Source organism: Symphalangus syndactylus, chromosome 24 (assembly GCF_028878055.3).
Source record: "Symphalangus syndactylus isolate Jambi chromosome 24, NHGRI_mSymSyn1-v2.1_pri, whole genome shotgun sequence".
Taxonomy (NCBI): Eukaryota; Metazoa; Chordata; class Mammalia; order Primates; family Hylobatidae; genus Symphalangus; species Symphalangus syndactylus.
In genome coordinates this window covers 40,700,596-40,818,747 of record NC_072446.2, presented here as the reverse complement: position 1 = coordinate 40,818,747, position 118,152 = coordinate 40,700,596, and the positions used below count along the sequence as shown (strand labels likewise).

General features: G+C 46.1%; 2 protein-coding genes across 9 annotated transcripts; both read left to right on the top strand.

Annotated features, from left to right (window-relative positions):
- Positions 1-14,905: 14,905 nt before the first annotated feature.
- On the top strand, positions 14,906-78,989 carry TPX2 (TPX2 microtubule nucleation factor). 8 transcript variants are annotated; one of them, XM_063633721.1, is made up of 19 exons: positions 15,336-15,437; positions 18,908-19,014; positions 20,914-21,044; positions 34,408-34,583; positions 37,104-37,226; positions 43,551-43,677; positions 47,586-47,714; positions 49,089-49,211; positions 53,382-53,503; positions 54,663-54,814; positions 55,996-56,167; positions 59,446-59,587; positions 60,940-61,156; positions 69,942-70,037; positions 71,053-71,229; positions 71,603-71,749; positions 74,622-74,733; positions 75,582-75,769; positions 78,154-78,989. In XM_063633721.1, the coding sequence occupies exons 4-19, from the start codon at positions 34,478-34,480 to the stop codon at positions 78,262-78,264; spliced, it is 2,244 nt and encodes a 747-aa protein (XP_063489791.1). In that variant the 5' UTR covers positions 15,336-15,437; positions 18,908-19,014; positions 20,914-21,044; positions 34,408-34,477; the 3' UTR covers positions 78,265-78,989. The 8 variants fall into 8 exon arrangements, with proteins under 8 accessions (XP_055122272.2, XP_063489795.1, XP_063489793.1 ...); XM_063633720.1 differs by lacking the exon at positions 20,914-21,044 and adding an exon at positions 58,136-58,243 and having other exon boundaries at positions 15,338-15,711; XM_063633722.1 differs by having other exon boundaries at positions 15,338-15,711.
- A 17,868-nt stretch (positions 78,990-96,857) lies between these two features.
- Positions 96,858-116,352, top strand: MYLK2 (myosin light chain kinase 2). Its single transcript, XM_055266299.2, has 12 exons — positions 96,858-96,957; positions 97,450-97,870; positions 98,741-99,039; positions 100,780-100,885; positions 101,561-101,654; positions 103,912-104,021; positions 104,104-104,245; positions 112,486-112,556; positions 112,680-112,808; positions 113,373-113,525; positions 113,674-113,806; positions 115,385-116,352. Exons 1-12 carry the CDS (start codon positions 96,906-96,908, stop codon positions 115,463-115,465), a joined length of 1,791 nt encoding a protein of 596 aa, XP_055122274.1. The 5' UTR covers positions 96,858-96,905; the 3' UTR covers positions 115,466-116,352.
- Positions 116,353-118,152: the final 1,800 nt, after the last annotated feature.

Genomic DNA, 118,152 nt, shown 5'->3' with positions numbered 1-118,152 from the left:
ATTCCTGACACTCAGAAATTGTATGAAATAATACATTATTGTAATTTTAAGCTGCTAAGTTTGGGGGTAATTTGCTCTCCAATAGTAGATAACATATATATATATATATCCAATAGTAGATAATATATATATATATATATATATATATATATCCAATAGTAGATAATATATATATATATATATATATACACACCTTATATACCTATGTGGTAAGAGAATAACAAACACAAAAGTCATAATAGGCTGGGCGCAGTGGCTCATGCCTGTAATCCCAGCACTTCTGGAGGCCAAGGTGGGCAGATCACTTGAGGCCAGGAGTTTGAGACCACTCTGGCCAACATGGCAAAACGCCATTTCTACTAAAAATTTGCTGGGTGTGGTGGTGTGCACCTGTAGTCCCAGATACTCTGGAGGCTGAAGCATGAGAATTGCTTGAATCCAGGAGACAGAGGTTGCAGGGAGCTGAAATCCTGCCACTGCCCTCCAGCTTGGGCAACAGAGAGAGACTCTGTCTCAAAAAAAAAAAAAAAAAAAAAGTCATGATAGCTATTGGGCATTAACAGGAGAGGGTATTGGATTAACCTAGGGAACAAGATGAAATTGGAAGCTTCAAAAATAATGATCTCTGTCTGAAACAGAATAGTAGTAAACAATTTAAATAAAAAGGAACAAGGCCGGGTGTGGTGGCTCACACCTGTAATCCCAGCACTTTGGGAGGCCAAGGTGGATGGATCATAAAGTCAGGAGTTCGGGACCAGCCTGGCCAACATAGTGAAACTCCCGTCTCTATTAAAAATACAAAAAATTAGCTGGGCATGGTGGCGGGTGCCTGTAATCTCAGCTACTCTGGAAGCTGAGGCAGGAGAATTGCTTGAACCTGGGAGGTGGAGGTTGCAGTGAGCCAAGATCACGCCATTGCACCCCAGCCTGAGCGACAGTGCGAGACTCCATCTCAAAAAAAAAAAAAAAAAAGAAACAAAGTAGAAAGAAAAGACAATGAAAATGGTTTTCTTGTTGAATTGTACATATGTACAGAGACTTTTTTTGCTTCATTATTCTTTATATCTTTCATACATCGCATATATGTGTTTGTATCTACTCTATTAATAAAATCAATGTTTAAAAGACAAGAGGAAATATACTAAAATGCTAATAGTAGAGATAGTGCCACTAAAGGCTACATTATAGTTATTTTTCTTTATTCTTTATTATTTTCAGTATTTTTTCATATATATAATTTTTAAAAATTTCAATAGCTTTAGGGGTACAAGTGGTTTTGGTTTACATAGTAGATGAATTATATAGTTGGTGAAGTCTGGACTTTTAATGTACCCATCACATAAAGAGTATACATTGTAATCAATAGGTGATTTTTTATCCCTACCCTGCTTGTATTTTCCAAATATTAAAATAAGAAAGCACTACTTTTGGCCTGGCATGGTGGCTCATGCCTGTAATCTTAGCACTTTGGAAGGTCGAGGTGGGCAGATCACTTGAGGTCAGGGGTTCAAAACCAGCCTGGCCAATATGGTGAAACCCTGTCTTTACTAAAAATACAAAAAATTAGCTGGGTGTGCTAGCGGGCGCTTGTAATCACAGCTACACAGGAGGCTGAGGCAGGAGAATCACTTGAACCTGGGAGGCAGAGGTTGCCATGAGCCAAGATTGCACTCTAGCCTGGGTGACAGACGAGACTCTGTCTCAAAAAAAAAAAACAAAAAAAAAAAAACTTTACTTTTTAAATGAGAAATTTGAAAAACATATGAACACACACAGACATTGTATGAATATATAAAAATGTGTGTGTGGATAGATATAGATATATGAGGTATCTGTATTTGCATTAAAAAGTCTTTGAATCATTCTTTTTTTTTTTTTTAAAATTGAGATAGGGACTCCCTCTGTTGCCCAGGCTGGAGTATGGTGGCACAATCATAGTTCACTGCAGCCTCAAACTCCCAGGCTCAAACGATCCTCCCACTTCAGCCTCCTGAGTTGCTGGGACTGCAGGTGTGCACCACCACACCGAGCAATTTTTTTTTTTTTTATTTTTATAGAGATGCGGCCGTACTACGTTGCATAGGCTGGTCTCAAACTGCTACCACCAATCTTACATGTGCTTACTGAAAATAACCCCCTGTGGCTGGGCGCGGTGGCTCATGCCTGTAATCTCAGCACTTTGGGAGGCCGAGGCAGGTGGATCACTTGAGGTCAGGAGTTCAAGACCAGCCTGGCCAACATGGTGAAACCCCGTCTCCACTAAAAATACAAAAAAAAAAATTAGCCGGGCATAGTGGCCTGTGCCTGTAATCCCAGCTACTTGGGAGGCTGAGGCAGGAGAATCACTTGAACCTGGGAGGCAGAGGTTGCAGTGAGCCAAGATTGTGCCATTGTGCTCCAGCCTGGGCGACAAGAGCGAACTGTTTTAAAAAATAAAATAAAGAATATAATCCCTTGCGTTAACAGTCACTCCCATCCTGCCTCACCCCTACTGCCCAGCCCCTGGCAACCACTAGTCTACTTTCTATTTCCACACATTTACCTATTCAGAAATTTCATGTGAATTAAATAATACGTTATTCCTTTTTACTCTGGCTTCTTTTTTTTTTTTTTTTTGTCTTCTTTTTTTTTTGACAGTTATAATGGTTTTATTTTAGGAATAATTTATTGTGTTTTATTCCAATTATAAAAGTAGTGCATGCTAATTACAATTTGAGAAATACAGAAAAGCATAAATAAAAACATAGAAATCACTGCCATCAAGAGATATCTCCATAACATTTGGAAAGCTTTTTCTTTTCTTTTTTTTTTTTTTCTTTTTTTTTTTATTAATTTTTTGTGCATACAAAAACAATAAACATTTTCTAAAAATACATACAAACAAAAAGATGCGTATCAAACATATTAGGAAGGTTGCACATGGGAAGTCGGGGAATAGAAATGGGGGTGGGAGTTAAAATAAATGAGAGAGGGACTTTATATGGATCAGTGATAATAATTCAATCCTCTATTTGACAAAGAAGAGGGAGAAGGAAGAGGAAGAAAAAGAAAGTGGGATAAAGGATCAGAAAGGGAGGAAAATAGAAAAAATTAGAGTATGACTCCAGAGTAGACCTGTTTTGTTGTCATTGAGTTGGTTGGTTGGTTTGTCTGTTGTATTCTTCATGGTTCGCCAAGTTGGCCAGACTGGTCTCGAACTCCTAGCCCGAAGTGATCAACCCGCCTCGCCCCCCAGAGTGCCAGGACCACAGGCGTCAGCCACCACGTCCAGCCCCCACATTGCTTCTGGCCTCCGTGGTAGACCTCCCAGACGGAGCGGCCAGGCAGAGGAGCTCCTCACTTCTACCCAGACACAGGGCGGCCGGGCAGAGGGGCTCCTCACTTCCCAGACGGGGCGGCCAGGTAGAGACGCTCCTCACTTCTTCCCAGACGATAGGTGGCCGGGCAGAGGCGCTCCTCACTTCCCAGACGATGGGCGGCCGGGCAGAGGCGCTCCTCACCTCCCAGACGATGGGTGGCCGGGCAGAGGCGCTCCTCACCTCCCAGACGGGGCAGCCGGGCAGAGGCGCTCCTCACTTCTTCCCGGACGGGGCGGCCGGGCAGAGGCGCTCCTCACTTCTTCCCGACGGGGCGGCCGGGCAGAGGCGCTCCTCACTTCTTCCCGGACAGGGCGGCCGGGCAGAGGCGCTCCACACTTCCCAGACGGTGGGTGGCCGGGCAGAGGCGCTCCTCACTTCCCAGACGGTGGGTGGCCGGGCAGAGGCGCTCCTCACTTCCCAGACGGTGGGTGGCCGGGCAGAGGCGCTCCTCACTTCCCAGACGGGGCGGCCGGGCAGAGGCGCTCCTCACTTCCCAGACGGTGGGTGGCCGGGCAGAGGCGCTCCTCACTTCTTCCCGGATGGGGCGGCCGGGCAGAGGCACTCCTCACTTCTTCCCGGATGGGGCGCCCGGGCAGAGGCGCTCCTCATTTCTTCCCGGATGGGGCGGCCGGGCAGAGGCGCTCCTCACTTCTTCCCGACGGGGCGGCCGGGCAGAGGCGCTCCTCACTTCTTCCCGGACAGGGCGGCCGGGCAGAGGCGCTCCACACTTCCCAGACGGTGGGTGGCCGGGCAGAGGCGCTCCTCACTTCCCAGACGGTGGGTGGCCGGGCAGAGGCGCTCCTCACTTCCCAGACGGTGGGTGGCCGGGCAGAGGCGCTCCTCACTTCCCAGACGGGGCGGCCGGGCAGAGGCGCTCCTCACTTCCCAGACGGTGGGTGGCCGGGCAGAGGCGCTCCTCACTTCTTCCCGGATGGGGCGGCCGGGCAGAGGCACTCCTCACTTCTTCCCGGATGGGGCGCCCGGGCAGAGGCGCTCCTCATTTCTTCCCGGACGGGGTGGCCGGGCAGAGGCGCTCCTCACCTCCCAGACGGGGCGGCCGGGCAGAGGCGCTCCTCACTTCTTCCCGGACGGGGCGGCCGGGCAGAGGCGCTCCTCACTTCTTCCCGGACGGGGCGGCCGGGCAGAGGCGCTCCTCACTTCTTCCCGGACGGGGCGCCCGGGCAGAGGCGCTCCTCATTTCTTCCCGGACGGGGCGGCCGGGCAGAGGCGCTCCTCACTTCCCAGACGGGGCGGCCGGGCAGAGGCGCTCCTCACTTCTTCCCGGATGGGGTGGCCGGGCAGAGGCGCTCCTCACTTCCCAGACGATGGGTGGCCGGGCAGAGGCGCTCCTCACTTCTTCCCGGATGGGGCGGCCGGGCAGAGGCGCTCCTCACTTCTTCCCGGATGGGGCGCCCGGGCAGAGGCGCTCCTCATTTCTTCCTGGACGGGGTGGCCGGGCAGAGGCGCTCCTCACTTCCCAGACGGGGCGGCCGGGCAGAGGCGCTCCTCACTTCTTCCCGGACGGGGCGGCCGGGCAGAGGCGCTCCTCACCTCTTCCCGGATGGGGCGCCCGGGCAGAGGCGCTCCTCACTTCTTCCCAGATGGGGCGGCCGGGCAGAGGCGCTCCTCACTTCCCAGACGGGGCGGCCGGGCAGAGGCGCTCCTCACTTCCCAGACAGGGTGGCCGGGCAGAGGCGCTCCTCACCTCCCAGACGATGGGTGGCCGGGCAGAGGCGCTCCTCACCTCCCAGACGATGGGTGGCCGGGCAGAGGCGCTCCTCACTTCCCAGACGGTGGGTGGCCGGGCAGAGGCGCTCCTCACTTCCCAGACGGTGGGTGGCCGGGCAGAGGTACTCTGGCTTCTTTAACGTAATGTTTCAGATTCATCTATGTTGTAGCATGTATCAGTACTTCATTCCTTCTATTAAAGAATACTCCTTCACTGTATGAATATACCATATTTTATTTATCCATTCATCAGTTGGTGGAAATTTGGGTTGTTTCTTATAGTCTATTTTTTTTTTTTTTTGAGACGGAGTTTCCCTCTTGTTGCCCAGGCTGGAGTACAATGGCATAATCTCGGTTCACCACAAGCTCCACCTCCCGGGTTCAAGCAATTCTCTTGCCTGCCGAGTAGCTGGGATTATAGGCATGCGCCACCATGCCCGTCTAATTTTCTATTTTTAATAGAGACAGGGTTTCTCCATGTTGGTCAGGCTGGTCTCGAACTCCTGACCTCAGGTGATCTGCCTGCTTTGGCCTCCCAAAATGCTGGTATTACAGGCGTGAGCCACTGCATCTTGCCTTATATAATCTATTGTTTTTAATTAGTGTGCTAAGGTCTTTGTAATCCTTTCCCTAACATGAATCCCACATCAGCCATGAAGGAAGAGACCAAGAAACACTCAGAACTCCCTTTACTTGTGTAAGGAAGTTTAGACTTCTCTGGAGGTTCTATATGAAGAGTCTGTTGGAATGAACTGGTAATAGACAGATTAATAGAAAAGGCATACTAATTTGTCAATGTGAACATGTGCAGGAGAGCCACACAAACTATGAGACTCAAGGGCTGGATGGTTGAAGTTTAAATACTGTCTTCACAGCAGAGAGGGAAGTGGGGGTGTAGGCAATTTTAGAGGAAGAGTAAATTATATTTGGTGGTAATTAATAAGCCTGAAGAACAGACAATAGCCTGGGAAAAAGTTCCTCTGGGCTCTGGGCAGGTGGCAACAAGTTATGGGAAAGTGAGGGGCAGAACTGCGTTGCAAACAAAGGTTGTCTTATTATGCAGATAAAGTCTCCCAGGTTGAAAAAAAACAAGTTTAGGCCGGGCGCGATGGCTCATGCCTGTAATCCCAGCACTTTGGGAGGCCAAGGCAGGCAGATCACCTGAGGTCAGGAGTTCAAGACCAGCCTGGCCAACATGGTGAAACCCTGTCTCTACTAAAAATACAAAAATTAGCCAGTGTGGTGGTGCATGCTTGTAATCCCAGCTACTCAGGAGGCTGAGGCAGGCGAATTGCTTGAACCCGGGAGGTGGAGGTTGCAGTGAGTCAAGATTGCACCACTATACTCCAGCTTGGTGGACAGAGCGAGACTCTGCCTTTAAGAAAAAAAAAGGCCGGGTGCAGTGGCTCATGCCTGTAATCCCAACACTTTGAGAGGCCGAGGCAGGTGGATCACGAGGTCAGGAGATTGAGACCATCCTGGCTAACACAGTGAAACCCCGTCCCTACTAAAAATACAAAAAATTAGCCGGGCGTGGTGGCGGGTGCGTGTAGTCCCAGCTACTCAGGAGGCTGAGACAGGAGAATGGCATGAACCCGGGAGGCAGAGCTTGCAGTGAGCCGAGATTGCGCCACTGCACTCCAGCCTGGGTGACAGAGCGAGACTCCGTCTCAAAAAAAAAAAAAAAAGTTGTTTGGGAACAGTCTCTGGAAGAATAGGCAATAGCCTGTCTGGATGTGGTGGTTACTTTTAATCTCCTCTCTGGTGACTAATCTTCCCTGGTTGTTTGATAAGATTCCTAGGAAGAGAGTTTAAGACAATTGCATTTAATACAATTGGAAGAACTTCCCTCAGTCATATAAGGGAAAGAACTTCAGCAACTGCTCCCTCCTGCTCTTTGGAAGGGAATGATGGGGACAGGGAGCAGAAGGTCAGAGGGAGACCTTGTTTCTGAGGCTTATTTCTGAGGCCTTTCAATCTCCTTTGTTCAAAGCACCCAGCATGCTAAAGCACCATATTTTGGAGCATCATTTTCTGAGCCCCAACACTTGGTTGGATGGAAGACTGAAAGAAGAAGAAGAAAAAAAACAGTGCCACAGTGCTGACTTTTCTGGGGAACCTTTTTTTTTTGTTTGTTTTCCGAGACAGGGTATGACTCTGTTGCCCAGGCTAGAGTGCAGCAGTGTAATCATAGCTCGCTGCAGCCTCGACCTCCCGGGTCCAAGCGATCCTGGGAATCCTTTTGACAGCTGTCATCAATGATTTATACCTGCAACCTTCTCCAGAGGAGTGTCTTTGGGTGATCGAAGTCACTTCGCTTGGAGGTGTCTGGAAGTTAAGTCATCACTCGGAGCCAATGAAGTAGGAAGCCTCCATTAAGCTGGAAGGCAGGTCCAGATTTCTGGCCTAGTGACCACTAGTTAGATGGTGGAGGGACTAAGAGACATAGAGTGGAGGACCAGATTTGTTAGGGGCAGCAGTAGAGGCTGGTTCTTTCTTTCTATCTCATTATTTATTATTTTTCGAGACAGGGTCTCATTCTCTCACCCAAGCTAGAGTGAGGTGGCATCATCACAGCACACTGCAGCCTCAACCTCCTGGGCTCAAGCAATCCTCTCGTCTCAGCATCCAGAGTAGGTAGGACTACAGGCATGTGCCACCACATCCAGTTAATCTCTCGCTTTTTCAAGACAGAGTTTGAAGAGCTTAAATAACTTTCTACCTCAGTGGCTCCTCCTTCTATCTCTTTTGCAGTTTTACTGTTACAAAAAAAAAAAAAAATAGTCTGGGTGCGGTGGCTTACGCCTGTAATCCCAGCATTTTGGGAGGCCGAGGCAGGCAGATCACCTGAGGTTGGGAGTTCGAGACCAGCCTGACCAACATGGAGAAACTCTGTCTCTACTAAAAATAGAAAATTAGCCAGGCGTGGTGGCACATGCCTGTAATCCCAGCTACTCGGGAGGCTGAGGCAGGAGAATCGCTTGAACCTGGGAGGCGGAGGTTGCAGTGAGCCGAGATGGCACCACTGCACACCAGCCTGGGTGACAGAGCGAGACTCCGTCTCAAAAATAAATAAAATAAAATAATAAAATAGAGTGGTGCTGTGTATTATTTGGGTGATTTGAATTTATTTATTTTTATTATTATTTTTTGAGATGGAGTTTTGCTCTTGTTGCCCAGGCTGGAGTGCAATGGCGCAATCTCAGCTTACTGCAACCTCTGACTCCCGGATTCAAGCAATTCTCCTGCCTCAGCCTCCTGAGTAGCTGGAATTACAGGCGCCCGCCACCACCTGGCTAATTTTTTTTATTTTTAGTAGAGACGGGGTTTCGTCATGTTGACCAGGCTGGTCTCGAACTCCTGACCTCAGGTGATCCACCCACCTCAGCCTCCTAAAGTGCTGGGATTACAAGCGTGAGCCACCGCAGCCGGCTAACATTCTTTTTTTTTTTTTTTTTTTTTTTAAATTAAAGACTCAAATTATCCTTTCTCTGTATAAATCCAGTTTAACTTCTCCCCTCTGAATTTCCCATTCTTGTTAGTTTGTTATGAATTTTTCCATAACTTTCTCTCTCTATATACATCCACGTAGGAGAGGCAGTCCAGGGCAATGGTTAGGGGATTGGTCTCTGGAGTAGGCCTTCCTGGGCTCAAATCCTGATTTTGTCACACAAAAGCTGTATGATCTCAGAGAAATTGTCTAATCTTTCTAAGCCTCAATTTCTACAATCTATAAAATGGGTGTGGTAACATTAACTATCTCATTGGGTTATTGTTAGGATATATGAGTTAATATGTGTAAAATACTTCTAATAGTGGTTGGCATGTGGAAAGTACTAATGGTTACTTATACACACCCATGGGAAAAGTGGAACATTATTTTGAGTATTTTAAAAACATAATGATGTCATAATGAATTTATGTCAATCAGCAATTCATTTTTTTGAGACGGAGTTTCACTCTTATTGCCCAGGCTGGAGTGCAGTGGCACGATCTCGGCTCACTGCAACCTCCACCTCCCGGGTTGAAGTGATTCTCCTGCCTCAGCCTCCTGAGTGGTGAGATTACAGGCACCCACCACCACGCCTGGCTAATTTTGTATTTTTAGTAGAGACGGAGTTTCACCATGTTGGCCAGGCTGGTTCCAAACTCTTGACCTCAGGTGATCCACCTGCCTTGGCCTCCCAAAGTGCTGGGATTACACGCGTGAGCCACCGTGCCCAGCCATGCAATCCATTTTGTTAACTCAAAAATGTATCTCAAAGATCCCCTCCTGTCAGTCCAGATCCATGGAACATTTTTAAACTGCTGCTTAGTGTTCCATTCTGTAGGCAGTTGATTGAAATATTCCCCTATTTGTGAAAATTTAGGTGGTTTCCAATTTCTCACAACTATATTGCAATGAACTACTAATTGATTTCCCTATTTCCACTCTTGTCCCCTTCCCTCGGTGATAACTGAAATTGTGAACAGAGTGGACCAGATGTGTCTGTCCTTCCTTCCAGCTCTGAAATTCTACTTTGGTGATTCAGACCACATAGTCTCCCATTCACAGAGAACGAGAACTTGAAGCTCAGCCTAACATGAGCAGATAAAATGACAGGAGAGGAAACTCTTGGACCAGGCTTACCTCCTGTTCATATGGAAGGAATTGGGAAGCTCTTGCACACATCTTGGCCTCCTGGCATTGCCTCATTCATTCATTTATTCATTCAGTCAGTTACCTTCTGCCTAGTAGTCCCCAGACAACGACAGCTCTGATGCCTCTTCCTTCCTAATATAAGGCAAACTACCTTCACCCCCACCTTGACCCGAGCCTGTCTACTCCATTGTTGACAGGCACATGCCTGGTTGTTGGGTGATGTGGGTGCTGAAAGTGGGACAGTCACAGCCCAGGCAGACCTCAGCCCTCCCTTTGCCCCACTATCTATCCAGCTCCTGCCTTTCTCCTTGTATTGCCATCCACACTTCAGGGCCTCGTGAGCAAATGGTTTTGTATTTGTCACCTGCTAATACACTAGATCACTTACTTATTTATCTCATCTGGCATCTGTCTTCTCCCCTAGAATAACAGTTCTGCGAGGACAGGAATTTTGTCTGTCTTTTTACTGCGGTATCCCCACACTTAGTATGGTGACTTGGCACATAGCAGGTGCTCAATAAATGCTGCAGCAACTGGGCCTTTGTGTGACTGGATGAGTGTTATCTCTTGGAATGAAACCTAGAAATGGAAGTCCTACATCACAGGGCATACTTGTTTGACATTTTAATAGTTGTCAATAGGCCGAGCGCAGTGGCTCACACCTGTAATCTCTGCATTTAGGGAGGGCAGATCTCTGCATTAGGTGGGCAGATCACCTGTGGTCAGGAGTTCCAAACCAGGCTGGCCAACATGGTGAAACCCCGTCTCTACTAAAAACTAAAAAATTAGCTGGGCGTCATCGTGGGTGCCTGTAATCCTAGCTACTTGGGAGGCTGATGCAGGAGAATCACTTCCTAGGAGGGGGAGGTTCAGTGAGCTGAGATCACGCCATTGCACTCCAGCCTGGGTGAAAGAGCGAAACTTTGTCTCAAAAAAAAAAAAAAAATTAAAAAATTAGCCGGGCATGGTGTCAGGTGTTTGTAATCCCAGCTACTCAGGGAGGCTGAGGCACAAGAATTGTTTCAACCCAGGAGGCAGAAGTTGCAGTGAGCTGAGATTGTGCCACTACACTCCAGCCTGAGCGACAGAGTGAGACTCTGTCTCAAAAAAAAAAAGTTGTCAATAGTTGTCCACACCCGTCTATACTCCTACCTGCTGAGTTACCTTACAAATTTCTGATACTATCAAACTTTTAATTTTGGTTTATCTGATGGGTGAAAAATGGAACTTTCTTGTTTAAATTTCCCTTATTATAGTGAGGCTGAGCACCTTCATGTGTTTGATGGCCAGTTTTGTTTCTTCTTCTTTTTAGTGGGGGGTTGGGGGACAGGATCTTGCTCTGTCTCCCAGGCTGTAGTGTAGTGGCCTGATATCAGCTCACTGCAACCTCCGCCTTCCAGGTTCAGACGATCTTCCCACCTCAGCCTCTGGAGTAGCTGGGACTACAGGTGAGTACCACCATGCCCAGCTAATTTTTGTTTTTGTTTGTTTTTTTTTGAGACAGAGTCTCACTCTGTCACCCAAGCTGGAGTGCAATGGCATGGTCTCAGCTCACTGCAACCTCTGCCTCCGAGGTTCAAGCGATTCTCCTGCCTCAGCCTCCTGAGTAGCTGGGACTACAGGTGCGTGCCACCATACCTGGCTAATTTTTGTATTTTTTGTAGAGACAGGGTTTCATGATGTTGGCCAGGCTGGTCTCGAACTCCTGACCTCGTGATCCACCCGCCTCAGCCTCCCAAAGTGCTGGGATTACAGGCGCGAGCTACCGTGCCAGGCCTATTAAGTTTTGTATTTTTTGTAGAGAAGGTTTTGCCATGTTGCCCAGGCTGGTCTCGAACTCCTGACCTCAAGTGATCTGCCCGCGCCCCCCACCCCCGGCCTCCTGAAGTGCTAGGATTACAGGCGTGAGCCACTGCGCCTGGCCTACTAAATTCTGATATACATGAATTCTGGATTTTGTTTTTGCTTTTAGAGACAGGATCCAGCTCTGTTGCCCAGGCTGGAGAATCATGGCTTGCTGCAGCCTTGACCTCCCAAGCTCAAGTGATCCTCATACCTCAGCTTCTTGAGTAGCTGGGACTACAGGTACGCACCACCTCACCTGGCTAATTTAAAAAGTTTTTTGTATCTTGCCATGTTGTCCAGGCTGATTTCAAACTCCTGGCTCAAGCAGTCTTCCCGCCTCTGCTTTCCAAAGTGCTAAGATTACAGGCATGAGCCACCATAACTGGCTGAGTGTGTTTCTGGACTCTTAAACTCTTCTACTGATTTCTCCCACTTTTAACTTCTAAGACAATACCATTCTTAAAAATACCTCTATTTATTTATTTATTTTTGAGATGGAATTTCACTCTTGTTGCCCAGGCTGGAGTGCAATGACGCGATCCTGGCTCACCACAACCTCCACCTCCTGGGTTCAAGCGATTCTCCTGCCTCAGACTCCTGAACAGGTGGGATTACAGGCGCCTGCCACCATGCCTGGTTAATTTTCTATTTTTAGTAGAGACGGGGTTTCTCCATGTTGGTCAGGCTGGTCTGGAACTCCCGACCTCAGGTGATCTGGCTGCCTTGGCCTCCCAAAGTGCTGGGATTATAGGCGTGAGTCACTGCGCCCAGCAAAAATTTTTTTTTTTTTTTTTTTGAGGCAAAATCTTGCTCAGTCAGGCCGGGCACGGTGGCTCACGCTTGTAATCCCAGCACTTTGGGAGGCCGAGGCGGGCGGATCACGAGGTCAGGAGATCGAGACCACGGTGAAACCCCGTCTCTACTAAAAAAATACAAAAAAATTAGCCGGGCGTGGTGGCGGGCGCCTGTAGTCCCAGCTGCTCGGAGAGGCTGAGGCGGGAGAATGGCGTGAACCCGGGAGGCGGGGCTTGCAGTGAGCCGAGATTGCGCCACTGCACTCCAGCCTGGGCGACAGAGCAAGACTCCGTCTCAAAAAAAAAAAAAAAAAAAAAAAAAAAAATTCTTGCTCAGTCTCCCAGGCTGGAGTGCAGTGGCGTGATCTTGGCTCACTGCAAGCTCCGCCTCCCGGATTCATGCCATTCTCCTGACTCAGCCTCCCAAGTAGCTGGGACTACAGGCACCTGCCACCACGCCCGGCTAAGTTTTTTTGTATTTTTAGTAGGGACGGGGTTTCACCGTGTTAGCCAGGATGGTCTCAATCTCCTGACCTCGTGATCCACCTGCTTCGGCCTCCAAAAGTGCTGGGGTTACAGGCATGAGCCACCGCGCCAGGCCCAAAATACCTTTTTGGACAAGGTGCCATGGCTCATGCCTGCAATCCCAGCACTGTGGGAGGCTGAGGTGGGAAGATCACTTGAGTCTGGGAGGTTGGGGTTGGAGTGAGCCGTGATCCTGCCACTGCACTCCAGCCTGGGTGACAGCAAGACCCTATCTCAAAACAACAAAACCACCACAACAACCACCACTCCCCCATCCCTTTTTTTTTTTGAGATAGGGTCTTGCTCTGTCGCCCAGGCTGGAGTTCAATGGCGCGATCTCGGCTCACTGCAACCTCTCCCTCCTGGCTGTAAGTGATTCTCCTGCCTCAGCCTTCCAAGTAGCACCAGGCAACCACCCCATTTTAATTGTGGAAAATTTCAAACTCATACAAGAGTATATGTATGTATTTATGTATCATGAACCATCACCAGGTTCAACAATTATCAATTTGTAGCTAATCTTGTTTCATCTAAATCCCCACCTACTTATCTTCACTGCCTACTCCCAATTATTTGGAAGCAGGTGGCAGAGTAATTTTATCCCTACCGTATCTATATGTATCTCTACAACACAAGGACTCTTAAAAAAGAAAACAAAAGGTGTGGTGGCTCACGCCTGTAGTCCCAGCACTTGGGAGGGTGAGGCAGGGGGATCACCCGAGGTCAGGAGTTCGAGACTAGTCTGGCCAACATGGTGAAACTCCGTCTCTATCAAAAAATATAAAAATTAGCTGGGTGTCGTGGCACATTTTTAATCCCAGCTACTTGGGAGGCTGAGGCAGGAGAAACCGGGAGGCAGAGGTTGTAGTGAGCTGAGATCACACCATTATACTCCAGCCTGGGCTACAAGAACGAAACTCCATCTCAAAAAACAAAACAAAACAAAACAACAACAACAAAAAGAAAACAAAACCAAACTCTGGCAGTTTATGTTTGGAAGAAACTAAATTGTTTGTCCTGTGGTTTTCCTGTCTGGATTTTGCTGATTGTACCCCCATGGGTGTGAATTAACTGAACCATACTTTAAAAATTACTATAATTTCATGTTAATATGTACAAAATCTGGTATGTCAATTCCCCCAATCTTTTTCAAAATTCAAGATGCCAATACTTGTGCTTTTGCTCTTCCACAGGAACTTTAGAATTAACTTGGCAAATTCCAGAACAGAACCCACTGGGACTTTCATTGGAATTGCCTTGACCTTTTTTTTTGTTTTGAGACAGAGTCTCACTCTGTCGCCCAGGCTGCAGTGCAGTGGTTCAATCTTGGCTCACTGCAACCTCTGCCTCCTGGGTTCAAGTGATTCTCCTGCCTCAGCCTCCCAAGTAGCTGTGATTACAGGCACGCGCCAGCACGCCTGGCTAATTTTTGTATTTTTAGTAGAGATGGGGGGGTTTCAACATTTTGGCCAGGCTGGTCTCGAACTCATCGCCTCAAGTGTTCTGCCTGTCTCGGCCTGCCGAAGTGCTGGGATTACATGCGTGAGCTACCGCACCCAGCCTAGGCTTAATTTTTTAATCTTTAGCTTTTGCTGGTATTATGAAGGGGTTGTTTTGCTGTTCTTGTTGCTGCTATTTTCTAATTGATTAAAAAAATTAAGATGGTGGGGGTGGTCTCGTTATGATGTCTACGCTGTTCTGGAACTCTTGGTCTCAAGGGATCCTTCTGCTTTAGCCTCGAGTAGCCGGGATTATAGGTGAGCGCCACGAAGGCCGGCCTCTAATTAATTATCGGTGGTGTATAAAAAGAACAGACCTTCTTCCTTCGAATCCCATCTTCTCCATCTATTATGTGATTTTGGACATGTTTGTTCAACTTCTCCGAGCCTTTGTTTTCTTTTTATATGGGGATCATAAAGCCGGATGCAGTTGGGAATAAAACCGGATAAAGCTCCCAACGAACCGCGGGTTTCATAAGATCAGGGCAGGGACTGGGTAAAGGGTTTCAAAGACTCATGCACTATTGGGAGGGACGCTACGGGCGAGTCTATGTTGCATGCAGGCGACTCCACGTTAAGACGAAGTGAACTCCTCTGAACCTTCAAGGGATAATGCACCATAACGAGAATAATTTTTAAAAATAGAGTTTTCTTCCCTGAAAACTTGGGGAGGTCCAGGATACGCACCATTCTGTGATCTAAGTTGACTCTCCACCTCTTCAGTTGGTACCACCTTTCCCAAATAGTTTGGAGCAGAGCACTCCAGTCTTTGTAATAATGCACTCCTAAGGGCTGTTCCAGTGGACTCACGCAGGCGCAGGAGACTACGCTTCCCAGGAACTCCGGGACGCGGTGTTCGCTGGTACCTCCTTCTGACTTCCGGTATTGCTGCGCTCTGTAGGGCCAATCGAGAGCCGGAATTGCTTTCCCGGCGCTCTGATTGGTGCATTTGACTAGTCTGCCTGGGTTCAAAATTTCAACGATACTGAATGAGTCCCGCGGCGGGTTGGCTCGCGCTTCGTTGTCAGATCTGCGGCGAGGCTAGGTGAGCCGTGGAAAGAAAAGAGGGAGCAGCTGGGGCGCGGGTCTCCCTCCTCCCGGAGTTTGGAACGGCTGAAGTTCACCTTACTGCTCCTAGCGCCGTTCGCGCCGCTAGGCCTGGCTTCTGAGGCGGTTGCGGTGCTCGGTCGCCGCTTAGGCGGGGCAGGGTGCGAGCAGGGGCTTCGGGCCACGCTTCTCTTGGCGACAGGATTTTGCTGTGAAGTCCGTCCGGGAAACGAGGGGGAAAAGGAGTTGCGGGAGGCTGTCGGCTAATAACGGTAACGATTATTATTGTTATTACCATGCTAACAGGTTATAAACATTGACTGAACTAAGCACCCTGCATGCCCGTTCTCATTTAATTTCCTCGCCAAGCCAATGTAGTTGGTGCTATTCTTGGTCCCTCTTGACAGAAACTGAGGAAGGAGGAAGGAGGAGGAAACTGAGGCCCAGAATCTAGATACATTTCGAGAAATGGGTGATACAGTAGCCATGCCCTCAGGAAGTGTGGCGTTTGATGGAGGAAAACAGAGGTAGTCACAAATAAGTACATTTCAAAACTGTTGTCTGAAACAGGAAGATAATAATTAGGTGGTGTGGGAACATAATTGAGGGAGAGTTTAAGTCCACTTGGAGTTGTCTTCTATTTGGGATTTAAAATTCATTATATGTTATCCATATTTGTCCAGCTCTCTTTTTGTATGGAATCACCAGATATTATTTCCTTTCTCAACATTTACAGATTGGAGGGGGAAGGAAAACCAAACCAGGTTATAATGTAGAATTGGTTTACCCCCTATTTTCTTGACATATAACGTCTGGTTTTCCACATATAATTTTCTAGTAGTTCAGTAGCATGGACTCCCCCCAAATCAGGCCTACTTAGGATAGAAGAGGATTTTTGACTCCTGGATTTTGCTTTAAGACCAGCTCTTGGTTTACTTCCTGCTTCACCCTTACCATCCTATGGCCTCTCTTTGAATTTCTCTCACTCATCAAATGTTGTCAAAAATAGGACTATTTGCTGCTGTAGTAAGGATATTCTTGTATTGTGGCCTTAGTGTATTACACCACCCCCACGTCAGACTTGAGTCCCCCTGGTTGGTTTGGGTGAGTCAGTTCGGTATTAAGCTGGCATTCTTGGATCAAAATTATGTGGCTCTCAGCTAACTCAGCCATTTAGTTGACCTTTCAGGGTACTGTGTGCTCAGATTGGCATGAGATATTATGGGTATACAGATATGTGATGTACTCAAAGGTTTTTTGGTATGTTTGGGGACAAAAACATGGTTTGAAATTGGCAAGTGAGAATCAGAACAAGACAGGACACCATCTGGCTGCTCTACTGTTTTGTATTCTAAGTGTCCAGACAATTTAGAGGTGAGGGAGATCAAGAGCCAGTTTGTGTTTCTGTGCTTCACAAAGCCACCCTTGTCTAATTCTTGATAAGCAGAGTTTGGTTAGACAGGGACTGAAACAATCCTGGTGCATAGGAATCACCCACTAAATACCTGTTGAATTGAGTAGGCAGGAAGGCACTATCTGAATTGACTACAAAATTGCGGGTATGAAAAACTGGATTGTATTCAACTAGGTTGGTAAATTTGTTTAGACTTTCAAATTATCAGAATAGGGTTTATTTGGCCAACCTTATGCTTAAATCTGTGTATTCCAACCTTGGTAAAATTAATTTATTGCAATTAAGTTTGTCCGGGATTATGTGAGAGTCCTTCATTTCTTTAGTTACCAGGAGATGTTCAGGGTTCTTCTTCATCTCCTGGTTAATTTTCCTTCAGCTTTTTCTGGGTCTCTTCCCTAATTCTCTTTCAGTTCCTGGGAGAAAGAGGAGGGAGATTTAAATGCCCTTTGACATACTTAATTTTCTTTGCTATGGGTAAAGTTAGGAAGCAAAATTGACATATAGAGTTTTTTTTTTTTTTTTGAGACGGAGTCTCACTCTGTCGCCCAGGCTGGAGTGCAGTGGCGCGATTTCAGCTCACTGCAACTTCTGCCTCCCCTGTTCAAGCAATTCTCCTACCTCAGCCTCTTGAGTGGCTGGGATTATAGGGATCTGCCACCACACTCGGCTAATTTTTGTACCTTTTTTTTTTTTTTTGAGATGGCGTCTCGCTCTGTTGCCTAGGCTGGAGTGCAATGGTGCGTTCTCGGCTCACTGCAACCTCCACCTCCCGGGTTCAAGCAATTCTCCTGCCTCAGCCTCCCAAGTAGCTGCTGGGACTACAGGCGCATGCCACCACACCCGGCTAATTTTTTTGTATTTTTAGTAGAGATGGAGTTTCACCGTGTTAGCCAGGATGGTCTCGATCTCCTGACCTTGTAATCTGCCTGCCTCGGCCTCCCAAAGTGCTGGGATTAGAGGTGTGAGCTACCACGCCTGGCCTAATTTTTGTATTTTTAGTAGATACAGGGTTTCACCACGTTGGCCAGGCTAGTCTCGAACTTATCTCAGGTGATCCACCTGCCTCGGCCTCCCAAAGTGCTGGGATTACAGGTGTGAGCCACCTCGCCTGGCCTTAGAGAGATTTCATAACCCAAGCGATTCTGTGAATAGATCTGTATTTGAGACAGAGATGTAGAGATCAGCAGCCCAAGGTACTCTGTGAAAAAAGGATAGATAACTGGGGAGGGCTTCTGTTTTGTTTTTTGTTTTTTTTTTTTTTTTTTGAGACGGAGTCTCGCTCTGTCGCCCAGGCTGGAGTGCAGTGGCGCGATCTCGGCTCACTGCAAGCTCCGCCTCCTGGGTTCACGCCATTCTCCTGCCTCAGCCTCTCTGAGTAGCTGGGACTACAGGCGCCCGCTACCACGCCTGGCTAATTTTTTGTATTTTTAGTAGAGATGGGGTTTCACTGTGGTCTCGATCTCCTGACCTCGTGATCCGCCTGCCTCGGCCTCCCAAAGTGCTGGGATTACAAGCGTGAGCCACCGCGCCCGGCCCGGGCTTCTGTTTTTGTTTGTGTAGGGAAACTTGGTAAACGGGGAATAAAGAACAGTGAGAAAAGTATAAAATTGTATCTAGAGGTTACTTTGGAAATTAAAAAATAATGTTATTTGTACCTACTAAAACAAAGTAGTGAAAGTTTTCTCTTTTTTTTTTTTTTTTTTTGAGGCAGAGTCTCACTCTGTTGCTCAGGCTGGAGTACACTGGCTGGTGCAATCTTGGCTCACTGAAGCTTCAGCTTCCCAGGTTCAAGCGATTCCTCTGCCTCAGTGTCCCAAGTAGCTGGGATTGCAGGCGTGCACCACCATGCCTGGCTAATTTTTGTATTTTTAGTAGAGATGGGGTTTCACCATGTTGGCCAGGCTGGTCTTGAACTCCTGACCTCAAGTGATCCACCTGCCTTGGCCTCCGAAAGTGCTGGGATTATAGGCGTGAGCCACTGCTCCCAGCCTGTTAGCCCCTTTTTTACTACAGAGAACTTGGAACCTGTTTCATCACTTTTCTGCTTCTTCCAGGTTCTTGATGCATATTTGCCAGATTTCAAGATTTCAGAAAAGGGGTGAAAGAGAAGATTGCAACTTGGAGTCAGGCCTGTAGGCCTGATAGACTGGTTAAATCACAGGTAAGGCAGTGACCATAGGAGTAAGGAACATTAATATATCAGCTTCGTAAGTGTTTAAATGACTTTAATGTAATTTTATAAAGTAACACATATTTTGGAAGGAAATTTATTTATTATGAAAAGCAAAAAGAAAATAAAATCACCCACTATCCCACCTCTCAGATAAACTGTGGTTAGCATTCTGATAGATTTCTTTATAATTTTTTTCTATGTCTATATAGTAATTCCTTGATATCCATGGGGAATTGGTTCTAAGACCTTCCCAGGATATCAAGATTCTCATATGCGGCGGGGTACAGTGGCTTATGTCTGTAATCCCAGCACTTTGGGAAGCTGAGGTGGGCGGATCACCTGAGGTCAAGAGTTTGAAACCAGTTGGCCAACATGGCAAAGCCCCATCTCTACTAAAAATACAAAAATTAGCTGGGTGTGGTGGTGTGCACCTATAATCTCAGCTACTTGGGAGACTGAGGCAGGAGAATCCCTTGAACCCGGGAGGCAGAGGCTGCAGTGAGCCAAGATCTCATCACTGCACCCCAGCCTGGGCAACAGAGCAAGACTCTGTCTCAAAACAAACAAAACAAAATTCTCAGATGCCCAAGCCCTGATAAAAAATGATGTGTAGTATTTGCATATAGCTTATGTACATACTCCCATATACTTTAAATTATCTCTAGATTACTTATAATACTTAATACAATGTAAATGCTATGTAAATAGTTGTTATACTGTATTGTTTAGGGAATAATGACAAGAAAAAAAGTCTTGGCTGGGCACAGTGGCTCAGGCCTGTAAACCCACCACTTTGGGAGGCTTAAATAGGAGGATTGCTTGAGGCCAGGAGTTTGAGACCAGCCTGGGCAACATAGTGGCACCCTGTCTCTACAAAAAAAAAAAACATAAAAAAATTTAGCCAGGCGTGGTGGCACCTACATGTAGTCCCAGCTACTTGGGGGGCCAAGGTGAAGGGTCACTTAAGCCAAAGAGTTTGAGGTTACAGTGAGCTGAGGGCGCCACTGCACTCCAGCCTGGGTGGCAGAAAGAGACCCTGTCTCAAAAAAAGTCTGTACATATGCAGTTTTTTTTTTTTTGAGGCTGAGTTTCACTCTTGTTGCCCAGGCTGGAGTGCAATGGTGCGATCTCAGCTCACCGCAACCTCCGCCTCCCGGGTCCAGGCGATTCTCCTGTCTCAGCCTCCTGAGTAGCTGGGACTATAGGCATGCACCACCACACCTGGCTAATTTTGTATTTTTAATAGAGATGGGGTTTCTCCATGTTGGTCAGGCTCCTCTCAAACTCCTGACTTCAGGTGATCTGCCTGCCTCTGCCTCCCAAAGTGCTGGGATTACAGGCGTGAGCCACCGTGCCCGGCCTTGCAGTTTTTTTTCCCCCCAAATATTTTTGATCTGCAGTTGATTGAATCCACAGATATGGAACCCATAGATACGGACAGCCAGTTGTATTTCATTTTAAAAAAAATCATACACTAAAAACTTTTGTTAATTTTTTTAACTTTTTTTTTTTTTTTTTGAGTCGGAGTCTCACTCTGTCGCCCGGGTTGGAGTGCAATGGCGCGATCTCTGGCTCAGTGCAACCTCCACCTCCCAGGTTCAAGCAGTTCTCCTGCCTCAGCCTCCCAAGTAGCTGGGATTACAGGCACCCGCAACCACTCCCGGCTATTTTTGTGTTTTTAGTAGAGATGGTTTCACCATATTGGGCAGGCTGGTCTCAAACTCCAGACCTCATGATCTGCCCACCTCGGTCTCCCAAAGTGCTGGGATTGCAGGCTTGAGCCACCACACCTGGCCTCTAATTTTTTTAACTTAATAATCAGGCTATGAATATTTTCCCGTGCATTAATAAATTTTCTTCTCTTTTTTTGTTTTTTTTTTGAGACAGAGTCTTGCTCTATCACTTGCTCTGTCACTGGAGTGTGCACTTCAGTGGCGTGATCACAGCTCACTGCAGCCTCCATCTCCTGGGCTCAAGTGATCTTCCTGCCTCAGCCTCTCGAGTTGCTGAAACTACAGGTGCATGCCACTGTATCCGGCCAAATTTTTCTACAACATAATTGTAATGGCTATATGGTATTCCACTATTTGGTTCTTTATATTATTTTTACCCAGTGAAATTGCTGGTCTAAAAGAATGCGTATTTTTGGTCGGGCGTGGTGGCTCACGTCTATAATCCCAGCACTCTGAGGGGGCTGAGGCGGGGAGATCACCTGAGGTCAGGAGTTCAAGATCAGCCTGGCTAACATGGTGAAACCCTGTCTCTACTAAAAATACACAAATTAGCCAGGTGTGATGACGGGTGCCTGTAATCGCACTTACTCAGGAGGCTGAGGCAGAAGGATCACGTGAACCTAGGTGGTGGAGGTTGCAGTGAGCCGAGATCACGACATTGCACTACTGCAGCCTAGGCAACAGAGCAAGACTCCATCTCAAAAAACAAACAAGCAAAAAAATATGTTTTTAAAAACTTTTGACATGTAACACCAAATTGCCTTATAGGAAGATTATGCTGATTTACCTAAAACAGTATATATTCACATAGGCATAAATGTATAATTTAAAATAGGTAATATATTTGCATGGTGCAAAAATCAAAAGAATATAAAAAGCTTCGTGGTTTAAAATCCTCCTCCAACCTTGTTACTTCTTCACTCTCACCATCCATAGGTAAACACTTTTTTTTTTTTTTTTTTGGAGACAGAGTCTTACTCTGTCAACCAGGCTGGAATACAGTGGCACAATCTCAGCTTACTGCAACCTCTGCCTCCCTGGTTCAAGTGATTCTCCTGCCTCAGCCTCCCGAGTAGCTAGGATTACAGGCGTGCCACCACACCTGGCTAATTTTTGTATTTTTATTAGAGATGAGGTATTGCCATATTGGCCAGGCTGGTCTTGAACTCCTGACCTCAGGTGATTCACCTGCCTTGGCCTCCCAAAGTGCTGGGATTACAGGCATGAGCCATCTAATAAACACTTTTATTAGGTTCTTGGGTTTGGGTGTGTGTATTCCCCAAACCAGATACCATTTGAAGGGAATAAATCTCTATAAAATGAAATGACTGCCATTTGACTAGGATTGTAATCTGCAGCCACACTGTCAACCATTACAAACTTTCAGCTTCATACTATTGGAATATCAGATCATTTTGGGATTCTACTAAGATTTCCTTTTAGTATTTTACAAAGCTCTGTGTCATTATTTGTCCTAGTAGTAAACAGCATCATTGATTTCCATCTAGGTCCTATTAGTCATAGGTAGATTATGGTTTGTTGAGTTCTATGGATAAATTATAGCAAAACTGAGTTTGTAATCTTTAAAAAAGGGCAATATGAAACATACAAGTTTGGGAGAGAAATGATAGGAAATATATTTGCTTGAAGTTTCTGGACAGTGATGAATTAGAACAAGTGTCCATGTGTCCTGTGCTGACTTCTGAGTGTTGGACAGTGAGGGATTGTCATTGGATTTTAAATTGACCCAATTTTGGAAGCTTCGTAGATCTGTTTCTGTAAACAGATCCAATTTCAACATAGAAGTTAGCAAACATAAATGTGGAAACACAAAGTCCATTAAACTTCCTTCAGACTTAGTTTGTGACTTTGATTAGCAGTTAAAATTGCATGCTGGATTATGTTGCCATTTACTGACTGCTGCTAATCCGTTATATACAAGAAAAAAATGTAGGTGTTTTCTCTTTGGGTAAGATGAAAATAACTCCACTCTATTTTACTTGTGGTAATGTAACAGGATCTCTTATTCCTTGTGAAAGTAGGAGAGGATGTCCCTGGAGAAATGGCACTGCCTGGGATGGGACCATCTTAACTAACTATACTTCTAATGTCTTACTCTGTTTATTCTATTACATTACCAGTTTAACTCATGACTAAACATTACCAGTTTAACTCATGACTTTCTCTTTAATAGAAATGGGCAAGTCATATCTCACTGGCTGGATAGCAAGGTGTTTGAGAGCATCTGTCACACCAAAGTCTTTGTTTTGTTTAGGAGCTGGTAGTCCACTATTTCACCCTGCTTAGAATGCACCCTCTTGCAGCTTTCCCCCACCCGATCTGAACCTGCACCTTTTGATTTATAGAGCTTGTCAAGACTAGTTATTTTTGGTTTGAGAGTGAAGAAAGATGGGAGGCAATGGGAGGTTAATTTCAGATGAATGTGGGAACAGGTTACATTGCTTTGTCTGCAGTCTTCCTAATTTGTATTTGTCTTCCCCTTCCATTTATCTCTTACCCTAGAAAAAGTCAATGTTCATTCTTAGCTTGTAGAACTCCACAGGTCTGTCTGTATCTTTTAAGTATTACTTACATCAGGAAACCTTCTCTGATCCTCTTTTACCCTGTTCTCCTTCTCTGCACTTCCAGAGCGCTCTCTGTTTATCCCCTCTTGCAGCAAGGATAGCCCTATATTGTAATTGTTTGCATTCCCCCATTCAATTGTGCATTCTTGGAGGGAAGAGATTTTTTTTATTGTTGTTGTTTGAGAAGGAGTCTTGCTCTATCCCAGGCTGGAGTGCAGCGGTGCAATCTCGGCTCACTGCAACCTCCACCTCCTGGGTTCAAGCTGTTTTCCTGCCTCAGCCTCCTGAGTAGCTGGGATTAAAGGCACTACCCACCACACCCGCTAATTTTTGTATTTTTAGTAGAGACGGGTTTCGCCATGTTGGCCTGGTAGATCTCGAACTCCTGACTTCGTGATCTGTCTGCCTTGGCCTCCCAAAGTACTGGGATTACAGGCATAAGCCACTGTGCCCAGCCGAGATTTTATATCTCTATCTCTATCTATCTATTTATCTATCTATCTATCTATCTATCTATCTATCTATCTATCCTTTTAGTCTTCGCTTTTTGGAAACAAAAATGGGCTATAAGACATGATGGATGGCATTGAATAGGCAGTTTTTAGAGGAACCTAATTGGTTCATAGCATACAGAATAGGCTTCTTCCTTGGATCTTTGTAGGAATATTGGTCATTAATAGCTATTTTTCCATACAGAATATTTCTAGTTTTGCAAGAATCTGAAGCTGTGGTAGATTCAGATAATTTTGAAATGTGAAGCTGATTCTCTTGCTTGGCAGCTTGATTTGTTTGGGGGAATGTGGTTGACGCATGTGCCTTTTTTTTTTTTTTTTTTTGGTGAGACCTGTTGACAGAAATTCAATCTTGATTAAGGGGCACAGCAAGGCATCCAGTTCCCACCATGCCTTGGGGCTCTCTCATTTAAACAGCTGCCTTTGACTCTGGCCTGTTCCATTTCCCACTAGGCCCTGTGGACTTTAATTTTGGAAGATTTCACATCCTTATATTTATTATTTCTGAGGGAGGTAGTGTGAAACCAAAATTACCCAATAGTTAACTTTTCATTTTCTTGATGTACTTGTGCTATCAGCCTTCATTGAAGAGAGTCAGACTTCTCAATGGATATGTATTTATTTATTCTCTTTTTCCAGGGAGAGGGGATGGTCTCCTGAGTTGGCCATTCTAGACCAAAATATAGCTTAAAAGAAGCTTTTTTAAAAAACAGATCATGTTAGGAAAATAATATTTTGTTTTTAAAATTTCACCTAAAGATTAAGTATACTTAGGTTTGCACCCCTCACCTTTTGTTCCCCACTAATCAAATGTAGTCTTAGACCTTAGAGGACAACCTTTCTTCTGCTGCTTGAACCCTCTTCATAGTCTTTACTCTAGAATATCACTGAGGTTTTCACTAACCACCATCTTATATAGAGGAAAAACTTTATATGGAAAAGTACACTTAAAAAAGAGGAATCAAGGGATTTTTTAAAAATTTTATGAGAAGATTCAGATCAGAGCTTTCCAAATATATTTAGAACAGGATTTATAATTTGCTAAAGTTTTCTTTTTTTTTTTTTTTTTTTTTTTTTTTGAGACGGAGTCTCGCTCTGTTGCCCAGGCTGGAGTGCAGTGGCGCAGTCTCGGCTCACTGCAAGCTCCACCTCCCGGGTTCACGCCATTCTCCTGCCTCAGCCTCTCCGAGTAGCTGGGACTACAGGCGCCCGCCACCACGCCCGGCTAATTTTTTGTATTTTTAGTAGAGACGGGGTTTCACTGTGGTCTCGATCTCCTGACCTCGTGATCCGCCCGCCTCGGCCTCCCAAAGTGCTGGGATTACAAGCGTGAGCCACCGCGCCCGGCTGCTAAAGTTTTCTTTATGAGCATATCAGGGCTGCTTAGTTTTCGTAAAGAGCAGAATTTGTCTTTGTTGAACAGGATCTTATGATTTGATTACCTACCTCCTTTTTGAAGCAATGTTTATAGGAAAACTTGTGCATTAGAGAGACCCCAGATTTTGGAATCCTGCAGACCTGGTCTTTTAAAACTCAACACTGCTATGTATTAGTTTGGTGATCTTGGAATAGTGTAACTTCTCTGAGCTTGTTTCTTTGTTTATAAAATGGTGATGGTAGCATCTATTTATAAAGACATCTATCTATTGTCTATATTGTTAATGCAGTTTAAATGAGACGATTTATGTGAAGTGTCTGGTAAGGTGCCTGGCCCATAGTAGACAGTATTTGGAAGTTATTGTCTCTTGCTCCATGACATTTGTTATTTATCTATTTAAATGTCAATTTTTTTTTTTTTTTTGAAACGAGTCTCCCTTTGTTGCCCAGGCTGGAGTGCAGTGGCGCGATCTCAGCTCACTGCAACCTCCACCTCCTGGGTTCACGCCATTCTCCTGCCTCAGCCTCCCAAGTAGCTGGGACTACAGGTACCCACCACCATGCCCGACTAATTTTTTTGTATTTTTAGTAGAGAAGGGGTTTCACTGTGTTAGCCAGGATGGTCTCAATCTCCTGACCTCGTGATCTGCCCGCCTCGGCCTCCCAAAGTGCTGGGATTACAGGCGTGAGCCACCACACCCAGCTTAAATGTCTATTTTTAAATAAATATGAGAGGCAGTGGATAAGAACACCACCTTCAGTGTCTATTCCATTTGGAATCCTGGCTTTACTGCTTCTTAGCTGCATGACTGTGAATAAGTAGTAAATCTCTCTGTTCCTCAAGTCCCTTACTATAGAATGAAGTTAATAACAGTACCTACTTTATAGGATTATTGTGAGGATTTAGTGAGTTAATACATGTAAGACACTGTCAACAGTGTCTGGCATGTCATAAGTGCTCATTAAGTAATAGCTGTTGGCCAGTCACGGTGGCTTACGCTAGTAATCCCAGCACTTTGGGAGGCTGAGGCGGGTGGATCACTTGAGGTCAGGAGTTCAAGACCAGCCTGGCTAACATGGTGAAACCCCATCTCTACTAAAAATACAAAAAATTAGTTGGGCATGGTGGCAGGTGCCTGTAATCCCAGCTACTCAGGAGGCTGAGGCAGGAGAATCACATGAACCCCGTGAGCCAGAGGTTGCAGTGAGCCAAGATTGTGCCACTGCATTCCAGCCTGGGCGACAAGAGTGAAACTGTCTCAAAAAAAAGAAAAAAGTTAATAGCTGTTTTTATTTTTAACTTTTTCAAATTTATATACCCTTTTATTAAGTCAATGCCCCAGGAATCATTTTTAGTTCTATATAGGAATATTGTTTATTTATTTTTAATTTTTTAAATTAATTATTATTATTGTTTTTTAGACGGAGTCTTACTCCGTTGCCAGGCTGGAGTGCAGTGGCATGATCTCGGCTCACTGGAACCTCCTCCTCCCGGGTTCAAGCGATTCTCCTGCGTCTGCCTCCCAAGTAGCTGGGACTACAGGTGCATGCCACGACACCCAGCTAATTTTGTATTTTTAGTAGAGACGGGGTTTCACCATGTTGGCCAGGATGGTCTCAATTTCTTTTTTTTTTTTTTGAGATGGAGTTTCACTCTTGTTGCCCAGGCTGGAGTGCGATGGTGCGATCTTGGCTCACTGCAACCTCTGCCTCCCAGGTTCACGCAATTCTCCTGCCTCAGTCTCCTGAGTAGCTGAGATTACAGGCACGCACCACCACGCCCGGCTAATTTTGTATTTTTAGTAGAGACAGGGTTTCTCCATGTTGAGGCTGGTCTCGAACTCCTGACCTCAGGTGATCCACCCACCTTGGCCTCCCAAAGTGCTGGGATTACAGGCGTGAGCCACCATGCCCGGCTATTTATTTATTTATTTGTTTATGAGACGGAGTCTCACTCTACCGCCCAGGCTGGAATGCAGTGGCATGATCTCAGCTCACTGCAACCTCTGCCTCCTGCATTCAAGCGATTCTCCTGCCTCAGCCTCCCGAGTAGCTGGGATTACAGGCATGTGCCACCAAACTCAGCTAATTTTTGTATTTTTAGTAGAAGGATGTGGTTTCACCATGTTGGCCAGGCTGGTAGTTCTATATAGAAATATTAGAGGCCGGGCGCGGTGGCTCACGCTTGTAATCCCAGCACTTTGGGAGGCCGAGGCGGGCGGATCACGAGGTCAGGAGATCGAGACCATGGTGAAACCCCGTCTCTACTAAAAATACAAAAAAAAAAAATTAGCCGGGCGTGGTGGCGGGCACCTGTAGTCCCAGCTACTCGGAGAGGCTGAGGCAGGAGAATGGCGTGAACCCGGGAGGCGGAGCTTGCAGTGAGCCGAGATTGCGCCACTGCACTCCAGCCTGGGCGACAGAGACAGACTCCGTCTCAAAAAAAAAAAAAAAAAAAAAGAAATATTAGAAAGAGAATATGTAACATTTAGATAAGTTAATAGTCAATTTATAGGCCACGTAAATGGGAAGGATTATTTCCTTAAATCAAGAGATTAGGCAATCATTGCTTGTCATGAACATTTAATAAAAATTCCAGAAAGCTCAGTTTCTTTTGGGCTGCAAACATAGATCTAGGGAAATAAATACTGCTTAACTATTTTGTTGTTGTTGTTGTTGTCTTTTAAGAGACAGAGTCTCACTCTGTTGCCCAGGCTAGAGTGCAGTGGTGCAATCGTGGGTCACTGTGGCCTCGAACTCCTGGACTCAAATGATCCTCCCACCTCAGCCTCCTGATTAGCTGGGACTACAGGCACACACCACCATGCCCAGCTACTTAGGAGGGGTTGAGGAGGGAGGATCCTTTAGGCCCAGGAGTTTGAGTCTAGCCTGAGCAACAGGCTAGATTCTTTAAAAAACAGAGATGAAAAAGAAGAAAAGGATGTGAAGGGTTAAATTTGAACACTTTCCAGGTAGTTTTCAGCATCATGCTTTGGTGGAATCATGGTTTTGAGGCTAAGTGGGGTTGCTGCATATTACATTCCTGCCTCTGCCTTCCCCCAGCTTTAGTCGTCTTCATTACATTCATGCCTGGGAAGTGTTCCCAGTGACCTGAGTTAGGCATTAAGATCATGGGAATCCAAGATTTTCCCATGTCTTCTAGCATATTTGTTCACAAGAAAAGGAAAATTTCCTCCTTGCAGCAAGGGGTTTTTAACCACCGTCAGTCACTGTGGAATCTTTCACTAAAAGTCCTTTGAATAGAAATGTGGTCGAGGAGAGGAAAGGTATCAGCAGTGATAATACCTTACGATAGTGTGTTTCATAGCACTTGAAGTACCTTCTTATTTGTTTATGGTAAGAAGTTAGGCAGAGAATTAGTGACTTGCCTATTGTCATATACATGTGGTAAATGCCAGAGAGGGCATTCTGGACTCTGTTAGTTGGAATTGCTTTTGACTACAGGTGACAGAAAATGTGGCTATAATGGTTTATACAAAAATTATTATTATTTTCTGAGATGAAGTCTCACTCTTGTCACCCAGGCTGGAGTGCAATGGCGTGATCTCAGCTCACTGCAACCTTCGCTTCCTGGGTTCAAGTGATTCTCCTGCCTCAGCCTCCCGAGTAGCTGGGATTACAGGCACCTGGCACCACACCTGGCTAATTTTTATATTTTTATTAGAGACAAGGTTTCACCATGTTGGCGAAGCTGGTCTCGAACTCCTGACCTCAGGTGATCCGCCGGCCTTGGCCTTCCAAAGTGTTGGGATTACAGGCGTGAGCCACCGTGCCTGGCCTATTTTTTTTAATATAAGAAGGCTTTTTAGCGGGTCATGGAAAATTGAAAAAAACACCAGAAGTCTAGAGGTATATAGTAGCTGATATTTGATTTTTAATAGTCATTAGCTCATTGATGTTAAGCCCTGTGTTTATTATTCTCTTGGCCATCTACTCATGTATACCAGATGACTGCCATAGCTCCAGCTTGCCTTCAAGGCAAGAAGAAGGATAAAGGGAAAGGGCAAGAATAAGGATTATAGCTGTTTTCAGGAAAGAAAATTTTTTCCTAGGAATCCCTCAGCAGATTCTTACTTAGTTCTCATTGGCCAGAACTGTCCCCTGGCTACCCCAAGCTTGGAAAGTGGCTATCAGGAGGTAGCTTCCATTTTAGTGTAATTACTACTGTTTTGGTCATGGTCAATGAAAAATATTTAATCGTACCTTGACTTCAGCCGTGTTAATTTCTAATTCTCTATACTTAGAGTTCATACTGTATAATTTAAACAAACTGTCTTATTTATTGTGTATGATAGGACCTTAGCATCTATGTAGATGTTAAGTTCTTTTGTGCCCAGGACTACATCTACTTTTTTTTCGAGACGGAGTCTTGCGCTGTTGCCCAGGCTGGATGCAGTGGCGTGATCTCGGCTCACTGCAAGCTCTGCCTCTCGGGTTCACACCATTCTCCTGCCTTAGCCTCCTGAGTAGCTAGGACTACAGGTGACCGCCACCACGCCTGGCTAATTCTTTTTGTATTTTTAGTAGAGATGGGGTTTCACTGTGTTAGCCAGGATGGTCTCAATCTCCTCACCCTGTGATCCACCCGTCTCGGCCTCCCAAAATACTGGGGTTACAGGCGTGAGCCACCGAGCCTGGCCGCTTAGATCTACTTTTTGTGTGAAGATATAGAGTGTCATCCTTGAATGTTACTGAGAAAGGAACCCAGGTATCTTTAAGCCCACAGCTTATGGCCCCTAGCAAGTACACATTATTGTGAACCACTGCCAAAAAGCTTATTGAGTTAAGCTGAATAATGAAAGCAGAAATGGAGGAGAGAGGAAAATTTAGACTGGGGATACTAAAGAACCCCTATTCCAGACAGAAGACTATGGATAATGGATTTACTTGGAAATAAATACAGTATTCTTTTCTATGCAAATAGAGAGCTTAACTTCATGAACACACTTCTTTAATTCACAAGGTAAGAGGGCAGAAGGATGTAGAAAGAACATTGTGCTGAAGTCAGGAGCCTCAGGTCTAGATCTGGCTCTGTTTTTACGTAACTGTGTGATACTGGGCAAGTCATTTAATCTTTCTGATCTTCAGCTTCTAGGATGGGAATAATTGCTGCTTTACAGGATTGTTTTGCATATCAGAAAGAATACATATTTAGTATATCATGGCACCTGGCATGTAATGAACACCTCTGGTAACTGTTTTTACCATGATCCTTAGGATTTTTGTTGTGTGATCTTGGAGAATCCCTTTTTGCTTTAAGTTAATATCTTATAGACTGCAAAGGTTAGGTGATAATCAAAGTTTCCTCCCAATTCTAAAATATCGTGTTTCTACACTAAGTACCTCAATTAGAGCATTGTTATAAAGATACTTGTGGAATTCTGGCTGCAGTGAGCATAGGAGAGACCATGGGAAGATGACGTTCTCTGGGGTCTAGATTGATGTCACAGTATAAATGAAATATTTGTTATAACAGATGTTTCTGGCCGGGTGCGGTTGCTCATGCCTGTAATCCCAGCACTTTGGGAGGCCGAGGCAGGCAGATCACCTGAGGTCAGGAGTTCAAGACCAGCCTGGCCAACATGGTGAAACCCCATCTCTACTAAAAATAGAAAAATTAGCTGGGCATGGTGGCACACACCTGTAACCCCAGCTATTGGGGAGGCTGAGGGAAGAGAATCACTTGAATCCAGGAGATGGAGGTTGCAGTGAGCCAAGATCATGCCACTGCACTCCAGCCTGGGCGACAGAGCAAGACACCATCTCAAACAAAACAAAACAAAAACAACAATAACAGATGTTTCTGAGACACTATAAGGACCAGAAATACCTTATTTTTATTTATTTTATTTTAGTTTAGTTTTTTGAGACAGTCTCGCTCTGTCCCCCAGGCTGGAGTGCAGTGGTGTGGTCTTGGCTCACTGCAGCCTCCCGGGTTGAAGTGATTCTCACCTAGTAGCTGGAACTACAGGTGCATCCACCACCCCAGGCTAATTTTTGTATTTTCAGTAGAGACGGAGTTTCACCATGTTGGCCAGGCTGTTCTTGAATTCCTGACCTCAACTGATCTGCCCGCCGCGTCTTCCCAAAGTGCTGGGACTACAGGCATGAGCCACCACTCCCGGCCCCCAGAAGTACTTTCTGAATTGCCCTAGTCCAGTGAGAGAAGCTATGAAATGCTGGCCAAATCACTGAGCGGCTGTGTAGGTTGGGAGTAACTAATCTCATGATTTATCTTAGTGGATAGCTTATGTGATATAGTTTAGAGAAAATGAGCGCTGCAGTGCCTAGAGTTGGGGAGGGTTTGGGGAACTGGCACATTCCTGGTAATGTAAGTGGGTGTTTTTCTTCTGAGGGACATTTTCACAGTATGTGTCAAGAGCCTTTGACCCAGCAGTTCCACCTCTTAAGATTTATCTTAAGGGAAGAATTAGGGATGTGTACAGAAATTTAGCTACGAGGATGATGCTTTGCAGTATCTTTAAAGTGAAAATATTGGAAAAAGGCTGAAAATCAAGGATAAGTAATTATGGAACAGATACAGCCATTAATTGATATGTCTATATTTATTGACATACAAGAATAGTCATAAAATGTGAAGCAGATTCAAACTGTCAATGATTCATTTAAAAAAATAGAATAATAGTTTGTATATATATGAGGGAGAAGACATCTGAAATAGTGTAGCATTATGGGTTTATTTATTTATTTATTTTTGAGCCAGAGTCTCGCTCTTGTCACCCAGGCTGGAGTAGAGTGGTGCGATCTTGGCTCACTGCAACCTCCGCTGCCTGCCTTCAAGGGATTCTTATGCCTCAGCCTCCCAAGTAGCTGGGATTACAGGTGCCCACCACTGTGCCCGGCTAATTTTTTGTATTTTTAGTAGAGACGGGGTTTCACCGTGTTAGCCAGGATGGTCTCGATCTCCTGACCTCGTGATCCACCCGCCTTGGCCTCCCAAAGTGCTGGGATTACAGGCGTGAGCCACAGTGCTTGGCCACAGTGCTTGGCCATTTTTTTGTATTTTTAGTAGAGATGGGGTTTCACCATGTTGTCTAGGCTAGTCTCAAACTCCTGACCTCAGGTGATCCATCCACCCTGGCCTCTCAAAGTGCTGGGATTATAGGCGTGAGCTACCGCGCCCCAGTGGAAAGGTATTAATTTAAATAAACATTTATTCAAGTGATTACTGGCATCTACCTCCCTTCTAAGATACAGATACTTTTAAGTACATGTCGTTCCCTGGATGAAAACAAATGGCTGGCCGGGCGCAGTGGCTCACACTTGGGAGGCCGAGGTGGGTGGATCACTTGAGGTCAGGAGTTTGAGACCAGCCTGGCCAACATGGTGAAATCCCATCTCTACTAAAAACAAAAAATTAGCCAAGTGTGGCTGTGGGCGCCTGTAATTCCAGCTACTAGAGACTGAGGCAGGAGAACTGCTTGAACCCAGAAGGCGGAGGTTGTGGTGAGCTGGGATCATGCCGCTGCACTCTAGCCTGGGGGACAGAGTGAGACTCCGTCTCAAAAAAAAAAAAGACAAATGGCTCATTGGGTTTCATCGGCAAATTATTGGCCAGTGAGTGTGGCCTTTAGGCTATTTATCAGATTACTTTCAGCTATTTTATTAACTAGATTGGGCTTGAGTAGGAGCTAACTTTAAACCTTCACAGGTTTCCACAGTATAGAGTGCAAAACTTTGTACGCAGGAGTAGGGAGGGGCCTATTTAACTTGTTCCCTTATCCTTGCTTCTGTTCCTGTGCTGCGTGTTGTGACTCTTATGTGTATTTCAAAGTTGTCGTCTTTATACTCAGAAATAGTATTTTTTGAGAATATTTCTAAGAAAAGACAACTTATATTTGACAAAACTGTGTTGAGCTCTTACTATGTATAATGCACTGTGTTAAGCACCTTGATGGATGGGTGGATGGATGAGGTATACACAAGTGAGTAAAATCTATCTTTGTTTTTAGGAACTTCGAGTCTACTGGGAGAGACATTTACATAGTTAATATAAAATTGGATGATAAGTGTTACAGTGGAGATATAAACAGCATGGTTGGCTTTGGAGAGGCAACAATTTTGTATGATAGGTGGAAATTGGGAAAGAGTTCATAGAGATTTGAACTGGACTTTGAATGATGGATAAGATTTGGGTTCATAGGCATAAAAATTAGTGGTGTATTTTAGAAATTGGGTTACTCAGGGCAGAGAGAATAAATTGGGCTAGAGGAGGCTAGAAATGAGAAAATGGTAAATTGAGGGAAAATAATGACATGGTGAATGTAAAACACCTAGCACGGTGTAGATAATTACCAAACTTTGCCTCTTTTAAAAAACATTTAGAAAATTTATTTATTTATTTTATTTTTATTTATTATTTTTTTTTTGAGACAGAGTTTTGCTCTTCTTGCCCAGGCTGGAATGCAATGGCGCAATCTTGGCTCACTGCAACTTTCACCTCCCAGGTTCAAGCGATTCTCCTGCCTCACCCTCCCGAGTAGCTGGAATTACAGGTGCCTGCTACCATGCCCAGCTAATTTTTTGTATTTTTTTAAGTAGAGATGAGGTTTTGCCATGTTGGTCGGGCTGGTCTTGAACTCCTGACCTCAGGTGATCCACCCGTCTCAGCCTCTCGAAGTGCTGGGATTACAGGCGTGAGCCACCACGCCTGGCCTAAAATTTATTTTTAATTTCAATTTTTTCTTTTTGGTTTTTCTTTATATTTGCTGATTACTTAAAGATGATTTTTATTTTTTTAGAGATAGAGTCAACTACTTACAGATAATTTTTATCTTTTTAGAGACAGGGTCAACTGTTATATTTACAGATACTTTTAATTTATTTAGAAACAGAGTCTATGTTTTGTAGGCTAGACTTGGACTCCTGGTCTCACGTGGTCCTCCCACCTCCCAAAATGCTGGGATTACAGACGTGAGCCACTGTGTCTGGCCCACTTCTTTCTAATTCCAAACATATTTACCTCAAGGAGTATCTTTAAGTTACCTGAAAAACTAATGTTTAGGTTGATTGGACAAAGTAAGGCTATTTTCAGTAAATTCTAGGTGGTTTGCAAAATTACAAATGTGGTAGTAAAACCAAAGTAATGATGGGAATTTACTTAGATTTACGTGCAACCATTTCTTTCCTCAGAAGGTGACCTGCTGAGAAAAGTGGTACAAATACTGGGAAAAACCTGCTCTTCTGTGCTAAGTGGGAGACAATGTCACAAGTTAAAAGCTCTTATTCCTATGATGCCCCCTCGGACTTCATCAATTTTTCGTCCTTGGATGATGAAGGAGATACTCAAAACATAGATTCATGGTTTGGTAAGTGCCTGCTTTCTCTGGCTATTTTAAGGATTATTGGCTTGCTTTGTGCTGAAGACCTTTCAATAATAGAAGGGGTTGCAAGAAAAGAACTAAAATATCAACTTCTTTCTGCACCAAGACATTCTGTCATCCATGATATTATGGGAATAATTGAAATGCCCAGTATTTGGGGAATGGATTGTAAGTACAAAGTATATGTTGTTTTGTAGTTCAGAATGGCAGATTTAAGCTTTAGGGACATATGGGAAAGTTCAGATGAACCAGTGTTCAACAAAACTCCATGCTCAAATATGTCTGTAGTGATGACAGCCACATAAAAACTTTCTCTACTATCATTAGGCATAGATTATAGCACAGCTAGGATATTGACATTCATACAATCTACCAGTTTTACTCAGATTTCTGCAGTTTTACTTGTATGTGTATTAAGTTCTCTGTGGTTTTATCACCTGTGTTGGTTTATGTATCTACCATCACAGTCAAGATATTGAACAGTTCTGGTATCACAAGGATCTCTTGTATTGCTCTTTTATAATTACCCTCACCTCCCTCCTGCCATCCCTCCCTCAATTCATTTTTTTTTTTTTTTTTTTTTTTTGAGGCTGTAGTCTTGCTCTGTTGCCCAGGCTGGAGTGCAGTGGTACAATCTCGGCTCACTGTAACCTCTGCCACTCTTGTTCAAGCGGTTCTGCCTCTGCCGCCCAAGTAGCTGGGATTACAGGCGCCCACCAGCATGCCTGACTAATTTTTGTATTTTTAGTAGAGACGGTGTTTTGCCATGTTGGCCAGGCTGGTCTTGAACCCTTGACCTCAGGTGATCCACCCACCTCAGCCTCCCAAAGTGCTGGGATTACAGGCGTGAGCCACTGCTCCCGGCCCTCAATTCGTTTTTAAATGGAAGGATTATGCTACTAAGAACCCATTCCCAGAAACAGTATTGCTTGGCCAACAGTAAGTAAGAATGTGGTTACATTTTTACATTACTTTGAAATAATATCTGAGACTAGTTGTTGAGGCCCCTTTGATTCTTTCTCTCATGTCTCCATCCTCCTTATCGGGAGAAATCACTATCAATATGTGGTGAGGAACAGAAGTGAGTCCATTGCAGCTGTACTTATCCGTATAGTGCACTGTCCAAATGTGTTGGCAGGTGCCATTCTTTTGGAAAAGGACTTTAATGGCATCTAGTGGGGATCCTGAGAGGAGTTGTCTGTTGGAAGTGGTGTGGGAGGAAGGGTAAATAGAAGGGCCAGCTGTCCTGCGGGGATCTTCCCCATGCCCTTGCTTCACTGGAACCCTAAGGAAATGGCTGGGCTGTCTGAGGATTTCTTTTTCTAAGCTTTTCTTTAAAATAAAAAAGAAAAGATTAGCTTAAGAATACTGTTAAATACAATTTGGAAGAAAAGACCCCACTATTTTTCCAAAACTACCTTAGTTTTAAAAAATTTTTATTTATTTATTTTTCTTTTTGTTTTTGCCAGAGTTCTTTTGGCTAACAAAACTACCTCAGTTTTAATATATTACTTTTCAATTTCTTTCCCAAATAAATAGTCACATCTTTCTACACAGTTGCAATCAGAACGTACATGCACAGGGTAGTTATTGCTGTGTCTCATTGCATTCCTGAAACTATCAGTAGGCTGTTGGTAAAACAGACCCTTCACTGCTTTGTACTGACTTCTAGGCACAGTAGAATATAAGATAAAATTTCTTGAGAGAACCTAGCTCTGCTCTACCCTCACACACCCTTTATTCCTCCCACCACCCCAGTGAGGAGGAAACTCTGTAAGACTATACAGTATGTCTTGTAAGCCCTACAGTTTTTGATGGATACAGTTTTCTTTCATTTTTTTTTTTTTCTTTGAGATGGAGTCTTGCTCTGTCACCAGGCTGTAGTGCAGTGGCGCGGTCTCAGCTTACTGCAACCTCCACCTCCCGGGTTCAAGCGATTCCCCTGCCTCATGTTCCCAAGTAGCTGGGATTAAGGGCATGTGACACCACGCCTGGCTAATTTTTTGTATTTTAGTAGAGACGGGGTTTCACCATGTTGGCCAAGACAAGTCTCGATCTCCTGACCTCATGACCCGCCCGCCTCGGCCTCCCGAAGTGCTGGGATTACAGGCGTGAGCCACCGCGCCCGGCTGGTTACAGTTTTCTTTAAGAGGAACATGATACATTTAGGGAGTAGATAATGCCAGTTGTATGATCCTAAATGTGTACTTGTATGATCCTAAATGTGTACCAAACAAAGATAAGGAGTTATTCACAATGCAGAATCTGTAATTTTCCTTTTTTATAATACATTGTTCAATGTTGCCAGTTTTTAGTGATTGTTTTTATAGTCTATCTCTGATGTGTAATGTGTGCTTTTTCTTTTGATTGCTAGAACTTTGCTTGTACTTGCCGCATGAGTTGGAAGTGTACTGGTAGGGAGCTTTAGTTTGCATTTTAAGTGCGTGATAGTGATTTGTTTTGCTTCCTTGCTGATTGGACAATGATGATCTTCCCTTTTCACAGAGGAGAAGGCCAATTTGGAGAATAAGTTACTGGGGAAGAATGGAACTGGAGGGCTTTTTCAGGGAAAAACTCCTTTGAGAAAGGCTAATCTTCAGCAAGCTATTGTCACACCTTTGAAACCAGGTAAGAAAACATCTTAGAAAAAAGCTCCTTGGTAGAATGGTGGGACAGTGTTTTAGAAGCCTGAGGATCTGGGAAAATTACCTAAATGCTCTACCTCTTTGTTTATTATTGGTGAAATGGGCGAATTCATTTCATGATGAATGTAAAACTAATGATGTGCTACACTTAAAAAAAAAAAATCTCTTGGAGCTTAAGCTAACACAGAATTTTTTTTTTTTTTTTTTTAAGATGGGGCCTGGTTCTGTCACCCAGGCTGGTGGAGTACAGTGGCACAGTCATAGCTCACTGCAGCCTCAAACTCCTGAGCTCTTAGTAACTGGGACTACAGGTGCTCACCACCACGCCTGGCTGATTTTTAAAAAATTTTAGTAGAGGAGTCTTTGCTAGCCAAGCTGGTCTTGACCTCCGGGCTTCAAGTGATCTTCCTGCCTCAGCTTCCCAAAGTGCTGGGATTATAGGTGTGAGCCACTGTTCCCGGGGGCTAACATAGAATTTTATTGCCAGATACGTAACTGTTTTCTTTTTGTGACAAGATTTAATGTAACCTAACCTGGGTCTGGGTGAGAAATAAAACAGCAAGAAAGAAGACTGTACTGCTTGCCATTGTACAAGAATTCTTTGAGTTATGTATCTGATTTTAAAAGATGATGGATCGCTTCTCGGCCTTGTGTCTAAGATCAAGTGTAAAAGATGATTGACATTTAAACTGGTGCGTACTAGATCTGCAGAATATTGTCTGTTTGGTTAGAACATAAGAGACCTTCTTTAAGAGGTCATAAAATCCCTCTTGAAATTGTTTCTTTTGAAAAAAACAGCTGTATTTAGATTTAACTCACACATCATATGATTCACTTACTTAAACATTTCAGTGTTTTTAAGTATATTCACAGAGTTGTGCAACCATCATCCTATCAGTTTAGAACATTTGAAAAGTATTGTGTGGGTAAATCTGAAACTGGTCTCCATCACACCATATGACTACTCTCACCTGCCTCCCTCAATTAATTTTTTTTTTTTTTTTTTTGAGACTGGTGTCTCACCCTGTTGTCCAGGCTGGAGTGCAGTAGTATAGTCTTGGCTCACTGTAACCTCCACCACACAGGTTCAAGTGATTCTCCTGCCTCAGCTGCCCAAGTAGCTGGGATTACAGGCGCCCACCAGCATGCCCGGCTAATTTTTGTATTTTTAGTAGAGACAGGGTTTCACCATATTGGCCAGGCTGGTCTCCAACTCCTGACCTTGTGATCCGCCCACCTCGGTCTCCCAAAGTGCTGGGATTAAGGCGTGAGCCACTGCGCCTGGTCAATATTTATCTTTCTATGCCTGACTTACTTAACATAATGTCCTTCAGGTTCATCCATGTTGCCATGAATGACAGAATTTCATTCTTTTTTATGGCTAAATAGTATTCCATTGTATATATATGCCACATTTTATCTGTTCATCTGTTGATGGATACTTCAGTTGATTCCGTATCTTGACTATTGTAAATAGTGCTGTAATAAACATAGGAGTGCACATAGATATCTCTTCGATGTACTGATTTCCTTCTTTTTGGATATATACCCAGTAGTGGGATTGCTGGATCATATGGTAATTATATTTTTAATTTTTTGGGGAGCCTCCATACTGTTTTCCATAATAGCTGTACTAATGGACTTTACTACTACCAGTATATAAGAGTTCTCCTTTCTCTGCATCCTCAGGGATGCAGAGAAATTTTTAGTATTTTTCATAGTGTCCATTCTAACTGGGATGAAAGGATATCTCACTGTGATTTTTTATTTGCATTTCTCTGATGATTAGTGATGTTGAGCATTTTTTCACATACCTGTTTGCCATTTGTATGTGTTCTTTTGAGAGACGTTTATTCAGCTCGTTTGTCCAGCTGTTGAGTTATTTGAGTTCCTTGTGTATTCTGGATATTAGTCCTTTCTTGAATGGTTAGCAAATGTTTTCTCCCATTCTTTAGTTGTCTCTTCACTCTATTGATTGTTTCCTCTGCTATGCAGGAAGTTTTAAATTTAATATAATCCCATTTGTCTACTTTTGCTTTTGTTGCCTATGCTTTTGAGGTCATGTTCATAGGATCTTTGCCCAGAACCATGTCCTAAAGTATTTCATCTATGTTTTTATTTTATTACTTTATTTATTTATTTTTGAGACAGAGTCTCACTTCGTCACCCAGGCTGGAGTGCAGTAGTACGATCTCGGCTCACCGCAACCTCCGTCTCCCAGGTTCAAGTGATCCTCCTGCCCCAGCCCCCCAAGTAGTTGGGACTACAGGCACGCACCACCACACCCAGCTAATTTTTGTATTTTTAGTAGAGATGGGGTTTCATGATGTCGGCCAGGCTGGTCTTGAACTCCTGACTTCAAGTGATTCTCCCACCTCGGCCTCCCAAAGTGCTGGGATTAGAGTCATGAACCACCGCCCTTGGCCTCCCCTGTGTTTTTAGTTGTTTCATAGTTTAAGGTCTTACATATTAGTCTTTAATCTATTTTGAGTTGATTTTTGTATATGGTAAGAAATAGGTATCTAGTTTCATTTTTCTGCATTTAAATATCTAGTTTGATCAGCACCATTTTTTGATTTTTCAAATTTAAATTTTATTTTAGAGATGAGGTCTCACTCTATTGCCTAGGCTTGTCTCAGAATTCCTGGGCTTAAACAATCCTACCACTTCAGCCTCCCAAAGCTAGCACCATTTATTGAAAAGACTGTCCCCTCCCCAAGGAATGTTCTTGGTGCTGTTGTCAAAAATCAGTTGGCCATAAATACGTGGATTTGTTCCTGGGTTCTCTATCCTATTCCATTTGTCTGTGTGTCTGTTTTTATGCTGGTACCATGCTGTTATGGTTACTATAGCTTTGTAATGTATTTTGAAGGCTCGTAGTTTGATGCCTTCAGCTTTGTTCTCTTCGCATAGGATTGGCTTGGCTATATGGGGTCTTTTGTGGTTCCATGTGAATCTTAGGATTTTTTTTCTTGAGACAGAGTCTCACTCTTGTTGCCCAGGCTGGAGTGCAGTGGCGTGATCTTGGGTCACCGCAACTTCCGCCCCCTGGGTTCAAGTGATTCTCCTGCCTTAGCCTCTGGAGTAGCTGGGATTACAGGCATCTGCCACCACCCCTAGTTAATTTTTGTATTTTTAATAGAGATGGGGTTTCACCATTTTGGCCAGGCTGGTCTCGAACTCCTGACCTCAGGTGATCTACCTGCCTCGGCCTCCGAAAGTGCTGGGATTGCAGGCTTGAGCTACTGCGCCTGTCCTGCTTATACATTATTTATGGCTGTTGTATTCTTACTAATTTTTCTTTCCATTTGTTCCATCAATTAGAGAGAGAGGTAGTGAAATCTCAGACTGTAATTATGGATTTGATGGATTTGTCTCTTTATCTTTATAATTTTTGCTTCATATAGTTTGAAGCTACTATTAGATGCATAAATGTTTAGGATTGTTATGTCATGTTGATGAATTGGCCACTTTAATATATATATATATATACATATATATATTTTATTTTTTTTTTTTTTGGCTGGACGTGATACCTCATTCCTGTAATCCCAGCACTTTGGGAGGCTGAGGTGGGCAGATCACAAGGTCAGGAGTTCGAGACCAGCCTGGCCAATATGGTGAAACGCTGTCTCTACCAAAAAATACAAAAATTAGCCGGGTGTAGTGGTGTGCACCTGTAGTCCCAGCTACTCGGGAGGCTGAGGTAGGAGAATCGCTGAAACCTGGGAGGCGGAGGTTGCAGTGAGCCAAGATCATGCCACTGTACTCCAGCCTGGGCGATACAGCAAGACTCCATCTCAAAAACAAAAAATTATATACATATATATACACACACACACATACACACGTGTATGTATGTATGTATATATATATATGCAAGCATATATATATGTATGTGTATATATATGTACATATATGTATATATTTTTGAGACAGGGTCTCACTCTGTGACCCAGGCTGGACTGCAGTGGAGCAATCACGCCTCACTGCAGCCTCTACCTCCTGGGCACAGGTGATCCTCTTACCTCAGCCTCTTGAGTAGCTGGGACCACAGATGCTACTACCATGCCCAGCTAGTTTTTGTATTTTTTGTAGAGACAGGATTTTGCCATGTTGCCTAGGCTGGTTTTGAACTCCTGGGCTCAAGTGCTCCACACACTTCAGCCTTCCAAAGTTCTGGGATTACAGGTTGAGCCACCGTGCCTGGCCCCACTTTAACAGTTCGAAATGATCTTCTTTATCCCCGTTGAAATTCTGTGCTCTGAAACCTACTTTGCCTGGTATTAATATAGCCACTCTAGTTTTCTTTTGATTGGTGATTGATTTGCATGGTATGTCTATATTTAAAGTGCATTTTTTGTAGACAGCATATAATTGGGTCTTGCTTTATTATTTAATATTATTGTTGCTGCATTTTAATTGGAATAAATGCATCTATTTTAGCCTTGACATGCTATGCTATTATTTTGTGTGTGTGTGTGTGAGTCTCTCCACCCCAAAAATATTTCTTTAGGAGATGAACCAAATGATTGTTCTCTGAAATGAATAATGCCTAAACTATGTTTTCATGGCCTATCTTTTCTTCCCTGTCATCTTGTTGCAGTTTAATTCCTTTATCAGGAGTCAGTTCATATGCTATGTGATTAAGTGCTGTTTCTTCCATGAAGCCTTTACTTGTTTCTTATTCTGTTTTTTTTTTTTGTTTGTTTGTTTTTTTTTTGCAGACAGGGTCTCAGTGTGTCACCCTATCTATAGAGCAGTGGCATGCTCACAGTTCCCTGCAGCCTTGACCTCCTGGGCTCAAGTGATCCTCTTGCCTCAGCCTCCTGAGTAACTGGGACTACAGGCACATTCCACCATGTCTGGCTAACTTTCTCAGTGTTCCCATAACACTTTTTTTCTATTTCGTTAAAAATGTTTATCAAGGCTGGGCTTGTAGTTCATGCCTGTAATCCCAGTACTTTGGGAGGCCAAGATGAGAGGATTGATCGAGCCCAGGAGTTTGAGACCAGCCTGGGCAATATAGTGAAACCCCCATCTCTATTTATGTAATATTTGAAAAGTAAAAAAAAAAAAAAAAAGTTTATCAAAGTAAAACATGGCCATGGTAACATCACAATACTTAGAGTTTATGTTAAAATAACCCCTTCCTCTTCTCGTCCCTACCCCCTGTCCTTTTTCTCAAACAAACAACTGGTTTTATTGTTGTTGTTGTTGTTGTTTGTTTTTATATTTTGTTTTACAGGTGGGATCTCACTGTGTTGCCCAAGCTGGTCTCAAAATCCTAGGCTCAAGTGATCTTCCTGCCTCAGTCTTCCCAGTAGCTGTTTTAACTCACTATTTTAACTTGTGCTGTGGTTACATTCATAATGCCTGATAGTATGATTATATCAGCAGTATTTACAATGTTATGATTATGTAAATATTGTTCAATGCCAGATCAGTAACTGTGATGCAGTTGCATCCCTTCTTGGTTCTCTTTGGCTATCTTTGGTTGTATTGTCACAACCCCTGAGCCACATAAAGATGATTCTGACATCAAGAGATCAGTGGATTTGCTTTTCTTTAAACTTTATCAATTTCTCAAATTTCTGCCACACTTTATCTTGCTTCATATTGGACAATGATCCTTGGAAGTTATTACTGCTTTTTTGGGAGAGCATTATTTTTACTATCTTTGCTGCCTTGTTTCCTGGACCTTATAATTTTCTTCTGGATATACTCCTTCATTATGTGGGAGTGCATCCTCAGGAAACTTTCTTAAATTAGTGCAGGAGAGGAAAACTTTGAGTTCTCACATATTTGAAAATGGCATTGTTCCACTTTCATATACAATTGAAAGTTTATCTTAATACAGCATTATAGATTGCAAATTATTTTTTACCACTACTCTAAAGACATTGTTCCTTTATCTTCTATTTTTATGTATTGCTGATGAAAAATTCAGTGCTTATCTAATTTTCCTTACTTCGTAAGTGATTTTTTTTCTTCTTTATGGAAGCTTTCAGAATTTTATCTTTATCAGTGTCCTGAAATGTCATGAAATTGTGTTTGGGATGCTTTTTTTAAAGGTAGTACCTTAGGCTGGCAAATAGGCAAGCCCCAGATACATCATTTCTGTTTCAACCAAAGTAGCTTTTGTAAACTGGTCTTCTGTATAAGATTTAACTGGAACTAAGGATTCTGTGGTTTAGATGGTGTGTGTGTGTGTGTGTGTGTGTGTGTGTGTGTGTGTGTGTGTGTGGCTCATCTCCAGTTATTTTCCTTGGGATTTGAGTGCTGACTAGCTTTTTGTCTCCCGCAGTTGACAACACTTACTACAAAGAGGCAGAAAAAGAAAATCTTGTGGAACAATCCATTCCATCAAACGCTTATTCTTCCCTGGAAGTTGAGGCAGCCATATCAAGAAAAACTCCAGCCCAGCCTCAGAGGTAAGACTATTTGGAATCTCAAAGTGGTGGTTATGATAATAATGTTCAAAGGATAGTTACTGGACAGAATATCTATTATGTGTTCATACTGTGTTTATGGACACCTTTATGTTATTTATTTATTTATTTATTTTTTTGAGACAGAGTTTTGCTCTTTTGCCCAGGCTGGAGTGAAGTGGCATATCTCGGCTTCACTGCAACTTCCGTCCCACCGTGTTCAAGCAGTTCTCCTGCCTCAGCCTCCTGAGTAGCTGGGATTATAGGCACCTGCCACCACACCCGGCTAATTTTTGTATTTTTAGTAGAGATGGGGTTTTGCCATGTTGGCCAGGCTGGTCTCAAACTCCTGACCTCAGGTGATCCACCCGCCTCAGCCTTCCAAACTGCTAGGATTACAGGCATGAGCTACTGCGCCCAGCTATGTTACCTTTTAAAATCCTCATAATATGGGTTTGTGTGGTTGGTATAAATTAAAAAATATCCGTATAACATTTATGAGTTGTAGGTAATATGCTTAATTAATTTATAGTTAAGGGCTCAGAGATACTAAGTTGCTTGCTTAAGGCAAGTTTATTTCAGAGCCAAGATTCAAACTCTTATCAGTCTGTTTCCAAAGGCCTTGTATGGATATAATTGTTACATCTTCCTGATGTCAAATATCTTTGTTCTTCTGTATTACTTTAGCTTTCTTTTTTTTTTTTTTGAGACAGTGTCTTGTTCTGTCACCCAGGCTGGAGCTGGAGTGCAGTGGCACATAGTTCACTGCAGACTCGAACTCCTGGGTTCAAGTGATCCTCCTGCCCCAGCCTCCCAAAGTGCTGAGACTATACAGGCATGAACCACTGCATCCAGCCAATAGACAAATTTTTATTTTATTTATTTATATATTTTATTTATTTATTTATTTATTTATTTATTTATTTATTTATTTATATATATTTATTTTTGAGACAGAGTCTTGATCAGTCGCCCAGGCTGGAGTGCAGTGGCATGATCATGGCTCATTGTAGCCACAACCTCCTGGGCTCAAGCAGTCCTCCCACCTCAACCTCCTGAGTAGCTGGGACTACAGGCACAAGCCACTGTGCTCAGCTAATATTTTTGTATTTCTTGTACAGAGAAGGTTTTATGACGTTGTCTAGGCTGGTCACGAACTCGAGCTCAAGCAATCCACCCACCTCTGCCTCCCAAAGTGTTAGGATTACAGGTGTGAGCCACTGCACCCAGGCCAGAGTAGAGTTTATAATCAGAGTTTAGTGTTTACCCTCTCTGTGGTTCTCTTGCTTCTGAAATTTTGCCTCAAAAATTTCATCTTTTTTTTTTTTTTTTTTTTTTTTGAGACAGGGTCTTGCTCTCTTGCCCAGGCTGGAGTGCAATGGCATGATCTTGGCTCACTGCAGCCTGGACCTCTCAGGTGTAAGCAATCCTTCTGCCTTAGCCTCCCGAGTAGTGGAGACTACAGGTGCAGGGCACCATGGCCAGCTAATTTTCATGTTTTTTGTAGAGATAGGGTCTTGCCATGTTGTCCAGGCTGGTCTTGATCTCCTGAGCTCAAGCGATCTGCCCACCTATGCCTCCCAGGGTGCTGATATTACAGGCGTGAGCCACGATGCCCAACACGTGCCATGTTTTTTTTTTTTTCAGACGAGTCTCTCTCTCGCCCAGGCTGGAGTGCAGTGGCCGATCTTGGCTCACTGCAACCTCTGCCTCCCGGGTTCAAGTGATTCTCCTGCCTCAGCCTTCTGAGTAGCTGGGACTACAGGCGCCCAACACTACGCGCGGCTAATTTTTTTTTTTGTATTTTTAGTAGAGACGGAGTTTCACCATGTTAGCCAGGATGGTCTCAATCTCCTGACCTTGTGATCCACCCGCCTTGGCCTTCCAAAGTGCTGGGATTATATGCGTGAGCCACCGCGCCTGGCGGAGTAAGGAAAGTTTTTTTTTTTTTTTTTTTTTTTGAGATGGAGTCTCACTCGGCCGCCCAGGCTGGAGTGCAGTGGCGTGATCTCGGCTCACTGCAAGCTCCGCCTCCCGGGTTCACGCCATCTCCTGCCTCAGCCTCCCCAGCAGCTGGGACTACAGGCGCATGCCGCCACGCCCGGCTAATTTTTGTATTTTTAGTAGAGACGGGGTTTCACTGTGTTAGCCAGGATGGTCTCGCTCTACTGACCTCGTGATCCACCCGCCTCCGCCTCCCGAAGTGCTGGGATTACAGGCGTGAGCCACTGCCCGGCCGGAAAGATTTCTTAAACAGGACACACACAGAAAAGCACTGACCATAATGGGGGTGGAAGAGGTTGATAAATTCAACCACATTTATCTAATTAAAAGATAAAGAGATGAAAAGCCAACCCCTAGAGTAGGAGAGACTATTTGTAACACATGAATCCTACAAAGGGCTTATATCCAGAGTATACAAAGAATTACAAATCAATTAGTAGTTGACAAGCCAGTAGAAAAAAGGCAAACGACTTGAACGAGCACTTATGAAAAGGGACAAACAAATGGCCGATAAACATGTGAAAATGTACTCAGTTTCACTGATCATCAGAGAAAAACACATTAATTTCCTATGACCCAGCAATCTTATTTTTTTATAATAGTTAAAATGCGGAGATAACCCATCAACAGTAGACTGAATAAATAGTTGCACATCCCTACAATGAATATTATACAGCAGTGAAAGTCAGTGAATTAGAGCTGTGTGAATTGATGTGGTTGAATCTCACATACATAAAGTTGAGTGAGATAAGCCAGACAGAAAAGATACTTGTAATAGTGTGGTTACATTATACAAAATTTTTTGTTTTTCTTTAAAACTAACACACCATGTTTACGTAATACGTGCTTATTTGGTAAAACAATAAGGAACTTATCTAATGATCACTCCTGGTTTTTTTTTTTTTTCGAGGTGGAGTCTCGCTGCATCCCCAAGGCTGGAGTGCAGTGGTGCGATCTCGACTCACTGCAACCTCCGCCTCCCAGGTTCATGCCATTCTCCTGCCTTAGCCTCTCGAGTAGCTGGGACTACAGGCACCCGCCACCACGCCCGGCTAATTTTTTTTTTGTATTTTTAGTGGAGACGGGGGTTTCACCATGTTAGCCAGGATGGTCTCGATCTCCTGACCTCGTGATCTGCCCACCTCAGCCTCCCAAAGTGCTGGGATTACAGGCGTGAGCCACCGTGCCTGGCCTATCTAATGATCACTCTTAAAATCAAGATAGCAGTGGTTGTCAGTGTTCTGTATCTTGGCCTAGGTGGTGATTTCATAAGGTCTTCCACTTTGTAGTCATTTAACTATTTTTGTTTTGTGCCCTTTTTGGTATGTATTAGATCTGTCATTATGCTGTTTGTTTTGTATTCATCTTATTGATTTATTTATTTTTAGACAGAGTCTTACTCTGTTGCCCAGGCTGGCATGCAGTGGCACGCTCATGGCTTACTGCAGCCTTGATCTCCTGGGCTCATGTGATTCTTCGCCCCAGCTTCTTAAGTATCTAGCACCGCAGATGCGCACCACCACGTAGGGCTAATTTTTTAAAAATTTTTTGTAGAGACAGGGTCTTGATATGTTGCTCATGCTGGTTTGAACTCCTGGCCTCAAGCAGTCCTCCTGCCTCAGCTTTCCAAAGTGCTAGGATGACAAGCATGAGCCACCATGCCCAGCCAAGTTTTTCTTTTTAATCATTTTATTGAGGTCACATTTATAGACACCGGTGTATTTAAGAACTAAAATATTATGGTTGAATTTCAAAAACTATCAACAAGAGAGATTAGATTTTTAGAGTGGAGATAATAGCACTCCATTTTATTGCCCTCTGTAGTTTGACATCCTTTCACATTTCTCAGGAACATTTGGAAATCTGTAGTATATATATTACACATTTTGTCAATTTCTCTACCATAGAAGATCTCTTAGGCTTTCTGCTCAGAAGGATTTGGAACAGAAAGAAAAGCATCATGTAAAAATGAAAGCCAAGAGATGTGCCACTCCTGTAATCATCGATGAAATTCTACCCTCTAAGAAAATGAAAGTGTGAGTAGCCACAACTTCTTACTGCCAAGGGCAGACATATTGTACCTTGTATACCACTTGTAAGTTTCTTTTCTGAATTTACACTTTAGATTGAATAGAATAAAATTAAAAATGGTACATCTGCAATATGTTTGGTGCACCTCAAGCTTGAGAAATGCCTAAAACTGTGACCACGGTGAGGTGAATTGTTACATGTGTCCTGGAGGGCACTCACATCTTAGTTGGCATAGGTTTTACCTCTTTTTGTTTTTACGGTTAATAACAAGCTGCATACATGATGTTTGTTCATTTTTTTTTTTTTTTTTTGAGACGGAGTCTTGCTCTGTCGCCTAGGCTGGAGTGCAGTGGTGCAATCTCAGCTCACTGCAAACTCCGCCTCCCGGGTTCACGCCATTCTCCTGCCTCAGCCTCTCCGAGTAGCTGGGACTACAGGCGCCCCCCACCACGCCCAGCTAATTTTTTGTATTTTTAGTAGAGACGGGGTTTCACCGTGGTCTCGATCTCCTGACCTCGTGATCCGCCCGCCTCGGCCTCCCAAAGTGCTGGGATTACAAGCGTGAGCCACCGCGCCCGGCCTTTGTTCATATTTTTATTAGTTAAGAATGTATTTTGCTGCAAGTAATAGTCTTCAACTGGAGTGGTTTAAAGAATAATGAATTATTTGTTTCACAGAGGTCTAAAAGTAGTTTGCTGCTGGCTTTGGTTCAGTGGCTGATTTTTAGCTTTTTTTTTTTTTCATACTTGCTCTTCAAGATGCTGCTCTGTGTTTCTTAGCTTTTTTCTTTTGCTTGTTGTCTCACTGGCACAAGATGGCTGGTGTATCTCTAGGTGTTACGTTTAAGAGAAGAAGAAGAGTACAGTAAAGGAAAAAGGGCAGCATCTATATCAGGAAACTTAAGTCTTTCCCAGCAACCCTTAAGTTTTATTTCATTTGCCTAGACTTGTGTCACTTGGATTCCCTAGTTGCAGTAGAGGCTGTTGAGGCAAGTACAATACTTACTTGTAGCTTAGTGCGTTGCTGCTCCTCCCGGAATTGGGGTTTTATTAATAAGAAAGAGACAGAATAGATATTGGGATGGCAATTAACTCTGCCATTTGATCATTTGATGATGAGCAGTTAGAGTCCCTCCTTACTCTTCCAAACCACCACTAGATAACTCTTATCTTGATAGCGGTTGGCTTTCTCAAAGTTTACTCACTGAAGCCATTAATATATATGATCTAATGATACTATTGGAAGAATCATGTGGTCGAAGCATGCTTGTTATCCTATAGAATGAGAAAATTTAATCCATATGCAGTAGATTTGGGGAGGAGGGTACAGGCTATGCTTCAGGGAATCAAAAACATATTTTTTGTCCTTTTGAACTCAAGTTCTAACAACAAAAAGAAGCCAGAGGAAGAAGGCAGTGCTCATCAAGATACTTCTGAAAAGAATGCATCTTCCCCAGAGAAAGCCAAGGGTAGACATACTGTGCCTTGTATGCCACCTGCAAAGTAAGTTTCTTTCCTGAATTTAAACTTCAGAATGAATGGTATAAAATTACAGATTTACATCTACAATCTGTTTGGTGTACCTGGAGGTTGGCAAACTCCTGAAGCTTTGACCATGGTGAGGTGAATTGTTACATGTGTCCTGATGGGTGCTCAGATTTTTAAATTTTTATTTAATTAATTAATTTTAAAGACAGGGCCTCATTCTGTTGCCTAGGTTGGCGTGCAATGGTGCAATCATGGCTCACTGCATCCTTGACCTCCTGGGCTTATGTGATCCTCCCACCTCAGTCTCCCAAGTAGCTGGGACTACAGGCATGCACTATCATGCCTGGCTAACTTTTTTTTTTTTTTCTTTTTTTTGAGACAGAGGCTCACTCTGTTTCCCAGGCTGGAGTGCAGTGGCACGATCTTGGCTTACTGCAACCTCTGCCTCCCGAGTTCAAACAATACTCCTGCCTCAGCCTCCCGAGTAGCCCGGATTACAGGTGTGCACCACCATACCCGGCTAATTTTTGTATTTTTAGTAGAGATGGGGTTTCACCATGTTGGCCAGGCTGGTCTCGAATTCCTGACTTCAAGTGATCTGCCCGCCTTGGCCTCCCACAGTGCTGGGATTACAGGTGTGAGCCACCATGCCCAGCCTACCTGGCTAACTTTTACATGTTTTTGTAGAGATGGCGTTTCACTATGTTGCCCAGGCTCTCGAACTCCTGGCCTCAAGCAGTCCTCCTGCCTTGGTCTCCCAAAGTGCTGGGATTACAGATGTGAGCCACAGTGCTGGCTGGTGCTCAGATCTTGAACAGTCAGAAAAATATACTGTTGAAGCAAATTTAAAAGAAATATAAAAGGAAAAAGTTAGCAACGGTTCTTACGACGTAAATTGAACATTTTTTTATTTTTCCAACCTCCCTGCTGGGTTTTACCCAAGCCAGCATACATATTTTCACAATCAGTTAATACAAAACCTTGGGTTCTGCTTTATTGACTTGCCATGAGATTGTTTCAGATTTTGTTTCTGTGCTCCTACAAAATTTTCACATTTATCCTTTTTTGATAGATTGTTAATATTCTATCAAATTATGTTTAACTATTTTCTGTTGAAAATGTAGTTTCCAGCTTTTCATGATTATAAGTACTCAGTCAACAACTTTATAGGCAGAACCATTTCTTTGAGTGATCTCCTCAGAATAAGGAAGGAGAAATTCCCCCAGGGTATGACCAGTTTTATCAGTGTTGATATTTATTGCCAATTTTACTTCTGAAATGGAAGTACCAATTTATAGTGCCATCGGCTTTTTTTTTTTGAGATGGAGTCTCACTCTGTCACCCAGGTTGGAGTACAGTGGCGCAATCTTGGCTCACTGCAACCTCTGCCTCGTGGGTTCAAGTGATTCTCCTACCTCAGCCTCCTGAGTAGCTGGGATTATAGGCATGCATCACCACGCCCGGCTAATTTTTTTTTTTTTTTTTTTTGTGAGACAGAGCCTCACTCTGTCGCCCAGGCTGGAATGCAGTGGCGTGATTTCGGCTCACTGCAACCTCTGCTTCCCACGTTCAAGCAATTCTCCTGCCTCAGTCTCCCATGTGGCTGGGATTACAGGCACCTGCCACCACACCTGGCTCATTTTTTATTTTTAGTAGAGACGGAGTTTCACCATGTTGGCCAGGCTGGTCTTGAACTCCTGACCTCAAGGGATCTGTCTGCCTCAGCCTCCCAAAGTGCTGGGATTACAGATGTGAGCCACCATGACTGGCCCTGGCTAATTTTTGTATTTTTAGTAGAGTTGGGGTTTCATGATGTTAGCCAGGCTGGTCTCGAACTCCTGACCTCAAGTGATCTGCCTGCCTCAGCCTCCCAAAGTACTGGGTATAGGTGTGAGCCACCATGCCTGGCCTGAAGTGCCATTGGCTTTGAATGAATATTTTTATTTTCTTATTATCTCATCTGCATTGTTTATTAACTTTTAAAATTGTTTCAGTTTTTTAAATTCATATAGATGGCATCAAATTATTATTTTAAAAATTTAATTATAAATTGATAATTTATAGTCGTATATATTTATACAGTACAAAGTGATGTTATGATTCATGACTATAATTTGGAATAATTAAATCTAGCTAATTAACATATCTGTCACCGCAAATACTTAACACTTTTTGTAGTGAGAACATTTGGATTTTTTTTTTTTTTTTTTTTGGGATGGAGTTTCTCTCTTGTTGTTCAGGCTGGAGTGCAGTGGTGAGATCTCAGCTTACTGCAACCTCCGCTTCCCGTGTTCAAGTGATTCTCCTGTCTCAGCCTCCCAAGTAGCTGGGATTACCGGCACTTGCCACCATACCCAGCTAATTTTTGTATGTTTTGTAGAGATGGGGTTTTACCATGTTGGCCAGGCTGGTCTCAAACTCCTGACAGGTGATCCACCTGCCTCAGCCTCCCAAAGTGCTGGGATTACAGGCATGAGCCACCGCGCCTGGCTGGAATTTATTCTCTTAGTGTATCACTATTATTAATGATATCTTCCACCCTGTGCAGTAGATCAAAAGAAAAATCTTTTTCCTCTTATCTGAGATTTGTTGTACTCTTTAATCGTCATCTCCCCATTTCCTCCAACCCCCAGCCACAAATTATTTTAAGTTTTATGTATTTGCTGACAAGATTGTATTACTGCTACTATTGTAAGCATTTTTCCATATTTCCTCTTGGGTGAATTATCTGTTTCCTTTTTATTTTTTTTCTTATTGGTAACCTTATTTGCCTATAAGCGTCCTTGGTGATATTTTCCTTACTAAGAATGGATACTCTGTATTGAATGTTACCATGTGTCAAGCACTTCAGAGACATCATCTGATCGAACAGCCATAAATAGGATGTGAATATGAGTATTTACACTCTCATTTCACAGTGGAGAAAACTGAGGCTCAGGGAAGTTAAATAGTTTTCTCAAGATCATTATAGGCAGCAAATGAAATGGCAGGGTTGGGATTTAGTCGGCTTTACTTCTCAGTTTCTTCCCTCTGTTACATGTATTTTATGTATATTAACCCCAGGTTGTAGATATTTTCCTCATTCTAACTGGTCTTTTTTTGTTTTTGTTTTTGAGACAGGGCCTTGCTGTGTTGCCTAGGCTGGTCTTGAACTCTTGGGCTCAAGCAATGTTTTTGCCTCAGCCTTCCAAGTAGCTGGGATTACAAGGGCATGCCACTGCACTAGGCTTCTACTCGTCTTTTAGTTTTTCTTGTGGCTTACAAGCTAATCTTTTTTGTTGTTGTTGCTGTTGTTTTTGGAGATGGAGTCTCACTCTGTTGCCCAGGCTGGAGTATAGTGGTGCAATCTTAGCTCACTGCAACCTCTACCTCCTGGTTTCTAGCGATTCTCCTGCCTCAGCCTCCCGAGTAGCTGGGATTACAGGTGCCTGCCACTACATCTGGCTAATTTTTGTATTTTAGTAAGATGGAGTTTCACCATGTTGGCCAGGTTGGTCTCGAACTCCTGACCTCAGGTCATCCACCCGCCTTGACCTCCCAAAGTGCTGGGTTACGGGCATGAGCCACTGCACCCAGTCCAATCTCATCATTTATGATCATATTTATGGATATTTTGTAATATATTCTAATCTATTTTAGTTATTTTCTTCTGAAATTTTTTCAGTATTTTGGTATAAAGTGTGCATTTTCTTGTCTTTATTTATTTATTTTTTTTTTTTGAGATGGAGTCTCGCTCTGTGGCCAGGCTGGAGTGCAGTGGCGTGATCTTGGCTCCCTGCAACCTCCACCTCCCAGGTTCAAGCGATTCTCCTGCCTCAGCCTCCCCAGTAGCTAGAATTACAGGCGTGTGCCACCACACCTGCCTAATTTTTGTATTTGTAGTAGAGACAGGATTTTACTATGTTGGCCAGGATGGTCTTGAACTCCTGACCTCAGGTAATCTGCCCACCTTGGCCTCCCAAAGTGCTGGGATTATAGACATGAGCCACCACGCCTGGCCAAAGTGTGCATTTTTATTTATTTTCATGGTGTTATCTAATTAAGTTAGCATCTATTTATTAGATGATATTTTTTGGTTTTGATGATTATTTTATCACAGGTTAAAAATATTATATAATGCCTGTAGATTCTTTTGAGTCACTGAGCGCCTTTCTCCTCTCCTCTCTTCTCATTTACTGATTTTAGGCAGAAGGTTCTAAAAAGTACTGAGGAGCAAGAGCTGGAGAAGAGTATGAAAATGCAGCAAGAGGTGGTGGAGATGCGGAAAAAGAATGAAGAATTCAAGAAACTTGCTCTGGCTGGAATAGGTGAGCTTGGCTATGGTTGGGTCTGATTCATGAGGGGTGGTTCTTACACTCTTGGTAGGTGTTTTTGAAGTCTCTAAAGTAAATAAAAGGGCTTTCTCATTTAGTAGTCAGCATAAAAAAGATGTGTTTATTCCTTAGCACTTTTTACATATACTGGTACTTTACATATATTGGTACTTACATATATTGGTACTTTCTTTTTTTTTTTTTTTTTGAGACAGAGTTTTGCTCTTGTTGCCCAGGCTGGAGTGCAGTGGTGCGATCTCGGCTCAACACAACCTCCGCCTCCCGGGTTCAAGCAATTCTCCTATTTCAGCCTCCTGAGTAGCTGCGATTACAGGGGTCCACCACCACGTCTGGCTAATTCTTTGTAGTTTTAGTAGAGGTGGGATTTCATCATGTTGGCCAGGCTGGTCTCGAACTCCTGACCTCAGGTGATCTGCCCACCTCAGCCTCCCAGAATGCTGGGATTACAGGTATGAGCCACCGTGCCCGGCCCACTGGTACTTTCTTAAAAGTCTGTTCTTGGTCTTAGGGAAAAAAAGGAACTTGGATTGAGACAGAAGATAAAGTAATTGGGCAGGCCAGTTTGTTGTTTTCCTATTTTTTTCTAAAGGCAGAGGAAAAGAAAACTGAGTCAAATCCAATTCACCTATGGAGGAAAAATATAACTGAGAGAGCTGAGGGGTCACAGTTCTGCTTTGCTCGGGCATAGGGTTGTTATTGGTGGAGTCATAACTATAAAGTTCTCCTTACTGGATTGAAAAAGCACCCCTGGAGTTTATAGGATTTTCCTCTTAGAGATGCTGAGTTAAATGTGTTTTCAAAGTCAGTCCATAGCTTTTCTTATCAAAAGTATTCCAGTTATTCTTTTTCTCCATAGCTATGACCACACCTGGGAGATGGGATTCTTCTACGCTGTGCTACTACTTTTTTTTAGTTTGCATCTGACTGAAAGGCCTCAAACCTAATAGTACTCAGTGAATATGACACATATATTAGTGTCCCTGAGGACTACTTCAAGTTTTGGGTTACATGTAGATAGTGAGCAAAGTTAGATCCATGGTGACAGAAATAGCAAAAGGACTGGAGTAAAGGGGATTTACTGGTGTTCCCTATCTTAATATTGTCTGTGTGTTTTACTGTGTTTGTGTCTCAGGGCAACCTGTGAAGAAATCAGTGAGCCAGGTCACCAAATCAGTTGACTTCCACTTCCGCACAGATGAGCGAATCAAACAACATCCTAAGAACCAGGAGGAATATAAGGAAGTGAACTTTACATCTGAACTACGAAAGCATCCTTCATCTCCTGTAAGTTGATGGACTGAATGAACATTTCTGTTACTAATATTCATTTAGGATTTTATGTGTAGCATTTGTGGTCACTGTTTATAATAGTATAATTGAGAAAAAAACCTTGTGTCTATAAAGTTGTGTAAAATATAACAGATCTTTTTTTTTTTTTTGAGATGGAGTTTCACTTTTGTCGCCCAGGCTGGAGTGCAATGGCACGATTTCGGCTCACTGCAACCTCCGCCTCCTGGGTTCAAGTGATTTTCCCGCCTCAGCCTCCCAAGTAGCTGAGATTACAGGCGCCTGCCACCACGCCCAGCTAATTTTTATATTTTTTGTAGAGACAGGGTATCCCCATGTTAGCTAGGCTGGTCTCAAACTCCTGACCTCAGGCGATCCACCTGCTTCAGCCTCCCAAAGTGCTGGGTTTACAAGTGTGAGCCATCATGCCTGGCCAATATAACAGATCTTATAGGAAAAATAGGGTTGGGGCAGACCAGTCAAATCTCATGCAGTTTTGTTACCAGAGCACCAACAATATCAGTAATAATCGTAAGTAAAAATTCTAGTGCTAATAATCTCCACTTGCATTTGTAGTCAGTATCATCATTTTTTGAAATTAGTTATTTGCACTCTTAAACCCTGAGGTTATGCTTCTTTCTTTGACATACAGGTCTTTGAAGGCTTTTGCTTCCAATTAGAGACAGTTTTATCAAAATTACTGGTCCAAGGAATAGGAATAAGCGTCTTCATCAGTCACTTTAGGGGATGTATGGAGAGATTCCACTGATTCAGGAAGCTGCCTGACCTGATGCAGACCCAGAGGCCCAATCAAATTTTTTTTTTTTTAAGTGGAGTTGAGGGTGAGATTCCTTTGCAGTGCTTTTTGACTTCAATTCTAAGATAGCTTACTCTGGATTCCTTCAAAACATTGACATGGTTGGGGAAAAATTACCTATGTACCATTCCAGAACATAAGATTTGTTAAGTGCTAGATCCTTTCTTCCTTTTTTTTTTTTTTTTTTTTTAATGAGAATAGACTAGTTATAACCCTTGCTCAAGGACTGACAAACTTCAGAATAATAATCTTGGTTTTACACAGGCCTTTTTTATTGGTCCTCTGTGCCGAATGTGTGGCTTATGGTAGATGTGAGCTCTTCAGTGACATTTCATTTGGGGAACAACTTTTCTCTTTACAGGCCCGAGTGACTAAGGGATGTACCATTGTTAAGCCTTTCAACCTGTCCCAAGGAAAGAAAAGAACATTTGATGAAACAGTTTCTACATATGTGCCCCTTGCACAGCAGGTTGAAGACTTCCATAAACGAACCCCTAACAGATATCATTTGAGAAGCAAGAAGGATGATATTAGTAAGTTTCCTACCAGTGTCACAGTTGGATGGAACCTCTCCTATATTCCCTCTGCTTACATTTTAGGCACAGATTTGTCTTTAGCTGAAATCCTAGTTTTTCAATTAAAGTATGGCATGTGACTATGCAGACAACAAATGTATCGTTCAGAATTTTTCAAACCACCCAGCTATCTGTCTCATACCCATCAACCATCTTGATCCTCCTCATCAATAATTGGCCAAGGGGAATGAATTAAGGTAACCTGAGATGTCATTACACATCCTTAACGGACATTTTTGCCATGTGTCAAAGTGTCACATTGCATTTAGTTACCTATAGAAAATGAAGGCATTTCATTCATTCAAGGCTATGTGCTTTTTATTCAGTGGTCCACCAAAATTTTTACTACTACTAACCAGGCACACTGTGTTAGATGTATAGAGGTAAATAAAATGGACTTGGTGCTACTCAACATCGAGTTTCTAATTCAAGTTTCAAAACTCGACATCAAGTTTCTGACATCAAGTTTCAAAAGCCTTTACCATAATTTGTAGTGACCTATTTATCTCTGTCATTAGAGATAAGTTAATTAGTTCTTTGCATTCTTAAACTGTCATTAGAGATAAATAGGTCACTACAAATTATGGCAAGGGTTTTTTTAGGAGGGAGATGCAAGAGTCAAAGGAGGTGGGAGATAGGGAGAGCATGTCTGAATGTTGAGAAGTCTTGTCAGAGATAAAGAAGCTGAAGGTACAAGAGAGAGAGGAGATAACTAATGGATTAAGTCCCTGAGCAGGCAGGTATTGGAGGGATACTTAGCACAGGTGGAGTGAGTGTTCTTTAAAAGGAGGATGGAAGAGTGGGAGGAATGGGTGCAAATACTGGGAGAGTTTGTAGATTTGGTGGTGAGCAGATGAGTGGATTCTAATTTAATAGTTTCTATCTTTATGGAAATAATTTCTACAAGAAGGAAGATGAAATCTGAAGGGTGGAGGTGGTATTAAATAGTTGTTGGGAGTATAGGGATAGTATTCTGGATAAAGCAGAATGTGGTTGTTTTACCTTTGAGGATCTCTAAATTTTTTATATCCTTGCATAGGCATTTTTTTGAGACAGAGTCTCGTTCTGGCTGTCATCACCCAGGCTGGAGTGCAGTGGTGCGATCTCGACTCACTGCAACGTCCACCTTTTGGGTTCAAGAGATTCTCGTGCCTCAGCTTCCCGAGTAGCTGGGATTACAGGTGTGTGCCACCATGCCCAGCTACTTTTTGTATTTTAAGTAGAGACCAAGTTTTGCTGTGTTGGCCAGGCTGGCCTTGAACTCCTGGCCTCAAGTGATCCTCCCGCCTCAACCTCCCAAAGTGCTGTGATTACAGGTGTGAGCCACTGTGCCTGGCCAAGTACAGCATTTTTAAATATTGTTATTATGTTCTAGTGTCCAAAATGATTTTGTTAGATTTTATAGTATGAAAATAATGAAATATTCTTTATTCTAATGGAAATTTAAATATTAAGCATAACTTTTCAAATAATGTATGACTCAGGGTCTGATATGTCCTGCTTTTAGAATACTAGTCCTGGCAAATGGAAAGAGAAATTACATCATGCAATTTTTATTTAAAACTTTGTACAGTTACAGCTAAATAATGGTTACATGTATCTTTGAAACATGGCTTATTTCTAAAATAGATTTGGTTTTCATCTACCACTGTTATGTGACAAGACCTAAATTGAAAGATTCATTCTATATTAGTTATGAAAATTGACAAGGTTTCACTGGCCAGGTAAATTAATATTTTCAATGAGTGGTGGTGATGTCTTAATATTGATGCTTTAACATAGTTTTTAACTTTCTCCATTTGATTTTCTGTAAGAGGTGGTCTTGATGCTTTTATATTGATTTCATAAAATTGGGAGTTTTCACTTGGTCTTCTTTTGTTTTTTATTTATTTATTTATTTATTTTCCTTCTTGTTTTGCTTTTTAGAGACAGGGTCTTGCTCTGTCACCCAGGCTGGAGTGCAGTGGCATGATCATGGCTCACTTCAGTGTCCAACTCCTGGGCTCAAGCGATCCTCCTGCCTTAGCCTTCCAAGTAATTGGGACTATAGGTGCATGCCACCATGCTCACCTAATTTTTATATTTTCTTAGGAGACAGGGTCTCATTATGTTGCCCAGGCTGGTCTTGAGCTCCTGGCCTCAAGCAATTCTCCTGCTTTGGCCTTCTAAATTGCTAGAATTACAGGTTTGAGCCATTCTGTTCAGGCTTTACTTGGTCTTTAGGAAGGCCTTATGTATATATTTTATATATATATATTTTTTGAGATGGAGTCTTGCTCTGTCGCCCAGGCCGGAGTGCAGTGGTGCTCATTTGGCTCACTTGGCTCACTGCACCTCCGCCTTCCGGGTTCATGCCATTATCCTGCCTCAGCCTCCCGAGTAGCTGAGACTACAGGTGCCTGCCACCACGCCTGGTTAATTTTTTGTATTTTTAATAGAGACGGGATTTCACCGTGTTAGCCAGGTTGGTCTCAATCTCCTGACCTCGTGATCCCCCTGCCTCGGCCTCCCAAAGTGCTGGGATTACAGGCGTGAGCCACTGCGCCTGGCCAGGAAGGCCTTATATCTTAAAGCTGGAATAAGCAAAATTTTTTTGTGTTAATAACAAGCAAAATAATTGGCATTGTCAATAGAAAGTATAGGCCTGGCCAGGCACAGTGGCTTAACGCCTATAATCCCAGCACTTTGGGAGGCTGAGGTGGGTGGATTGCTTGAGCCCAGTAATTCAAGACCAGTCTGGGCAACATAGTGAAACCCTGTCTCTACAAAGAATATAAAAATTAGCTGCGCATGGTGGTGCATGCCTGTAATCCCAGCTGCTTGGAAGGCTGAGGTGGGAAGATCACCTGAGTCCAGGGAGGTTGAATTTGTAGTGAGCCATTATGCCCCTGCACTCTAGCCTGGGCAACAGAGTGAGACCCTGTCTCAAAAACAATGAAAGTCAGTCTAGGCCTGTGCAGTGATAAGGAACCTGTCAGACATGGATGGATTTTCAGCTCAGAAGATGACAGTAGAGTTTACCCAAAGGCTACCTTAGTCATACCCCTCAATAAAAGAGGTATAGGGGAGAAGTAACTGAATGTTGGTTGGTTTGACTGATGTAAGCTGATCTGAGTGTTGTGGGCCCGCCACTCTGTGGTTGGTTTATCCCTCTCTCGGCTACATAGGTGAATCAGCACTTACAAGTAAACTGGGTCTTGCGGAGCTAGATGAACATCTGTCTTCTCTGTTTACAGACCTGTTACCCTCCAAATCTTCTGTGACCAAGATTTGCAGAGACCCACAGACTCCTGTACTGCAAACCAAACACCGTGCACGGCCTGTGACCTGCAAAAGTACAGCAGAGCTGGAGGCTGAGGAGCTCGAGAAACTGCAACAGTAAGTCCCACTGGCAGTATCTGAGGGAGAAAGAGTTCCATGAACCTGCCTACTTTATTTTCAGTTCTGTAAGGGTGACAGTTGCTATTTTTCTTTCTGTAAAAATTTATGGCATTTGAGTAGTAGGCTCTGCAGGCTACACCCCTGCCTATATGATTTAAGGACTATAGTGGGAATATGGAGATGTCCTGGAGTATAAACTGGTAAAAATTGAATCCAGGCTGGGTGTGGTGGCTCACACCTGTAATCCCAGTACCTTGGGAGGCCGAGGCAGGAGGATCACTTGAGTCCAGGAGTTTGAGACCAGCCTGGGCAACATGGTGAAACCCCATCCCTACAAAAAATACAAAAAAAAATTAGCTGGGCATGGTGGCGTGCGTCTGTAGTCCCACCTACTAGGGGGCAGCCTGAACCCAGGAGGTCAATGCTTCAGTGAGCCAAGATCACGCCACTATACTCTAGCTTGGGTGACAAAGCAAGACTGTCTCGCACATACACACACACACACACACACACACACACAATCGAATCCAGAGGTTGGAGTAGAAGAACTTACTTAGGATTTCAGTTAAGGAATGCCCTCTAAGGTTAAGTTAGGTAGATCCCACCCTTTTGTGACTCCCCAAGGGATTGTTACAGCTATTATTAGTGGAGGGAAATGGAAACTTAGTGTGATTCGTAGCATTGGAGTTTATTTCCTGTATCCTTCTTCCGTTCCTTTTTGTGCTTCTTTTGAGGAGGGGGAGCTTCTTCTGTGAAGTGAAGCCTCAATTCTTAAGTGGTAGGGATGTTAGGACTGTCTGATTTATTCGTTCTTCTAGAGGTAAAGATAGTGCTGTAGAGAGTTGAAATTTTACTGTGTGTGACGGGTAATCATTTTTTCTTTTATTCTTTTATTATTTTTTATTTATTTATTTTTTTGAGATGGAGTTTCGCTCTTGTTGCTCAGGCTGGAGTGCAGTGGTGCCTCTCAGTTCACTGCAACCTCCGCCTCCTGGGTTCAAGAGATTCTCCTGCCTCAGCCTCCCTAGTAGCTGGGATTACAGGTGTGCACCACCACGCCTGGCTAATTTTTGTATTTTTAGTAGAGATGGGGTTTCACCATGTTGGCCAGGCTGGTCTTGAACTCCTAACCTCAAATTATCCACTCACCTTGGCTTCCCAAAGTGTTGGGATTACGGGCATGAGCCACCGTGCCTGGCCCGTTGTTTTTTGTTTTTATTTATTTTATTCTGTTGTCCAGTCAATGGGAGCATAATCTTAATGATTACTATTCTTTGTGGTTGGCTTACTTTGTGAAGTTTTCATTTTATTAAAATTTTTTTGTGGTTATTTAAATTTTCACCTTCCAGATACAAATTCAAAGCACGTGAACTTGATCCCAGAATACTTGAAGGTGGGCCCATCTTGCCCAGGAAACCACCTGTGAAACCACCCACCGAGCCTATTGGCTTTGATTTGGAAATTGAGAAAAGAATCCAGGAGCGAGAATCAAAGAAGAAATCAGAGGATGAACACTTTGAATTTCATTCCAGACCTTGCCCTACTAAGATTTTGGAAGATGTTGTGGTAAGGTTGAGGCTATGTGTGCTGGCAGAAGTGTCCTGCTCATGACCAAATATCCACCCATTCACACAAAAGTTTGGGTAGATATTATGAGCAGGGCATCATATTAGGAACTGCAGGTGGTAAAGAGACTTATCGGAAGTGGGTTTTGCTTTTAGTTAACTCAAAGTCTGGTATGGGAGACAATATATGTGTGGATAATAGAAAATGGACAGAAGTGTTCTGAGAGAGATGACAGTTAAAATAGGAATTCAGAGGAGAAAATGGTTTCTTCCAGATAGAAAGTTCAGGGTGTGCTTTGTAGAGAGGCACCATTTGACCTGAGCCTTGACGATGTGTAGTAATAGTTATTGTGTTGCTATTGTTGTCATAATAGCTGACACTTTTACTATGTGCCAGGACTGCTCTAAGCCCTTTTCATATATTAGCCCATTAGTTTTGACAACAACCCCTTTAGGTGGGTTACTTTATCACCTGTTTCAGATGAGGTAACCGAGGCACACAGAGGTTATGTAGTATTCCTAGAGCACTCAGCTAGTACATGGTGGAGCAAGTAAGAGTTCAGACACTCTAGCTACAGAGTCTGTGATCTTAATACCTCATTATATTGCCTCTCCATTACATGGTAGAATTTTGACTTGCAGAAATGCAAATGGACTGGATTGGCAGAACATTCCAGGCAGTAGGAATTACATGATAAAAAGCCTGATGGTGGGAAACAAGAAGCTTCTACTGGGAGCTGTTAGTGGGTCAGTTAAGCTGGAGAAAAGTTTATCAAGAGCCACTGGAAACTTTCAGAGAAGTGGGCTGTAGTTTGATAACAGGCTCACAACCACAATTTTAGAGAAAATGTGCAATCAGGAAGCAAGGCTACAGTCAGAGAATAAGCAATGGAGTTAAGCACCTGCATAAATGCGAAAGTGGCTTTTAGTTACATTTCAGTGCAGATGGGGACCTCACCCGCCGCCACTGGTTTGGATTGCCTGGATTGATGCAGGTCCGGGATAACTCTAGAAGCACTCTGTTTTCCTATCTTCTTTCTTTTTGCTTGCTTTAGAGTCACCATGCTTTTAGGGGAAACTGCACCAATGTATTACCTTTGACTGAGTACCTAGTTTTGTTTATTGTATTTTCTTAGCACTAAATCAGAAGCAACTTGAAGTTATATTTTCCAGGCTTTACAAAAATCATGATTATGCTTAGAAATGGTTCTCCTCCCTGATACCTACTTTTGATTGAGAGCTTTTTGCGTCAGGTCTCTCTTCTGTTCACGATGCTTTTTTTTCCCTGCCATGATGCACATGTACTATATGCCAAGCTCGGTTACAATAAACTTTTAAGAAATCTTCCCCCACCCAAGTGATTAATCTCCAAGGGCTGTGCCTTCTTTGTCTTTACCCATTGAGGAAACAATGTTGTGAATACAAGGGAAAAGTAGGTTACGTGCAAACCTCAGAGTTCTAGAGCCGGAAGGGCTCAACGTTTAGTTTTACATACAAGAAAATGGAGCCCCAGGTAAGAGAAATTATTTCTTCAGGGTTTCTATAACACTCTTTTGGCACCTTGCTTTTTGTTTTTTGTTTTTTTTCAAGATGGAGTTTAGCTCTTGTTGCCCAGGCTGGAGTGCAGTGGTGTGATCTCAGCTCACGGCAACCTCCACCTCCTGGATTTAAGCGATTCTCCTGCCTTAGCCTCCTGAGTAGTTGGGATTACAGGCGCATGCCACCACGCCTGGCTAATTTTTGTATTTATAGTAGAGACGGGGTTTCACCATGTTAGCCCGGCTGGTCTCGAACTCCTGACCTCAGGTGATCCAACCGCCTTGGCCTCCCAGAGTGCTGGGATTACAGGCGTGAGCCACCGTGCCTGGCTGGCACCTTGCTTTTAATAACGTATTTTCCTCCGAGCTTCTCCCCTACCTAAGTTTTTGTTTTTATTTATGTACCACTCTCTCAATTTGTCCTATATCCTTGTACCTTACTTACATACCAATATTATTATTTTAAAAATCAACTCACTTTGTAACCTAACGTAAATTTAAAGGGAACTTTTAAATAAATATGTAAATGGAAAACCAGTACCTTTTGCCACAAATAACACAGCAATAATAGCTAATACTTATATAATGCTTATTACATGCCAGGTCTTTATTCTAAGCTCTTTACATTTATATAATAATGCACTTAATTCTCACAACAACCCTATGAGGTAAGCACTGTAGGTACTTTATCAATCCATTTTACAGTTAGGAAACATAGAGGTTAAATAACTTGCCCAAGATCACAAACTAGTGAGCGGCAGAGCTGGCATACGAATCTTAGGTGATATGATTCCAGGGTCCATGCTGTTATATAAAAATAGAGGTTACCTTTTAAAATAGAAGGTTCTTAGGAAATATGTGCTTATTTAAAAAAAAAAAAAAAAGTCTACACCTCACCTAAGATCCTTTCTCATAGCATCAGTCACACCTGAACTGTTTTTTTTTTTTTTTTTTTTTTTGGAGACAGTCTCACTCTGTTGCCCAGGCTAGAGTGCAGAAGTGTAGTGATGTAATCTCGGCTCACCGCAACCTCTGCTTCCCAGGTTCAAGCAATTCTCATGCCTCAGCCTCCCGAGTAGCTGGGAATACAGGCACACACCACCATGCCCAGCTAAGTTTTGTATTTTTAGTAATGACTGGGTTTCGCCATGTTGCACAGGCTGGTCTTCAGCTCCTGGTCTCAAGCAATCCACCTGCCTTGGCCTCCCAAAGTGCTAGGATAGTAGGTGTGAGCCACCGCACCCAGCTGAACTACATTTTTGAAAACACTGATTAGGAAATTGGTTTGTCAGTTGTGTGTACTCTAGAAATGCTAGGGTGAAGTAGTAAGTAGGGAAGGGTGACCAGAGTTCATTAAGAGTTAGTTGAGATCTTAGAGTAGTTGTGTACCAGGTTATACCTGTGAAAATTCTGTGTAAACAGATCTGCAAAGCACTAGGTAAGGTGTGACCGAATTGACACAATTTGCAGAATGGAAGTGTTTGCCAAATCCAGCTGGTTCTCAGAATCCTCTGGGGCTCTTATTACATAAACAGATTTGTTGGGTACATCACAGAGGGAGCCCAGATAAAGCACTGAGTATGGTGCCTGACACACAGTAAGCAGGGGTATTGTTAATAGTAATTGTCATTTTATTGAGTGCTTACATTGTCCTGAGTACTTTATGTAGATTGTCTTATTTATGTCTGATTACACTTCTAAGAGGTGGAGTCTGTACTTATCCCTATTTTTCAGACAAGGAAATAAACACTGAGAGGTATCTAGTATGCAGAACCAGAATCTGAGCCCATCATCTCCTTAAACACTATATTATTGTACCCTACAATGCTTACTGTTATCATATTTATTTTGGCAAATGAGGTTTCTGAGTTTGATACTGGCTGTTTGCAGGTTTCCCTACTAAAATTTCTAGTGATTTGACTTCAATTCTTGGTTTCTAGAGAAGCATAGCATAGGAAGAGATGTTAGATGTGTTTTCTTCTACCCGCTTCACTTTTCAGAAAGGGAGGTTTTGAAAGGGGTGCAAACCAAAAAGTATGAGACAGGTCTCAATCAATTTGGAAGTTTATTTTGCTAAGGTTAAGGACGCATGCCTGGGAGACAGGTCTGTACCTTTCTCCAAAGATGATTTTGAGGGCTCCATATTTTAAGGGGAAAGGGTGGATAGTGGGGAAAGGGGAAGAGATTTTGAAAAGGTGTGGGTAGATAAGAGGCAAATGGTTGCATTCTTTGTTCACATGTGAGAGGGGGTAGAGGAATAGTTACTTATGCATTCATCTAGTTCAGTGAATCTGCATTTTTACATAAGATAATTAGGGCAGAGGAAGCAATCAGATGTGCATTTCTCAGGTGAGCCAAGGGATGACTTTGAGTTCTGTCCTTTGTCCTGTACCTGCAAAGATAAGCTATCAATTTATATTGTCAGGGTGAAATTCAACAGAACTGTTTTAAGGTGAAGATCTTGGGGCCCCCAAGGAATTTTCAAGTGGGCAAATTGTGAGGGAGGTATGTACCTTTTTCATCTTTGAACGGGAGGCAGGTTTGCCTGTTGAAGTTCCTAGCTTGACTTTTCTCCTTGGCTTACTGATTTTGGGGTCCCAAGGTTTATTCTCCTTTCACAGGGGAATGTAGCTTGCCCATGGAAACATTTAAAAGAGAGTAAGTCGGCCAGGCGTGGTGGCTCACGCCTGTAATCCCAACACTTTTGGAGGCCAAGGTGGGCTGATCACCTGAGGTCAGGAGTTGGAGACCAGCCTGCCCAACATGGTGAAAACCCGTCTCTACTAAATACAAAAAAATTAGCTGGGTGTGGTGGCAGGCCCCTGTACTCCTAGCTACTCGGGAGGCTGAGGCAGGAGAATTGCATGAACCCAGGAGGTGGAGGTTGCAGCGTCCTGAGATTGCACCACTGCACTCCATCCTGGGCAACAGAGTGAGACTGTGTCTCAAAAAAAAAAAAAAAAAGTCTTTGAACTTCTAGTGTTGGACTTTTACAGCAGAATTTAAGAGCCCACCTTCCAGAGCCTGATGCAGCTTGTCTGTCTGATGCTGTTGTTCCCCATCCACATCCCCCCAGTGCTGAAGCTGTTTCGTGTGTCCTTACAGTGTTTCCTGTGCACTTCCACGTGTGGTTGATAAGTGGCAAGGGGACAATAAATAGAGTTGATGAAAGATGGGCTTGGGCAGCAGTGGGCCCAAGTGAGGCAGAAATGAGAAAAGGGCTCCTAGGGCAGAGGTGGAGTGATAAAGCCTTGAGCATGAGGGTGTGAAATGTGAACTTGGTGCTGACCTCTATTGGGCAGCCGGGGCACCACAGAGGTGGATGTGGTGTCAGTGAGACAAGTGAGTAATTTTAGCAGAGATACTTTAGGGATGACTTGGGGAGGCCAGCAGGCTTTTTTTTAAATATATATACTTCCCAAAATAACATTGCTTCAGAGTAGTTTCCTAACTGCCCTGGGACAGGCCTGAGATCCTGTCCCAGGGTACCTGGGGGGCACATCCTGTCTTAGGGAGAGGTATTCACCTCCCCATTCCCATCCTCAGTCCTGGCTGCTTTTCCTAAATGCATCATTTGTCCACCCACATTGCCCCATTCTAACCACATATCACCTCTTTAGAGATACCTTCCTCTTCATTGAGGGAGCATCCCTCTAATAACCGTTAGCTCCATATTCTGCTGGGTTTCTTTAGAGCACTTGTGAAAATTTGGAAGTATTTGATTTGTTACTTCTTCATTGTCTCTTTCCTCCATTAGAATGTGAGCTCCCTGAGAACAGGGACCGTGTATATCTATATTATTCACTCTGTATCCCCAGCCCCTAGTATAGTGACCACCACAGCACAAGCACTCTGATATCGGATAACTGAGTGAGTAATAGTAGAAGCTGACATGCACCTAGACGCTAGGAATTCAAAGATGGTATAAGACACGGCCCTTGTCCTCAAAGCTTTCATAGTCTGGTAGAGCAGATAGATGTGTAAATGAGTAAATACGGTAATATTAACCAACATATGTTCATTGAACAGTTACTACGGGGTCTTCTAGTAGGTGATATGGGAAGACAAAAGAATGCAAATGACAATATTCCAGTCCTCAAGGAGCTTATAATTTAAAAAACTTAAAATAGCAAAAAAAAAAAAAAAAAATCCTTCTTTGTTTCTGTAAACCCAATTTTCTTTTCATTATTTCCAGTCGAGCCCCTGGTTAACTTTGATGGAAGGGGTGATGGGGTGTGAGTGGATGGTTGCTGCAAAGATGATTTTCATAAATCATCTTTTCCTCTCCCCCAACTAATTAAGAGATTGAGCTCACTCATACATATCTACTTCATGGCCTACTTATTAGAGGTTTCCCTTGCTTCTCTTTTAAAATGCAGACATTTCTGTTGGGCGAATGCAGAGAGAGGGAATTATTTTAGAACTAAATGAATCCTCAATTACTTATTTCATTTACTTTATTTTATTAAAAAACCCCGAGGCCTAGAAGGATGTCTGATGTGTTCAAGGTTATACAGATTGGAAGCAGATCTGGGCTGGAACAGACAGACCTCTGGCTTCTTGCTCACTATTTGTCTCTCCTCCACTTGCCCCTGGTGCATTCAAGCAAGATGCTAGTGTCCACATGTCTATAGAAGAGCAGATTTTGTTGTTGTTGCTGTTTTATGTTAAACATCATTTGACAACCCATTTCTTGGAGTTTTGTCACTCTGAATACAAGATCTGCTATATTGGATTTCACTATGCTAATGATTCTAGTATTCTTTAGAAAACATATAAGAAATTTCACAGCAGAATGAGCACTCCCAGTGGTCACCTTGAGAGACTGTAAATCCCTTCCAATGATTGTGATACTGCACAAAGCATTATGGAAAAGCCATGCATCTTGAATCCTGAGATGAGCCTTTTGGATCCCTTCCAGGATGACAAATCGTCACGTGTATTTTAAACATTAATTGCTTTTAGAATCTAGTCTAAGGTTATTTGGAACTAAAACTTCTGAGTAGTCCAAGATAATAGAGGTGGAAACTATTTGTTAAATGAATAGTAAAGATTGAGCAACTGTCTTGCTTGGTCCAGAAAGTGCCTTTGAAAGTCACTCCAAGAAAGACATTCCAAACATGTTTCGAACGGCTGCAGCATTGTTGGGATTAAGGAGAAGGCTCCCAAGGTATCCTCCTAGAGTCCAAGGTATAAATTCTATTACTCATGTGTTCATTCATTCTTACTGCATTCATTCAACAAACATTTACTGAATGCTTTATACTTGCCAAGGTCTATGTTAGGTACTTGGGTCTGATGGAGTAAAATAGTCCCCATCCTCGAAGCACTCAGGCTAGCAGGGGGAAATGAACATCTAAATAAATAAGTGCAATTAAGTTTTGTATGGACTGTGATAAAACCATATACAGTGGGATAAAGGGGTCAGTTCTGTAGGTCCTGGGAGTGGAGAGATCTATTAAAAGGCTTTATAAAAGAGGAAAGGCTTTATAAAAGTGGAGGCTTGAAAAGATGAGTTGGGTGCTTTCAAGCAGCCGGGGCATTTCAGACAGAGAAAGCACAAGCAAAGGTAATGAGATAAGAACCATTTGGGGAGCGACCAGTAGTTCATTGTGGTTGGAACGTGATATGTAAGGAGGGGTGAGAGGTAAGGCGGGAGAGTCAGGAGGGTACCAGATTAATGTTACTACTAAGGAGGCCATGAAGGAGATATTTATGAGTGAGATTCAAGCAAGTGCCTTGTGTTTCATGGCAAGGAATTTGTTATGCTGTTGTACGTAGGCAATAGGAGCCATTAAATAATTAATTTTTTTTTTTGAGACGGAGTCTTGCTCTGTCACCCAGGCTGGAGTGCAGTGGTGCGATCTTGGGTCACTACAAGCTCTGTCTCCTGGGTTCATGCCAGTCTCCTGCCTCAGCCTCCCGAGTAGCTGGGACTACAGGCACCCACCACCATGCCCGGCTAATTTTTTTGTATTTTTAGTAGAGACGGGGTTTCACCATGTTAGCCAGGATGGTCTCGATCTCCTGACCTCGTGATCCACCCACCTCTGCCTCCCAAAGTGCTGGGATTACAGACATGAGCCACTGCACCTGGCCTAAAGAATTTTAAGTCAGGAAGTAATGTGATCAAATGTGTTTTAGAGTAGTAATTTGGACTACATGCAGACAATGAATTGGAGGAATGAGTTGCAGAGCTGAAAGAGTTAGGAGACTAGCAGAATGGCACAGGCAATAGTTGAAGTGGGTCTGGCAGTGAAACTTTAGGGAGGAGCAGAACAGAGAGCTGATGGGGGCAGGATGTGGACATGAGTGTAAGAAGAAATTGCTGAGGTTTTGTTTTGTTCTTAATCGATCTGGCCATACACTTCATTCAAAACAGCAGCCAAGAGATACTATTTTGCAGTTAGGATTAATTGCCAGATTTGTGATAGAATATAAATTCTGTGCGAATCAAAAAATGCTATGGAACAACTCTCTAAAATGTATTAGTTTTAAATTATGTGCACAATATGATACATGTCATTTATTCCACAACGATTTGAAATGTTAGCAGTGCTTTAAAATCATTAAGGAAAAGTCTTCAGGGTAGTTGAATGTGTTGGAATTATGAGATATAAGGCTGGGTGCAGTGGTTCACATCTGTAATCCTCACACTTTGGGAGGCCAAGGCAGGAGGTTGCTTGAGGCCAAGAATTTGAGACCCATCTCTACAAAAAATGATTAGCTGGGCGAAGTGGTGTGCGCCTGTAGTCCCAGCTACTCAGGAGGCTGAGGTGGGAGGATCGCTTGAGCCCAGGAGGCAGAGGTTACAGTGAGCTGAGATTGCCCCATTGCACTCCAGCCTGGGCAACAGGGCGAGACTCTGTCTCCAAACAAACAAATAAAAGGATTATGAGATGTAGAAAATTAAATTTCTCTCTTAATTCACCCTCAAAGAGATATGAGAGTTGACAGTTTGGTGTTCTTTCCCTTTTAGTGTTCTTTTATTTTCTGTGCTTAGATTAATTATATTTTAAAAACTCAAAAATATCATTCTAGGCCACATGCAGTGGCTCACACCGGTAATCCCAGCACTTTGCGAGGCCGAGGCAGGAAGATTGCCTGAGCCCAGGAGTTTGAGACCAGCCTGGGCAACATAGTGAGACCCTGTCTCTACCCAAAGGGGGAAAAAAAGGATTTAATCTTCTCATACAGCTTAGTGGAGATCATTTTGTGATATCTAATTGAGTTGCTTACTCCTTTCAGGGTGTTCCTGAAAAGAAGGTACTTCCAATCACCGTCCCCAAGTCACCAGCCTTTGCATTGAAGAACAGAATTCGAATGCCCACCAAAGAAGATGAGGTGATTCCCTGGGAGTAGGGGGGTTCTTTTTCCTTCTATATAGTCAGTCAATCTAAGCCTTATCATTTATTAATCTTAATGGCATTCAAAGGCAACCACTCTTTTCTGGACTTGTCTTTAAGAATGGGTATGAACATTTGTTCATTTTTTTGTTCCTCCAAGAACAAAGTAATTGGTAAGGGTATGAATTTTCTGCTCTTAGTGATAACTAGTTACAATTTATGGAAACAGTAAGGAGCAGTTAAGCATTGGAGGCTTGTCTGCCGTAGCATTGAAAATCAGCCGCTCTTTGTAACATGGATCAAAAGTTGCACTTTATTTTGCCTTAGATTGTCACTATTCAGTGAGGGACTTTGAAAATTCATACTAAGCAATTACATCCACCTTGTCCTATCTCCATTAACCCAGAGGAGTTGCAAAGGTGACCGTGGTGATGGTTTATGGAATTTTAATACATAAACTGTCATTGATCAGGCCAGTTTCTTGTTACATCTCCCGTTTTATCTATAAATATCCAGAGTTAGGGTAATTTTATAGCAGATTGCAAGCATAAGCCTTTTTATAGGTTCATTTGAAACTAAAATACGCAGTAATCTTGTGTTACCAGCTTGAACCCAAACAACTTGGTCCTATTCTGGGTTTGGCAACCATTAAGTTCTAGTCACATGTTTTAATGAAGTCTAGAGGCTGGGTCAAAGAAGACACTAAGGTATATGCTTGGTTGGGACCGATCTTCTGATGTTCATTTTATTCATAATGTTAGATCTTATTTAGTTTTTACAACATTCCTGTGGAAAACTAGATCTTTTAAGAGTAATTGTGTTAGCCCTTGGTGGGAGATGACTTACCTAAGTCATCATCTTTCTTGGATAGAAAAGGAAGCTAAGACACCTAAGAGGCTGAGTGACTTGTTTTAATTAATGCCACATATTAGTATAATGTCTTCTGACTCCACATTCTGGGGAAGTTGGAGAGAGTGAGGAGTCTTATTTCTAAACTGCAATTTTTTCCCTAGGAAGAGGACGAACCAGTAGTGATAAAAGCTCAACCTGTGCCACATTATGGGGTACCTTTTAAGCCTCAAATCCCAGAGGCAAGAACTGTGGAAATATGCCCTTTCTCCTTTGATTCTCGAGACAAAGAACGTCAGTTACAGAAGGAGAAGAAAATAAAAGAACTGCAGAAAGGGGAGGTAGGTGTTTCCATTTCTGCAAGTAGTATAATACTATTCTTTGATCCCTCAAAGACAGTTTTTTCTGTAGTACTTTTAACTGTAAAATCACTGACTTCTTTTGATCTTTCTAAGAACCCTATAAAATATAAATGGGACAAGTAATTTAAATAATCCTTCTGGCACAAGGAGGTTAAGTGACTTGCCTCTGATTACACTGGTGGTTATAGGCAATATTAGGAGGAAAGCCTAGATTTCCTTTTGAACCCATTATTCTTTCATGCTGCTTTGAAAGCTGTCCTTCCTTATTTTTCAGATTCTTCCAGATATTCTGGAGCAGCTATTGCTTTCCAGCTAGTCTTTATCTTAAATCTCATGTTTTCTTTTCTGTTAGGTGCCCAAGTTCAAGGCACTTCCCTTGCCTCATTTTGACACCATTAACCTGCCAGAGAAGAAGGTAAAGAATGTGACCCAGATTGAACCTTTCTGCTTGGAGACTGACAGAAGAGGTGCTCTGAAGGCACAGACTTGGAAGCACCAGGTAGGGGATGGGGAGAGCAGCCAAAATGTTAATTGCATGGTTGGTTGATTGGATAGGCAGACCCACCACACTGAAATCACCTAGGTTAACATACTAGATTGTTTCAGGGGCTCTCACTGTAAATCAGGGGTCAGCACATTATTTCTGCAAAGGGCCAGATAAAAAATATTTTAGGTTTTGTAGGTTACATATGGTCTCTGTCACATAGTGTCTATGTATGTGTGTGTGTGTGTGTGTGTGTGTGTGTGTGTATGTGTGTATGTATGCATGTATGCACACATTTTTTTTTTTTTGTTGTTGTTGTTTTTTGAGACAGAGTCTTGCTCTGTTGCCCAGGCTGGAGTGCAGTGGTGCGATCTCGGCTCACTGCAAGCTCCGCCCCCTGGGTTCACGCCAGTCTCCTGCCTCAGCCTCCCGAGTAGCTGGGACTACAGGTGCCCGCCACCAAGCCTGGCTAATTTTTTTGTATTTTTAGTAGGGATGGGGTTTCACTGTGTTAGCCAGGATGGTCTCAATTTCCTGACCTTGTGATCAGTCTGCCTCGGCCTCCCGAAGTGCTAGGATTACAGGTGTGAGCCACCACACCCAGCCACGTGTTTTCAACTCTTTTTTTGTTTTGAGACAGAGTGTTGCTCTGTCACCCAGGCTGGAGTGCAGTAGTGCGATCTCGGCTCACTGCAACCTCCGTCTCGCAGGTTCAAGTGATTCTCCCACCTCAGCCTCCCGAGTAGCTGGGATTACAGGCACGCGCCACCACGCCTGGCTAATTTTTGTATTTTTAGTAGAGACAGGGTTTTGCCATGTTGGCCAGGCTGGTCTCAAACTCCTGATCTCAAGTGATCTGCCTGCCTTGGCCTCCCAAAGTGCTGGGATTACAAGCGTGAGCTACTGTGCCCAATCAACTCTTTAAAAATGTAAAAATCATTCTTAGCTCAAGGGCTGTCCTAAAACAGGTTGCAAGCTGGATTTGGCCTGTAGGCCAGAGTTTGCTGACCCCTGCTCTAAGTGATCACCTGGGAATGTCCCCTGCTCCAAGTGATCACCCGGGGAATGTGGGAACCAACAGGCTTTTCTGGAGTCGGGAGTCTCTTTAAGATATTATCTGTTCCATCTATTAGACTCATTCATTGTGTTTATTCCTTTCTGTTGATGCATTGGTAAGAAACAGTATGGGAGAATAGATTATCAATATACAATGCTGTTTTCTCAGCATGATGTGCTATTTGCTCTTTATAAATGACAGGTGATTTAAAACAATTGGTTATTTGCTGATTTAATTGGGTTCTAATTCTGCGTGGCTGGAAAAAATTTCCCCTGAATTTCTAAGTTTATTGGGATTTTTATGTCATCATTAATCTTGGATTCTTTCCAGAAGGAGCTCTGGGCTATTGTTTGTTTGTAGGAATTACCCCTCCTGAAGCCCGAGAGTTGTAATGGCTTACATGACTGAACGTTGGTCCCCTGTTGGTGTGGTTCTCTAGGAAACCTTAGGACTGTTGTCTTGGAAATAGTGAATTTCCCCTTCTCAATGACCAAGACACAAAATGTCTGTGTAGGGCATTTTCTGCAAAGAACAACAACAAAAGCAATTGTTTTAAAAAGCTTTTCAGAAATATAAAAGTACAGTGAATAGTATAATGAATTTTCATGAACCCATCACCTGGTTCTATAGTGATCAAAACATGAAAAGTCTTATTTCATCCCAACTTCTACCCACTTATCTTACGCAGGATACTTCTACCTATATAAGATTACTTTGAAACAAATTCTATGTAACATCCCTTTTCATCCAAAAATACTTCAGTGTATATATTTAAAATATAAAGACTTATAACCACAATAATATTCTCACACTTAAAAAGATTAAAAGTAATCAAATATCTGCACGTTTCTCATAATTTTTTAAACAGTTGAATTGTTAAAATCAATATCCATATATAGGTCTACATAGTGCCTTTGTTTGCTAAATCTCTGAATCTTCTTTCAATCTATAGGCTCCTCTCTTTGCATTTTATTTGTTGAATAAACTGGATTGTTTGTACTGTAGATTTTCCACAATCTGGATTTTGCTGATTGTGTTCCCACACAGTTGTTTAACATGTTCCTCTGTTGCTTGTATTTCCTATAAATGAGTAGTAAGATCTGGAGGCTTGATTCAATTCTGGTTAGATTTTTTTTTTTTTTGGAGGTGGGAAGAATACTTTATAGGTGATACTGTATAGTTCCTAATGAATCATGTGTGAAGGCAGAAAATATCTAGTTGTTTATTTTTGTGATATTAAGATGGGTCTTAAAAGTACCTTTAAAACTTTGTTTTTTTAATTGACAAATAATAGTTGTACATATTCTTGGGGTACATAGTGATGTTTCAATACGTATAATGTGTAATGATCTGATCAGGGTAATTAGCGTGTCCATAATCTCAAACATTTATTGTTTCTTTGTGTTTGGAATCTTTTTTTTTTTAAATTTAAAAGTAAACTTTAGCACACCAACATGGCACATGTATGCATATGTAACAAACCTGCACGTTGTGCACATATACCCTAAAACTTAAAGTATAATTAAAAAAAAATGTGAACATAAACTAAAAAAAAACCGTAAACTTTAATGTCGAAAATGCAAACTTGGGAATCTTAAAAGTATCTTTAAAATACTTTCTAGTTCTCAGTGAGTTCAAATGTTGTCAGACTGATCTGTTCATTGTAAAGTTTGTGTGAGAGATTTTTACTAGGGTTTATATTAAATCTGCTATTTTTATTGATGAAACAGTTCAGACATTAGAACTTAAGTTATTGAGGTATTAAGTTATTGAGGTAGTGGTCATAGAAAGTTGAGGCATTGCTCATCTGACTGACTTTCTCTTTAATAGCTGGAAGAAGAACTGAGACAGCAGAAAGAAGCAGCTTGCTTCAAGGCTCGTCCAAACACCGTCATCTCTCAGGAGCCCTTTGTTCCCAAGAAAGAGAAGAAATCAGTTGCTGGTAGTATCATATGTACTCTGATGGGATTGGGGCAGAATTGTCAGACTTCCCAGTGGGATGCTGGAATTCAATGTGTCAGTACAATGCTGTGTCAACTAGAAGCATTTGACTTTAGCAGATGGTAGCTTTTCTTCCCCTAGACACAGTTTTTTGCCTTTATTGAACCCAGCAGCTATGTTGAGTTGCAGGATGTGTTAGGGCCAGATTCATTTAACATGAACCTTGGCAGAAGCAGCTGGCATTTCAACAACAATGATAGGTTTTCCCCATCCATAGAGAAACAAGTTAATGAGGGAGGGAGAGCCAGTATGGCTTTCTGGAATTCACTCTGAAGCAAACTTTAGATATAAAACATTTGATTCCTTAAACACTGGGCAATGTGCTAGAATACTGGGACTCCACCGGGTGTGGTGGCTCATGCCTATAGTCCCAGCACTTTGGGAGGCCCAGGCAGGAGGATCACTTGAGCCCAGGGATTTGAGACTAGCATGGGCAACATAGCAAGACCCCATCTCTTTCAAAAAAAATCTTTCCAAAAAGGGAAAAAAAGAATATTGGGATCTTTCTCCTATGTCTGCCTCAAAATCAATCACTATATAGTTTTGTGCAAGCTACTTTATCTCTTTGCTTTTTTCCCAATTACACTAGATGATTTCCAGGGGCCCTTTGAACTCTTAAAATTCTAAAACTTTTTGTATGTGGTTTGCTCTACCTTTCTCCCAATGGGGCTTGTTTAGAGCACAGTCTTCCTGTTAATGTGCATGTCTGTGCCACTTGCTCATTCCAGGGGGCGTAGGTTTATGCAAGTCCTGCTTGTGCACCAATATTTTTTCTGTTTCTGTACTTAGAGGGCCTTTCTGGTTCTCTAGTTCAGGAACCTTTTCAGCTGGCTACTGAGAAGAGAGCCAAAGAGCGGCAGGAGCTGGAGAAGAGAATGGCTGAGGTAGAAGCCCAGAAAGCCCAGCAGTTGGAGGAGGCCAGACAACGGGAGGAAGAGCAGAAAAAGGAGGAGCTGGCCAGGCTACGGAGAGAACTGGTAACTGGGAGCATGAGCACTGATGAACACAGACATGCCTCTGTTTTATTTTACCTGTACCTTACCTTGTACCAGACAGGATCTAAGGTAGCCCACAAGGCTGTACCAAAGACAACGAGTGAAAGGGGGAATTGCACAAACGGAGGGTGGTGATGAAGTTGAGTTGTGAATGAAGCTAACGATGTGTACATTGTGATCTAAGTAGCAGCTGTAATTTTGGCCCTTTTTAGGAACCAACCTGTCAGTTACAAAACTCTCAGTGTTCATGAGACATAAGACAGTTGTTCAAAAAATACATTTATCCCTTTGATAGTGAATTTTTAGACAGAATTTCTTCCAGAAGTTTTCATAAGGAGGACAACATGTGGTATAACCATGATGCCTTTCCTAGGACTGTTTTTTATTTATTTGTTTATTTTATTTATGTAACTTATTATTTCCTCTGGGGTTAAGAAGCACCACTGAGTTTTGTAATTAGACAAGAATACATAGGGAAGGACATGGGAATTAAATGGCAACTGTATTTTTGTTTTAATACTTGGCTCAAACTCCTTGGAGTTATAGTGTTCGTCGCTCCAGGTAATCCTCCACTAACATAATTATTTAGATATTGGTTATCCAAAAAGAAGCCTGAACTCCACATTAAGGACCACTCTGCTAGGAGGGCAGCAAGTTGTGTTAACTGTGTTAATGAGGAAGCAGACAGTTTTAGTGGAACTTCATATGATAAATAAAAAAGGGTCATGGGGAGATGTTGGTAAAAGGTTACTTAGTTACAGTTAGATGGGAGGAGTAAATTTCAAGAGATCTATCATATAACAAGGTGACTGTAGTTAATGACATATTGTATTCTTGAAAACTGTAAAGAAAGTGGATGTTATGTGCTCACACTACAATGTTAATTAGCATCTTGCTAATTAACAAATGCATTATCTCACATAGTAACCATTCCGTAATGTATGTCTACTTTAAAACATCAGCGGTACACAATAAAAATATACAGTGTTATCTGTCAATTAAAAAGAAAGAAGGCCAGGAATGGTGGCTCACACCTGTAATCCCAGCACTTTGGGAGGCCCAGGTGGGTGGATCACTTGAGGTCAGGAGTTGGAGACCAGCCTGGCCAAAATGGCGAAACTCCGTCTCTACTAAAAATACAAAAATTAGCCGGGTGTGGTGGCATGCACCTGTAATCCCAGCTACTCGGGAGGCTGAGGCAGGAGAATTGCTTGAACCTGGGAGGCCCAGGTTGCAGTGAGCCGATTGTGCCACTGCAGTCCAGCCTGGGGGTGACAGAGCGAGACTGTCTCAAAAAAAAAAAAAAAAAAAAAGAAAGAAAAATGTGTAAGTTGTTGAGGTTTTGTCTAAAAGTGCTATACTACAGCTGGGTGTGGCAGCTCACACCTGTAATCCTCACACTTTGGGAGGCCAAGGTGGGAGGATTGCATAAGCCCAGGAGTTCAAGAAAAGCGTGGGCAACATAGCAAAGTCTCATCTCTATTTTAATAAATAAAATGCTAGACTAGCAGTTGAAACAGCTATTGGCATAGGTGATTATGCCCATAGGAGGGTTCCACGGACACACTATTCAGGAGACCAGCCTCTTGGCAAAATCTAAACTACCATTTGCTGAGTGAATGAGAAAATAGTATAATCCCCACTCTATATACACTCATACAATCAGCCTTTTTCCCTGGCTTCAACTTTGATTTTTCTTTAGCACTTGGTACCTGCCTCTTGTGTTTGTCCCCATTATAGAACTATTTCTTGCAGCAATTCTCAACATAACCGATGGCACCATTCTAAAGCACAATTCAGTCAATGCTGGTTAACTCTCTACTAATCTGGCTTGATTTAGGATTGATTTTAGACTACCCTAAAGGATGGATGGGACCATGCCTTCTTTAGCCACCCTTCCTGGTATGGTTGTTGTGTTTTGTTTTTGCTTTTTCCCCAGGATTCAGGCTTTTGGTGAATATTATAGTCAGTAAACTTAAGACTGTACTCCAGGAAATTCTTAGTTTGTAACTTCTCTGCTATACTTGAGTACAGCCCTATTATACCCTAGTAAATCACACAGGACATAGATCTGGCATCTTTAGTGAAAGCTAAGGGACTTGAGGAGACTGTGTGGCCTAAAGGAAAGCTGGGGGACCCAATAGAGACCTGAATAGAAACCTTTCGGGCTCCAAAGCACATGTACTTTTCCATCATACCGTGTTGCCCCCCAGGCCCCACTCCCCACACCTGAAACTAGTGACGGGGATCTGTAAAACTCTACAAACATTTTCTCAAAAAGAAAAAAATAAAAGCAATTATAAGCATAGTTCTCTGACATCCCTCTCACTGGTAACTTTATTAACTTTATTTTCCTTACTTTGCAGGTGCATAAGGCAAATCCAATACGCAAGTACCAGGGTCTGGAGATAAAGTCAAGTGACCAGCCTCTGACTGTGCCCGTATCTCCCAAATTCTCCACTCGATTCCACTGCTAAACTCAGCTGTGAGCTGCGGATACCGCCCAGCAATGGGACCTGCTCTTAACCTCAAACCTGGGACCATCTTGCTTTGTCATTGGGCATGGAGAGAACCCATTTCTCCAGACTTTTACCTACCCATGCCTGAGAAAGCATACTTGACAACTGTGGACTCCAGTTTTGTTGAGAATTGTTTTCTTACATTATTACTAAGGCTAATAATGAGATGTAACTTATGAATGTCTGGATTAGACTCCATGTAGTTACTTCCTTTAAACCATCAGCCGGCCTTTTATATGGGTCTTCACTCTGATTAGAATTTAGTCTCTGTGTCAGCACAGTGTAATCTCTATTGCTATTGCCCCCTACCACTCTCACCCTCTCCCCACTTTTTTTTTAAAATTTTAACCAGAAAATAAAGATAGTTAAATCCTAAGATAGAGATTAAGTCATGGTTTAAATGAGGAACAATCAGTAAATCAGATTCTGTCCTCTTCTCTGCGTACAGTGAATTTATAGTTAAGGATCCCTTTGCTGTGAGGGTAGAAAACCTCACCAACTGCACCAGTGAGGAAGAAGACTGCATGGGTTCATGGGGAGCCTCACAGCAGTCACGCAGCAGGCTCTGGGGTGGGGCTGCCGTTAAGGCACGTTCTCTCCTTATTGGTGCTGATAACAACAGGGAACAGTGCAGTGTGCATTTTAAGACCTGGCCTGGAATAAATACGTTTTGTCTTTCCCTCCCTGATTGTGTTATTTGATGTTTTTAAATCTGTTAAGCCCCTTTGGAGGTCACATCTTATTTGGGAAATGGGTAGTTTGAGAGGTGGGTCCAGGAACTTTTTTTTTTTTTTTGAGACGGAGTCTCGCTCTGTCACCCAGGCTGGAGTGCAGTGGCGCAATCTCTGCTCACTGCAAGCTCTGCCTCCTGGGTTCACGCCGTTCTCCTGCCTCAGCCTCCCGAGTAGCTGGGATTACAGGCGCCCCGCCATCATTCCCGGCTAATTTTTTTTTTTTTTTTTTGTACTTTTAGTAGAGACAGGGTTTCACCGTGTTAGCCAGGGTGGTCTCTATCTCCTGACCTCGTGATCCACCCACCTCAGCCTCTCAAAGTGCTGGGATTACAGGCGTGAGCCACCACGCCTGGCCCAGGAAAGTACTTTGTAATTTTTTTCTGTCTTATGTCAGAATATCTCCATGTTCTGTTAACTGTCTCTCAGTAACCACTTAATCATGTATGTTATGCCTTCGCACAGACTACCTTCTTCCCTAAAGACTCAGCTCAAGTTAAATTTTTTTTTTTGAGATGGAGTCTCGCTCTGTCACCTAGGCTGGAGAGCAGTGGCACGATCTCTGCTCACTGCAGCCTCCCGCCTCCCGGGTTCAAACGATTTTGCCTCAGCCTCCCAAGTAGCTGGGATTACAGGTGCGTGCCACCATGCTCGGCTAATTTTTCTATTTTTAGTAGAGACGGGGTTTCACCATGTTGGCCAGGCTGATCTCCAACTCCTGACCTCAAGTGATCCACCCGCCTTGGCCTCCCAAAGTGCTGGGATTACAGGTGTGAGCCACGGCGCCCAGCCAAAGTTAAATCTTTTTTAGAAATCTTTCCTTGACCTCTGACCTCCTCAGGCAAAGATGGTCACTTCCTTCTTTGTGACTCCCAAATGTTTCTTTTTTTTTGAGACAGAGTTTCGCTCTGTCGCCCAGGCTGGAGTGCAGTGGCGTGATCTTGGCTCACTGCAAGCTCCGCCTCTCAGGTTCACGCCATTCTCTTGCCTCAGCCTCCCGAGTAGCTGGGACTACAGGCGCCCGCGACCACACCCGGCTAATTTTTTGTGTTTTTAGTAGAGACGGGGTTTCACTCTGTTAGCCAGGATGGTCTCGATCTCCTGACCTCGTGATCCTCCTGCCTCGGCCTCCTAAAGTGCTGGGATTATAGGCATGAGCCACCGCACCCGGCTGTGGCTCCTAAATGTTTCTTGTGTACATCTCGAGTAGAGCAGTTATACTATATCTGAGTTACATGAACTTGTTCACAAATTAATAGAGATACAGATATGTAAGTTCCTTGAAGATAAGAATTGCCATAGCCATCTCTGTTTATTGTGGCTGGCACAGAATTGGCTTAGGTCCATGTTAAACAATATATTTCCTTTTAGAATTCACATCATTTTTGAGTATCAACTCTATCATTCATTGCGTGTGCTAGGAGATAAAAAAGCATCTGGGTTCTGCCCAGGCTAGTCCTAGGTACCATATATGACCTGAAACTTATTTTATATTCATTTTTTTATTCAATGAGCATTTATGAATCTCTTATATACAAGTCATTGTAGTCCCAGCATTAATTGACAAAGCAAGATGGTGTTTCTGACAGTATGATTTGCAGATCCTGGTCCTCCTGAACCCCCATAAACTGATGCGTGAAGAGTGGAGAATGAAGGGGTGTCCTGGAACCAATTCTCCGCGGATATTGAGGGATGACTGTATACCTTAGCACTGTTCTTGTCTCTGGGAATACGGCAATGAACAGAAAAAAAGACCTTGCTTCATGGAGCTCACATTTTAGTAGGAGAGATAGACAGTAAGCAAATAATTTAAGCTCTTGTGTAAGGTGACAGATGTGCTGACTGCTATGTGAGTAGATGGGTTGGGAGTCGGGGGCATGTGAAATTGTAATTGGGAAGGTGAGGAGGTTCTCGGCTGTTGTCCAGGTGAGAGCTGACAGTGACTTGTATTAGGGTGGTTGCAGTGGCAGAGAGGAGAAGTGGTTGGTTTCTGAATGTGGTTTAAAGTTGTAACTAACAAGACTTCCTAACAGATTGGATTTGGAGAGTGAAAGAAAGGTGGGCACCTTTCTTATAGAGGGCACCCAGGTGTCAGCCCCAAACAGAGACAGGGTCCTTCCCTTGTACTGTGAGAAATCCAGTTCTACCCTAGTCCTTTTATTTCTTGTGGGTTCACAGCAGCATTCATTTTTTTTCTGGTTACCTCTTGTTTTTTTCCACTTCTGCTTATCTCTTGATCTCTGTGTCTGTCCTATGTAGATTTTCTCTCTGCTGGTATCAGCATTTCTCCTCTATCACTATCATTCATGTATTTCCATCTGAAATCATTTTTTCATATACCTTGTCTGGTTTTGTTCGTTGTTGTTTCAGGCAGGGGAATAAATCTGGCCCTCAGATTGAGGGTTTTGGGAGTGTTACTGAGAATTATGGATGTGAGGGATCCTTCTGCCCCATTTGCTCCATTCTGTATAATCCCCTGTGTAAACTCATGTCAGTGGTAATAAGTGACAGTCTGTTAGAGGCCACAAAGAGGAGTTACATTACTTTAGAGAAAGTAGCTTAACATTGAGATATCAACATTCAGTGCCTCTTGCTTCCCAAAATTTCTCAGTTTCCCAGGGGCAATCTTTTCCTCCACCACATGGTCTCTTGCCTAGTACTGAGCCCTCTTTTTCTGGACCACCTCACGTCACCTTCATTTTTCTAGCACACTCTCCCATTTTTCCCAGAAACTCAAACTTTCTGCTTGCGTTTTACAGAAAAATTATTTTATTCATCCCTTCAGGCCATGTGCTAATAGGAGCATCATCTTTCCACACTCAGGTCACTCAGGAATTTTCCTAAAGAACATGTCCTGAGATAAGAATTTACTGAATTTTAAGAATTTAGCTGCTACTTTTTGCTTGCCTTTTTTTTTTTTTTTTTTTTTTTTTTGGAAGATCTCGCTCTGTCACCCAGGCTGGAGTGCAGTGGCACTATCTTGGCTCACTGCAACCTCTGCCTCCCAGGTTCAAGCGATTCTCCTGCCTCAGCCTCTGGTGTAGCTAGGATTACAGGCACATGCCACCACACCCAGCTAATTTTTGTATTTTTAGTAGAGACAGGATTTCGCCATTTTGTCCAGGCTGGTCTCGAGCTCCTGACCTCAAGGGACCTGCCCACCTCAGCCTCCCAAAGTGCTGGGATTACAGGTGTGAGCCACCACGCCTGGCCTTTGCTTGGCTATTTTGCAAAGCTCCTAGCACATGCACACATGCAGATTGTCAGAATTCCTGCAATTCTGGGAAGCATGCTTTGTTTTCAGTGCATTTTTAACTTGGCCGTGATTTCCTATTGCTGATATTCTTTTTTTTTTTTTTGAAACGGAGTTTTGCTCTTGTCACCCAGGCTGGAGTGCAGTGGCGTGATCTCAGCTCACCGCAACCTCTGCCTTGCGGGTTCGAGCAATTCTGCCTCAGCCTCCCGAGTAGCTGGGATTACAGGCATGCACCTGGCTAATTTTGTATTTTTAGTAGAGAGGGAGTTTCTCCATGTTGGTCAGGCTGGTCTTGAACTCCCAACCTCAGGTGATCTGCCTGCCTCAGCCTCCCAAAGTGCTGGGATTACAGGCGTGAGCTGCCACGCCTGGCGATATTCTTGCACTAATTAATATATGTATAAGATTACTGCTCACTCTTAACTTTGGTTGATTGTTTTGTCCTGTGTAATTGCTTGGTTACCATTTTGATTGTTTTATTCCTTACCAGGTCTTTTTTCTAGAGTCTTGTTCCTGGGAAGTGGAGCCAGCATGGTAGACAGACCAAAGTTGCAGTTGCTCCAGCATTTAACAGAGATGAGACCTGGACACGAATAATCGTAACACAAGATGGGATGTGATTCAGTAATGTGAGACAGAGTGCTTGTGGGAGTTTAGGGATTGTTTTTGAAAGTGAGGTTGCAGTTTGTAAAGGTTTTTTTCTTTTTTTTTTTAAAGTAAAATTTGCAAAAGTAGTACTGCCTTTTGGAAACAGGTAAAATGCTACTAACTGTATGAAATAAAACATGAAAGTCTCCTTCCTTCCCCTACTCTCATGTCCCAGTGTAACCCATGGTTCACAATAGGATTCTTCCAGGATGTTTTCTCTGAGCACACACATAGAGCATTTTTTTTTAAAGAAATAAGATAGTATCATTATGTATTTTTAAAAATTTTAATTTGTTCTTTAAAAGGTTATACATTCACATAGTTCTGAATTGAAAAGATACAAACATAAAGTCTTCCTCCTACCTTTTCCTCTCAACTGCTCAGCTCCCCTCCCCAGAGATAGTGCTGCCAGTTTCTTAAGTTCCCTTGCAGAGATGGTTTCTTCCTATACATACTCCTACCTACCCTCCTCCTCTTATTTTCTTACACAAATAGCATCATACTTTACACTCTGTACCTTGGTTTTTTCATACGTGTTGTGCATTTAAAAGATGTAGTTCAGGTGCTACCTCAGGCATGCGCTGGCTTCCTTCCTGACAAGTATGAAGACTCTTATGACAATCTAGTGACATGGAGGCAGACCTCTGCATGATGTCCTGGGTTTGTGACCTGAGGTCCCAAGGACTAGAGGGCAAGACAGCAGCACCTAGTCCTCATCTCCTCCTTGCTTAATTGAGCTTTGGGTGCTTGCGTATTGTCTTGAGTGTTTGGTTGAACCTGTATATCCTGTTGGATCAATCTTGATATTGCTTCCTTTTCAGTTCTCTCGATGAAGGCCATCTTACTGAATCTTGTCTGCTGGGGAAGTTCCTCATTGCTGAGAGTAGCAGTTAAAAAAGCTGTTAGCCACGTGGCTGGGCTCCTATTTCTGCACAGGCAGGCTGAGTTACAGCTTGGTGGTGTGGATCCAGGTAGGAATTGGTCAACATTCTGAATCCTGAGCTGCCATCTGCCTTGTAGCCTGCTGGGATGCTCAGTTTAGACAACATATAAAGTTTCCTGGATACGGGACAAACCCAGGCCTATGGAAAGAGCAGGAAGGTTAAAGTGCGTGGTACTTTGGGCAATGACGAAGGCGTAACCAGGGAGCTGACATGTTTGCTCCAAAGCCAAGAATTCCAGGACAATTTGTTATCCAGCTGAAGCCAGTGTAGTTGCTACAAAAAAGCCTGGGGACAAAAACATGCTTTTTACTTGTTTCCCTGTCTTCTTGCACACCTACTCTATTTTCTAATGCTATAGTAAAGGTTGCTGACATTGGAAATGTTTGACGATTTTTGCTATTCTCCTTGTAAATGAATAAGAGTCTGGGCTCAGGCCAAACCATGGCTCTTATGTGCTGAAAGTATCAGCTTCCTAAAACAGCTTCACAAATGCTGACATTTCACTCAGACCAGGAGGGTCAGGGGAAAGGCTTAAGCAAGTACTAGGTTTTATCATGAAAGAATGATTTCAACAGACTAAACCTGGTCTGATGGCATCAAATGCCCTTCCGCCACCTTTTTTTTTTTTTTTTTTTTTAAAGCATTGGTCAGAGAGGAAATAGAAACCTGGGCTGTCAGATCTGAAGAGACCCACATAGCATGGGACTGGTGTCCCAGAACATTGCAGGTGTGTGAATGCGTGAAGAGTTGCATCCAAGTGCTATTGCCCAGCTTGTTTGGGCACTGATGGTCTCAGGTCTTCTTTCAGGAGCAAGGGTGGGAGAAATTTCCAGTGGGTCAAGATACTAGTCAGTGGTCATAACTCGTAATGTGAAAAGCAGTCTGGGGCAGCCTTATTTAAGCTTGCTTAGTGGTAAAGAGAGAGGAGAAGGCTGTAGCCTTGCACTGATGGACCTCTATCACCATACTCGGGGATACTCTGTGACACAGATGAGTGATTTTTTTTTTTTCTTGTGTAAAACTTTGGTTTTATACATAGTAGAGCTTTTCTCTCTCTCTCTCTATGTGTATGTATATATATATACATGTATGTGTATATATGTGGTATTCTTTTTCTTTCTTTTTTTTTTTTTTTTTTTGAGACGGAGTCTCCCTCTGTTGCCTAGGCTGGAGTGCAGTGGTGTGATCTCAGCTCACTGCAACCTCTGCCTTCCGGGTTCAAACAATTCTCCTGCCTCAGCCTCCTGAATAGCTGAGATTATAGGCATGCGCCACTACGCCTGGCTAATTTTTGTATTTTTAGTGCAGACGAGGTTTTACCATGTTGGTCAGGCTGGTCTTGAACTCCTGACATTGTGATCCACCCGCCTCGGCCTCCCAAAGTGCTGGGATTACAGGTGTGAGCCACTGCGCCCAGCCAGTATTATTTTTCATTTAGCATAATAGTAACTCATTTTTCCTATATTATTGCATACTTTGTAAATACCAATTTTAACAGCAGGATGCTATTCCATTGTTCTGAGTTTGCTTCTCCACATTGAAAGTGCTTATTTTGCAAAGGATTTTTCTTAGCTCTATTTATAGGACAGAATTGTCTGTATTTGCTTCCCCCTAACAGATCATGTTTGTCTCAAAACTTTATTATTATTGTTTACTAGTCATCTTTTATTTGGAGGTTTATTTTCATTTGGATAAAAGGATTCAGCAATGATTACATTCCTCATGGAGGGGTTCTAGGCCAAGGAGGTCATGGTCAGGAGTGCGGAGTGTGCTCTCCATACTGGCCCCTCTTCAGTGGTTCTTATGTTTGAGCTCCTTATAAGAAAGGCAGTGGCCAAAAGGCATGTAAGCTGCCAGCACCATGGAAACCCTGGTGACACTCCCTTTTTTCATGTTGTCATGCTTGTTGTATTTAATAGTATCTGTGGTAACCTCTTTGAAACGCTTCAACAATGCCTTTGGTGGTAAAATCAGTATCCAGCTTGGCAGCTCCCCTAATATGACATCCATGAATGAGTTTCTTCTTCACTGGTATGACTGATGCCATTGTGGAGTCCTGGTGTCTGCTGTCTCTAAACTTTAAATGGTAGTTCTCAAACCACTTACCAGTCTATGTTTGTAATTAAAATATAAGCTTGAAAGTGAATAGAAGCCCTTCCCAAAAGCATAGTTAATGACATTATCCTGGCTTGCACATTTGCTGAATGGAAAGCTCTTTTTGGCTGATATGATGTCAGCGTTATTGACACCCATGTCCAGAAACGAGGTTCATTGGCATTTAGCAAAGCCTTTCTGGAGATAATTCTAGTTATGTTCTTTAAAGTCTTGGGATGCCACATTTTCAATTAGATTTGTTGTCTCTACTTTAGATCAGATTTGAAAGGAGAAAGCTCTTGGTCTTTCTTAACTCTACTGGGAGGTTGGGTGCGGTGGCTCACGCCTGTAATCCCAGCACTTTGGGAGGCCGAGGCAGGTGGATCACAAAGTCAGGAGTTTGAGACCAGCCTGACCAACATGGTGAAACCCCGTCTCTACTTAAAATACAAAAATTAGCCAAGCGTGGTGACAGGCGCCTGTAATCCCAGCTACTCAGGAGGCTGCGGCAGGAGAATCGCTTGAACCTGGGAGGCAGAGGTTGCAGTGAGCCGAGATCATGCCACTGCACTCCAGCCTGGGCGACAGAGCAAGACTCCGTCTAGAAAAACAAAACAAAACAAAACAAAGACTCTACCTGGGGCTGTGATGTGTCTTTTGGGAAGAAGAGTGGGATTATAATCTCACTCTGGTTAGTGAAATGATGGGTAACCTTTAACAAGTTACTCCTCTTTTGGGGGCTTCAATTTCCACATCCGTCAAATAAGATTGAGCTGGAACAATTAGTAAGGCTCCTTTCAGCTTAAATATTTTTAGATTTTTTTCTAGGCATTTTTAAAAGCCAAACCAGCCCTACTTTTGTATTTATATGTCTTCTATAGCCAGTTGTTTAATCCCTACAAGAGAGCAAGCTCTCCTGTCCCTGGGTTTCCATGTGGACTTCAACGAAGTATGTTGGAGACCAGTGTTCTGTCTTGTTGAGGACTTTCCAAGGGCTGTTCTGGAAACGGAAATCTAGCCCAGATCACTCCAGGGGACTAATCCCCGAATAATGCTGTCCCTTGACACGCACACATATTTTCTGATGTTTTTCTTGACCTTGGAACTGGTTAAAGACTGCACAGAATGTTCAGTGAATTCTTGCAGACTGCCACAAAGAAGTCCTTCCCATCCAAGATATGATTTTCCCCCCAAGATTGAGATTATTTTGGAAGTGGTCTTTCTATTGTTGGAGGCAGTTTAAGGATGTCACCATAAAACAGACTTCACCTTGTTCTTTTTCTGTTTCTCTCCATTGCGATTCAGTTTTTACATGTTCATGGTCAAGGAGACCTGGGTTATTTTTGGATAATTGGCACAGGATTCAAGAGAAATACAGAATTATTTCATGGAATAAACCCTAGATTGGGAACTGGGAGAGCTGCTCTTGCTTTGTGACTTTGAACATGTTTATATCCTCTGGGTCTCAGTCTCCTCATAGAAGTTAGAATGATCTTGCTAGAAAGGACCCTTCCTCCAGCACAGTGGAGGGGAATTTCTCTCCCGCTTTAACATGCCCCAAAGGCCCTCTGGGCAGCAATGGTGACTGTTACCCACCCAGCTAGCCAGTGTGACTCAGTGTGGCCATGCTTGAGTCACATATTCAGTGTTGTCAGTGGCTGTGTCACCAGGGATTGCCGGAAGCCTTTGCTATTTACCCACAGCTAACAACCTGACAGGATAGGGTCAGCAGCTTCTAGTTAACAGCTGGCCAAAAGAAGCAGGGAGACATCTCTGCAGGGGAGGAGGTTCACGGGAGTTTGTTCAAGCAAGAGAGCTTTTTTCTCTCTTGGTAGTTTGTTACTGCAGCATTAGAAAACGAATGGGGGAAGCAACACAGACCACACAGTCACTCAGGAGCTGGGAGGGGTTGCCAATGCGCCTCCCCTTCATGAAATCGCTTCACTTTTTTTTTTTTTTTTTTTTTTGAGATACAGTCTCGCTCTGTCGCCCAGGCTGGAGTGCAGTGGTATCATCTTGGCTCACTGCAACCTCCATCTCTTGGGTTCAAGCAATTCCCCTGCCTCAGCTTCCCAAGTAGCTGGGATTACAGGCGCCTGCCACCGTGCCTGGCTAATTTTTTTTGTATTTTTAGTAGAGACAGGGTTTCACCATGTCGGCCAGGCTGGTCTCGAGCTCCCAAAGTGCTGGGATTACAGGCGTGAGCCACCGTGCCAGACCAGAGCTTCACTTTTTGTGCATCTCTCTATCCTTGGAACATTTGCTGTACTGATGACTGGGTCTCAGTGTTCTGTGTTTCCCCACATACACCACAACACTACTCTTGTGAGCTACTCAGAGGCCTGAGCATCTTGGCCTGTGGGACTTTTATTCTCTAAGACAGTGGTCCTCAGAGTGTGGTCTGCGGCCCAGCAGCAGCAGCATCATCAGGGACTAGAAATGCAAATTCTTTATTCCCACCCTAGACCTACTGAGTCAGGCACGCTGAGGGTGGGGCCCAGCAATGTATATTTTAACAAGCACTCCAGGGGACAGTGATGCATGCCTAAGTGTGAGGACCACTGTGCCAGGAGAGGGACCTGCAAATCCTGACAGACAACAGGTCTCCTAACGCAGGTACCTATGGGCCAAGGAGCCGGCAGCCACTCTCTTCTGTGACCTTAGTGCCCAGCCAGTCAAGAGCCTATCTCAGGGTGAGAACATCTTCCTCCCTTCCACAGCCCCTTGGGGGGTCACCTTTGTACAGTCTGACTGAGTTAGACACGGGAGAGCTGCTGAGCTTGTGGAGTGGATGTTTATCTCCTTAGCCAAGACTCCATTCCCAGAATGAAGACAGAGGGAAGAATGCTTTTCCATATGTTCTTCCAACAAGTCATATGACAGATGAGGAAACCGAGGCTCAGAGTTTAAGTGACTCATCCAAAGTCATGCTGCTAATAAATGGCAGGGTCAGAATTTGGACCCAGGTCCATCTGCCCTCCGGTGTCCTTTCTACTGCAGCAACTTGCATCCCTTGACCAGAGCCAGCTCCAGGAGGATAAGGCCTGGCTTTTTCTGGATTTGAGCTGGAGCCCTCACTGAACTCTTGACCTTGCTGTGGGAACCTCCAGCTAAGCTTCTCAGACACTGGGAGGCAGGTCCTCTCCTCCTTTCACTCTGTCAGCACAGCGGGCATCTCGGACCATGCTGGATCCTGTCAGGGATGTGGCAGCTGCCAATCAGTTAAGTCACAAGCCTCAGCAGGCCTGAATGATAGCCAAGGTGGTCACCGTGCCAAGTGGATTGCAGCCAGGAGGTGCCTTGCCTAGCCCACCCCTCATCCTTTGTTTGGAGGCCCCTCACCATCTCAGGCAGGGTCTTCTTCCCCCAGCAGCTGCTCAGAACTTACCATGCACCCCCTGGTTCTTATGGTAGCCCAGTTTAGCAAACAGACCTGAAGTTTTATAAATAGCGCAATGGCAGGCTGGGAAGCTGTCCTGTGCAAGAGGACAGAACATGCATTCTCTGCTTCTCGAGCCATTTCCTGGGATTGGGTGATGGGAGTGACTTCTAGTGCAGATAAAGTCGAACTACTCTTATCTTCTGGGTCTATGCTCCACACTTGGTCTTGCTTCTACTCTTTGGTATGTCTGTGGTTTCCCCCCACTGCCTCTGCCTTTATGTGATGGTGCTTCCAAGTCTGCTCCCGGGACGTTTCCTGTTCTTGGAACAGCTGCACCAGCCTGGGGTACCCTCCTGCTACTTGATCCTATAGGGAGGTGTCCAGTGGCTGTGGGCATTTTCAGATGACCTTGTTCGTCTCACGTCATTAGATCACTATTTTTGGCTTTGCTGTTTATGCTGCAGAAGTTGGGCTGGGATGGGAGAGGAGGAATGAAGGAGGGGCTACTCTTGGTTTCCCATTGTTCCAGGGTCCTACCAAGTAGGTGCATTTATTCTTCAACATTTACAGAGCACCTACTGAATGTCAGGCCCTAGGGCAACCAAACTGATTCTTCACTCGTGAATTTATTTTTCAGTGGGCATTGCTTTGTGGTACGGAGTAGTAATTAAATGTGAGGGCTCTGGAGCAAGAGAGTTTGGGTTTAAATTCCAGCCTGCCATTTACTACCTCTGAAACTCCTCTGTGCCTCTGTTTCCTTTTGGAAATGGGAGTGATTATAGTATCTACCTCATAAGGTTGCTCTGAAGATTAAAAGAGTTAATATCTCTGTCTGACACATTGTAAATACACAATGAATGTTAGTGGCTATTACTACTAACCACAACAGCACCACGTATTGTACTAGGTACTTGGGATATGAAATTGAATGTGATGTAGTCTGCATCTGTTTTGCACTGGCATCTGGACTCCAAGGGTCTCAGATATTGGGATGGGGTACCTAGGCAACACCAGTCAGAAAGAATACCTGCTGTGTGTGCTACTTTTTCCTACCTTATGATGGAGGGCATTCAAGGGAAACAGAAATTGAAGTTTCTGGCTGGGCGCGGTGGCTCACGCCTATAATCCCCGCACTTTGAGATTATAGGGAGGTCAAGGCGGGTGGATTGCTTGAGGTCAGGAGTTCGAGAGCAGCCTGATCAAAATGGTGAAACCTTGTTTCTACTAAAAATGCAAAAAATTAGCTGAGCACGGTAGTGTACAACTGTAATCCCAGCTACTCAGGAGGCTGAGGCAGAAGAATCACTTGAATCCAGGAGGTGGAGGTTGCAGTGAGCAGAGATTGCGCCACTGTACTCCATCCTGGGTGAAAGAGCAAGACTCCGGCTCAAAAAAAAAAGAAACATACAAAAGAGAAAATGAAGTTCCTGTCCTAGGAAAGCCTCAGAGCAGTGGCTCTTCACCCTGCCACACATCAGAATCTTTTGGAGAGATTTTTAAAAATACCAACATTCTGGGCCCCACCCCAAATGTTCTGATTTAATTGGTCTGAGCTGAGGAGGGGCTCAGACTTGAAGAGTTGTAGAAACTCTCCAGATGTTTTCAGTGTGCATCAGGGTTGAGAAGTGTGGCCCCGGGTTATAGGGATATGAATCCTGGAAGCTCTCCACTGACTGCACCAGGGTGATGGTCAGGACAGTGCCTCAAAGCTGTTCCCTCTTCCAAGGCTCTCAGGATGCTTTCTAGAGGGCTGGCTCTCTGACTTGGCGTTCTTGAACTTGGATGTGCATGAAAAATCACCTGAAATGCTGGTTTATTTCTGGGGCCTCATTCCAAGGAGGCTTCATTTTATTTTTTATTTTATTTTTATTTTTGAGACTTAGTCTTGCTCTATTGCCCAGGCTGGAGTGCAGTGGCATAATCTTGGCTCACTGCAACCTCTGCTTCCTGGGTTCAAGCGATTTTCATGCCTCAGCCTCCCAAGTAGCTGGGATTACAGGTGCTCACCACCATGCCTGGCTAATTTTTATATTTTTAGTAGAGATGGTGTTTCATCATGTTGGCCAGGCTGATCTTGAACTCCTGACCTCAAGTGATCCGCCTGCCTTGTCCTCCCAAAGTGCTGAGATTACAGGCGTGAGCCACTTCGCCCAGCCAGGAGGCTTCATTTTAAACCAACTCTGGGGTTTAGTTACTGAGAAAGCCCTGCAGTAGCTGAATTGCGAGTTCTCTGAGGCCCTGAGCCAAGAAGTCCTTTCATGGTGTTTTATAGCTCTTACCATTTTCTCTCTGAAGAAATCTGTGTCCACGTTGATATATTTGGAATTACTTATTGATCTGATTAAGAGTTACAAGTCATTTCCAAAAAAATTGGAAAATCTAGATGAATAAAGAATAAAAATAATCTCTATTTCTATGCCTGTAAATATGTCCATTTATATCCCTCCAGACATCATCTTTGTAAATATTTTGAACAAAAAGGATCCCACTCCATGGCTGATTTTTATTTAATTAATTTATTTATTGAGACAGGGTCTCACCCTGTCACCCAAGCAATAGTGCAGTGACACAGTCATGGCTCACTGCAGCCTCAACCTCCTGGTGTCAAGCAATCCTTCTATCTCAGCCTCCTGAGTAGCTGGGACCACAGGTGTGCACCGCCATGCCTGGCGAATTTTTAAATTTTTTTGCAGAGATGGGGTCTCACTATGTTGCCCAGGCTGGTCGTGAACTCCTGGACTCAAGTGACCCTCCGGCCTCAGTCTCTTAACGTGCTAGGATTACAGGCATGGTTGATTTTTATAGTCTTTTTTCACCTAAAATGTAATAAGCAGTAATTCTATAGCTCTCCCCCAATTTCATCTCTGTGTCCTGAAAGTGACCAGTTTAGTCCTTGTTACAGTAGAGCCCCCAGTAATTAATCTTAGCAATAAAATTCTACAACTGTGGGATGGAACAGTGTGTCAATTGTGTTTTCAGAGAAACCTATGTCCGATTTGCACACAGAATGCCCACAGACCTCTGCTTACTAGCTTGGCTGGAAGGACAAGGTCTGCTGTAAGGACAGCAACCTTACCTAGGGCTTTTCCAGAGGCCTGAGAGGTCCTGCCAAGGCCCTGGGCTCAGGGGTCCAAGGTGGGAGAGGGCAAGAGAAAACAACATGCTAATGCAGCCTTGAGTGGCTCTCAAACAGGAGCAGAGGGAAGGCTGTGAGGGGAGTTGGCTGCTCTCTTTGGAGTCAGAAAGGTTGTTGCTCAACTCTTTGGATTTTCCATCACAGCTGAGCAGGGAGAGGGTCAGACTGGGCATGACTTCTCCGAACAGGTCCTTTTAAAGCCTCTTGGCTGGACTGATTTCCTCTCCAGAGCCAAGGAAGCAGTGCCTGGGTGAAGTTAACCCCTTCACCCCCAATACATTCTTCCAGAGCTAGGTGAGCCTGGAAGCCTAGGCTCCTGGAAGGCAGAGCTACACAGGGCAAGAGGCCTAAGGAGCCGTGAACTCTGGCTGGAGAAACCTTCCCTCTGGCCTTGTTAAATCCAACAGGCATAATTGCATCCTGCTGACCTTAATTCCCCTGGCGGGTTTAATTGGTCTTGGCATTGCCCCACTTCCTGTCCTGCCCCTGTAGAGGCAAAGAGGGTGTCTGCACAGCTGGTGCAGGGCGGGGAAGCCCCTTCTTAAGGGTGGGCAGGGGCTCTGGCAGCCCCTAGGTGGGTGGAGGAAGTTTCCCCGTGCCCCACCCCTGTGCCTCCAAGGGAGTGCTGAGAAGCTTGGGGACTCCCAGGGAGCAGCTGGCTGGAGCAGGCAATCCCGTAGATTCGGAACCAGGCCAGACTCTCATCCCAGTGGGAGGCACTGCAGGGGAGCTGGCGGGACTAGATGAACCCTCTACCTGGGGTGTCCACGATATTATTGGGCCCCCACAGTGCTGTAGGTACTGTGCCATTGGGCACTCTTTACATGTGTACTGGCTAAATGCTCCCAGCCATGCTGTGAGAGGGAGGCAATGGGGCAGAGCAGTTACGAGCAGAGCCTTGAGTTAGATGGGTCCAATCCCAACTCTATGACTTTGCCCTGTGACTCAGTTTTCCTGTCACATCTGTGAAATGGGGATGAAAGAGCTGACATTTATACAGCACTCGCTATGCTCACACTCACTGTTGTGATGCTTTGTCTACCTCCTGGGAGGCAGGTGCTCTCCTTACGGATAAGGAAACAGGTAAAGACATTGTTCCAAGCTCACAGTTACTGGTCGCAGCGCTTCATTGACACATCCCCTAATCACTGCATGGTAGGGAGTTGTAAGAATTGAAGGAAGGATACTCATGAAGCTGCTTACCCCAGGGCCTGGTCCATTTTAGAAAGAGTTCAATAAGAGTAATTATTTGGGAATAATAATTATAACAAAAGTAGCACTAATGCCCCTGAAGTTGTCCCAGTCTGGATTTTGGTCTCATTGGGAGGTGGCTCTGGATTTGAATGTGGGTAGTTTGAAGCCATTCACTAGCTGAGTGACTGTGGGGACAAGTCACTTCCCTCTGCGAGCATCAGTTTCCACACCTTTAAAATGGTGTAACATTGGCCCCTACAGTCCCTTCTGAGGATCCAGGGAGCTGGATCTTTGGCATAGTCTGGCCTGGCCCTTGGTGGGCACTCAATAAATGACTGGTATTGATAACCACAATAATAACAAGGAGATGCCAGCAAGGTCCAGCATAGGGAGGTAACCCCACAAACCCCAGTCTAGAGCCTTCTGGTCAATCAGTTATTTACTGATCAGACACTGATAGGCAAGTCCACTCTGTGCTGGGGACGTGTTTAGCCCCTGGCCTTGAGGGGGCTCCCAGACAGTGTCAACCAATGGTGGGATCAGCTGGGGCACTGGGGGGAGGCCAGAAGCAGGGGACCCAACATTCCAAATTAAACTAGAACATGCTCTGGGCCAGATAGAGGGCCAGGAGGTCCTAATGATCGGCACCAGGACAGGAAACATTTCAACCTTTTGAATGCTGCAAGATCCATAAAGGGGTTACTCAGCAGGGAGACGGGGGCGAGGCACAGGCTGGGACATTTTAGGAAGGGAAGAGGGCTTTGGAGTTTGAAGAACGACATTCCAAGCTCAACTCCCTTCCTTGCTGAGTGACTTTGGGCAAGCTACTGATTTCCTTTAACTCTCCTCGTCCTCATGCAGAAAATGAGATGAGTGCTCCCCACAGAGTTATCATCAAGATGATGCTTAAAGGCAAGATGGCTAAAACGAATGACAGGTGCTCAAGTGGGAGCTCCCTTTCTGCAGGGGACCTGGGTTCAGAGCTCAGTTCAGCCCCTTCCAAGCTGTGTGACTGAGTAAATTACATAACCTCTCCATGCCTTGGTTTCCCCATCTCTCTAGTACCTACCACACTGGGTTCTTCTGAAGACCACTTGGGTGGATCAACATGAGAGCATGCAGAGCGACGCCAGGCACGTGGTCAGTACCGTATAGGCATCAGCTGTTACTTTAGCTTCCTGGAAGAGGCAGACTGTTAACTGGACCTTAAAGAAGAGAAATGGAGGAGAGGAGGACCGGGCCTGGAGAGGAGGGCCAGGCAGAGCAAAAGTAGTCAAGACTGGTGGCGGGCGCCTGTAGTCCCAGCTACTCGGGAGGCTGAGGCAGGAGAATGGTGTGAACCCGGGAGGCGGAGCTTGCAGTGAGCCGAGATGGTGCCACTGCACTCCAGCCTGGGGGACAGAGCCAGACTCTTGTCTCAAAAAAAAAAAAAAAAAAAAAAGTAGTCAAGACTGGGGAAGGAGCTCCAACTATGGTTTTTACCAGCTTATACCAAAAACCCTTGACATTTGCTCACAAAACAAAACATCCCACTCATTTTGAATAGTAGCCTGTTCACATAGTTCATGGTTCAAACAGAAAAGTCAAAGTATATACAGTGATGTCTCCTTCCCACCCTTGGGCCCCCGTTCCTTGCTTATCCTACCAAATAAATTCTTACGTGTATAAAGTGAAATATTATATATTATTCTCCCTTTTTTTTTTTTTTTTTGCACAAATGGATAGCACACTCTACATGCTACTTTGCACCTTGCTTTTTTTATTCCCCCAACTTTGGTGGTCACTTTTTGTCAGTTCATTAACAGCTTCCTCAATCTTTTTTTACAGGTCCCTATTTCCCCACTGCTTAAGGGGCTGCATTCTCCCTCCTTTCTCTCATCAAGCGTTTTTCCATTGGCTTCCCATTTGGTAGAGGAGCCGAGGCCATGGAATGAAGTGACTGGTTTGCTGCAGTCAGGACCTGAACCTGGATAACCACTCTACAGCTACTTCATTTTATTTTACTTTTTAAAATATAAAGACGGGGTCTTGTTTTGTTGCCCAGGCCAGCCTCCAACTCCTGGCCTCGAGTGATCCTCCTGCCTCAGCTTCCCAAAGTGTTGGGATTACAGGTGTGAACCACTGCATCTGCCTCTACAGCTACTTCTAATGCACCCAGGTCTGGCCAGTTCTCAAGGGCCCCCTCTGAGAAAGGCTCTGGGTGATGGAAGGCTCCTTGGATCATAGCTGTCCCCATCGCATCTCGAACACCTCAGGCTGGAGTGCCCCTCGGGCCACCACTGTAGTGGAGCATCCTTGAAAAGACTCTCTGCCAGCCCTCTTCTACCACGTAGGTCATGGGTGAGAACTTGATGAGCTCGGGGGAGGGGCACAGAGCACTCTCCATCTCCCATGGCTACTCAGGGCAGCTTCCGTGTCCCCAGGAGCCCAAGAAAAGGACAGTTTCAAAAGAAAAAGCTTCCAGGCCTATGGACATGTTGAGCAAGTGCCGCTGAGACAATTTCTTACCCAAAGGTGACGCAAGCAGGTCCAGATGTCGAGGCACAGAGCTGGGCACTAGGGTCAGGGAGATTATCCCTGGGACTTTGTGGCTCTAGCCAGGTTCTGGGGAGCCCCAGGAGATGTGGCACACAGGTGGGCAGACCAGGGCTCAGCCTGGGCATACTCTTGCCCTTCAGGCCTGCCTGAGTACTCCCCTTCTTCCAGGCCCCCTCTGATCCTGTCCAAGTCAGGGATACTGAGCAAGGCCTGGGGAAAGGGCTGCTCCCCCAGCGCCCCAGATACCCCTCCCTTTTCTCTCTTGTTCCAACATCATTCTCCCCCCAGTCGGGCCATGGGAAGAATGCCGTGTCCTCTGAACGGGGGCCAAGAGTGACAGGTGGTGGCAGTCCTAGCTGCATGGCCCCTGGTGTAAGAGATCCTCTCCTCCGTCCCCGCCTCCACTGCCCACACCCCTGCCTCCGCCTCTGCCCACCCAGCCCAATCCTTTACAACTGCCCAGGACTGCTCCTGAGCAGCCGCTGGGAGACAGACGGCCACCAGGTTGCCCTTCTCTGCTCCAGGTACCTCTCTCCCCTCAGTTAGCAGGCCTCGGCTTCCTGTCTCACTGCAGCCAGACAAGAGGGGAAATTGGACAGCCTGACACACCCCGCTCTTGTTTCTGCAGCTAGAAAGACTTGAGTTAGACAAGCAGCAGCACACGCCTCCTTACCTCATGGCGACAGAAAATGGAGCAGTTGAGCTGGGAATTCAGAACCCGTCAACAGGTGCCAAGCTGGGGCAGGAGATGGAGGGAGGAGCTTGGGAAGGGGGGTTTTGAATCCGGGGCTGGGCAGGTTCCTCAGTGGGAGTTCTGTACCCCAGCCTTCTTTGCATGGTGCATGGGGGACCCAGAAATCAGAAGAATCTCTGGCTAGGGTTGGGCTTCTGGGTCCAGGGCCTGTATGAAGCCCTTCCTGGAGAGACCAGGAAAATGTGAAGCCATCAGGGATGGCTGCTGGGGATGCACCTAAACAGGGCAAGGATGATGGGGGCCACCAAGGCCCACCCAAAGGGCTGGAAGCCTCCCACAAAGGCCCTCCAAGGTCGTGGCAACTCATCTCTAGGGGCCATCAAGTGGCCCCAGAGACTCAGTGGGACAAGCATTTGCAAGTTGTTGCCTGGGTGGGAACCTGGGCCCAGAGCTGGTCTCTGCCCAGCCTGGGTGGGAGGGAAGGAAAGGAGGGTGGATCCTGATGGGTGTCTCACCTCCTTTGCAGACAAGGCACCTAAAGGTCCCGCAGGTGAAAGACCCCTGGGTGCAGGGAAAGACCCTGGCCCCCCAGACCCAAAGAAAGCTCATGATCCACCCACCCTGAAGAAAGATGCCAAAGCCCCTGCCTCAGAGAAAGGGGATGGTACCCTGGCCCAACCCTCAACTAGCAGCCAAGGCCCCAAAGGAGAGGGTGACAGGGGTGGGGGGCCCGCGGAGGGCAGTGCTGGGCCCCCAGCAGCCCTGCCCCAGCAGACTGCGACGCCCCAGACCAGTGTCAAGAAGCCCAAGGCTGAGCAGGGAGCCTCAGGCAGCCGGGATCCTGGAGAGCCCAGGGTGGGCAAGAAGGCAGCAGAGGGCCAAGCAGCAGCCAGGAGGGGCTCACCTGCCTTTCTGCATAGCCCCAGCTGTCCCGCCATCATCTCCAGGTGAATATCCCCTTCTGGGAGTGGGGAGGGGTCCTGTGGCTCTATCCCTAGGGGTCCTGCTTAATTCTCTTGTCTTAGGCATGGTTGTCATCACATTCAGTGCTGGGGAGGGTAGTTCTGACATTCAGTTTCCTCTGTCCTGCGAATTGCCTCTACCGCCTTGTCCCCTGCAGAAACCAGAACCCTGCCATAATTCATACAAGGCTGGAATAAGAGAGACCCTCAAAGACCGCCTAGGTTGAACATATCTTCTCTAGGCTTCTGGGGTCTGGAGTTCCCCTTACTCCACGGGCTTGGGTGTAGCCAAGGGCAGGATTGAGATGTCAGGCAAAAGGCTGTGTATTTCCTAGGACATCCAGCGTTTTCCTGTTCTTCTTAATATAATTATTGTTAAGATATGAAAAGATGACTAATAACCAGATGGGAGGATCATTGATAATATTTTCATAACCATAATATAGCACATGTGTGATGCAATCAGTTATACTTACCTGAATGCTAATGAGGTCATTAATGATATATTGTAAACCACAATAATAACATTTACCATATTACTTTGCTAATTGTGTGTTAATTATATCACAACAGATTTTATGAATCAAGAGCTACATAACTCCCTAGTTGTATCCACATGATGATGAACCATATCAACAATCCTATTAATAGTTATTAATGATGTATCAGTATGTTGGTAGTCAAGATAATGACCACAGCCATGAACATCCCTCAATTTTGTACCAAGTGAATTTGGCTGTATTACACCCTGCATTTGGGGTGGGGTTGGATTACCTCTGCAGATTGCATTGAGACTTGCCTGACGCCACAGGCTGTGGCCGCTGAGGGCTTCACCTCTGTGTTCTCACCTTCTAGTTCTGAGAAGCTGCTGGCCAAGAAGCCCCCAAGTGAGGCATCAGAGCTCACCTTTGAAGGGGTGCCCATGACCCACGGCCCCACGGATCCCAGGCCAGCCAAGGCAGAAGAGGGAAAGAACATCCTGGCAGAGAGCCAGAAGGAAGTGGGAGAGAAAACCCCAGGCCAGGCTGGCCAGGCTAAGGTGCAAGGGGACACCTCGAGGGGGATCGAGTTCCAGGCTGTTCCCTCAGAGAAATCCGAGGTGGGGCAGGCCCTCTGTCTCACAGCCAGGGAGGAGGACTGCTTCCAGATTTTGGGTAGGCCAGGGGCAGGTGGGGGCTGGGGCTGCCCTGGGGCCAGAGGGAGGGAAGGGGGCTGTCAGTCCCAAGTCTCCCTATTCGGAGGTCTGAACTGCCCTGAGCCAAGCCTTACCCAGGCCCATTCATCTAAGGGTCACACAACTCCAGAAAGTATTCCTTTTTTAATGTATATTTATTCATTTGTTTGTTTGTTTTAAAAGATAGGGTCTTGCTATGTTGCCCAGGCTGGCTTCAAACTCCCAGCCTCAAGTGATCCTCCGGCCTTGGCCTCCCGAGTAGCTGGGACTACAGGCGTGTACAACCATACCTGGCTTTTTTCGATCTTATTTTTTAAAATGTATTTTTATTTTTAAGTTTAGTATTCCCTTTTGATAGATGGGAAAAAGAAGGCTCAGAAAAGGGTAAATGAAGTGCCCAAAAATATCCAGTGAAGACAGGATTTGAACCTGTCAGGCCACCCAGACTCCAGAACTCACTTTTGACTTTTTTCTACTTTGACTAAAATGAGGTTAAAAAAAAGAAAAATCAGGCAGATTATTGGAGCAACACAAACTCGCTGGGCAATGGAATTTGGAGTCAATCTGTAGAAGGGCTCAAATGCCAGGCTTAGTAGCTAAACTGTATAGTGCGGTGGGGTCATGGGAGCTATAGAGAGCTCATGAGCTGAGGAGCACAGGTGCCTCTGTGTGGGAGCAGTGACCAAGGAAGCTGGGCATGTGCAATGGGGCAGGACTGTGGAGTGGCCTTCATTGATGATTAGACAAGCAGCCTGTGGCTTGTTCGTGGGCTGCAGAGAGCACTGAGTGTGAGTGAGCTTGGCCAGCAGGTGAATAGGGAAAGGGCCTGGGCAGGGGTGCGGCAGGGCTGGGGGTGGGGTGAGATGGGGTCAGGAGAACCCAGAGTGTCCTGACACCCCCCTGCCTCCAGGCTGAAGTGCCCTGGGAGACCTGCCAACCTGCCTGGTGAGCGGCACCGTGCCACCCAGACAGGGTGGGAGGACCTGGCGGCTGGGCGGCAGCCAGGAGCCCTGCCTCCGCCCCTAGCAGCCGCAGAGACCTCCGTCCCGCCCCGAAATCGCATCCTAGGGTGACAGGATCTGAACCACCTCCAAAGGCCGTCTGATTTATTACCAGCCCGGCTTCCCTGCCGCCTCTTACTATTTATAAAGCGGTTTCCATTCCTGGTGACAGCCTGCCGGCCTGCCAGCCTTCAGGGCGAGCGGTTCCCCACACTTGCCGCTAGGTGGCGACCTCTCCCCACCAAACAGCCCGGTCCCCCGTCCCGCCCCGCCATGGGCTGTCTGGCCAGATTGCGGTGTTATTAGGATGGCGGGTGGACAGGTCCCACCACCTACCCCATTATTCAGACATAGCAACCCCACTGCCTGGCATTCCGCTTTATAGCTGCTGTGTTTGATTGTTTTTGGTGGAAATGCAGATAGCTTGGGATGGAGTCCTTGTGTCTTATAATGCAGAGGGTCCAAAAAGTCCAAGCTCCCATCCCGTTTGTTCTGCCAGGAGAAACTGGTCCTCCCTGATAGGAGTGTTGTGTTGGTGGCAGAACTGACATTGGAAACTGGTCCCCATAGCCCCTATCCTGGAGCCAGGTGTTCCCCAGGTATCACTTGGTGAACTTAATTTCCCTAGATGGGGCCCAGGCCAGAAGGAGGGGGTGGTGCCAAGGGGAATCCTCAGCAGCCCCTGGCACTGACCATGAGGGCTGTGCTCTGTCCCCCAGATGATTGCCCGCCACCCCCGGCCCCCTTCCCTCACCGCATGGTGGAGCTGAGGACCGGGAATGTCAGCAGTGAATTCAGTATGAACTCCAAGGAGGCGCTCGGAGGGTGAGATCTGGGACCCCAGCTGGGCACTCATGGACAGAGAGCCCACCAGGCTCCTGTGGCTTCACATTTTCCCTGTGCAAGGCCCAGACACACCCCGCTGAGACATGGCCACGTGGACACATTCACCTCTGTGTGGGACACACTGTGTGCAGCTGTCACATGCTGATGTGCACTCAGTGTTGCTGTCACTTACTCAGACGCACCGTCGGCCATTCAGTGCTTCCGTAGGAAATACACAGCATTTTTCTGTCTGTCTCAGCTCCAGGCACCACACTGACCCCCTCATGGTGATTACTGCTTTGTAAAAAGCCCTGATTCAGTCTTATACCTCTGCAGATCCTCCCTCTGCCTGAAGGTGCCCTCCCCCCCGCCCCGGGGCCCAGGGCCTGCCTGCCCTAAACCTCTAAGGGTCGCATCCCAGGGCCATCCTCCCTACACGCCTGCCCTTCCTGTGCACGTGGTCTGTGTGGTTCAAAGCACCTGCTTCAGCCATTGTCCTGGCAGAACAGCTCACAGCTTCAGGAGGGAGTCAGGGCTGGCTGGGGTGAGTGCTCCCGTCTCACCAAAGGGGATCCAGAGGCACCACTGGGTCTGGGACCAAGTTAGGAACAGAGCAGAGGATGCCACTGACCCTGGTGGGCTCTGGGGTCCCCTCACAGCCTCTTCTCTTTCCAGTGGCAAGTTTGGGGCAGTCTGTACCTGCATGGAGAAAGCCACAGGCCTCAAGCTGGCAGCCAAAGTCATCAAGAAACAGACTCCCAAAGACAAGGTAGTGAGGTGGGGGGGTGGTTGCTGCCCAGGACGGGGAGGGGATCCTTGGAGTGGGCACCTCTCGCCTCCCTCCACCAGCGCTGCTGAACCTGGGGCCTGGTATGGGAGTTTGTTGCAGTGAAAATACTACACAGATAGATGGATGGACAGCCCTGCAGCAGCGGCCTGAGGACCTTACCCATAACCAGATACTTCAGTTAGTGAACTTATCTGGGGACTTCCCCTTTTAGGCATGGGATATTCATGCCCTCTGGTTCAATTCAACAAACACTGATGAGTGTGGGCTCTGGGCCAGGCCCTGTGCTGGGCACTGGGGGTCTGAGAGTGAAGTGGGTGTGGTCCTCACCCTCAGGGAGCTGATGCCAAGGTAAACAAGCCTGGCCTAGAGCTTTGCCTCTAGCACCCACGGCCTGGGCTGGGTTCAGAAGAGGCCACGAGCAGTGTTTGTTGAAGGAAAGAAAGGATGCAGGCAGGTAGAGTGAGGGAGTCTGCTGTGTGAGGAGGTAATAGCAACCTTGTGTGACCACAGCTGTCACTCAGGGAAACTGCGGGGTAGCATGTGGGGGTTCAAGAGAGCTTCTGACTCAGGCTGAGGGGTCAGGGAAGCTTCCTGGACCAGCTGCCTTTTGAGTGAGGGCTTTGAGGAGACGTTCCAGTGGAGAAGGCAGGGGCAGAGTTTCAGGCAGAGGGGACTATGGGATGAAAGGCTCGAGGGCCAGAGATAGCAGAAGGTGCTGTGGAGTGAGGTTCTGGGCATCCATCCCAGGCAGAAACCGCAGTGTGGGCACAGGCCCGATCCCAGTGAAAGCGTGAGAAGCAGCTCTAGTCGCTGCAGCCCTGGGTCCCCATTATGGCTCTAAGCACACTGGAAGGAGTGCATTTTCTATGTGACAACGTCCTTTTTCGTCCCTTCCACTTACAGGGCCTGGGTCCGTATTATTGTCTTCTAGGTCCCAGGCCTCTATCATAGGCTCTGGCTCGGCATAGATGTTCAGTACCTACCTGTGGCTCAATTAACTGGAGCCAGTTATCAGTTGATGATTATTGAGCACTTCTCCTCTGTCATTCACTGGGTCAGGGGCTGGGGAAATGTCAGTGAACTAAAAACACCCCTGCCCTCATGGGCTGACATGCTAGAGTGGAGGGAGAGACAACTAAAACATAAAGCAAAAAAAAAAAAAAAAAAAAGAAAGAAAAAAGAAAAGAAGGCATGGCATCAGGTACTGAGAAGTGCTAGGAGGGAAAATAAAGCCAGGTAAGGTAGAGGGGGTACAGGGCTGATGGGGGCCCTTTTAGATAGGGAGGTGAGATCAGTCCTCTCTGAGAAAGAGGTATGTGAGGTGAGACCTGAATGAAGGGGTGGGTAAAGGCAGAAGGGGAGCCATTCTGGCAGTGAAACAAGGGTTGGTGTTTAACCACTGGATCTGGGTAGGGCAGGTGTGGAGAGAGGCCCGATTTACAGCATTTGCCATTTCTCATGGCGTAAGTATTCCTATTATAGCCGATATACCAGCCTACTGATGTGACAGCTGGCTTGCGACTTTCTGAAAGTGACAAATAATGGTGTCTTAAACTAGGAAGGCAGTGGTGGAGGAGGTGCGAATGATTGGATGTATAATCTAGCTTGAAGGTAGACGATGCTGAAGAGTTGGGTCGGGGGGCGGTGTGAGGGTGCGAGAGTAAGGGAAGAACTTAGGATGGCTGGTAACTTTTTGTCCTGCACCCTTGGGCAAAGCGTGGGGGTACTTTTGCTGCCAGGCAAGCCGAGAGCAACTCACTTGTGGGGAAGGGACGATGTCTAGGGTCTAATTTTGGACATGATAGATTTGAGATGTCTATTAGACAACTAAGGCAAGTAGACAGTTGGAGATATTGGAGTCTAGAATTCAATGGAGTGCTCAGAGGTTGAGATGTATATTTGGAAATTGATGACTTTGGATAAAAGGTAAAGTCATGAGACTTTATGCGGATGCCCAGGGAGAGAGCAGAGAGAGGGAAGCGGTGAGGGGGGAGGATGGAGCCCTCGGCATGCCAGTACTCAGGAGAAGAGCCGGCAGAAGGAAGATGTCCCAGCAGGCATGACTTGGAGTGGTGAGGACCACAGATGTGGGGGTGGGGGAGAGAGGAGAGGCAAGGAAGAGGCTGAGTAGTGATCCAGGCGAGGCTAGCAGGCCTGGTCAAGGGTGTGGGTATGGAGGGTGGGTGGTAGGGAGTGATGGTGCCCAGCTGGTACCCTTGACTTCCCTGGTCCCCAGGAAATGGTGTTGCTGGAGATTGAGGTCATGAACCAGCTGAACCACCGCAATCTGATCCAGCTCTATGCAGCCATCGAGACTCCACATGAGATCGTCCTGTTCATGGAGTAGTGAGTGCCCGAAGTAGGGGTAGGGGCTGGGTGGGGGTACCAGCAGGTGCGGAGCAAGCCGTGGAGGTGTCTGTGCACACAGCATCGAGGGCGGAGAGCTCTTCGAGAGGATTGTGGATGAGGACTACCATCTGACCGAGGTGGACACCATGGTGTTTGTCAGGCAGATCTGTGATGGGATCCTCTTCATGCACAAGATGAGGGTTTTGCACCTGGACCTCAAGGTACCAGACTGGGGCCTCCTGGGAAGGGTCAGGGGCAGTGTCCGACCCCCGAGATCAGTGCTGTCACCAGCCATCCCTCTGCCCTCCCATCCCTCCCTCTCTTCCTTCATCCATCCTTCCCTTCATAGATTCAGAAAGGGTTTATGGAATACTTACCAAGTGCCAGGAGCCAGGGGCACAGCAAAGAGAGAGAGGGAAAAAAAAAAAAAAGACATGGTACCAGCTTTCATGGAACTTCTAATCTAGTACTAAGTATTTGTTGAAAGGGCCTTTTGCAGTCCTGTGAGCCCCAAGCTCAGTGTGTCACACAGACAAGTGGCTAATAGGTGTTGCAATAGCATCTGCCTCAGCGTTGGCCCATGATAGGTACTATGAGTGTCTGATCATTTATTCAAAATCAACAAATATTTCTTGAGGGCCTACTTTATGCCAGGCATTGCTCTAGGTGGTGGAGATCCTGTGGTGAACCAAACAGATAAAAATCCCTGCATTCTTGGAGCTCTCAAGTAAGTATAGCGTCAGTGTGGCAATGTGCATGAGGTAGGTGCTAACAAAAATGTTTCATGAAAGAATATTGATACCCTTCTTCTTTTTTTTGAGATAGAGTCTCACTCTGTTGCCCAGACTGGAGTGCAGTGGCGTGATCTTGGCTCACTGCAACCTCCGCCTCCTGGGTTCAAGCGATTCTCCTGCTTCAGCCTCCTGAGTAGCTGGGATTACAGGCACCCGCCACCATGCCCGGCTAATTTTTGTAGTTTTGGTAGAGACAGGATTTCACCATGTTGGCCAGGCTGATCTTGAACTCCAGACCTCAAGTGATCCACCCACCTCAGCCTCCCAAAGTGCTGAGATTACAGACATGAGCCACTGTGCCCAGCCTGATATCCCTCTTCTGACCTTGCTCAGTACCATGCACATAGTAGGTCAGGAAGAGTAGATACGCTTTTTTTTTTTTTTTTTTTTTGAGACAGAGAGTCTTGGTTTGTTGGCCAGGCTGAGTGCAGTGGCATGATCTTGGCTTACTGCAACCTCTGTCTCCTGGGCTCAAGCAATTCTTTTGCCTCAGCCTCCCAAGTAGCTGGGATTACAGGCGTGTGCCACCACGCCCGGCTATTTTTTTTTTTTTTTTTTTTGAGATGAAGTCTTGCTGTGTCGCCCAGGCTGGAGTGCAGTGGTGCAATCTCGGCTCACTGCAAGCTCCGCCTCCTGGGTTCACACCATTCTCCTGCCTCAGCCCCCGGAGTAGCTGGGACTACAGGCACCCGCCACCACACCCGGCTAATTTTTTTGTATTTTTAGTAGAGATGGGGTTCCACTGTGGTCTCGATCTCCTGACCTCGTGATCCGCCCGCCTCGGCCTCCCAAAGTGCTGGGATTACAAGCGTGAGCCACCGCGCCCGGCCACACCCAGCTAATTTTTTTTTTTTTTTTATTAATTTTTTTTGCATACAAAAACAATAAACATTTTCTAAAAATACATACAAACAAAAAGATGCGTATCAAACATATTAGGAAGGTTGCACATGGGAAGTCGGGGAATAGAAATGGGGGTGGGAGTTAAAATAAATGAGAGAGGGACTTTATATGGATCAGTGATAATAACTCAATCCTCTATTTGACAAAGAAGAGGGAGAAGGAAGAGGAAGAAAAAGAAAGTGGGATAAAGGATCAGAAAGGGAGGAAAATAGAAAAAATTAGAGTATGACTCCAGGGTAGACCTGTTTTGTTGTCATTGAGTTGGTTGGTTGGTTTGTCTGTTGTATTCTTCATGTTTCGCCAAGTTGGCCAGACTGGTCTCGAACTCCTAGTCCGAAGTGATCAACCCGCCTCGCCCCCTAGAGTGCCGGGACTACAGGCGTGAGCCACCACGTCCAGCCCCCACATTGCTTCTGGCCTCCATGGTAGACCTCCCAGACGGAGCGGCCAGGCAGAGGAGCTCCTCACTTCTACCCAGACACGGGGCGGCCGGGCAGAGGGGCTCCTCACTTCCCAGAAGGGGCGGCCAGGCAGAGACGCTCCTCACTTCTTCCCAGACGATAGGTGGCCGGGCAGAGGCGCTCCTCACTTCCCAGACGATGGGTGGTCGGGCAGAGGCGCTCCCCACTTCCCAGACGATGGGTGGCCGGGCAGAGGCGCTCCTCACTTCCCAGACGATGGGCGGCCGGGCAGAGGCGCTCCTCATCTCCCAGACGATGGGTGTCCGGGCAGAGGCATTCCTCACTTCCCAGATGGGGCAGCCGGGCAGAGGCGCTCCTCACTTTCCAGACGATGGGTGGCCGGGCAGAGGCGCTCCTCACCTCCCAGACGATGGGTGGCCTGGCAGAGGCGCTCCTCACCTCCCAGACGATGGGTGGCCGGGCAGAGGCGCTCCTCACCTCCCAGACGGGGCGGCCGGGCAGAGGCGCTCCTCACTTCTTCCCGGACGGGGCGTCCGGGCAGAGGCGCTCCTCACTTCTTCCCGACGGGGCGGCCGGGCAGAGGCGCTCCTCACTTCTTCCCAGACGGGGCGGCCGGGCAGAGGCGCTCCTCACTTCTTCCCGGACGGGGCGGCTGGGCAGAGGCGCTCCTCACTTCCCAGACGGTGGGTGGCCGGGCAGAGGCGCTCCTCACTTCCCAGACGGTGGGAGGCCGGGCAGAGGCGCTCCTCACTTCTTCCCGGACGGGGCGGCTGGGCAGAGGCGCTCCTCACTTCCCAGACGGTGGGTGGCCGGGCAGAGGCGCTCCTCACTTCCCAGACGATGGGTGGCTGTGCAGAGGCGCTCCTCACTTCTTCCTGGGTGGGGTGGCCGGGCAGAGGCGCTCCTCACTTCCCAGACGGGGCGGCCGGGCAGAGGCGCTCCTCACTTCTTCCCGGACGGGGCGGCCGGGCAGAGGCGCTCCTCACTTCTTCCCGGTCGGGGCGGCCGGGCAGAGGCGCTCCTCACTTCTTCCCGGACGGGGCGGCCGGGCAGAGGCGCTCCTCACTTCTTCCCGGTCGGGGCGGCCGGGCAGAGGCGCTCCTCACTTCTTCCCGGACGGGGCGGCCGGGCAGAGGCGCTCCTCACTTCTTCCCGGACGGGGCGGCCGGGCAGAGGCGCTCCTCACTTCTTCCCGGATGGGGCGGCCGGGCAGAGGTGCTGCTCACTTCCCAGACGGGGCGGCCGGGTAGAGGCATTCCTCACTTCCCAGACGGGGCGGCCGGGCAGAGGCGCTCCTCACTTCCCAGACGGGGCGGCCGGGCAGAGGCGCTCCTCACTTCCCAGACGGTGGGTGGCCGGGCAGAGGCGCTCCTCACTTCCCAGACGATGGGTGGCCGGGCAGAGGCGCTCCTCACTTCTTCCCGGATGGGGCGGCCGGGCAGAGGTGCTCCTCACTTCTTCCCGGATGGGGCGGCCGGGCAGAGGCTCTCCTCACTTCTTCCCGGATGGGGCGGCCGGGCAGAGGCGCTCCTCACTTCTTCCCGGATGGGGCGCCCGGGCAGAGGCGCTCCTCACTTCTTCCCGGACGGGGCGCCCGGGCAGAGGCGCTCCTCACTTCCTGGACGGGGCGGCCGGGCAGAGGCGCTCCTCACTTCCCAGACGGGGCGGCCGGGCAGAGGCGCTCCTCACTTCTTCCCGGACGGGGGCGGCCGGGCAGAGGCGCTCCTCACTTCTTCCCGGGTGGGGCGGCCGGGCAGAGGCGCTCCTCACTTCTTCCCGGGCGGGGCGGCCGGGCAGAGGCGCTCCTCACTTCTTCCCGGACGGGGCGGCCGGGCAGAGGCGCTCCTCACTTCCCAGACGATGGGTGGCCGGGCAGAGGCGCTCCTCACTTCCCAGACGGTGGGTGGCCGGGCAGAGGCGCTCCTCACTTCCCAGACGGGGCGGCCGGGCAGAGGCGCTCCTCACTTCCCAGACGGTGGGTGGCCGGGCAGAGGCGCTCCTCACTTCCCAGACGGTGGGTGGCCGGGCAGAGGCGCTCCTCACTTCCCAGACGGTGGGTGGCCGGGCAGAGGCGCTCCTCACTTCCCAGACGGTGGGTGGCCGGGCAGAGGGGCTCCTCACTTCCCAGACGGTGGGTGGCCGGGCAGAGGCGCTCCTCACTTCCCAGACGGTGGGTGGCCGGGCAGAGGCGCTCCTCACTTCCCAGACGGTGGGTGGCCGGGCAGAGGCGCTCCTCACTTCCCAGACGGTGGGTGGCCGGGCAGAGGCGCTCCTCACTTCCCAGACGGTGGGAGGCCGGGCAGAGGCGCTCCTCACTTCCCAGACGGGGCGGCCGGGCAGAGGCGCTGCTCACTTCCCAGTCGGGGCGGCCGGGTAGAGGCGCTCCTCACTTCCCAGACGGGGCGGCCGGGCAGAGGTGCTCCTCACTTCCCAGACGGGGCGGCCGGGCAGAGGCGCTCCTCACTTCCCAGACGGTGGGTGGCCGGGCAGAGGCGCTCCTCACTTCCCAGACGGTGGGTGGCCGGGCAGAGGCGCTCCTCACTTCCCAGATGGGGCGGCCGGGCAGAGGCGCTCCCCACCTCTTCCCGGGCGGGGCGGCCGGGCAGAGGCGCTCCTTACTTCTTCCCGGGCGGGGCGGCCGGGCAGAGGCGCTCCTCACTTCTTCCCGGACGGGGCGGCCGGGCAGAGGCGCTCCTCACTTCCCAGACGATGGGTGGCCGGGCAGAGGCGCTCCTCACTTCCCAGACGGTGGGTGGCCGGGCAGAGGCGCTCCTCACTTCCCAGACGGGGCGGCCGGGCAGAGGCGCTCCTCACCTCCCAGACGGTGGGTGGCCGGGCAGAGACGCTCCTCACTTCCCAGACGGTGGGTGGCCGGGCAGAGGCGCTCCTCACTTCCCAGACGGTGGGTGGCCGGGCAGAGGTGCTCCTCACTTCCCAGACGGTGGGTGGCCGGGCAGAGGCGCTCCTCACTTCCCAGACGGGGCGGCCGGGCAGAGGCGCTCCTCACTTCCCAGACGGGGCGGCCGGGCAGAGGTGCTCCTCACCTCCCAGACGGGGCGGCCGGGCAGAGGCGCTCCCCACCTTCCAGATGGGGCGGCGGCCGGGCAGGGGCTGCAATCCCAGCACCCTGGTAGGCCAAGGCAGGCGGCCGGGGGGTAGAGGCTGCCGCGAGGCCAGACCACGCCACCGCCCTCCAGCCCGGGCAACACCGAGCACTGGGTGAGCGAGACTCCGTCTGTAGTCCCAGTACCTCGGGAGGCTGAGGCGGGCAGAGCACTCGGCGTCAGGAGCTGGCGACCAGCGTGGCCAAGATGGCGAACGCGTGCCTGCATCCGAAGGAGAAAAGGCAGGGAGTGGTGGCGGGCGCCGGCAGTCCCAGGCAGTCCGCGGCGCGGGCAGTAGCAAGCCGAGTAGATTGTAGCCTGGGCCAGAGAGGGGAAAGAAAAGAAAAGAAAAGAAAAAAAGAAAGAAAGAAAGAAAGAAAGAAAGAAAGAAAGAAAGAAAGAAAGAAAGAAAGAAAGAAAAGGCAGGAAGGAAGGAAGGAAGGAAGGAAGGAAGGAAGGAAGGAAGGCAGGCAGGCAGGCTAATTTTTGTATTTTTAGTAGAGACGGGGTTTCACCATGCTGGCCAGGCTGGTCTTGAACTCCTGACCTCAGGTGATCTGCCTGCCTCGGCCTCCCAAAGTGCTGGGATTACAGGTGTGAGCCACCGTGCCTGGCCACAGATAGGTGTATACATTGCAGCAACTCCAGTCAGTTGTCAGTAGCTGTCCGGAGCTCAGTGTGGAGCTCTGGGTGTGGAGCAGGCAAGGGCAGCAGGAGTGCAGGGGGTTGGCAGTCCTCATGGCAGGTGTTAATGCTGTGGGTTAAGTGGCAGGACATGGAATCTTAATGTGGAGGCGAGTGAGCACCCATCAGCAAAGTGGATGGTACTTTCATTCATTCATTCCATAAGCATATGCTGGGTACTTTCCTTAATTCATTCGATAAGCACGTGCTGGGTACCTACTCCTGGAAGGCCCTGTGCTAGGCATAGGGACTATGAAGGAAATGGTCCCTGTCTCATGGAGCCTCCAGGGGAAACAGACATTCATAAAACAATTACTAACTAAATAGGTCATTTTAAGCAATGAAACGTGTACGAGAAAATACACGAGAGTAATGAGGAATTGCACTGGGTGAAATTGAAGTCCGCACGGGTCTGAAGCAGGCAGGGAGATGCTGTTGCTGCCTCTAACACCTGTCCCAGTCTTGCTCTGTGCCCAACACTGAGTGAGGGTGCCATCTGCCCAACAGCCCCCTGGGTTAGGTGTGTTACTATCACTGCCACTGACAGAGGAGGACACAAACAGGGTGAGGAGGTGGGTTTCAGAGGGGCCAGAGTGGATGCAGGGAATTTAGAGGCTGATGGACTAAGTAAGCCAGGAGAGAGATGCCAGGGGCTTGAGCCAGAGTGGCAGTGGGAGAGGGGAGGGAAAGGGGCCAGATGGAGGATACATTTTGGAAATAGAGCCAATCTGATGTGCTGAGGGTTTGCATGTGTGAGGGTTTGGAAAAGAAAGGATCAAGGGTGAGTCCTGAGTTACTGGACAGATGGTGGCCCCTTCACTGAGCTGGGGGCAGTTGGTGCCTGCATGATGACATTGGAAGCCTGCCTTTCCCTTGTGAAGGCTAATTTCTTTGGGGTAGAATAGGGTCCCCCAATTAAAATGCAGTGCTCCGGGAAGAAGCTCAGTCGTGAGCCTCTGTATCCTAAAATGTGTTTTTTTCAGGATAACAATACGTTTTTCATCAAAAAAGTGTTTCACGGTCAGGCAGGCTGAGTGCACCCCAGCCCACAGGCCATGTCCTGGGTCTCTTGGCTGCAGGGCTTCTGAGGGCCTCCTGTGTGTAGATGGAGAATCTCCGAAAGGAGATTTGAGTCTGCTTCATTTCCCCAAATGCTTGTACCCTGGGACCCTTCTTTTCTTTCCTATTTTGTGGGACACCAGGCCAAGCTATTAAAATCATTAGTATCTGCTCTGATCTATCAGTTGTAAAAGTGCCTTCAGAAAGTGTCTCATTAGAGGACTTGAGTCAAATGTCCACAGAGCCCAGACAAATAACAAATACATGTTGAATGGGAGGGATCGGGGGGTGGTGGCGACCATGGGAGAGTTGGAGGACGTTTGTCTCATCTCAGGCTGTCAGTGGCAACTTGCTCCAAGGCATATGGCCCATGTGGCCAGGGCTTCCGGTGTTTCAGGAGGTGCTGGAATTCAGGGTTTTTGTGCAAAATCTCCTGCCTTTGAACCATTGTTAACTTAAAAATGTTTATACCCTGCAACCTCAGATTAGTCCTGTGTCCTTGTGTGATAGGAAGAGGAAACGGAGGCCCAGAGTGGAGAGGAACTGGGCTTACAGTAGCGTCATCCATGTGTTAACTTGGCTGAGCCCCTACTGGGTGCCTTTGTTAGACCCTGAGGGTGGGACCCAGGAGGCCAGGAGAAGACAATCCCTGGACTGGAAGAGCCAACCTCGTAGTGTTATATTCACCCCAGGGTGCAGGATCAGTGGTGGTAGCGGAACATCACAAGGCCAGTGCTGGAGTCAGTCATGCGTTCATTTCCTGGCTCCATCGCTTACTTGCTGGGCGACTGTGGCCAAGTCGCTTCTGTGTCTGAGCCTCAGCTTTCTCAGCTGCCAAATGGGAATGGACGGTAATAGTACCTCAATGTCAGAGTTTCATCTCAAGGTAACAGTGTGTGCCTCCTAGATCTTTGGGAAGGACTGGGGAGCTAAAGTGAGAAAGTGAGTGGACCAGGCCTGACGTTTTGTAGCTCGTCATCCTCACTAACTGGGGAGACAAGAGTAGCTCATCTTCCGGCCACCCTGGAGTGGTGTGAAGCCCTGTGTTCCCAAGAGGCTTCCTCTCAGGAACTGAGCTGGCATCTTCTTTCTCTACTCTCTGGAGCTTCATGTATCTGGTGGTGGTCCTGCACTGGCCCCCCAGCCCGGGGGCAGGGATAGCGGGCTGTCATTGCCTCCTCTCCACAGGCTTCTGTTTCCCCATCTTCAGAACTGCTAGAATGTGGTGTTCTTTCATGGCCTTAGATGGCGGGAAATCACACCTGAACCCATCACGGCAGGTCCTGTGCTTCAAGGCCTCGCATAAGCCCCTCTTGGGGGACTTGCCTCAAGATCTCTCTGTGCCCAGAGCAGGCAGGGCTGGAGGGTCTCTGGCAGCTGCCCACTCTGGCAGCTTGGGCCTCTGCCTCAGGGAGCCTGGGGTTTACATGGGCCTGGTGGGAGAGGGAGGGTGAGCTGGTCAGAGGCCAACCCAGGCCACCCCCTTCCTCCTCAGCCAGAGAACATCCTGTGTGTCAACACCACCGGGCATTTGGTGAAGATCATTGACTTCGGCCTGGCACGGAGGTACCACCCGGGTGGGTGGGCAGGGCAAGACAAGCCTCTGAGTTGGCAGGGGACAGGAGTGGGGTGGAGGGGGCATGGGTAAAGGCCCGGAGCTGTGCTCTGAGCCCTTGGTCTCACCCCCAGGTATAACCCCAACGAGAAGCTGAAGGTGAACTTTGGGACCCCAGAGTTCCTGTCACCTGAGGTGGTGAATTATGACCAAATCTCCGATAAGACAGACATGTGGAGTATGGGGGTGATCACCTACATGCTGTGAGCTCCGATGTGGGCCATGTTTATGGGGTTGGTGGGGCATGGGGGCGAGCGGCCGAGGCCAAGATTGGCCCTAGGGTCTTGGTAAGGTGGTCCCACCTCCCCTATCCCTCAGTCAGGGGTTTGCTGGGGTTGGGAGTGCTAGGGAGAACAGGAAAGGGGAACGTGGTGCCCATTTTATAGATGGAAAAACCAAGGTCCCTATAAAGGCATAGCATCTGGACAGCAGATCTCGGATGACCTGGGGCGGGCAGAGGGGCAGTGGACATTTCCTATGTGCTCACCACATACCTTGCACTCGTCATTCCTCATCTTCACTGTCACCTGGGAAGCTGGGATGATTATGCCCATTTTACAGATGAGAAGAGTGAGGCTCAGAGAGGGGAGGTGACTTACCCAAAGTCACCCAGCCAGATTCAAACCCAGGTCTGTCCCACGAGAGGCTGGGGGTCTTTTCAGCACACGGTGCTGCCTCCTAGGATCTGCCCCTGTTCCCTACCCCTCTGCAGGTGACTCAGCACCTCCAATCTCACCTCCCTGCCCCCTGCTATCCCCTCCCTCTAGGCTGAGCGGCCTCTCCCCCTTCCTGGGAGATGATGACACAGAGACCCTAAACAACGTTCTATCTGGCAACTGGTACTTTGACGAAGAGACCTTTGAGGCCGTAACAGACGAGGCCAAAGACTTTGTCTCCAACCTCATCGTCAAGGACCAGAGGTGAGGCTCACCCCAGAACCTGAACCGTATGTGTGCAAACTTAGTGTGTCTGAGTGCCGGCAGGGCGGAAGCCAGGTAGAGAGGCCAGCTGAGCCCCTGGGGCCTCACGAGCATGCAGCCCACCGTCAGCATGCTGCCTCTCCCCCAGGGCCCGGATGAGCGCTGCCCAGTGTCTCGCCCACCCCTGGCTCAACAACCTGGCGGAGAAAGCCAAGCGCTGTAACCGACGCCTTAAGTCCCAGATCTTGCTGAAGAAATACCTCATGAAGAGGCGTTGGAAGGTACCGCTGGATTTGGGGTGGGGAGGGAGGGCTTTCTAGTGGGAAGAGCTCCTGGTGCCAGATCCCAGCCTCCACCGTCCCTGCCTTGGCAGGTTCTGTTGACCAGGCTGGGCCCTGTCTGGAAGACAGGGTTGACTTTTCTGTTTTTGCCCTGGGCTGTCTTCTGTCCTAGAGTGGAGACCTCCACCCGGCCTTCCACCCAGCCCCACCCATCTGGGGCTCTGGCTTCCCTCCTTCATTTTTCAACTATTTCTTGAGCATCTACTACTTCTAGGCATTGGGATATAGGAGTGGACAAAAGAGACAAAGATCTCAGTCTTTGTGGACTTACTTTTGGTGAGAGGTGGGGTATTTTCTATCTTTATTTTCTCTTTCAATACAGTCTTGCTTTGTCACCCAGGCTGGGGTACAGTGGCGTGATCTCGGCCCACTGCAACCTCTGCCTCCCGGGTTCAAGCAATTCTCCTGCCTCAGCCTTCCAAGTAGCTGGGATTACAGGTGCCCGCCACCACACCTGGCTAATTTTTGTATTTTTAGTGGAGACGGGGTTTCACCATGTTGGCCAGGCTGGTCTTGAACTCCTGACCTTGTGATCCACCCGCCTTGGCCTCCCAAAGTGCTGGGATTACAGGCGTGAGCCACTGTGCCTGGCTGAGGTGGGGCATTTTCTAGAGCCCTGGGGAAATAGGCAGGGTTAAAGAAGGCTTTAGAAAAAAAATAAGGGCCTTCTGCCAGGGAGAGGTTGTACTTTTATTTTTATTTTTTTTAGAGACAGGGTCTCACTCTGCCTCCCCAGCTGGAGTGCAGTGGCGCTATCATGGCTCACTGTAGTCTTGACCTTCTGGGCTCAAGTGATCCTCTCCTTTGGCCTCCTGAATAGCTGGGACCACAGACATATGCCACCACAGCCAGTTAATATTTTAAAAATATTTTTGTGGAGATGAGGTCTCGCCATGTTGCTCAGGCAAGCAATCCTCCCGCCTTGGCCTCTCGAAGTGTTGGGATTACAGGTGTGAGCCACTGTGCCCGGCCTGCACTTCTAAATAGGGGGGTCAGGAAGGGCTCACTGAGAAGCATGTGAACAAAGACCTGAAGGTGGGGAGGGGTGAGCCATGCCAATACTGGGAGAAGAGTATTCCAGGCAGAGGGAGTAGCCAGTGCAAAGGCCCTGAGGCAGAGGTGTGGTTGGAGAGTTTGAGGAACAGGTAGGAGGCCAGTATGGATGAAGTGGAGTGAGCAAGGAGGTAAGGAATGAAGTCAGAGAGGAAGAGGGGGACAGGAGGTGGAGAGACTCATCAGCCATGGCAAGGGGTTTATCTTTGACTTGGAGCAAAACTGGAGCCATGGGAGTGTTTGGAGCAGAGCGGTCCTCGGTTCAGGTCTGGCTGACCTATCCGTTGAGTGAGGGGACTCCTGGACAATACAGTGTCATGGCGCCTCCCGTGGCCGTTTTGGGCACTGCACCTTCCCTAGCCTGTGACCCTCCTGGACTGAAGGGGACTTACAGGATGCTCAGACACCCTGCAGCTGCCCCCCTGCCCTGGTGTTGACTGGGACTCCCTCTCTTCTGCCGTCTAGAAAAACTTCATTGCTGTCAGCGCTGCCAACCGCTTCAAGAAGATCAGCAGCTCGGGGGCACTGATGGCTCTGGGGGTCTGAGCCCTGGGCACAGCTGAGGCCTGGACGCAGCCACACAGTGGCTGGGGCTGAGGCCACACAGCCCAGAAGGCCAGAGAAGGCAGCCAGATCCCCAGGGCAGCCTCGCCAGGACAAGGCTGTGCCAGGCTGGGAGGCTCGGGGCTCCCCACGCCCCCATGCAGTGACCGCTTCCCCGATGTGAGCCGCCTCGGAGTGTGGCCTGGATCCATCCTGCTAGCACCTCCCCAGACAGGGCTCCAGCCTGTCGGCCACACCCCAGACTCCAGGCCCCCGTTGAAGCCGCTCCCGGTTCCCTCCCCAGCTCCCTGTCTTTGAACTGCCGCCGCCGTGGTGACCCCTGCTTTGCCCCACTGGGAGCGTCCTCAGCCTGGGCCTGCTCCTAGCTGGAGTGCCACGGCTGGGGGTCTCAGTATGTAGGGCTTCTGTGATTGTGGATGGGAGGCTCCTGGCAGGGCAGAAAGGCCGCAACACTGATTTCTAAGGCCCAGCTGCCAGGGGAGACAGAGCAGGCTTTGTGAGAGAGGACCTCCATGCCCCTGCCGCCTCCCCACTCCCAGCAGATAAGGCTGAGCCCACACCATCTGGCCCAGGCTGGCCCCCACCCACCTTCCTTGCGACCACCAACACACAGGAACTCTGTGTGAGAGAGAGGGCGCCCAGCCCAGGCCTGGTGGAGGGGGAGGGGAGAAGCCAAGGGACACAGGAGACCACCCCCGAGCTTGCCTCAGGGCCAAGCCGGCCCAACCCAACCACTCAGGGCCCCCATCTTGGGGGTCACCCATGGCCTCAGATGATGGGGTCAGCAGGCCCAGGAGAAGCAGGAAGGCCATGGGGCAGCCCCCAATCTGCTCTCAGCTTGTGCCTTGTAAATAAATGTACAGGTTGGATGTGGCCTCCTTCCCTCTGTGTATGCCTGCACTGGTGTGAGGTCGCTGATGACCACAGTTCACTGAGCACCTACTGTGTGCCGGACACTTTAGCAATATCCGTCAGCTCACAGTTTGGTGGTTCATGCAGGCTCAGGTGCCAGTCTGCCCAGCACATGATGTGGGCAGGTGGCTTCTGCACGTTGTGCCTCAGTATCCTCACCTGTGAAAGGGAGGTCACAGCAACAGCCTACACCGGGTGTGTGATTTCTGTGTGCCCAGCTTTACTTAAAGCGCCTGTGCTGTGTTAACTCATTGACTCCTCACAGCAAGGTTACGAGGCAGGATTGATTGATTGACTGATTGATTTATGATGGAGTCTCACTCTGTCGCCCAGGCTGGAGTACAGTGGTGTGATCTTGGCTCACTGCATGCAACCTCCACCTCCCGGCTTCAGGTGATTCTCATGAGGCAGGTATTATTATTCCTGTCTTACAGAGGGAGAAACTGAGCCAGAGAGAGTGGGCAGCGCTAGGATCTACCTCATAGGGTGGGGCCGTGGCTGCAGCATCAGTCAGACTGAGGTAAGGCACTTAGGGCTGTGCTCGGCCCAGGGAACGATAATGTTCCTATCCTTACTCCACATATGAAGAAACTGAGGCTCAGAGGAGAGAGGGAACTTGAATGCCACTCAACAAGTCAGGGACCGGGGCTTGAAAGGAACTTTTTTGTCTCCCAGAGCAAGGCTCTGCCCATGCGTTCACTCTACCTCTCACCAGGACAGGGTGTAAGCAGAGAGTCCGGTCTCCAGGTGGAGGCCAGGTCTGGCAGGCCTGCAATGCCTTTGCTGGGTCTACAATGAGGGCCTCAGGGGAGAGGACTGTTCTCTGATTTTTCCCAGTGGCCACGGCCACCTCACCACAGGCCAGCAGTGAGGGGCAGGGGAGGCTCCATCTGGGGGCAGCCCAGAGGGCAAGAGAGCTGAGCCCTGATAGAGTGCAGCCTCTCTGGCTGTGAGGATGACTGAGAAGTGGGACTGGCCTATGGGAACAGAGAGGTTCCAGCAGGAAGAGCAGAGACAGCAGTTAACATGCATCGAGCACCTGCCAGCTGCTGGCCCTGGGTGCCGCATTGTGTTGACGATCACATCGGCTGCACACGGTGACTCTGCGAGGTGTTGTGTCCATTTCTCAGAGTGGGGAGCCAAGCCTCAGAGAGGTTCAGCCACTTGCTGAGGGCTACATAGTCAGTGGCAGAGCCAGGATTTGTACCCAGATGGTCTGGGCCCAGAGCCCCTGCTCTTCACCACTGCCTGCCTCCTGGGAAACCTTAGACTTGCCCTCGGACAGAAACCTTGACGGTTCATCCCATCCCTCTCCTGCCTCCATGAACACTGGTCCTCACTGCGATCCCCGCTCTGTTTGAGCCGGGGAGTTCAGAGTCCGGTTGCAGCAGTATCACTTGGGGTGGTGAATGGGTGACTCTGAGGCCTGAGCCTGACTCTTAGTCTGGGGCTTGGGGGGCCTGGGGAACCTGGGTTGGGCTCTTGGTGGGAGGTGTGCTTATGGGCAGGGCCCCTAGGGCTGTGGATTCCTGCCTGCCTGCCTGTCCGCCACCTGCCAGCTGGGCCAGGCCTGTGGTTTCCTCTGAGTGGTTTTCTCGGCCTCGCTGGCCCCCACCCAGGCTGAGCCTCGGCCACACAGCATGTTGATGAGGGATGAGTCACCACCGTGGGGGGAGGGAAGGAAATGAAGTCCAGCCACAGCAGAGATCCAGGGCCTGGATCCAGCTGGGGAAACCGAGGCCAAGATGGGGAAGGTC

Coding starts and splice junctions, on each gene's coding strand:
- TPX2 (XM_063633720.1), top strand. CDS start 34,478: ATGTCACAAGTTAAAAGCTCTTATTCCTATGATGCCCCCTCGGACTTC. Junction 49,212..53,381: donor CCTTGTATGCCACCTGCAAA/GTAAGTTTCTTT, acceptor TACTGATTTTAG/GCAGAAGGTTCTAAAAAGTA. Junction 70,038..71,052: donor TGCCCACCAAAGAAGATGAG/GTGATTCCCTGG, acceptor TTTTTTCCCTAG/GAAGAGGACGAACCAGTAGT.
- MYLK2 (XM_055266299.2), top strand. CDS start 96,906: ATGGCGACAGAAAATGGAGCAGTTGAGCTGGGAATTCAGAACCCGTCA. Junction 96,958..97,449: donor AATTCAGAACCCGTCAACAG/GTGCCAAGCTGG, acceptor CCTCCTTTGCAG/ACAAGGCACCTAAAGGTCCC. Junction 113,807..115,384: donor TCATGAAGAGGCGTTGGAAG/GTACCGCTGGAT, acceptor TCTGCCGTCTAG/AAAAACTTCATTGCTGTCAG.